This window comes from Mytilus trossulus, chromosome 9 (genome assembly GCF_036588685.1).
Source record: "Mytilus trossulus isolate FHL-02 chromosome 9, PNRI_Mtr1.1.1.hap1, whole genome shotgun sequence".
Lineage (NCBI taxonomy): Eukaryota > Metazoa > Mollusca > Bivalvia > Mytilida > Mytilidae > Mytilus > Mytilus trossulus.
This window is the reverse complement of record NC_086381.1, coordinates 42167534-42311712: the sequence shown is the minus strand read 5'-3', so window position 1 is coordinate 42311712 and position 144179 is coordinate 42167534. Positions and strand designations below refer to the sequence as shown.

At 32.0% G+C, this 144179-nt stretch overlaps 4 protein-coding genes across 4 annotated transcripts; 2 read left to right on the top strand and 2 right to left on the bottom strand.

Moving 5' to 3' along the window:
- Window positions 1–48704: 48704 nt before the first annotated feature.
- LOC134682946 (glutamate receptor 4-like) lies at window positions 48705–74437 on the bottom strand. The gene is made up of 12 exons (XM_063541887.1): window positions 74213–74437; window positions 64799–64930; window positions 63976–64158; window positions 59738–60034; window positions 58911–59110; window positions 58165–58224; window positions 56188–56445; window positions 55000–55110; window positions 54124–54249; window positions 52313–52495; window positions 50633–51441; window positions 48705–49546 (listed from the first exon to the last, which is right to left on the bottom strand). The coding sequence occupies exons 2-12, from the start codon at window positions 64905–64907 to the stop codon at window positions 49147–49149; spliced, it is 2736 nt and encodes a 911-aa protein (XP_063397957.1). The 5' UTR covers window positions 64908–64930; window positions 74213–74437; the 3' UTR covers window positions 48705–49146.
- A 77-nt stretch (window positions 74438–74514) lies between these two features.
- On the top strand, window positions 74515–100369 carry LOC134682947 (glutamate receptor ionotropic, kainate 2-like). The gene is made up of 14 exons (XM_063541888.1): window positions 74515–74862; window positions 82689–82847; window positions 83949–84185; window positions 84928–85118; window positions 86158–86211; window positions 87572–87671; window positions 88021–88181; window positions 88953–89072; window positions 89612–89737; window positions 91008–91169; window positions 91899–92202; window positions 93248–93782; window positions 94326–94524; window positions 100219–100369. Exons 1-14 carry the CDS (start codon window positions 74784–74786, stop codon window positions 100225–100227), a joined length of 2436 nt encoding a protein of 811 aa, XP_063397958.1. The 5' UTR covers window positions 74515–74783; the 3' UTR covers window positions 100228–100369.
- Window positions 100370–103662: 3293 nt separating this feature from the next.
- On the top strand, window positions 103663–105837 carry LOC134683904 (uncharacterized). The gene is made up of 2 exons (XM_063543211.1): window positions 103663–103790; window positions 104492–105837. The coding sequence occupies exon 2, from the start codon at window positions 104611–104613 to the stop codon at window positions 105730–105732; it is 1122 nt and encodes a 373-aa protein (XP_063399281.1). The 5' UTR covers window positions 103663–103790; window positions 104492–104610; the 3' UTR covers window positions 105733–105837.
- Window positions 105838–110305: 4468 nt separating this feature from the next.
- Window positions 110306–116682, bottom strand: LOC134683903 (uncharacterized). The gene is made up of 3 exons (XM_063543210.1): window positions 116627–116682; window positions 113944–114177; window positions 110306–110585 (listed from the first exon to the last, which is right to left on the bottom strand). Exons 1-3 carry the CDS (start codon window positions 116676–116678, stop codon window positions 110398–110400), a joined length of 474 nt encoding a protein of 157 aa, XP_063399280.1. The 5' UTR covers window positions 116679–116682; the 3' UTR covers window positions 110306–110397.
- Window positions 116683–144179: the final 27497 nt, after the last annotated feature.

Sequence of the window (144179 nt, the reverse complement as noted above, 5' to 3'; positions counted from 1 at the left end):
TTGAATACAGCAGAATAAACCTGGTTCAATAACCAACAAAACCTCTCAATTGTTTCTATAAAAACGGACAAACTGTGTGATCGTCGACTTGATGTTATAATCTTAGTGACTATAAACACAAACAAACATGTCAACAAAATTATAAACTGTTCAGCTAACTAAAACGAGAACACAGTGTAATTATGACTAATATGATGTTAATACCACCAATGACTGCTTAGTCGTATATATGTCCATGTCGAAGCTGATTTTATACTTTTAGGTCGTTTTAGATTCTTCGATTCTACAGTCACTGATGTCTTTTTTGGAGATAAAATGAGCGTCTGGCGTACACTATTTAAATCGTGGTTTCTTCTATGAATTTATAAATGTATCTTCTGTCTGTTCATGTCAAAAGCTTGCTGAAATGCTTTTTGACAACATAAATAGGGATTGATCGTATTAACTGCTTGAGCAATGAAGTCTAGACAAAGATAATTTTAAATGCTATGTTCGATGTGCTTACTGATGAGTACGACTCTTTACCTTCTATTGCCTAGTTGGAAAATGTCATATTAAGGCTTCAAGGCTAATTCAACTGTACTCACTTAATTACACATTAGCTAATACAGTAATTTGAAAATTGAGGCTATTAATTGACACTGATTTTTTGGTTGTTTCATTTTGTATGATGAAAGCTTTTCAATCTTTTATTCTTAACGTTATAGTATGAACTATCCAATATTTAATGTAAACGATAAGACATTTTTTTTTATTATGAATGTAGTTTATTATTCTAAACCAGGTTCTTTGTTGGTTTTACTTTCATAAACAAGGTACTTTTCAAAATACTTTTATAAAAGTCCAGAGTCATATGCAAGGAATAAGATTTTGTCAGGACTTACATTTGTATCTTTAAATATTATCTTATGATAAAAAAACTTGTACATATTCGTTTTGTATTAATCATAATTGTCTGAAAATTCCTTTATTATTTATTTGGTCATAATTATGAATAATTATTTCGGGAACGATTTTAATGTCTTTCGGACTCGCTGGTTTACTTTACCTTTACGATTTTGGGAAAAACCTTTCAGGATTTTAGTTCCTCAATTCTTTTTATTTCAATGACAACAGAGAAGTACAACCTTCAAGGCTGCAGAAATAATCGAGCCATACGAGGGAGAAAAAAAAACACCACACGTAGTGGCATCGATATTTTCAGATCAAGTAAGTTTTAATTAAGAGGAGCAGACCAGACCACAGTTAACTTTATCCCCAAACCAAAGTTAACTTTTATAAGAGCAGGTCTGGTTTGACTTTTAAAATCAGACCTGGTCGTAAGTTAACTTGTGTGTAGGACTGCTTGTGGCAAAGTTAACTTCGTCTTAAGTAAACTTATATTCTGGAGATCGACCTGTCCTGAAGTTAACTTTTCGGGCAATCATTAGGACATGTCACAGCAGTCAACAAACCCGTCCTAAGTGAACTTTAAACAGTCATAAAGTCTGCTTTTTAAGTTAACTAGTTGTACATGTTGGAACTGCAACCATATTTACATGTATACTGAATAGAGTCATGTCACATCATTTAAAAGTCTATAATTTAATTATCTTACTTCTTATAATTGTTTGTTGTTTGGCCTGAATATTAATGAATATTTATGATTCTCGAAATAAAATATGGATCAGATGATATCGTGACATATTGACTTAGCTATTTAGAAACTACTCCTAAAATTTGAGTTTAAATTTTGGGTAAGCATTCCAAGCCCTAGCCCGCTACATATTAATTATAAACTCAATAGTTATACATTATGAGTCGCATATTGTATATTGAAATATGGCATTGTTGCGTTGGTAAACGATTAGAATAATGTTTTTAAAACATGTAAAAATGGGAACTCTTGAAATGCTCTTGAAATTGGCGCAAGTGAACGAAAAAAATTGTAAACGTCGGTATTATATTTTATTTTCGTGAATTTATTTTTAAAAGTTTAATCTGAAGTTTAATGGCTGTCAAATACATATTTTATTTGTGTTTTGAATGTTTGTATATTTTCGACCTTTTTATTTTGAAAAGTGCAGCTTACATTTATATAGGTAGTTCTTGTATTCATAACAATGAAAGACAAATGTTCCCCAACCATTTCTTTACAGGTGTGATTTTGATTGTGCTGCGGCAAAAATCATAAGACTTGTTCAATTTGCAAGCTCTCATAATTATTAAAGTTTTATAGATTTGATTTAAATGGAAAAAGAGGATTTAAAGAGTGTTATGAGATATATATCCAAGTAACCAAAATGACCGATAATACGTCTTCGACACGACACTAAATCGCCACTATGCTGAAATGTCTTTATAAATCTTTGTCAGCGTACACACATGCCATAGTTTTAATGATATTAAATACATTATGGTATTTCTAAACGAAGATTTTATACACACAAAAGAAGACGTATACTTAACAACAAAATTTATTTTAATTTAACTGTGTATAATATGAAGCAGGTTTTATTTTCAAAAAGTGCTATTGTTTAACATTTCACAGTGGTATAATACTTTAACTTTTGTTTATTTACGTTTTACCTTAATTAGTTATTCCTTATAATTGTTATTAACTATGTATTTACCTGTTTTGGTTTATTTTTATCAATGGTCACTTGAATGGAGAGTTGTCTCATTGGCATTCTTACCACATCTTCCCATATTTATGAATACAAACATTAGAATAGAACAATATCACAATAAATGAAAGTTCGAGTATGGATTTAAGAAAACAAACCAAAGCAAATCGTCTAAGTCTGAAATGAAACACATCTTGTTTGTTATTAGAAACAGTCTGAAGCATTTCTTAAAATCCTTGGATTAATAGTTCTATTGTACAACATTTCATATTACAAAAGCCTTGTTTTACATTTTGAAGTACTTTGCAATTGTTATATTACTGTGATACTTTGGAATCCTTGCATACTATTATATGGTACTTTGGAATCCTTCTTTAATAATTGTGGATACTATCCAATCCTTGTATAAGAATTACTATGTCATATGAGGTTTTTTGTCTGTGTCAAGATAGGTACATGTCTCTTAAAAAAACTTATGAACTGTATAATAAAATCTGAATATATCGCCAGATTCATCATTTGCATATGCCTTTTACAATGTTATTTAGTCAAACAATATGTTTTGATCACTGACGCGGAGACTTTTTATTCTAAATTATGAGTTTGCAAAAGATAAAATTTAATCTGATTTGAACTCAATAAATCAAAACAAATTACGGAACATTGTTATTAACCCTGGTATGATAAAATATTTAACGACAAATATTGAACACGGATCGTCATTATCTAAACAATCACAGCTATATACGACCGTATTGTTTATTCTCATCCATCACATTGAGTTCTATACATTTACCGCCATGATTGATATTCAGTTTATTATATTATACTGTCTAGGTACATAATTGTGTCTGTCTGAAAATTGTTTTTGACGATATTATTTTGTTTTTCCAGGTAAAGTTTCTGATATGAAACAATTAAGTGAAAATCTCAATTACATATCATTTAACACTAACCAGAACAACAGTTTTCCATTATTGTGTTTCTTCCATATTGGGCAGAAAAGGTATACAACAATTTTCCGTACTTTTTTATATAGGGGTTTTATGTAGAAATTTGGTAGAAACACATCTGAATTCTTGATCTTTGTGTAGATGAGGGGCGAAAGATACCAGAGGAACAGTGAAAATCACGGATTGAAAACCAACTGACAATGCCATGGCTATAAAAGAAAAAGACAAACAAAGTATTGTACACAAGACACAACATAGAAAACTAACTACTAAGCAACACGAACCCCACTAGAAAATGGGGGTTATCTCAGATGCTCCGGAAGCGTAAGAAGATCCTGTTCAACATGTGACATCCATTGTGTTGCTCATGTTATTACTAACCCGAAAGATAGTCTAAATCTTCATGTCACATTATTGAAAAGGGAATGGGATTGTTGTTACGACTTAAGGAACATCTGTTTTATAGCAATTCAGTCAACGAACTTATATCGCGTGTAATATGATAGTATTCAAAAGAGGCAATGTGGTGTGATTGCCAATGAGACAACAATGCAACGAGGTCCAAATGAGTCGGATTCATGTTTCACTTATTTACAGAATTGGTGAACAGCATAATTTTCTTTAAATTTGTTTAGTCTTGGGTGATCTTCAGGCTTTTAATTTGAGTTGGGTAAATATGTTGATATACACCTAAAAGACATGTTCGTTTGTTGTATCTAGGATAGTATTCAAAGTCTTTAACTTCTGAAATTGTTAAGTATGCCCTGCAACAAAATATGTAAATATATTATGTTCAGGTTTTTTTTTAATTCTTGAATTCGTCCTGACAATCGTCCTGTTGCTCATGTTATTACTAACCCGAAAGATAGTCTAAATCTTCATGTCACATTATTGAAAAGGGAATGGGATTGTTGTTACGACTTAAGGAACATATATAAATTCATCTGTTTTATAGAAATTCAGTCAACGAACCTATATCGCGTGTAATATGATAGTATTCAAAAGAGGCAATGTGGTGTGATTGCCAATGAGACAACAATGCAACGAGGTCCAAATGAGTCGGATTCATGTTTCACTTATTTACAGAATTGGTGAACTGCATAATGTTCTGTTAAATTTGTTTAGTCTTGGGTGATCTTCAGGCTTTTAATTTGAGTTGGGTAAATATGTTGATATACACCTTAAAACATGTTCGTTTGTTGTATCTAGGATAATATTCAAAGTCTTTAACTACTGAAATTGTTAAGTTTGCCCTGAAACACAATATGTAAATATATTATGTTCAGGTTTTTTTTTAATTCTTGAATTCGTCCTGACAATCGACCAGACAGTAGTTTCAAATTGACAAAAGGGCATAGAAGTACATTTAATAATGCTTAATAGCTGCTTTAATTGACATCAAGTCATCCCTGCAATGGCTTCTTTTTTACGATTGAAAAAATTCTGTTGCGTAATTGGGAGATAAATTTGACAAAATAGAATCCTGACTGTATTTGCAACTTAACAGAACTTTTTTTTTTAATTCTTAAAAAATACTAACGTACAAAACAACACAATTTTATTCTAAATTTGGTATAAACAGGAATATAGCATAAAAAGTCTATCTAAGATAAAATGCACATACATTTTGGTTTAAAATATTTACAGTATACACAGATGATTAAAATGGTTTTTTTTACAATCTAATGATCGCTCATTAAAACTTCATTAGAAAAAAATGGTTAGCATTGGTAGATGTTTTGTCATTTTGAAAATTCTCACTCCTATGGGGATGTTAAAAAAAAATGTTCTGTCAGAGTATTCTCCGTAGTACTATGAGATTGAAAATCGATCAAAAATAGACATATATAACTAATCATTAATCTTTTGAAAGTTGAATTTTGAAATAAAGTTTTAAAGCATAATATACTTTTTGGTATCAACAAATGTATTTAGTTTCAGAAGACAAATTGTAGCCGATGAGATCATTAATAATGAGAAAGGCAGCAATCACTGGATTAATGTCTTACACTGTTCAGTTTTAATTCCTTTAGGAGCTATTCTAATGACTATGAGATATTTTGTAAGCTATCATTATGTCTCCGTTCCGTCGCTCACATATCAGTTTTCATAATCACCAAGCTCTTATAGAAGAAATTTGAAATCTTGACACACCTAAAATAATTAAAAGGTGGTGGCATTGGTGTCATTTGCTGCAAACTCTTATTTTTAGTATCGCTGCAAAATTGTATATTTTGAACCCCACACGATCATAAAAGAGGGACGAAAGATACCATAGTGACATTCAAACTCACAAACAGAAAAAAAAACTGACAAAAAAATGATAAGAACAAACAGACAAACAATAGTGCACATGACACAACAACACAGAAAACCACAGAAAACCAAAGAATAAACCACAAGAACCCCACCAAAACCTAGGGGTTATATCAGGTGTTCCGGAAGGGTGAACAGATCCTGCTTCACATGTTGCACCCGTCCTGTTGCTTATGTGACAACAAATCTGATAAATAGTTTTATTCGGTAAGTCACATTCATGAAAGGAAAGGGCATGTAGTAACGACGTAAGGAACATACCCGATATCATTTGTGAATCAGTATATACCCCAAATGCAGGTGCTGCCGGAATGTTGCTTCTTAGAAATGGAAAGTTCACAATTGGAAAGCTAGAATCATCTCTTTTGTCGTTAAGTTTTGTTTTCAACCGACCTTCATTGATAATTGCTTTATGTAGATCAAGATATGAGGCCGAATTAACTGTATCTGTAGTATCCTTAATCTCTATTTCGATGGGATAGATGCATTCAACAAAGTCATTAAATTTTGAATTATTTAGTTAAAGAACATCATATATACATCGGAAAGTAGGATTAAACGATATTGCTTACTTCTTATCTTTCTTCCTTAGAAGTTCCTGTATAAAGTCAGCCCCATAATAATAAAGAAACAAGTCGGCAAGAATAGAGGCACAATTTGTTCTAATTGGTATACCGTCAGTCGGTTGAAAAACACGTTATTTTAGATGGGTGTGACTCTAACCATGATCAGGATAAGAATATCTTTGTCACGAATACTGTAGATTACATCACAAAATCATAATACTGTTTAACTATACGGTGTATTTGCACAAGACTTATTAAAAACATCCACATTCGATACAAAATGCAACCATTGTCATTTTCCATAAGAGAACAAAGACAACCAACATAACAGAAATAAAAACAAACATTGTATAATAAAACTAAGGTTGTGTAGCCTTGCTATTTGTAAAATTATATTTGGAATAATTGTAATTGAACTAATATTTCATTTTGTCAGTTGTCAGATTTAATTATGTTTGGTTCATTTCATTGCATATTTCCTGTCATATCTAATTATTATTATGTTATTCGTGTTCTGAAGCTGTATTCTTATTTGCAGAAACAAAACATTTGAGATGCATCAATTTGTAACTTTTATTTAGTGTTCAATAACAGTTGTGAACTATCGACAATGACAACGACGTGAGAAGAGGAGTTAAAATTAATATTCAAACAAAACTTTGTTAACTAATCATCATTGAATTGACGATTAAATTAAAAACCACAAAACGATATCAACTTGTCGATTAGTAAAATTAAAACTTATTCTAAACCACATACCATTAAACAGTCTCTTATACCAAGTAAGGAATTTGAAAGTTGTTTTTCAATTGTTTCGTTGATTCAAAGCGTTATATTTTGTCTGTTTTAATGGGCATCTCCTTTTTGAATTTGTAATGGAGTTTGATAATTCCGTTAAACTTTGTTTACTAGTAAAGTTTAACCTATAATTTTTAATCTCCAAATTATTAACTAACAACCGTTAATGTACATTCGTAAATAAAACCAATTATAAATCTCCAAACTCAAGACTGATACATACAATTAGATGTCTGTATTTAAAGATTAAAGTGAGATTTGCGTCTATGCGACTGACATTGGTGACTATAACAACAACATTTTAAGTTAACAACACAAAAATACGTTTGAGATATATTCCATTGTAGGGAGGTAAGCATTATGTGTGAGGCATATTTTAAATGGTACAAGAAGGCCTGATAACCTTACTACAGTGTAGATGGTAGTGATGAAGTAAGTCTTAAGTTGTTAATGTTTGTGTCATTTTGGTCTTTTGTGGATAGTTGTTTCATTGGCAATCATACCACATCTTCTTTCTTATATTAATATCAAATATTAATGATAAACAACTGTGTCTTTTAGCGATTAGAATGACAAGCTGAATTTGATTGAATTATGAAGGAATAAGTTAACATTGACCTCCTAAATGGCAACATAATAACATCTGATATTTTACAATGTCAGTTGTACACGTATGACTTCATAATATATTTAAGGCATAGTTTAATCATAAACAAACCACATAATAAATGGTTTAATTACATTTGATCAGAACTTGATCAATTGCTCATTTATATTAATTCAATACTTTTACATTATATTTCATCAGATAACGGATCACTCTGACTATTTCGTGATATCTGTTTAGCAACATTACATAACATTTTACCAAATGACTGATCACTACACGAACATGAGCTCGTAATAATACCATGAGAGTAATATTACATACATGTATATAGAGTCAACAAAAACATATATAATGTAGTTTTATTCTATGTACAAATGGAATTTCCACACGAATGCGGAAATGACAGATATAATTAAGGTTGTCTAACAGCTGTTCCAAACACAAAAGGACGACTTAAAGGTATGTTTGTCGTACTCACTATTTTTTGTGATGAGCAGGAATAGATAAAAAAAAATATATATAAATGTGGTTGTCATGGTCAACCTTTAAGATCCAATAAAGTATAAATGATTTTATAAATACATTTCTTCCTTTATCTCAATTGATATGTTTAAATATAACCATACTGACTCTTTGTTTATTAATTATAAGATTCGATTCTTTTGTCTGATGGTATTCACTTTCCAACAAAACAAGTGCTCTCTACTGTTTTCATTTCCTTAATCCAACATATTTTTCTTGTTTGTAAGATGATGCAAACGTTGTTACCAACACAATATTCGGTTGTTGTTATGGTGTAAATATCTCATCTTTCTATCGCAAACTCGTATTTATACAGTGGTTCCAAAAACAATGAAAAGAAGCTGCCAGTTTCTTCTCAGTTTGTCGGGTTTAATTTTGTCAAAAGTACAAATGTCGAGTGACTGTGTTGATAAATATTATCAAAATGCTTATAAGATCCAAGGACACACCATATTTATTTTTTCTGTTTTATTGACCTCAAATAATAATTCGATATTATGCATATGGGTATATAGCAAAGAATAAGCTTTAACTTTGTTGAATCATTTCTTATTTTCGCGTCAGGTTTATCTGAGGTTATTTGACTTCCTCGTCTCAATGTCTATAGAGAAATATAATGTTGTTTCGGTGCGGTTTTTTAATAAAAAAAAAGTTGTGCAGCCTATATCTTCTGATTGGAGGCATTAGACATTTGTTTTCTTTTTTATTTCTCCTCAAATTAGATGTTATATATATAATATATATGAAAATGAAAACACAAGAGAACCCATGTAGTGAAAGGCAGGGAAAATCATCGGCAAAAAAGTCTTTAAAATGTACATTAGAATACTTTTGATGGCATGTTTATAATTAGTACGGTTACCTTTGAACATATCGATTGAGATAAAAGGAGAAAATTGTTCATAAAATCATTTATATTGTAATGGATCTTTGAAGATGATTATGACAACTACATCTACTAAAAAAAAATCCTCTCTTCATGACAAAAATAGTATTTACAACAAAGGATAGCTTAAGGTCGTCCATTCGGATTTGAATCAGGTGTTAGAACACTTAGAATATATTTTTCATTTCCGCGTTCGTGTGGAAACTAAAACATTCAAGTTTAATCATATCTGTTTTCGCGTCTGGTTTGGATTTGTTAAAGGCTAAAATGAGTCCCTCGTCTCAATGTCAAAAATATTCTTTTAATCTTTGATTTATAATATGGACACAACTTATTAATACCCTTTTTGACAAAGATTTGAATATTCCAAAGGACACCCTCTGGGCTCAATAATATATTTTGGCAAAAATCTTTTGAGATTTGGGTTCAGCAATTTCACTGTAACTGCATGGCCCACAAAAGTAGAGCCTTCACGGCTAGCGAATTAATCGAGGTAGAAGGCAGAGACAACAAAAAGAAAAACCAGTTGTAAATCGTTTTAACTGTACATTTTTTGCGATCGTTTTAAATGTTATTTGTAAATAGCCAGGAGAAATCTTTCTGTGTTGCCCGACACTGCGTAAAATTTTCGCGCGGAACAATTAACATTCAGCAATGAATCCGGTTCCTTACCTGGAAGAAGAAGATGAATATGAAGGGGCTTCGTTATTGCTATTCTTTATTTTCTCTGTGTTTGTATTGCATAGTATTTGTGGTACATGTACTTACAAATTGCTCTAGATCATCAAAATATAGAGAATCAAATATAAAAGTCATGGTGAATGTAAAAGTACGTAATCAAAGGGGGGAAATTCAATGCTGAGATGGTTAATGCGTTGATTAATAATACAAAGCAATACTAGTTTTTTTTCAATAAACAGATAATCTATAAAAATGCAACCTTTAAGTCCTGGCAATAGCTCATTATTTGTATTTGACAAACACAAGCTTTGTTTTAAACAAAATCAATGCACGTGAATGGGACAGCACATGTCAATGAGGGAGAGGGGCAATATACGGTTATTTTATGGTGGACATATGTCAGGCACTATTATAAAAGATATCTGTAAGACACCATCAGGGTACCTTGTTTATGAAAGTGGAACCAGGTTTAGATTAATAAAGTATATTCATTGATTGATAATAAAAAAAATTGTCTTATCCGTTACATCAATTACTGGATAGTTCATATTATTATATTTGGAACAAACAATTGAAATTATAGAACCAAACACAATGTGTCAATAGCCTCATTTTTCAAATTAATATATTCGGTTATATGTAAGGAAGAAAGTACAATATATATATATTACATTTTCCTACTGTGTAATCGAAGGTTAAGAGTAAAACTCATCAGTAAGCACGTCGAACATAGAGTTTAAAATTATCTTTGTCTAGACTTCATTACTCAAGCAGTTTATGAGATCAAATCATCTTTCTGATGTCAAAATCCATTCAGCAAGCTATCTATATTAACATACAAAAGATACATTTATAAACTCATCAAAGAATCCAGAATTAAAATCTTGTACGTCAAACGTTTATTTTGTCTTTTAAAAAACGCATCAGTGACTAGAATTGAAAAATTAAATAAAAAAACGAAAAAATACAAAATCTTCTTTGACACGGACATATATACGACCGAGGAATGCTTGGTGGTATTAGTTACAACTTAGTCTAAACTACACTGTTTCCTCTTTGTAACTATTTAAACAGGCTATAACTTTGTGTTTATTGTCATAGTGATTTTAACACCAAGTCGACATTTGATAAAGATTAAACCGGCTCTATCTTCAAGTTCAATATAGAGATAATAATTTGTTTTTATTCTGTGTTTATCAGAAGCAACACAGAAAGCTTGTAGAAGTCTTGATAACAATTAAAGTTTTGAAGAACTCATCAGACAATCAGACACCGATCATTGTATTAGAGAATGATAAAGTAAAGTTTATTTGATACGTTAATTATATAAATCAATTTATTTCAAATGTTTTAAATGACATGCAGTGCTCCTGTTAAGAAATTTAGACATGTTAGATTAATGCATAAGTGGTTTAATAAAAGACACATCTTATATTCGGGCCGCCTTACAGTATGCAACATTGCAGTTCTATTTTGATATGAAGTCATATAAAAGTGATCTCGTATCAATTATAATTTCTATAAATATTCGTGATTTCGATCATGGTATTAGTACATAAAACTAAACAACACAATAACATGTTTTAGAATTTACCGACGATAAACCTATCTTTTAAAGTGTGACTGTTATATGTTGATAGCTCTCACTACGAAAAACGAACGCTCAATCATATTGCGGAAATTAACACACATTTATATTTGGAAATTCCAAATCTTTTATCATAGTTTTATTGATACAACTCACCTAGTTGTCATGACAATATCACGGATGATTGTGCAGTCATCTGTAATATTGAATTATAACAGATCAAAATTACAAAATTTAAGGAATGGCTGTAATATTTTTCTGTCTATGAAGAAATAACATACAAAATGTGGTACACACTGTTAAATAACCCGCTACGCGCGTTATTCAGTGTGCACCAATTTTTTATAGATATAGGAAGATGTGGTGTGAGTGCCAATGAGACAACTCTCCATCTAAATAACAATTTAAAAATTAAACCATTATAGGTTAAAGTACGGCCTTCAACACGGAGCCTTGGCTCACACCGAACAACAAGCTATAAAGGGCCCCAAAATTACTAGTGTAAAACCATTCAAACGGGAAAACCAACGGTCTAATCTATATAAACAAAACGAGAAACGAGAAACACGAATATATTACATAAACAAACGACAACTACTGTACATCAGATTCCTGACTTAGGACAGGTGCAAACATTTGCAGCGGGATTAAACGTTTTAATGGGCCCAAACCTTCTCCCTTTTTCTGAAACAATAGCATAACATCACAACATATAAAAACATACGATAAAATATCAATTGGCAGACTTAACTCAATCAAAAAACGTATGATTACACAATGAACGAATAAATTTGATCTGCGATATCTGAATACAAATGCACAGTTAATTAAATATTAGAGACAAACATTCATGACCAAAAGGCTAACAAAAAAATTCAAACACACTGAGAAATATTTAACCAATCAATGTTCACTTTAGAAAAAAAACGGTTTTTTATAATCTTGAAGTTTATACAAATGTTGTAAGAATAAGTGAAAAATTGAAGATATTACAAATAATCAAAGCTGGTATACAGCCAAGATCCATATAAATAAAAAATGACAAAAAAGCATTATAAACAGTATCAACAGGTCGAATTAACAAGAACATACGATTTGAGAGTACTCGCAGTTACTGACAGCTAGTTAAAAGCCAAAACCAATTAATAGTAAAAAATCATGCATCAGAGACTAAAATCGACTAAAACACATCACAGAGATTTAGTATTTTAACGTCATTAATAGTCAAAGAAGACATGACTTGTGCAATGCCAAAAATAAATGTATCGACAGGTAGTAGTATAGTGAAGAGCGACTTCTATAGAAATAAAAGTTAACGTGGCTGTGTCCCCTATACATCTCGCCTCAAAAGATAATGAAATTTAGTTATGTTTTAATTTGCTAATGACAAAATCAATATTAGTGCCAATGTGAACTATATTCAGAGATCTAATTACAATATTGGTACGATAACCCTTACTTTATGTTATTTTTTCATAGACAAAACAAATATTACAGTCATTCCTTAAATAATATAAGTTGCTTTGATTACAACGATCCGTATAAATGCTAACTAACAGTATAATTTATATATAATAATGAAAACAGCTGAAGAGAGATTAATTCATTAAAAAGAGATAAAGATAGTTACACTCCTGTTGTGATTTTCATTAGCAGTAAAAAAAAACTTTAAACCAGTAAACCCCAAATGTTGTTGGAGCAATGAAGAACAATTATTTATCAACAAAATATCTCAGATATCTATGATACACTGTCTGATGCTAATGAACATAGAAAAGTACAACATTTTATTGATGATATTTTGTAAAAAATGCTCCCTGGAAAAAATGAATCAACAATTGATATTTTAGTGATAATCACACATTGGCTTAAATTAACCAGCAAAGAATACGATGTTTATGCGTTTCAAAGTATAAACAAGTCATTAGCTGCTTTGCACAGTCTGTAATTATATTAAAGCTAATAAGTCAAAGGCGTCCAATGTTATCTGGATGAAAATAGCCGACGAATGTTTTTACAAAATGACAAGCTCTAAATCATCCCGATTCCATTTAATTCATATACATATGAATAACAAATTGTTACAATTATCAATCAAAAAGAGAGGTTATAAATTTGTATTATCTTTAAAAACAAATGGTACCGTATAAAGTTGGTTATAAAATAATTGTTTCAAAATTCAAGAATAAAGTTTTGTGATACACTTAATAAATTTGAAAATAATAATTTTGTAAACAATAAAATGTTGCTCCTGGCGTTATATAAATATTGTTTTTCTTTATGTAAGTATGTTGCTATGAGATAGTCCATTTGGCAGTTATGTTTTTCTTTTCTTTGCACAATTTTTCCCATTAAGTTATTTTTTAATGCTGTTTGAACCGATCATCCACCAATAGTAAAGTATATACTTATATTATACTATAGATAGTTCTCTTTTGATTACGTATTGACTGATCCATACGCTGTCGATGGATGTCTTCCTGATAAGTATGTTTAGCCTGCATTATATATAATAACTAATGAAGACAGTTTTATTATTTCTATATTTTGCGCCACATACATTAAAGCATAAGCAACACGACGGGTGAAGCAGTATCTATTTACCCTTCCTAGGCATCGAAGATCGACCCTAGTTTTTTGGTGGGGTTCGTGTTGTTTATTCATTAGTTTTCTATGTTGTGTCATGTGTACTATTGTTTTTCTGTTTGTCTTTTTCATTTTTAGCCATGGCGTTGTCAGTTTGTTTTAGATTGATGAGTTTGACTGTCCCTCTAGTATATTCCGTCACTCTTTTAGTGCATCCGAAGTACCTTTTTTATAATTTATCATTCCTTTAACTAACAAAATAATGATCAATAAGGATATATGAGGCAAATGTCGAATTCTTGATATGTTGATGCATATTTGCAATCTGCATCTATGTTAACTGTGTTTGTATTATGTTATTTAAGCATTGGGGAAATCATATTTTTTTAAAGAAGCTTTGCTGTTGTAGATACATATTTTCATACTATAATCATTCTCTTTGTGGAATTGAATTGAATTTGATGGATATCAATAGGATTGGCAATTCGACTTTTTTGGAGTATGATTATAACATTTTATGATACTCAGACAATGTTAAAATAGTTTGTACAGGTGTAATATCAATACATTTGTACCCCGAAGATTTGTATTGACCATGACAAAAACCATTCCAACCTTAACAGTAATTGTCAAAGAAACATGATTATTGAATACTTCAGGGGGCTAATTACAAAAGGATATCATCATAAAGACATTTAACGTGTTTCTGGCATTACGTTCCAGCTAGTTTAATTGAAATGGGTTTCGAAACCATGTATATCTGTAAAAGAACTAGTTGTCGCAGCAAAACTTAACATATATTTAACCGTTATAAATAAAAATATATAATTTTCCATTGTCAGTTACTAACAAACAATCTATTTTAAATAAAAACAAATGTGTACTTCGAGTATTTTTTTCTTCTTCATTTAAACATTAACATAGACATATTAAGACTGTTTAGAGGATACGATAAGATGACATTTGAAGCACTTATAAGCTTTGTCTAGATATCATTATCAAATGTATTTTTGTTCTAGAATGTGGCTGTCTTCCGAGTAAACGATTATTTTCAGTTTTTGTAAACGATCTTTTTCCAGAACTAATATGTTTTAAATAATAATAATTAAAGGTTTCTAACTGTTTTATTTTTATCAATAACGGGTAAGTTTTTCTGGGTAGGTTTTTCCCTTAGATTTGTTACTCTGTCTCTCTATATCAAAGTCCCGTAAGGGCGACAGATTCTACTCTACATGTGGCACCTGTCGTGTTGCTCAAAATATCAAATTTGATTAAAATCACCAAATAAAATACTAATACTATATATATAGAATATATCAAATTATCTACGATAAAAAAATGGGTTTTCAAATTAAAAAAAAAATGTAGACGTTCAATTTTTTTTGGAAATATTCTTTATAAAGCACAACAATGTCAGTTTTCACCTCAGAAACTAACAAAACCTTTAAATATAATTATTAAGCAGGAATAAAGTTACGATACTGTTTTCAGGTCATTAAAGATTGCATGTGTTGGCGTTAATATTGATTCACTTATAGGGTCTTTGCATCGGAACTCAACACATTTAAAAAAAAACAGTTGTTGGTATAGCACGGGTTATGTTCTTCTCATATATGTTAGGATGGTATGATACTAAACCCCTAACGGGAAGGATTTTGCCTGATATTCATATGATGAAATCATAATCTTTCAATCAGTTTAATTGAAGTCTGGAGATTGCATGTCAGTTAACTGCTAGTAGTCTGTTGTTATTTATGTATTATTGTCATTTTGTTTATCTTCTGACATCAGACTAAGACTCTCTTGAACTGAATTTTAAATGTATTGTCTGTATCCTTCACAAACTTTAATTACTTTACTTTTCTATTTGTTAATTTCTTTTAAGGGAATCTTCAAAATGCACATCTGACGAATCCAATTTATAAAGTATTATTGTCTTTGTAAACAAAGGAAATATTAAATAGGATCATGTTCATTTCATTTCATGTTAACCTTGCCTGTATATGGAACATATCTTAAGATTTATAATACCTGAACAAGGTATGGATGCTTACAAACATTGCATGTATCTGAAACATAATCGGTTTTTTGTATATAATTCTCTAAAATAAGAACTACTGTAGTAGATGTTTTCGTTTCTTTTATTTATGTTTTTCAATATTGTTATAACAGTATGTTACGGACGTTAAATTCTTTTAAGATATCAAAATAGCTTAGAAAGCTTAATGACATACTGCCGTCACAATATCGTTGACAAAATATTAATTTGGATTAAAAAATGAATTATACTGGATATTTGAAATTTGATTTACAGCTAAACTCTCAAAAGTTTTTTTTGGGGGGAGAGAATGATCGTCTTACTGGTAAAATGAGAATACTTTTTAACATCCGCCAAAAGCTTAAAATCAAATATGCCTATTAGGAATAAACGCATAAGGTATGTGTATATTTCAAAACTAGCTACAGTGGTGACAGAAATATAGTTTTCAGAACTAACAATATACCTCTACATTACCGTTTAAAACCTATGTTTTCTTATATTGCTGACTATTACAGGGCAATACTCTTTGCATTGTTGTCTGTGATATGGCCTTATTAGTATCGATTTTTATAACATACACTTAAAATGCTACGTAACTGAAGAAGAGTACGCGAACAACAACAGAAATAACGCATAATAATGCTGACTCAATTTTAAGAAGCTACATATAGCATACCAACGACAAGTTCAAATATTATATGAATCACCATAACAACTACTTCATCTTAAAACTATCATCATGATCATAGAGCTATTCTATAAACATACTTAATAAATCTCACGCACTCTAGATTTTGAGGGGTTATAAATTTTACATTATTACTATAGATATGTTAAAATACTTTTCTTCTACTGATTAATATAAATCTGACTCTGTCTATTATTGACGATCTACTTATAAATTGACTCATTACGGAAAAGCTTTCTTTCTTAAAACAACTTTACAAATATTTCAATAGAATAATGTATGTGTAATCACTTTGGAACAGTGCTACTAAGAAGAAGTAAACATAATATATCACATGTTGTATGTTGCGCTAGCTACATAAAAAATTATCTAGACTCCCATTTTCTTCAAAAATGCCTGTTCGAAGTCAATAATAGCATAGCTGGTTTCCTTTTGTGTCGTTGATTGATATGGTTGAGCGTTTGATATTGTGTCAACCTCTGGTTTTTGTTCATACTGTTATAGTATCGTTTGTATGTTCGATATTTTCGTACCACTCAAATGAGCAATTTTGTTCCCTACTCATTTCTAAAATTTGCAACAGAAATTGTAGTTAAACTTACAACTGTGTTCACGTGCAAAAAATAAAATGCTGCGTTCAACTCTGAAACAATATCAGAATTGAAATAACAGTTATATAAAATAAAAGATACACACACTTTATTGTATAAGCTGTAATATATAACAAGAGGGGATATGTGTTTACTGCAAGATAGATGCTGCGTGATAAAGAAAATGCAACACAACACAAAAATGTTGCTTACAGTTCATTTAATCGAGATAATTCCTATTTTGACATAAGAAAAACCGATTCTGTTATTGATTTAAACATATGTTATAAGAACACATATGTGTAATATAGTTGTATTGTAATACTTCAATGATAATGGTTTGTTAATCTAAAGTATCGACAATAGGTTGTATATTTTAATTATGGTCATGAAATATATGTCCTCATTTAAAAACTCATCAAATTCATTTCCGTAATGCTTTATAAACTTTGTCACAAATAGAAAATACAGTTCAGAAGATTTGTTACAATTCAATGAATACCAATGATATGAAACAATATCTACTGATTGCAAATCATTAAAATTATTCAGATATCATCAGTCGTCATACAGTTTGTCTCTATTGCTGACGATCTATTTCCTTAATTTTGTGTTATGTTAATCTTCACATTCAGATATTTGAATTACCATTAATTATTTCACAAGAGATAATGGAATAATTAGCTTTGATATGATGAAAATAACCTAAGAATGTTTCAACATGAAGCTTCATTTTCTTTCTATAACATTTGCATAATGTCTGATCGCAATCAAGATAGTCCAATAGTCCGTTCTTTATATAATCCAAATTAAATTGTTATAGATTATTATCTGAAAACATTGTCATGACATGCTTTATCGATTAACCTTGCGAAATTGTTTATTGAAATAGTTTTCCAAAGCATTTCCTTTTTATGTTAGTAGTGAAGATTATAACATGTAGCTGAAACAAGTACGTGATAATTCAGCCTTTATGCGCAGTGCATCTATAATTCATATTGTTATGTTACAGGGCTAACATTGTATAATTCGAGTATTATCCGAAATAAAAGTTTTGACCATATCAAGTGGTTATTTCCTAGGAATTTGGACCTGAGATTTATAAATAAGGATATATAGTTTAGTCTCCAATGCGATTAATACATACAAGAGTACAAAAAAGTAATATCGCAAAAAAGAAAAGTTCCTAATCAAATGCCAAATCAAAAGCTCAAAGACATAAAACAAATGGACAATTGTCGTACTCGTGACTTGGTACAGAAATGTTTATGTAGAAAATGATGGATTTAACCTGGAATTAAAGATAGCTAAACATCTTACGTGTATGCCATTCACACCAAATTTCACAATTTACAACGATGCTGAAATAAACCAAACAAACATGCTGGGAACAATTGTCAAAAATAGGGGTTCAGCAGTCAAACAAAAAAAGTCGTTTGTTAATCGTTTATCTGTTATTTCATGTCGTCTTTATAATAGACAATACTGTAAAACGTTATGGTTTAATAAGACAAATACGTTCTCAGTGATAAATTATTTCACTGTTCGTTGTGTTTAGGTTCTCCATTTTAGCAATCCACGGTTGCCATGGAAAGTTGTCTTCGGTGAGTCTGATTTAATTAATTGACGTTATCATCGATTGTCTATCAACAAAACACTGATTTCGTGTTGACATAGGACATACATCGGTTCAAAAATATCAAAAGTTACCAAAGGGTCGAACTTAAATATGTTAAACTCTTTAACTACTGTTTAGACGTAATTACTTTGTGACAGTATGATTTCTTTATAACTAACTATTGCAATAACAGCATGATATCTCTACATAATTGCATTAATAGGAAGATGTACAGAGTGTAAGACTGATGTCAAATAGATATAATCACTTCAGTTCCCAAATAATTGTTTTGTTAATACATAACGATTGCCAAGTCCTACATTAAGCAGTGTTATTTTCTAATTAATTCCGTTAATGTTGAAGCTTTAATGACTTATATTTGATTATAGAATTGAGTATAAGTCAGCCTTTCAATTTAACAAATGATTTTTGTTTAAACATATTGCTATTAGCTCGCAAAGATTTATCAAATATGTCAAACAATTGAGAGAATAAATCACATCAAGGAATAAAAATATGGAAAAGTCATGATAAAAAGAACAGAACACGACATGTTTGTGTAATTAGCACTCACAAGTAAAAAATGTCATTTTTTTAATAACAGAAAATCTATATATTAACTGTGTGGGGGCATATAACAGTGAATAGATTGCAACTCAGTAAAAACAACTAGTATTAAGGTTCCCTGTCCAAAATCAGGGGCGTGTAACTCAGCTAGTGTCGTCGGTTGTTGTATGTCTTTTTTGTTGTTTATTTATTGTTTGGTATTCATCAATTAAGGCTGTTGAGTTCCTCGTTTTGTTATTTGATGGCTTTTTAATTTGAATGATTTTTTAAATCACAATCTAAAGGCTCTAACACAATATAAATTGTTATTTGAAATGCAATACTTCCTTTTGCATTATGTTTTAAAGTACAGATTTGCAGCTGTTAACGGGAAATAATCGGCATTAAAGGTTACTGTGTTATTCACTCTTACATCTATAATCACCTAAAATGAGTCCCTAATAGTTATGAGATTACTTTTTATTTGTTTGAAGCTAAAGAAATGCACACACTGATCCATTGGAAACTTAAAGATTACAAAACAATTGTTATGGTATATCGTCTATTTATGTATGATATCTTGTCAATTACTGAATAAGTGTATTGGCTGTATGATCATTTAAAACTTACAATATACAATATTTACATCGATCAGACCAGAAAATTACAAGAAAAATACAGCGATTCAAACTCATTTACAAACGCAGTAATAAGGTATCAACTTGATGACAGGATAATTAACGCAATTAAGTTTCATTTCAAATTTGTAACTATCAAACATCTTCTAACAATGCTACTGCATCTACAAAATTTGAGATATTATCACTTTTTTTTTAATTTTATCAAAAATAATTGCACTCTTTAGAACAAATGGAAGAGATAAAATCAATTAAAAACTATATGTTTATCAGATATGAGATGCTTATGTATAATACAAACAGCATGATAGACATTTAACATTGATATATGGCTAGATGACTGACAAAAGCAGCTACATGTACATACAGATATATATCGGTAGGCAATCATCCAGGAGATGAACATACAACAAGGGTTTCCTCCGATTGCATTGTGCAATATTACAAAAGATGTTCCAAAGTTCAACATGTATGATTGCTACACGATATTTTTATACTTATGACATTAGAAATGAAGGAAAAGTGTCGTTGTCTTTCTTGCGTCTATTTTGTTCATCAAAATAAAGTCGTCTACTTGTAATGTTGTACCAGAGGTGTGACATTAATAAGAAATAAGAACCATAGTAAGTTTACAAAACTCCGTTCTCCTTTTAAACATTATAAGATAATGTGTATAACCATAAAACATCATACAAAATGATTATCAGATCATAAATAATTCCGTATAATCAATGTCAGTAGAAGATTCTTGAAAAATCTAAATTATCTCGTCTGCTGAATATCTTTTGAGACCAATAAATCAATCTAAGCTTTCCGATGACCATTAATCTAAATATGTGATTATGACACAATTCTAAAGGGGAACTTAAGGTGGCACGTTAATGCTTTCTGACTCTTAGGGATAATTAATTGTCCCTAATATCTAACACTTATTACGATGTCTATATACATTGATCCTGTCATGTCACCTTAACAAAAACCCAATGAAATTGACTTAGCCATCACAACTTATTGCACATACGTTTTCCTAGAAAACATCTTACCATGAAAAATACTGTACCGCACTTACATATTACCCCAAACCAAATCTTTTTCAGAAACCATTTCCTTGAGAGAAGCAATCTATGTACAAAAAAAACTATTTCTAACATATAAGCGAGCAAACCAATGACGACATTCAAGTTCATAATTTAAAAAAAAATGACAACGTTATGGCTACAAAACAAAATCATCTACACACAAACAGACAAACAGACAAACAATAGTACATCACAATCAACATTATAGAAAAACTGAACACAGAACATCACAAACCCTACTAAAACTGGGGCTGTAAGCTATTTTAATTCAAAATGTGATTCATTTAATAAGATGGAACCCCTGTATAAACATAATCTGTTCAAAACAGCGAATTCATTAGTTTTTGGACACCGTAATTTTTAAATATGATGTAACGATTCTACGAACTGACATTGGTTATCATCTTAACAACGTGTTATATTGGTTTTTTTTTCATTTGTCTTTTTTCTATTATTAATAATACGTTTACCGTTTGGTTTGTTGTCTGTGATATCCATTTGACCTGACTCAGTACTTATACATCCGGTCAATGTGTTTGTATTATCTTTCATGTTTTATGGTGGGTAATGTATATGAAACTCTTTGTGTTTCTTTTGTTCTTATAACATGACTCTGTACTTTAAAAGATCCCGCCTGCATGTGTTTGTTCTATTATACTAATTATGCTATGGTTCTTTTATATGTCATTATGTCATTGCTCTATTATGATTCTGAATATACTTTGAACGACAGATTATAAAATTATTTTAATCGCGTAATGGTATTAATCATATGTGGATTCCTAAAAATTCTATAGAGCTTCTAGACAGTTTTAAATATCGGTATATTTCTGAAATAATTCTAACATCACTTTTGGTTTTTAACTCTGTATACCATCAACATGAAATTATAATTGTTTTGATAAACATTGAAAGACAAATTTCTTTCTATGTGACGTTTACAATGTTCTGAGATCAGACACGCGAAGCAATGAATGTTCTTTAATTTGATAGATGCTTGGTTATTTTTTTTGTAAATGATTGTATGTGTTGAGATTGTAATACAGTGATGACTGTTGTACCCATATTTTGACTTGTATTTATAATGTTTGTTTTGTTTACGCATCTTTGTAATTATAACGAAATTTGATGCGACTATAATATAAGTGCAAGGTTAACCGCTATAAAACCAGGTTCAAAACACCATTTTCTAAATTTGCAATGCCTGTACCAAGTAAGGAATATGATAGTTGTTCTCTATTCGATTGATGTGTTTTGTCATTTGATATTGACATTTGATTCGGGACCTCACGATTGAACTTCTCTTGGAGTTCAGTATATTTGGTATTGTACTTTTTATTGTTTGGTTTATGAGATATGGACTTTTCCCCTTTATCACAATATTCTATCGTTTAGATCATGATGCATTCACCTGGTCAACAATTCAGAATGGGACTGTTGTCAGTTATTCGATCGATTGGATCATGAGGTTTTGACTTGACCCACATATCAGAACGATACTGTTGTCAGTTATTCTTTAGTTTGGTTCATGATATAATGTCTAAGCCACAATACCAGAGCGGTACTGTATTCAGTCAGGCTATTGTTTGGTTTACTAGGTATTGACTAACCCTCAACATGAGAACATACTGTTTTCAGTTATTCTACAGTTTGGTTCATGAGGTAATGTCTTATCCACAATACCACAACGGTACTGTATTCAGTCAGTTTATCGTTTGGTTCATTAGGTATTGACTAGCCCCCTACATGAGAATGTAGTGTTTTCAGTTATTCCATAGATTGATTCATGAGGTAATGTCTTGTCTACCATACCAGAATGGTACTGTGTTTAGTCAGTCTATCGTTTGGTTCATTAGGTATTGACTAGCCGCCAACATGAGAATGTACTATTTTCAGTTATTCTGTAGTTGGCTATTGTCCTTTGTCCCAAATACCAGAACGGTTCTGTTTGAGAGCTCTTGTACCGTTCAGTATATGAGGTAATGTCTTGTCCCCACATTAAACTGACATGGAACTGACAGTGTATTCATTTATTGTATCGAGGGATTGCTGAGGAATTTACTTGTCCCTCACATCAGAACGGTACTGTATTCAGTAAGTGTGCCGTTTGGTTGATGATATATTGACGTACTCCCAACGGTATTACCTTTTATTTATGGGGTGTACTTTGCACTAGACATTTAAATTTTCAAAAAAAGTCTTACTGTACCTTTCACATTAGGTCATGGTTTCATAATGAATTTTAAATCGATTAGGTCAGCTGCTCTCTATTCAATAAGCCTACATTGTATAAATTATCAATTCAGTAAAACACGTATCCTGCCGTGAAATTACAACCTGAACATAGTAATGAATTGTTGACAGTACAAGTATTCATTTTAATTTGGCATAAGAACTTTAAAATTTTATGAATTCGATCATTTATTGATTTGAAACCAATGAATCTAAATTTAAAGACATGTTTGCAACATTTTAGAAGCGCTGACATAGACTTTTTAATATTTCAGGTACTAAAATATTTCAGAAATTTAGTTTTCTATTTAGAAGTGGAAAAGCAAACATACCTAACTCTGAGGTGGATTCTGAGCGGGAACTAATCAGACGGCAAATTCGAAGGTTCACACACATCAAACGAATGGAAATAACTGTCATATTACTGACTTGATATGTAGAAAATGGTGAATCTATTTGATAAACAAATATATAGAGGGAAAAAGAGTTTAATAATCTCTTTTCGTAACTAAGTTTCCTCTTGTTTTGACAAAACGAACAGACACTTTGCAACTTCTTAAGTTCACTTATTACGTGAACGATCTTTGATTAAGCTATACATAAGAAATATAATTTTTCATTGATAATTGGAACATACGTTCTGGCACCTTTGCTGATGATTTAATGCAAGTTTTTGATTAAAATGTTTTAAAGCACAAGATTCCTAGTGTATAAAATGTATATAACATTTGGGTGATGAATAATCGTAGGCAATTCTTCTAATGAAAAAGACAAATGTTCCTCTCCATATTAGATAAATGTTAAAATGTGAAACCAAAAAGATTAATCGTTTTACTTAACATCTGAGACATGATTGTGGCTTCTATTATTGTGATGTGAATTTAATAGTCCCTAAAGAAATTGTTGTCCAGAAAGACAGACAAAAGTGACACAATTGTTTGCATATAAAACTTATATATAACATGTATAATCACAGTTGCTACTTTTTGGTCTTTTGGGAATAGTTAGTCAAGACAAAGAAAACAAGGTTTTTTCATCGCATTAATCTCCAAGCAATAGACAGTCAATGTTTGCTTCATTGTGTTTGATGCCTTATCCTGAAGTCTTATGTTATCGATATTTGTTTCTTTATACAGAACAATCCGCTTATAAGTAGTCCAATGTCCTCCGACCCATTTTTATAATAAATAAGAATGATTGCCAATAAATCAATTATTGACCAGAGACCAAATGACGTTTGACGGTTAGTAATTATATTAAAGTCAGCATTAAGCCTTCCACAATGAACGAAACCTTGAACAATCTATAAAAGGTCACCAAAAGACAAATGTTAAACCATTCAGACTGGAAAAAAGATGATACATCCAGATTTAAGTGTTGCTAATTGCACACATATTCTTTAATAATTTCAGGGGATTACAATAGTTATGTGTATTTTTCTAACATACTTTTTGATCTTAACATTCTTAATCAGGTTTATTCAGAAGAAAAATATTGTTCTAGCACTAATTTGTCATCTTACACATTTATAAGTACAAAATAAGCAATGCACCTATAACACTATTTGGTTAGCATAATTTTATATAACAACCACAGAGGTAATGGTGCTGATAGACTATGTCGTTATCTTAGTTACGTTCATAAGCTAATGACGACTGTTGTTGATATTGTTGCATGTTTGACCGAATAAGATTTAGCAAAGCCAAAGCAATTTCGTCTGTTGTATGCATCCTTCGAAATTACCTGTGGGATATTGTACTAGATCTTAAATTATAACATGTATAAAGTTCAAGCTGATATATTTGTTCCTGCTGCTGAATTATTTGTCCGCTTTCTTTTTCTATGCATGTCTACCCGATCTGATACATCTTTCTACGCCCGTTTTCCCAGTCTAGAACATCAGTTAAATTGACAGTTATTTTTCTTTTTTATTGTTTTGTTCTAAGAATATTTACGTATAGCTTGTTGTTCGGAGTGAACACGTCTCCGTGTGGAAGACCGTACTTTGACCTTTAATGGCTTACTGTTATACATTGTGACCTGGATGGAGAGTTGTCTCATTTGAACTCATACCACATCTTCTTATTTCTTAAAAATAACGAAAAGAAAAAATGAATATACACAATATCATGAATAAGAAATCGTAAATTGAATTTCAGTTATACTTCAATACTGATATTAAAATTAAAAATGAGAGTTACATTTTTTTTAACCAAAACTCCTTGACTGAAACTAGTAAGCACAAACAAATGACAACCCAAATATGAGTTCAACGCAAAATATAAGAATTACAAGTTAAAAAGTCAAAAACTGATGATAAAAATAATCGCAGACTTGGCACATATACGAGAACTCCTGCTCATCTTAATGATCATTAATGATTAAAAAGGTAGGAATTCACTTACACACTGGTTCTCTACACGTTAAAACGTGTTTTCTTTTAACCTTTATAATTAAAAACAAATCTGGACCACTGGCCATTACACATGAATCTTTAAAATGTACAGTATACATTGCTCACACGTTATATCAGTGTGCTATAAACAAAACCACAAAATTATTCCTCCGTGTGGTCTTATACTATTTTATTCGGCTTTTCAATAAGCAAATTAAACAGGTTAATACTCCCGCATAAGCAATGCCATTATGATAGTTATGTTCTTAAAACTTACAAACAGACACTGCCGCTGATTTGAGATGTTAGTGTGTTGCGTTCATATAACTAAAAAACGGTCATGTATCTTTGTATCATAAATATGACAAGCTGGTTGTGAAATTCATTAAAATTCGTCTAGCCAGAGATAAGTACGACTTTTATATGTCATGTCATGTAACGAACTGATTCGAGTCAACTTGAACCGTAAATTTGAGTGAAACCTAATGTGCGCCTATCCAAAGTCAGGTGCCCACTCAGTAGTTGGTTGTTGGTCTTTTTTATTTCGTCTTACTCTTTTTCAATGGTTTTCATTTCAGCTTTCATTTTGATGATTTTGTTTTAATGATGGAAAATGAGATTGGTTTGGTTTGTGTTATACGGTCGGTCGTTTTCTTTGTTGAGATTTGTAAACTGTTGCTTGTCTTTTTTTTCTTTTTTTTTCTTTTTATCAATTTCTATTTGCGTTGTCGAATTGTCATCAACTTAAGATTTGAATTTTCCTTTGGTATTTGTCGTCTCTCTTCGTTAGTATCTGGGTAATTCAGTCATAACTGCGTGATGATAAAGACCATATATGTTTAAAAGTCAAACAATCTACAAAGAAAATATAAACTACTGAACAACACATAACAAACGAAATCTTCGATGATTCACGTTTTCTGTAAAATGACAAAAAGAAGAAAGGACGGTAATGTCTTATTAGAAATCAACACTGTGTTGTGACGTTTGTTCCTTTAACAAGAGACAAAGAAATTTAAACCCCAATACTGTTGATCAAGATTCACAATTTAAATTATGAACCTGAGTGATAAAAAAGTCTCAGGTCTCAAGATTTTTGATAACATTTCATTTTGCGCTGACGTTTATATTATTTGTCATTTGATCAATATTCGAAACCTAAGATTTAATTACAGTATTTACCCATGTCCAGTGTGTACACTTGAGATAACCTAAGTAAAGTCTTCTATTTAAAGTAAACTTATGTTGTCTTATTAGGGAATATTGCTTATCTCTTTTAATTCAGATAAATCCATGCTCTGGTCCAATCTCAGAGTTAATGCATCTTCTAGACAATGACAGATGAATTTAAGACAAATAACCTTAAGTAGAAAATATCAAATGTATTCTAAAGATTTAATTAAAATGCAAAGCAAAACAGCCATGTCATTAGTCTATGACAAGCGTTCAAATGACATGGAAGTATGGTGATAATATGTATGGCAAACAAGAAACACAATACAAACATAGACTTTATCTTCCGAATACAAATGATTTTGTAAATCATTTAATCTTTATTTTTATTTAATAAATTCAATGCCGTTTAGTTGAATATAATTTAAGTATTTCACATTCATCGAAAGGTATCATGAATGCCACCAGTAAAGTATGTGTGTGCGCTTCCACCAAAAGGTAACAAGAATGGCACCAGAAAAGTATGTGCCTTTTCATCGAGAGGTAACAAGAATGCCACCAGGAAAGTATGAACATTGTCATTTACTGAGAGGTAACAAGAATTCCATCAGGAAATTCTGTACATTCCCATTCACTGATATATAGCAAGAATGCCACCAGGAAATTCTGTACATTCCCATTCATTGTGAGGTAACACGAATGGAATGCCACCAGGAAATTCCTTAGTTTTTGTAAAAACTCAAAGCTTTGTTAACAGGAAATTTATAAAAGAATGACCACATTATTGATATTCATGTCAACATCGAAATGTTGACTACTGGGCTGGTGATACCCTCGGGGACGAAACGTCCCCGAGGAGTGGCATCGACCCAGTGGTGTAAATAGTTATCAAAGGTACCAGGATTATAATTTAGTACGCCAGACGCGCGTTTCGTTTACATAAGATTCATTAGTGACGCTCATATCAAAATATTTATAAAGCCAAATAAGTACAAAGTTGAAGAGCATTGAAGATCCAAAATATTCCAAAAAGTTGTGCCAAATACGGCTAAAGTAATCTATGCCTGGGGTAAGAAATTCCTTAGTTTTTGTAAAAAATCAAAGTGTTGTTAACAGGAAATTTATAAAAATTACCACATTATTGATATTCATGTCATCACCGAAGTGTTGACTACTGGGCTGGTGATAGATACCCTCGGGGACGAAACGTTAAAAAAAAGTCATGCAAAATATTATGTACGAATTATCCTAACAATAATATCTCATGCTTTGCATTACAATTTATCATCAAATTATCTATCATCAATTCAATGTTTATATGATCGTCTCAATTACGAATTAAACTCACCATAATATATCATCACTAAAAATATTATAACATGAAATATCCTTACAAAAATATATCATATCTTCAACATTTTGACATGTTTTGATCATTATCAGCCTATAATGTTGATTATGACAAACAACACCTTTTTAAACAATATAGAAAACTAAAGATTGAGAGCCACAAACCCTATCAAACATGGGCCGAACTCTGAATTTGCACAAACATATTTGCACAAACTTAGAAGGAAGAAACAATTAGAAGGACATACAAGTAAGAGGTTTCGCGCTATTAAACAAAATTCAATCAACTATTTCCTACATTTCAAAAATGCCTGAATCAAGTCTGGAATATGACCATTCGTGTGATGTGTTTTGTCATTTGATTTTGCCTTTCGAATTTGCTATTTGATTGGGGATTTTTCGTTTTGAACTTTCTTCCGGTTCAGTATTATTGTGATTTTACTTTTCCATACTATCGTACTAAACAAACTATTTCTTACCAAAGGTAGCTTTTTGCTTGTATTGAGACAAATAGATAAACTGCTCAGCACAAAACACAAAAAAGTGTTTTGATAAAGCCAATCAATTTATCTTTGATTCTTCCTTGTTTATGAAATGATCAAATGTGATATATCAAAAGTTGATTAGCAGTGGATTGTACTTGTCATATGTAACACAGTAGTCTCCCGCTTATAAGCGTGTTCGAACACTAGAGTTCAATCTTGTACTTTGTGGTATCCGTAACGAATAACCCTTGAGTTTCTTTGTTGAGCTAAGTGAAATGAACAGACACTCTTATTGTATTCATGCTCCCAGTGTATAGTAATTGTTGATAGTTTTTAGCGTATTCTTTCAACTTTTAAAATATTTTAATATGAAAATCAGCGCCTTTTTTCCATCATGAAATAAAAGACATTTAAAACAATTTCATCAAATTTTCATTGACATTTAAGGTAAACAAAACTTTTTGATTGTATTTAGGCCGATACTTCATATTGTTTCCCTCTTAGACTTAAGCCTAAGAAATATTATCAATCGTATCTTTGATGTGAAACTAGCTTGGACTTCATTTGAGAGAACATCCGATTCAATCTCTACACGTTTTTACTGTTATAGGTTTTTTCCCTCAAACTGTATCTGTAAAAATGTTTTGTTTTAAATGGTCTTATTTTGCTTGATACAGTTAATGGCTGCAATTGTCTAAAACTATTTCAACTTTCCAAAAGGATAAACACATGTGGTTGATTAATAGTTTTAATTTCTACTTATCTTGGTTAGCCTAACATCAAGTCGATTCTTTCGTCTCAATAGACAGATTTAAAATCGATAATGTTTTTTTAGACATCGAAAATAAAATTGAATGTGAGTGAGAAAAAAATAATTGAAGCTTTACCAAATTCTTGAAAGATTTATGTGTATACTTATATGAAGGATGCATAATTGGAAGCGTTGGCTTGTATACCAGATTACATGAGCCTACATGTCGATGCAGAATGGTATCTGTGTAAAATCGAATGCTTATCCGTAATACACGGTTCAATCAATCATTTAATACATAAGAAAATGCCTGTACCCAGTATGGAATATGTCAGTTGGTATCCATTCGTTTAATGTGATTGAGGTTTTTTTCCAGTACATTTGTGATTGAGTTTTTTGGATACTAACTGCTCAATTTGCAATCAGCATAATACATGCATAGGTGCAGACGTCATAATTTTGATTTGACGGTCGTAAAGGTTGTTATTTATGGTAAACAGATTAAAATTCGTTAGTAATTTCTTGATATAAAATGTTATAGTCTATATAATACTCATTGAAATGTAATGTCTTGTTTCAATATCGCTTAATAATGGGACAAATATTCTTTGTTTCTAATGTGCTTTCGTAAAATTCAATTTATCGTTACACAATGAGAAACTACATCTATCTTCTTGACCTTTCATCTAGTACATGTATAAACAGACTTTATATTTTAGATATATAGTAAAGCGTCGATAACGTGATCGAGTCCTCGATTTAAGTTCCCTTTCAAATCAAAAACGATTACTTAACTATTCTCTAACGGTCTGATTCTATACTTATAGGTCTTTGTAATGCGACTATTTTTTTCAAAATTTTAACTTTACTTTTAACTGACAGCGTCTTTCTTGTTATTCCCTTCCCTTATTATACCGTTGAACTTATGATATGTGTGTACAATTTGATAAAATTGGTTTCATATTTGTCTGAATATTTTCTAATAACGTTGTTATAAAAGAATTCATTATCAAGAAAATAAAAGACAAGTTAACTAAGTAAATTAATGCATTATTTTACAACAGCGATAAAACATCCAATAACAAGAAGGTTTTTTTTTTCATTCTAAGATATGATTCTCATTTGTTTAATATTTTATCAACAACGAATTGTTAATAACAAAAGACAAAAAAAGCTCAACAGATCATAGCTTGTTTTATAAATCATTAAACTCTGCCAAATATAAATATTTTCCCTTATTTCAATGATGATTGTAATATTGTACATATATTTAAAGTAATAATTTGATAAATTTTACAACAATTTCACATTTCTGCAATGGTTTTTCTACGTTATCAATATAAAATTCCCGTTTGATGTAACCCAGATAAAAGAACGACATGTGATTTCTCACCACTACGTCTACAGTATGGTAGAAGTGTCTTGTAGAACACATCTTCTCTTCAACTATTACGTAAATGTAATTTATAAGTTTGATTAAGTTTATAACGAATTAATTTTCTGTACAGTCTCTATGTAAATGTGATCACATGATACTGTAACGTATAAACACTTTTCTGGAATAAAATTCAACATGTAGGTTGCTTGATAAATTTAGTTGTTATTTAAAGAAAAAAGAAATGCGAATGAGAACAGGAAGGGACTATGTATCATGTGAAACCAGAGTTTATTTCAAAGAATATTTAGAAACGTGAATCCACTTTCACAGTAATATAGAAAGTGCTCCATATTACAAGTAATATTGTGATCTACTTATGACAATCGTCTCCAGGGGAGGATAATGGCTATGACAAATCAAAAATATTCTATGGCTATAAATGTGACTAATATATTTAGTGAACGTCAAACAGACTATGATGGTACAGATAAAATACAGCAGATGACACTTGCCGCCGCATACATAATCTAACAAGGGTTCCTCGTCAGCAGCAATGAAAAAAATAGTCATCGCAAGCTTTGGAACATGTATAACAGAGAAATGTATGATTGCAAACATAACACTATCGACCAGAGGCCAAAATGAGGTAGATGTAAGCAAATATAGTTCGCAATGCTGCCATTGACTACCATGCAGTAAGATTCGTACCGTACAGTAAGATTCTATTATAAAACCATACCGTTTAGTAAGATTATATTGAAAACCCTGAACCTGGAAAAGTGGTGTAACAGAATAACATTAAAACAAACCATAAACATCAGACAAAAGAGGATTTATGCAAAACGCTGATGCATAGCAATCAGAAATAATACATAAATTGTGTTTTACTAGACTCATATATCAATCAGTACATATCCGATGGATTCCCCTAAAGACGTAACAGTCTGAGAATGGACCATTCCTTTTTATAATGACAGTGCTTAATGTCAAACTATAAGTATAAATAGGACGTAGATCAAAAAGGGTTCGGTACTTTACATATACATATCTAGTAATGTTTTAATTTATTGATAACAAAAACAATGTAAGTACAGAAACAAAGTTTATTCATAGATCGAGACGTTAATAGGTATCGATAGGTTTACAATTGTTTTAATATGTTAGCTGTTTGTTGTGCATGCACTGATTTTGTGTCAAGAATGGACATATTTTTTCGTTGCTATTACATAGAGCTTGAATTAAGTACACATGTACCCAACAAAGTATAATTTGATGTTATGCCGAATACAGATGTTCACAAATCTATCTTACTCTTGAGTTATGCCGAATACAAATGTACATCAAACTAGCAAATTGATGTTATGCCGAGTACACAACCAGGTACTAGTATATAAAACTAGCAAATTGGGATTTTTCGAGTACTTATGTGCAAACTACATGCATCTTTATGTCATACCAGGTGCATATTTCACAAAACTAAAATATAGCGATAATCTTAATCACACGTTTGGATCCTCAATGGAAAACTATAGAATAAACAACACAAACCCCACCAAAACCTAGGGCTCATCTCAGGTCCCCGGAAGGGTAAAAACATCCTGCTCCACATGTTGCACCCGTCGTGTTGCTTATGTGATAACACATCCGGTAAATAGTCTAATTCGGTAGGTCACATTCATGAAAGGGAAGGAGATTGTAGTTACGACACAACCATGTACATGTACTAGTATATAAAACTAGCAAATTGTGATTTTCCGAGTACTTATGTACAAACCACATGCATCTAGATGTCATACCAGATGCATATTACACAAAACTAAAATATAGATGTAATCTTAATCACATGTTTGGATCCTCAATGCTCATCAACTTTGTACTTGTTTATTTTTATAAATATTTTGATATGAGCGTTACTGATGAGTCTTATGTAGACGAAACGCGCGTCTGGCGTACTAAATTATAATCCTGGTACCTTTGATAAATATTCACACCACTGGGTCGATGCCACTGCTGGTTGACGTTTCGTCCCCGAAGGTATCACCAGCCCAGTAGTCAACACTTCGGTGTTGACATGAATATCAATAATGTGGTCATTTTTTTTATAAATTTCCTGTTTACAAAACTTTGAATTTTTCGAACAACTTAGGATTGTCTCATCCCTGGCATAGATTACCTTAGCCGTATTTGGCACAACTTTTGGGAATTTTGGATCCTCAATGCTCTTCAACTTTGTACTTGTTTTGGTTTTATAAATATTTGATATGAGCGTCACTGATGAATCTTACATGTATGTAGACGAAACGCGCGTCTGGCGTTACTAAATTATAATCCTGGTACCTTTTATAACTATTTACACAACATTTGCATATTTAGGTCAGGCCAAGAACATGTGTATCAAAAATCATCATAGATATATGTACCATGATCAAAAATGTATATTTGCACCATATTGCAAAACAGCATATACTCATTTCATTCCAAGTACATATATGTGCACATGAGTTCATGGTCATTAAATATTTGCATTTGGCGTTGACTTTCACTTTTCAATACAATAAAATTACATTATTTATGTTTTCGCAGAGTCTTATGTAATATTACTCTCTTGGTAATAGCCTAAGCTCGTGTAGTGATCAGTCATTTGGTAAAATGTTATATAATGTTGCTGAACGGATATTCACAAATAGTCAAAGAGATCTGTCATTTGATGAAATATAATGGTATAGTATTACATGAATATTAATGAGCAAGTGCTCAAGTTTTCATTAGATTCAATAAACTATTTATTTGTTTATGATTAAATTTTGCATCAGAAGAGGGACGACATATACCAAAGGGACAGTCAAACTCATCAATCTAAAATAAACTGACAACGCCATGGCTAAAAATAAAAAAGACAAACAGACAAACAATAGTACTCACGACACAACATAGAAAACTAACGAATAAACCACACAAACCCCACCAAAACTAGGGGTTATCTCAGGTGCTCTGGAAGGGTAAACATATCCTGCTCGACATGTAGCAACCGTCGTGTTGTTTTTTGTGATAACAAATCCGGTAAAAAGTCTAATTCGGTAGGTCATATTCATGAAAGGGATGGAGATTGTAGTTACGATTTAAGGAACATATCTAATTTCATCTGTTATACGGTTATTCCGTAACGGTCAACCAACTCGTGATGGCGTCCGTAAAATTTACGAAGGGAAGATTTCTATGCCTCAAACATAATATGAAGTCATACGTTTGAAACTGACCACCTCTCCGATATTGAAATCTATCAACCATGTTAGAGAAAAGGATAACAAACTGTTAAACGTAAAACGTTCGACGTTAACTTATTCCTTCTTATTTCATCAAATTCAACTTGTATTTACCAAGTTCAGTCGAATAGATGCAACTCTTACTTTAATCTCGGTAAAAACGAATACATTTGTATTTTAATATTGAGTCTGTTTGTTTAGGATTTGTTTAATTTACGTTTGTAAATTGACGATTGCTAGGTAATGATTTAGAGTTTAGAGATCTTGTTATATATTTACTACAAAAGAAGATGTCCATAAAAGATGACAAGATCAAACGCTATCAAGTTACGGAACAAGTGAAAACAACTGCTATATTTCTGGCATGGTAAACCAGTAGTAAACCGCTGTTCAAAATTCATAAATCAATTGAGAGAAAAACACATCCGGGCTACAAACTTAAACTGAGTAAAACACATCAAATATAAGAAGAAAACTACGACATAACAGAAACACATCACTAAAATGTAACACATACATACACGATATATAATATAACAATGGCAATTTCCCTGACTTAATACAGGACATTATAAGAAACTAATGGTGGGTTGAACCTGAGTTTGTGGCTAGCCAAACCTCGTGTTGTTATAGCAAAACCAAATTTAACATTACAATGTCAACATTACATGCAGAACTACAGTACAAATAAATGCAAGCAAATTCAATCCACTATTTTCTACATTTGAAAATGACTGTACCAAGTCATAAATATAACAGTTGTTGTCCATAAGTTTGATGTATTTTGTTATTTGATAATACCGTGTGAGTATGAACTTTCCGATTGAAGTTTTGTGGTTCGACTTTTTTCAGGAAAACAAAATACACAAATAAACATGATTTTATATACCATATTTGCGATTCGTCTACATGTGATCCAACAGTGACGCTCAGATACAAAAAAAGTACAGAAAGCAAAGCGAGAACAAAATTGGAAGAGCAGTGATGAAACAAAATGCTAAATGGTGGCGCTTAATACGGCAAAAGTTATTTATGCATGAGCGAAAAACATCCTTGTTGGTATTTAGGTAGAATAGATAAAAAGTAAAAATGACGTCACGATAATTTTCGAAAAGATTGATATAGTTCAAAATCAGGTTTGTAATTATGACATTTAATGTATAATACAACAACTACAATTAATTAGGTCTTTCACCTTTCGGATGAAAGACCTATTGTTTTTGTTCTGATTATTATTTTTTTTATTCCGCCAAATTTTATTTTTCTTCGCTGTTTTTTTGTTTTGCAAGATGTCGCTTGGATAAATGAAATATGATATCGAACAGTTTATGCGCTTTTGAAACTGACCCTACTAAACCGAATACTTTCCCATATAAGAGTTATCTCCCCGAACACTGTGTTTCTTGTTATCGCTTAAAATTCACAACCGTTTAAGAAACCGAAAAATATATTTTTTCCAAATGGCGCGTTACATCCTCAGGATGTTCTGTTTTATTTTGACCGAAGCCGTATAGAGATTCCATATGAGAGTTATTTCCCCTTTTTGTTGAAATTTTGAAATGTATTTTAAACTGGAAAACCATAAATGATAGAGCATCGGGTCTTTTGATTTGAGATCCTTGGTCCAAAAAAAATAAATTAGGTCAAGGTCAAAGGTCAAGGTCGTATTTTAGTTTTTATTGGTCTTTGATTTCCCTATAACTTTGAAATGGTAATAGATACAGAAAATTTACATAGTGAAAAATGTTTGGTACCTCAAGGGGCAACTTTGTTACAATTCGGCTGTATTGGTTTTACCATTGTGTAAGGGACATAATCCCCATAGATGGTTTATATAAAGCTATTATTAGCAAAACTCTTAAACAAAATGACCTTGACCCATAAGGTCTTTTGCAATGACATTGCGAAGCAATGACCTTGACAAAGGTCCCAAGGCCAAAGGTCAAGGTCATGTACATATGTGATTTGGGGCACTACTTGAAGAGTTTTATGTGTGTTTGCCAACCAACCAACCAACCAACCAACCAATCAATCAATCAATCAATCAATCAACCAATAATGATCATGATCATGATCAATCAATCATGTTTCCGTCTCATATTTTTATTTTAGGGTTCAAGATCTTCTTTGTTTCTTTTTTGCTGTTTCAATTGACCCTATCCAACGTGTTATAACAACCAACCAACCAACTAATCAATTTATCAATCAATCAATCATGATCATGATCAATCAATCATGTTTCATGAAAAAGAGAAATTTAATATTGTTCTTGCGTCACTTCTGAAAAAAAATCCACATGTTATCTTAAACTACAAGTACTATCGACCTCAAAACTTGCAGTCAGCAGGGCATACATGTACTAAATGTTTATAAAAAAAAATTGGTGCAGATATCTCTCAAAGCTTTTCCTAGAGAAAAGAAAGTGCAATGCCGTAAAAATCGCTTGCAAGGTCTGTAAATCTCAGTAAAAACCTACAATAAAATGTCCGCTCCGAGATTGAAATACTAATCTGTGTTACAAACAGGTGCTGAAAAATGTACAATATCAGAAAATAATCAATAAATGTGTTTTAAAGTTAAACCGGATCAATTGAATCCCAAACATGCACTGCCCGTGAACTTTCATCAAGATGTCAATTTCCTACAATGACAAAAGAAATTACATTGTGTACATTCCATCTCTTTCCATGTTGTCTGTTCAACGTCCCCACCCTAAAAGAAATAAAAAGACTAAGTTTTCGTTATTATTAACCCAAGTCACGTGATGTCTCCTGAATCTTGCGCGCGCGCTGGACCTAAAATAAAATAAAAACATTCCAAACGAAACATAAAATTTCTCCGGTAACACAATACTATAGACCCCTTATAGAAGCAAACAAACAAACAAACAAACAAACAAACAAACAAACCCCCCCCCCCCATCAATCTATGTTTCAAAGGGGGTAAAGACCGTTTGTAATTGCTTTTTAAAAGCAATTGATTTATATTTTCAATTATAATTATTTGTATTATCTACATTTTAGCTATAAATGTAAAAAGTTTTCAAATTAAACTTTAAAACAAATAAATCGTATACGTTAGGATTGTCCCAAACTAAAATCTTATTAATGAACTGCGTGATTAATTATCTTTTTTTTGTTAAAACGAAAAGAATATTAAAAAAATAGAACCACAACTACAAACAACGACACATTTTACATTTTCCGCTCAGAATTACAAATACGCCTTCATTTCTACATGTTCAAAATACATTGCTTTTGATTGGCAAAGTGCCCATACACACATCTTATAGTAGTCCGAAATCACACTCAGTAAAACAGTCAAATTCAGAAATATGTCACGTTTGTATGTGGTTTAAAACTAGTTGTATTTTTACCAAACAAAAACTTGATAAAGTTTTGTGGTTTTGAAAAAGTAAATATTCAATTTTACAATGACCAGTCAACAAAGCTTAATTTGAAAATAAATTTTACTCCACTTTTTACGTCCTTTTAAGGAGCACTTAATTAAAGCAACACATTCATGCATTTTAATATTTTCATTTATGATTTATGAGTCATATTCCTTTTCTGAAACAATAATGCAGCTGTAAAACATGAAAAATATAATAGAAATTAGATATGACAGGAAATATGCAATGAAATGAATATAATATAATTAAATCTGACAACTGACAAAATGAAATATATTACTTCAATTACAATTATTTCAAATCAAATTTACAAATAGCAAGTGAAAAATTATGCTACACAACTACATTATATAAGGTTTGTTGTTACTAGTTCATTATTTGCTATTATTGGTTTGGTTTGTTTTTCTATGGGAAATAACCGTGGGGGTATTTTGTATCGAATGGGGATAGTTTCAACAGGTTTTGTGCAAACAAACAGTATATGTAAAAGTATTCTGATAATAGGATGTTATTAAAAGTTTTCGCGATAGCGATATTCTAATTTTAATCAAGGTTAGAGTCATTAAGACCCACACATCTTCAATGAATTAATATCGAAGCTGTTCTATGAGCAATGATACTTGGTATAGTTGTGTATTGGTAGCTGTCTTTCTGTTCTCTAAACATGTTTTTATCCTGATCTAATATCTCTCTGTGTTTGGTTACGAGTTAGCTGTCTAGCAAAATAGCGAAATATTTCAAAGAATTAATCTCCTAATTACGCAATAGTTTTGTTTTTCAATGGGATGATGTGCTATCAATTTAACTCTTAATAAAAAAATCAATTTAGGTCACCCCAAACCACCATCCCAAATTCAATGTTTTTAGACCTGATCTACGGGCCTAAAAAATCATAATATAATACTTTCAATCCTACCGTCCTTTTTTCATCTAATAGCTGACGAGACCAATCGGTCTCTCTCTATACGCACACGGTGGACTGCTGCTTGTTTAATCTCTCACATCCCCAAGTGCGAACAGTTCCCCCTTTCCAGCACAACATATTTAATGTCTTTGATACTCCAGGGTGAGTCCTAATCTACTTCTCGCCATTTGAGAATTTTCTCATCATTGCAGCGCTGTTATTGCTTGGCCTTGACAGCGGCCAGTTTTTTCCAGAATTTCTACCTATGGCACCGTATTATCTCTCTGATCAGTCATATAATTATATTTGTAATCTTGCAATCCACTGTGTATATTTTATCTGTGGATTTTTTTGTGTGAATTTCTTTCTTCCACAAAGACACATTTCCTCTATAACCCCCCACCCCCCCCCCCCCCTCCCCTCACTTTTCCATATCAACCCCAACCAACACGTTTTTCCCTCACAACTCACAACTTCGTCAACAAGCGTTAGCGATTTGCGGATTTTTGGGTCCGGTCCCATCAGAAATTACCATCAAAATTGGGTGTGGCAGAACTCTCATTATACTTCTCAAATCAAATACTGAATTATACAAATCATTTTTTCTTTCAGTGGTCCAAAAGTGTGAAATTTACTATCCACTATCCAGTAAAATTAAAAAATCCAAAAAAAATATATATCTGCATTCAAATACTCTTACAAGTCATTATATTTTTTAAAGTGTTTAATTTATAAGTTAAGCCACAATGTATAATATAGGTGTTTTGGTTGTTGTTATGTTTTTTTTTGTATACATCAAGTGTGTAATGGGAGATTAATTATGTTTTATTCGTGTAGTTGGGCCTTATTGAAAATCCAAATGAGTTAATCTCTTTAAAAAAAAGGTATTATTATTTTTATTTATATGTTTGAAAAAGGTGTGAATATTAAGAACTTTCTTATTTTGAAAATTGGAATGGACTGCTGCGATCCGTCAACCCATTTTTAAAAAAGACGTATAATGTTTTCTTTAATAAAGGATTGGCGGGTCGCACTGGTCCATTTAATTATTCAAAATGTGCTATTTCTAAATGTGTACGAGTATTTCTGTTACTCCTCTAACACGCGTAGCAGAACATATATTGACTATATACTTTGTGTTCCTCTATTGATAGGCTTAAGAAATGAGGTTAAAAATATGTATTTAATAAGTCCATTCTATCATTCAAAATATCCGTTTCATTATTCAAAATTTGCTATTTCTTAATTTTCACGCGTTTTTTTGGGCATTTTGGTCCTCCGTAAACCCTCAAATGGTAATTGTGGCACACATTGTTTCTACTCAGATTTTTCCTGTATCAATTATCTTTAATTTGGTGTATAAAGATTTCCTTAATTAGGAGCTGACAGATTGCATCAGTTCATTCCGTTATTCAAAATAAGCTATTTCTTAATGTTCACGCGTATTTCTATATACAGGTTCTTCGTTACTCCTGTAATATCCGTTGCGGAACATATTGATTATATACCTTTTGTTCCTCTCTTGATAAGCTTTCGATTGAGGTATAATATATATCTGTAATCAGGGACTAAAGGGTCCTACCAGTCCATTCCATTATTCAAAATATCCATTTTATTATTCAAAATTGGCTATTTCTCAATGTTCACGCATATATCGATATTTAAGTTCTTCGTTACTCCTGTAATATCCGTTGCGGAACATATTGACTATATACTATTTGTTCCTTTCTTAATAAGCTTTCGATTGAGGAACAATATACATTTGAAATTAGGGTCTGATGAGTCATAGCAATCCATTCCATTATTCAAAATATCCATTTCATAATTCAAAATTGGCTATAATATCTCAATGTTCACGCGTATTTCGATATTTAAGTCCTTTGTTACTCCTGTAATATCCATTGCGGAACATATGGACTATATACCTTTTGTTCCTTTCTTAATAAGCTTTTGATTGGGGTAATATATATCTGTAATTAGGGGCTGAAGGGTCCTAGCAGTCCTTTCCATTATTCAAAATATCCATTCCATTATTCAAAATCAGCTATTTCTTCATTTTTACGCGTATTTTGGCATTTAGGTCCTCCATAAAACCTATAATGGTTATTGCGGCTCAGGATATAGCTATAGTGTCACAGTTAAAAAAAATTATATTCATTTCACTATTCACCGCTTCAATTTGAATAACGAAACAGAAACTATTTCATAATTCATTATTCTTTTTTAAATATTGAATAGTTAATAATGAACTATTTCATTATTCATTATTGAATTTTGAATAATGAACTATGAATAGTGGACGTACTTCATCCCGGTTTCTTGATTATATATTTAATCAGGAGTATAATAAACGTCTAAATCACTTCTTGTTTTCTTATATGTACCCACTGAACTAACTCGAGTTGATCTGACGTTTGACGGTCTAATTTAGGACTGTCCTCATCCCTAGCAAGACAGAAGTAAGAGCAATCCTGGACCTCCTACGAATAAGAGGGCCCAAGGGAGTAATATTTGTACATAACATTTTGTAAACTAACATTTCAGCTGTCCCAAAGACGTGCACTGTTGTACTGATAAGAAAGGGATAGAACAATGTTTCTGTTGTTCTATTATTTTGGGCGGAAGTGCTGATTGGGATGTATAAATAAAGCCATTTATTGTGGTAATAAATAAGACGCAATTTATTTGTCAACTACTTATGGACGGAAGGTCAAATTTTTATTTTATCCTAGATCATTGTAACTTAATTAAACTAGTCATATTGTTATTGTTCAAATCAGGATGTCTTTTCCAAGGTCATTTTACATTCCTTCTTAATGTGTCATTGACTACTATTTCCCTACAAAAATACGTATAGAACATTTCAGTTTGGTTTCTTTTTTTTATTCTTTTTTTATGAAATTTATGTGAATTTATACCTTTTTAACTAAATGTCTGTATTCTTGACTAGTTCTATATTGCTCTATTGTATGGTTGTAAATTACCCTTATTTGACTATTTTTATAACCTGCTTACTTGCACTTTGCATAATATTCTCTAGTTAGCATGTAAATTTAATACTAATTATAGATTACGTCGCTCGCAATAATTTATGTTTTTTCTCTATCATGATATTACATGACTATACATGTAAGTGTAGTAGTCAACATCGCATGGACCAGGATTCAATCATGTAAAAAATGAAAACAAAACGTTATAAATTCCATGCGTCCGATAAGCTTTTCTGGATTTACCTTCATCAGGAACGGTCAATGCCATATAATTGAGAGCCAAGAATGTATAAGAACCAAAACATTTAACGAGAACTACGACCAAAAACATAGACGTCAAGTTGGTTACTTATTCCTTATTCGTTGCCTATTCGTTACTTATTCCTTATTCGTTACTTTTTCCTTATTCCTTATTCGTTACTTGTTCCTAATTCCTTATTCGTTACTTATTTGAATTTTAATATCCTTCACCCTTTTTAATTGTGTATAATTATTCTTATCTCTGGTAATAGTTTTAATTTGTTGAGGTGAAATGACCGTTTTAGCACCTATTTATACGTGTTTGTGCTCAACCGATCCTTTTACTTTATGTTCGATACTTAAAGGTCCAGACATGACAATGTAAATAAAGGCAACAGTAGTATACCGCTGTTCAAAACTCATAAATCCATGGACAAAAAACAAAATCGGGGTAACAAACTAAAACCGAGGGAAACGCATTAAATATAAGAGGAGAACAACGACACAACACCGAAACGCATCACACACAGAAACGGACCAAGCATCAGACAAAATACCACGAGAATAACAAATATAACATGAAAACCAAATACATGAATATGAGATAGACAAGTACCGTGCCACGTCTTATCTCAATATCTCAAAAATAAGAGAAAACACAAACGACTCAACGTTAAAATGCAACACACACAGAAACGAACAATAATATAACAATGGCCATCTTCCTGACTTGGTACAGGACACTTTTAAAGGGGAATAAAAGTCGTGGGTTGAACCTGTAAAACAAATCAATCAAGAAAACGTATGGCCTTATTTATATACAGAAAATAAACGGAAAACAATTATGTTACACAAAAAAAACGAACACCACTTAATTTCTAATTATTGACTTGTCACGGGCACATACTTACATTGTACGTAATATGGCGGGGTTAAACATGTAAGCAGGATGTACATCGTTTCGGAGCTAGACTGCAATGTAATCCCTTGTTTAATTCGTTCCTTACTCGCTTATAATACATGAATTATACGTTGCACCTTTTAAAAAATGATTTTCAATTGTTTTCCTGTCTCTGATGGTAACTTTGTGTTCTAAGAGAGGGAATATCATATACGCGCGTATGTACCCGTTCCAACGCTTGGTTAATGTCCTGTTCCTTATTCGTTCCTTATTCGCTTTTAAAACGCGTGGTATACGTTGCACCTTAAAATAAATCGATTTCAAATGTGTTTATGTCTTTGGTGGTAACTATGTTTTATTAGAGATCAAATAATCCGATTAGCGCGTATGTACCTGTACCAGCGCTCGGTTAATACCCTGTTACTTATTCGTTCCTTATTCGCTTTTAATACGCGTGGTATACGTTGCACCTTGCAATAAATCGATTTTCAATTGTGTTCATGTCTCTGGTGGTAAAAATATGTTCTTAGAGGTAAAATAACACTATTAGCACGTATGTACCCTTTCGTGCGCTCGGTTAATACCCTGTTACTTATTCGTTCCTTATTCACTTTTAATGCACGTGGTATACGTTGCACCTGGAAATAAATCAATTTTCAATAGTGTTCATGTCTCTTGTATTAACTACATGTATGTGTTCTTAGAGGTGAAATGACCCTTTTAGCGCGTATGTACCCGTTTCACCTTTAAGAACCACAAGTTACCACCAGAGATATGAAAATAATTCTTTTTAAAAGTACAACGCAAAACACACGTATTATAAGCGAATAAGGAACGAATTAGTAACAGGGTATCAGTCAGGCGCTGAAAGGGGAACATATACGCTAATAGGGTTATTTCACCTCTAAGAACACGTAGTTACCACCAGAGACATGAAAATAATATATCAAGGTGCCACGTATACCACGCGTTTTTAAAGCGAATAATGAACGAATACCTTCCAGGGTTTCAACCGAGTGTTTACATTTCATGATATGTGTACTACTGTCAGTGTCTAAACAATGCTAAATGTATCTGTCTGTTCAATATTTAAACTGTTTTAAAACGTTATTTGTCAAAGAGGGCTGCACCTGGTCTCTTTATAATAAGAGGATGCTTCCGGTACGGGGCGAGGTACATGTAGCAGCACAAAATTCAGCTCGTCAGAAAACGCAATACTTTGGTGCTAAAACATGTTTTTAAATATAAAAAAACTTGCATGGATGCAACTGTATGAACATTTCACGTATCGGTAAGAAAATTTTTGCAAAGAATTGCATAGAAATTGCTTTTTCTAACAAATTTAATATAGTTTATCGACTTTGCTTCATTTGCCACTGAGAGTTGCCATAACGCAACGTCATAGATACAAAGAACAATAGAAAACAAAGGAAACCAGATACCAACTGTCCGAAGGAAACCAAATGGACGATATAACCAAAATATTCGATCTACAAAATATTAAGTCAACGCTGGTAAGAAAAGCTGATCAGATCGATACAAAAACGGTTTTGATTGCAACATTGAATACTTTACTTCATCCTAACGAAAAAATCGAAATAATCGAGACTGATGTTAAGAAAATAGAAGACATCAACACACAAATGTTACAGTAATAGCAAGAGTATCAGAACATGAAGAGCTGTTAAATGGCATCCAAATCAACAGCAAAGTATTTAGAAGAAAGTGTAGAAAGAAATAGGAAAAATAGTAAACACTGCGTTACACTATTGTAATAGAAAAAAGGACTCATTTGACAAGTTGAACACTCATGGCTATAGCAACTAGGGATGTCAAAGAGTACTCGAGTATTCGTGTATCGCTCGATAGTATCGAGTGTCGAATACCAAAATGATACTCGACTTATCGGTCTGCTGTAAGAATGTTATGGCTTTCTTAAGCTAAAGAGAGCCCATCCCCCCATCCCGGGAAATTAATAAAAATAAAAATACGATTCGAATGTTTTGCGTTTAACTGTGATTTTCTATTCTCTCAAACCGGGGTAGACTTCGAACAAGAACAGTTTTCAAAATATTATACCTTTGCTTATCTGAATCAGTCCCCATCTCTATACCGTGAGAGCATATAGGTTTATCAACAGGACTGTTAGTTACTTTACAAAGTCGAAAACTTGCCTCTTCCCAGAAAAAGTTGTTAAAATGATATTTGTAGATACGAACAAATTAAATGCACCCTGGGTTGACCCTCGAAAATTATAAAAGGCATCAGTAAGTTCTAATTATCACCTCTTTGCTTAAATGTGTTTTTTTCACGGTTCCCAAATACTGTTGTTTGAGCAATACTTTTTTTATAGATATTAATTAAGTGCTAGTCTATGTAAGAATCAGACAATTTTGGTAAAAATCAATACATGATCAGAAAAAACCCTCCGAGCTTTTCAGGCTATTTAATATGAACCATCATCCTGAATTAAAAATGATTAGTCTTTCGTTTGTGTGTGTCTTGTAATATCAAATAACTTGGTAAGAAACTTGGTTAGAATGATAGCAAATTGCGTTATCTCCTTTTATTCGCTAATTTCTAGTGCATTTCAACCAACTTGTATCTTCTATTCTTAGGTTTCTATGTTGTGTTATATAAACTATTGTTTGTCTTTTTTTCATTTTTAGCCATGGCGTTGTCAGTTTGTCTGGTATCTTTCGTCCATCTTTTTCCTATATATGTTTGTTTGTTTTGTTCACACATTGTTCTTAACATAATGGAATATGCTGCGACTGTCATATATAAACGTGAGCGGTTTTAATAGCTATAAAACCAGGTAAAATCCATCATTTTTTTAATGCGAAAATGCCGGTATCAAGTCAGGAATCGAACAGTTGTTGTCAATTCATTTGATGTTTTTGCGCTTTTAATGTTGTCATTCAATTAGAGACTTTCCGTTGAGAATTTTTCTCGCAGTTAAGTATTTTTTTGACTATCTGTAAATAGTTATCAAAGGTACCAGGCTTATAATTCAATACACAAAACGTGCGTTTTGTCTACAAAGACGTATTTGTGACGCTCAGATCAAAATAGTTAGAAAGCCAAAAAAGTACAAAGTTGAACAGCATTGATGACCAAATATTCCAAAAAAGTTATGCCAAATACGGCTAAGTTTTTCTATGCCTGGGGTGATAAGAAAATCCTTAGTATATCGAATAGTTTATACTTTTTTAAAGAGTAAATTTATAAAAATTACCAAACAATTGATATTCCACCATCGTGCCGACTACTACCTCCACCAGCAGCGGCATTGTCCCGACTACTGGGCTGGTGATACCATCTGAGACGAAACGACAACCAGCAGTGGCATCGACTAGACTTCTGGGATAGGGATTCTATCGGGGACGAAACTTCCACCAGAAAGGGTATGGATTAGACTACTGGGCTGGGGATACCCTCGGGGAGGAAACGCCAACCAGTGGTGGTATCGACCTCAAATAATTTTGAAAGCTTTCAAATAAAATGGATTAATATTTTAATTACGTTTTTCCTTTTTTAAATTCTTCTATCACATAAAAAGGTATCATTCAGTGGAAAACTAGTTTGCTACCATCACCGTCATTTTTCATCTCTGTTGGATAGATGTCTCCTGGCAATTATACATGCTGAATTTCAATTTCAAATTTTAATGATAAATTTAATCTGCCAAAACACATTAAGCGCTAATAATAAACTTGATAATACAAGTTGTTATAGCTGTCAGACATTATTTGTTTGAAGTCGTTGATATCAATTTGGTAATGGAGTTAGTTGGTGCATTTTTACTAGTCGTTTTTTTATTCACGGTAATTATAATAATACTTCCTGAATCATATCTTTTTGAACTGGCTATTTCTTTAGAACAGTTCGTCATAAATCGTTTCGTACGCGATAACATGGGATTCATTTTTGAAAAAGACATATTGAACAATTGATAAAGTTTCGTTTTTTATATTTTCTTTTTTTTAAACTTACCGACCTTATATATTCTAACAGGTTATCAATTCAACCCTTATTATATTATATCTTTATATATTTTTTTACCTGTATTTATATATTGATTTTTTTTTAATTAGAGTTAAACTTAAATAAAAGAGTCATGTGTACTATTGTTTGTCTGTTTGTCTTTTTCATTTTTAGCCACGGCGTTGTCAGTTTATTTTAGAATTATGAGTTCGACAGTCCCTTTGGTATATGTCGTCCCTCTTTTAAACAATTTAAACGAGAAAACAATACGTCCTATTTAATGTATAAAACAAACAAGACATACAACAACAAACGATAACCACTGACTTGGGATATACACATACATGTGGTAGGATTAAACATGTTTGCTGGCACCAAAACCATCCCTTAACTTGGGACAAATATTTAACAGTACTGTATAATAACAAAAACCTATACAAATCAGTAAAAAAGTGCATAACTCGTCTGGTTGGTACAAAACACATACACTTCAAACATAAACACACAAGACACACAGTGCAAATCTAGGAGTATTTGCAGTCACTGAACGGTCAAACAACAATATCTCATTGTAATTTAAAATTGTGTTATTAAAAATAAAAGGTACCTAGGACAAACATATTAATCGGAACACAAAATATAGGTATAAACAGATTCGTCTGTAAATTTGCATATACTTATGTCTATAACAATAATCTTTTATTTAAGTTTAACTCTAATTTAAAAAAAAATCAATATATAAATACAGGAGTCTCTGCCCTTTGTTATGCTTGTATTATTTAAATTTTATATTTCCATTCTCAATTTTATACAATGATAACGAAATATGATTTCCCCTTAGATAACAGGGACAAATATACCGAAGATTGAAATACACTGTTTAATGTGTCCTGTCGTACAATTCTACAATGTACACACTACTGTAGTGATCCTTTAAACAACGCGGGGACATCTCGATACGTCGTAGCGATAAGAAGTGGTCTCCGTTGTGTTTGCAGTCAAATTTTAAGTGTATTGTTTAAACATAAAAATCAGGCTGTTGCATTTGCTCCTTTGAATTTTTTCACTTTGTTTCGAGCCTCTGCCTTAAATAGCCAAGTAAACGGTTTGAGTTTTGCTCAGCTTTGAAGACGTGCGACCTTTCATAGTTTTTTACAGTACCCAATACAATCTAAGTTTATTAGTACACTCAGGCACATTTTGTGTGCAACAAGAGCAGCATTATGTAGTATACAAAATAATAAATTGCTCAATAAATATTACAAATAAAAAATAACGCAAACCTTTTATCACTACTGGTGTAAAAGAGGTTTTTAGTATATGTGAAATAAGTTTAGGATAGTACTAGCGTAGATTAAATTTTTCAAGATAGATTACTGATAGTGTTCATGTACTTTCGCATGAATTTATATTTATAGGCAAGGCTTTACGAATCAGGTTCGTCAGAACTAATTATGTTCCGCTTCAGCATTTCCCTTTGTTTTGTTATTGGACGATTCAATGAGTTAAAATCACTGGGTCGGGTCGAATTAATATATGGGCATTTATCCGATAAATGATCGGCTTTAACAATTTGGCTGTTTTTGTTCGGTATTTCCTTGCGTTTGGTACTCTGTCATCGTTTGTTTTGTATAATTCTCCTTCTATGAAAAGTTTATCTCTTACCAAAACAGCTTTCTTTCGGTTTTTCGTCGCCTGCTTTAAAACAGGATACAGAATTTTCCTCTTCTTTTCAATTTGTACCGGAAATTGTGCTCGGACAGAAATTTTTGTTCCCATTAATTTGTGACAGTTTCTCATAACTAACTGTTTATTTTTCAAAGATACAAACTTAGTATCTATATTTTGTGACTTTTCGAAACGATGAGGTACAGAAACCAAATTCATATTTTCAACGATTCCGAGTAGACCCTACTATGGGTTATGACAGACAGTTGTTTAATTGGCAAGCAGACAACCATAACATCTCCATTTTATATTGGGTAAATCTATTACCAACATAATTATATTTAAGTGAAACCAAACAGTAAAGAAATTACATTCATCTTCTTTTTTCGAATATCGTCATTCTTAATTTAAAATGCCTTGGTGTGCAATCAGAATTGTAAAGTTTATATATCGATTTAATGTATATATAACAACATCGATATACATATGAGAGCTATAGAAACATTAACAGGAAAATGATTTAGGAAGCATTACTAGTGCATATAAGGCCTATGATGAACACAAGGCCTCTGTGTCGAAATAAGTAGTCTTTCTGTACCTCAGTTGAATTTGACTGATTTTAATTGTCAGCGTCTTAAGTTTTATACCATATATATCAACCTAGAAATAGTATTCTTCTTTACGATATTTCATGAATTAAAAATATCAAACTTTGTCATACACGATATTGTATTTTTCCATATCTACAGGAATCTCGCTACCAAACACAGGTTTTGTCTCCTCATTTTCGAATACAGTTTTTGTACCTTCATTACCAAATATGTTTGTCTGGTCTTTACCAAACATTTTTGTCTCCTCATCGCCTAGCATACTTTTGGTCTCCTCGTTCTTGTCTTCGGTTTCTTTCCCGTTTGATTCTTTCTTTGAAGACTTTTGTTGCTTTGACAAAACGTAAAACTTTTTAAATAAAAAGAATGCTACAGAAAACGCGAGACCAAATAACAGTACAATTAACACTCCAGACATATGCTTCACTCCAAACTCTACTTGTAAAACACTTTTACTCAGTGCGTCGTCAGCACATTGTCTTTTATCATCCCACCACCTGTAATGACAAAAAAAAAGTTTACAGATGTTATTTTTGTAATAAAAACATGTGTGTGTTTTTGCGCAATTAATGACTATTGTGGGTTATTTATTTGGTGTGTGAGCTACAAGTACTTTGCTTGGTGGCAAGTATGATATAATGACTTGTAAGTTTCTAAATTCATTCGAAATAGTTCTTTATTTATCATAAAGCAAACTTCAAATACAATAAAACTATATGAAAGGGTTTTACAAATGGTCTATTTTTCTAAGTGAGTGATACATGTACACAGTTCCAACCGTGTTGATGGTATCAACATGTGAAGGAATCCTGCAACAACTTTGTGTCTGATGCAGTGTAAATTGTTTGCCTAATATTAAAACTTAGTTTCCTCCTAAATGCCATCCTGGTTGCCAAAAGTTATCTAGTCAAGACTTATCTGATGTATTGTCCAGTTTGTTTTCATCTTGAACACTCAACTTCTAGTAGAAGCCAATATATACAAATAATTATGATGTTTACTGCCTAGCTATCACTTTATGAAATGATATAAAGCAAAAGAAAACATTGAACAACTCATACCATTCACTTTAAATAACGTTCTATATAAATTCCGACAAGCAAAAGCTCCAAGCAGTACGCTTTCAAATATGTGTTTACCACAACTACCACTTATTATGGATTTTAAATTCTACAGAAGAAGGATAACATCAATCAACAATATCAGTAAAAGAAAGATAACTCAGTTTCTAACTTGGATTTGTGATGAATCGATTGATTTTACGTTCACTGGCCAATATTGCACGCTTGAGACGAGAATTTTCAAACAAATTAATAATTAATACAAAAAGGTAGATCCTGTAATAGGAGTCGTATTAATATATCAACTTCACGAAATGCAAAAGTTCAATGATGTCACAGAAACAGTTGTATTATATTAGCCCTTTATGATGAAAGGCAGACCCTTTCAATGACTTACAAATGGTAATATTGAATAAACATATAAAAAATATATATTTTAAAAAGCTTCCAGTAAAATAAATGTCAAGGACACTTCAACTAACTAACATATTAAGGTTACATATATCAACAAAATTTACAAACCTTTTTCTGAGTCTTGTAATAAAGCCCTTTTCTTTCAATTGTAGTATAGCAATGTTAATTGAAGTTTTAGCAGGATTACCAGCTTTCATAACAATGCCATGTTCCTGTAGTCTGATTGGCTGACCAGACATTTTAGTTTTACAGTAATTCTTTTCGAAATATGAATTAATAAGGTAATCATAAATGAATGCAAAATTTCCTTCTCCAGATCGCTGTCGACCTTGACTGGAATTAGTAACAAGACCACTACTCTCTATAACTCGTTTCCAAATTGTTTTATAGGTAGTGTCTTCGGAGCTTTGCAGAAAACGCATTGTGGCTGAATTATTTATTGTCCCTACTTGTATATTTGTTCGTTCTGCTAATTCTATTAATGTCTCTACAGGTTGATCTAAGTTAACTTTTGTCAAAAATGCTGCCATATTTGCAGTATACGTCGAGACAGTTATTAATACAAAGAATGTAAACCCAGCAGTAAGTATCCTCTGTGAACTCGGCCGAGGTGAAAAATCTGTTCCCCTCATTAATACAGTGCCGATAGAAAACCAGAGCACCTCCTTTAGAGTAAACTTCCTCTCTGGATTACCTGTGTCTAACATTAGATAGACAATACAGACGGTGACAGTTGCTCCTAAAATACCCATCCATAACTCAAGTGTGAATGGACGCATGAACTGAAATATTGAAGAATGTTCCTTTGGTTTTGATATTAACATATTGACTCCTGTACTGAGTACACCAAGGCTGAAATCTACGACTTCTTCACGTTCTGATGTAATAGATATGGCTCCCATGCCTAACGTGGCATTCTGTTCAAATAAACATGTACATAGTATTCAGTTATTGAAGTATGTAAAATACAGATAAACGTTCAACATAAAAATTAGAAATTAAAAAATATTGGCAGCTACTTACGAGTTTCGTGTTAGTGAATGCAAAAATAATAAAATCTAACGGAATTCAATGTTATCATAGAAAAATTATTATTTAATATGTATAATTCACCTAAACAACCTTGTATCTAATGCCATCGTATTTAATTTCCTATAAAATAAGCAATAATGTAAATATTTCAAATAATGCAATTAACATGGTGACGAACAAAATGACAAGAAGACATCACTACATGTACTATTGCATACAACCCTATAAATAACTTGCTATCACAGTTTATAATGTAAAACGTTTTACCTCACCCGGTATTGAGAAAGCCGGTCAAGAATTAACTACTGGAATTCCATATGAAAACTCACGTATTATCTAATAAAAGTATATACTCAGCTGATATTATATCATAATTGTAACTGAAAGATCACAGAACAATTGGAGGGACCAAACACTCCAACAACTAATAAACTACTTTTGTAAGAATGGCAATGTTGTATGTTTTAAGGTTTCTTTTTTCCATTTTTACAAAAAACTTAGTTCTTTCATTAAAAATTATTATATACGTTAAGTCCTAACTAACCCCTGTACTAACTATACACTTAAATTGAACAATCACACCTTTTCTACATTCAAAACAATTTATTGAGTTCTTTCAATAAGACTTATCATAAGTTTAGTCTTACCTGATCCCTGTCTTGAGTTGTAATATCATTCCGTTCATTATTTAAGTTTTAACTCACCCCTGCCCTGACTTCGTCTATCATTCCGTTCATTATTTAAGTTTTAACTCACCCCAGCCCTGACTTCGTCTATCATTCCGTTCCACCTGCCGTTTATTTCTGATCCGTAAGCATTGTTTGGACTGGGATAAAGTTCGTATTTGAATGAGAGTAACTTAGATAATTCCTCTAACAGGTCTATTGTAAAACCCTCATATCCAACATTACCTGGTTTGTTCATAATAAACGGTTCCTCCTACAAATAAAGAGTATTGCTTTTTATATTGTTTGTTTTCGAGGTAAAATTGCACATATACGGTAAACAATATTATACTAAATATGTAAATTATTACTTATCATATAAAACAAGTGAAACTGCGAGCTACGGCTCACTGATGATACCCCCGCCGCAAGTGGATAATATTAATAGTGTAAAAATATGTAAGTGTTCGGTAAACAGAAAGTTGTCGAGTGATGAATCTGAAAACGCATCACACGGTATAGCTGACTTATATAAATCCGGAAACCAAATTTCAAAATCCTTGTATTGTAGTTCCTGAGAAAAATGTGACGAAAATTTTCAACTGGGCTATCATGTGTAAAATCATACAAGTGTTCAGTAAACAGGAAGTTGTAATGTGATCAATCTGAAAACGCATCACACGGTATAACTGACTCAGATAAACCCTGAAACCAAATTTCAGAAATCTTTGTATTGTAGTTCCTGAGAAAAATGTGACGAAAACTTTCAACTTGGCTATCTTGTGTAAAATCATACAAGTGTTCGGTAAACAGGAAGTTGTAGAGTCATCAATCTGAAAACGCATCACACGGTATAGCTGACTTATATAAATATTGAAACCAAATTTCAGAAATCCTTGTATTGTAGTTCCTGAGAAAAATGTGACGAAAATTTTCAACAGGGCTATCATGTGTAAAATCATACAAGTGTTCGGCAAACAGGAAGTTGTCAAGTGATCAATCTGAAAACGCATCACACGGTATAGCTGACTCTGATAAACCCTGAAACCAAATTTTAGGAATCCTTGTATTGTAGTTCCTGAGAAAAATGTGACGAAAATTTTCAACTGGGCTATCATGTGTAAAATCATACAAGTGTTCGGCAAACAGGAAGTTGTCAAGTGATCAATCTGAAAACGCATCACACGGTATAGCTGACTCAGATAAACCCTGAAACCAAATTTTAGGAATCCTTGTATTGTAGTTCCTGAGAAAAATGTGACGAAAATTTTCAACTGGGCTATCATGTGTAAAATCATACAAGTGTTCGGCAAACAGGAAGTTGTAAAGTGATCAATCTGAAAACGCATCACACGGTATAGCTGACTCAGATAAACCCTGAAACCAAATTTCAGGAATCCTTGTATTGTAGATCCTGAAAAAAATGTGACGAAAGTTTTCAACAGGGCTATCATATATAAAATCATACAAGTGTTCGGTAAACAGGAAGTTGTAAAGTGATCAATCTGAAAACGCATCACACGGTATAACTGACTTAGATAAACCCTGAAACCAAATTTCAGAAATCCTTGTATTGTAGTTCCTGAGAAAAATGCGACGAAAAATATTCATGGGACGGACGGACTGACGGACTGACGAACTGACGGAAGGACAGACAGTGGTAAAACAGTATACCCCACTTTTTTAAAGCGGGGGTATAATATAACAATGATCGTAAATTAACTTTACGTCAACTTGGCACAGCAAATTTTAATGTTCGGTTGTTTCTTTGTTGTGTTTTGTGTACTGTTGTGTTTTTCTTTTTTGTCATAAATGACGTTTATGGTTATGTTACAGAATCTAGCATACATGTGTAAGTTAACAGAAATACATTCCGTAAATCCAACCCTTTTCAATTCTTACCATAACAAATACAACTTTAACAATGTCTGGGAAAATACCACGTGTGTCTTTTTCCAGAGTGTCATTAAAAGGTATAAGAACCAGTCTGTCATGTGTAGTATTACCTTTTGGTCTCCATTCACCAATCTTTAAAGAAAGCATTGAAACATTTAAAAAGAATCGATGATTGATAAACTTCATAATCAAATATTTAATGTTTATTTAAGATGAAAACAATATCTAAATCAAAACACTTAATTTATAATTCGTTGCGTCCGTATCGCTTTTCTAAATTTAATTTCATCAGGAATGCTCAAATTCCACAATAAGTATATTAAGTTTCAAGTCAAGAGTGAAAATGTAAATAATAATCTTCCAGTATTTTATATGTTCCCAACTTGTTCGCTTTGCTCGTGTCTTTTGGCGTTTTGGATTAAAAAAAACGTAATATGTGCACATGTACTAGTGGAAATTTATTAAATCAAGCATTTCCTTAAAGTACTATAAATCTCCTTACTGAATTCTTTAATTGTTTCAAACCTATCGTTTTGCAGTTTTACTATCAGAAGATTACTAAACTTATAGCACTTCCCTATAATTTTAACTGTGGTATTGATTAGCAAGCCCGTAAGTTTAGATCTGATCCCATAAACCTCTCAATCCTTCAAATAAACGGCATCCAAACAGTTATCAATCAAACATTGAAATTAGATATTTGATATTGTTGTTTATCTGTTCTTATATCAAATTTATTATCAATAAACCAAACCGGAACTAAATTGCATTGCTGCATACCTTATAGCATTCTCTTCTTCTACTTAAATGAACTAAATTATATTTTCTTTTCAATATTTTAACGATATCAACATAAGGTAAATTACTGTTGCCTTTATTTACCTTTTTAAACAATGAAGTGCCACCATGGTTGTACAAGTGAAACACGTAATCAATCCGTTTCCCTTCAGAGTCAAATTTTACTGAACCCGTTTTACCATTTGGTAATGTCGACTACAAAAGACATATATCAAATAAAAAAAAAACGCTGCATTAATACGTTCCAGATTTCTAAATCTGTATTAGAAGTGTGAGGCTAGTTTCTAACATCTTCACTATTTGGCCTCTAATGACTAGCTGTCTTATACGAATCAAACCATATATTTTCATTCTATACCAGACAGACCGAACTTATAGACAAAACTTTGGTTGTCCACTAATGTCTCGTGATGATTCGTACAATGAGTTAACTTCGATTTTAAAGTTCTGAAATATAAGTGATCAGGTCATATTTCTAAATATAAAGTTTGAGCGGGAAGAAGAAGTTACATGTATGTATTATTAGTAAAATATATACATATGGTACGAAATTCGGCATCAATAACGACGAGACATTTACATACATCAACAACTAGATTCAGACAGGGAAACCACTGTGAGTAATCTTAATTCTGTTCTTTGTGTCTTTAGTAGTTTGAAGCAATGTACACATGTGGTTGCATACAGTAATGCATTTAATTTTGAATTACCATACTAACTAGATCAAGAATGTGTCCGGGGTACACGGACGCCCCATCCGCACTTTCATTTTCTATGTTCAGTGGATAGTGAGAATTGGGTAAAAACTATAATTTGGAATTAAAATAAGCAAAATCATATCATATAGAACATGTATACTAAGTTTCAAGTTGATTGGATTTCAACTTCATTTAAAACTACCTCTACCAAAAGTTTTAACCTGAAGCGGGACAGACAAACGAACGAACGAACAGACGAACAAACGGACGGACAAACGAACGCATGCACAGACTAGAAAACATAATGCCCACAAGTGGGATATAAAAATATTTCAGTGACATGGAACAAATTCTCACTTGAACCACCATAAAATAGTTCTGTACATTATTTGGTGTCAGGAATATGTCAGGAATATGTAACCTAGCTTTACAAGTCACCATCCAATTTTGTACAATATTCGCTGTATACATGTTATAATGCCTCGTTTAATTATGTCTATTTATGCTGAAGTTAACGTTACCTCATACATTCTACTTTCGAGTTCTAAACAATATTTGCATTATTTATGCCTACCTCACGCAGTGCATCTATCAATTTTGATCTGTTAAATACATCTACATGTTCATCAGTTCCACTCGTCTTCTCTATGTAAAGTTTCTGAGATTTTTGTATCAAATGTGCAGTATCAGTAGCGGTGGCTTCATATGTACTTGTCAGGTATTTACTTCCGGGTCGGATCTCTTTATTACGATATGCTAGAAGCTGACAATTCGCTTCGAATAATCCTTGTCGATACATGGGTCCTTCATCAAATGGTTCAAGGAAAAAAGACTGAAACATAGTAAGAAAATAGAGCTTCTCGTCAGTGGTAAAGCAATGCATATCCTGATTGTGGCCTAACTTGGTATTTGTTTTCGGTGTTAAGTCTACGTTATCTTAAAAAATGATTGCAAAAGTATGATTGAGCAACTATGGGAATAAATATCCTGTTACTACTGATAACCACGGAAGCCGAAAAGGGACGCTGTAATGTATTCCAAACTTTTTAACATGGTGTTATATTATAATTCTATCGAAAATGGTCAATGATCATTTTTCATGTTAATTGTTATTAATATGCTTAATTTACAGTGGCAATTATTTTTGCATTTTTTGAAAGAATGTCACTTTGCAAAGTGGTTCGACCTGCAGGATGCAGGACAGTTGCCAGAAAACGGGAAACATTTCAAATGAGGCAGGAATTATTATGTGTCAGACAAAGTTCGAATCCATGAAAATTAGAGGAATTCTTTTACTTTCAAGTAGTATGAAACTCTCCTAGTACTAAGTTGGCAATCATACCACATCTTCTTTTTTATATTCAGGATGACAAAATTTGAAACTATTATGAAAAAGAAAACTGGAATCCTCATCATACAATAACAGTATCGAATTATAAAACAATTATGACCGTCAGCGGCAACAGATCAATGATAACAGGCCTCGGACATGCTTATAGATGTGGTTGGGTCAAACTAGTTTCCCTTTTTTATCCGCACAGTCTTATTACAGTACCATTAAATGTAAATAAGTTAGAAAGGGCTTGATTCATGAGATTGGTACTTACCAGATAAAACACGAATATCTAATTGGCAGAAGTCACAAAGAAGTGATCTAGGGCTACCCCAAGACTACACTGTCAATCAGTATAAAGTTAAGACTATCTCATGTCCTATACATGTAGTTCGTTCCTGTAATGTAATGCCATATCACTGTCCCAAGTTAGGGGCAGGGTGGAAATCCCGCTAACATGTTTAACCCCACCACATTCTGTGTGTATGTGCCTGTCAATAGTCAGGAGCCTGTAATTCAGTGGTTGTCGTTTGTTGATGTATATATATATATATATGTACGTACATGTATTACATATTTGTTTCTTGTAAAATTTTTATACATAATTTAGGCCGTTAGTTTTCTCGTTTAAATTGTTTTACATTTGTCATTTCGGGGACTTTTATAGCTGATTATAAGGTATGGGCTTTTCTCATTGTTGAAGGCCGTACGGTGACCTATAGCTGTTAATGTCTGTGTCATTTGGTCTCTTGTGGAGAGTTGTCGCATTGGCAATTATACCACATCTTCTTTTTTATTAGTTGAATGTAACTGACAAAAGTAAAATTAAAAATTCTAAAATAAACGGAAAGTCCCTGACCAAATGGCAAAATCAAAAGCTAAATCACACCAAACGAATGGATAACAGACCATACAACATGTCCTACTTTAATGAACTATTTAATCATAATTCATACCGATTTACTCAATAAAACGATTTACTCATTACATATTCCTTCCGCTGGAACTATGTACCCTTATACACTACTTGAACCGACCACTTAATGACACCTAAATATGCTTATCTATTCTCGTGGTCTGGAGATGACTGCTAACTACATTATCCGTTTCAATTGTTCTGCAGTGAAAATTCTACCTTCACAAAAGTACGTAAACCTTTTTACCATTAATAGCAAAACAATTCCCCATATTAGATTCTCATACAATAATAAATCTTACCGAATCATGGAAAATGAATATGTTCTTTTCATTCTCCATAATGTTTCCAAATGACTTTGCCTGTGAACAATAAACAATGATGAGATAGATATTGGTTTATTATAAGCTCAAATGAAACAGATACGTTCAATGTTTAGTTCATTCTTTAAAATGTAAAACAAACACTGGCTATTACGGTATATTTTCGTACAGACATTGATCAGTTCACTGTTTTTCTGATGTTGTACTTGCTAAGTAAACATAGCTGATGATGGGCTGACCTTGTGTATAGACAACATATGATGGGCTGACCTTGTGTATAGCCAATTGATGGTGAACTTTCGGAGTATTTTTAAAACAATTAAAATTTTATCAAAATGGTGTATTTTTTTCATTTCATCACTGTCAGTTTAAAAAAAACAGTATTCATAAAATATAAACTTTAGACAGTGGCCGCCGATATATATTATACCTTATGATACTGTGAATGCTGTATTGGATATGACAACCAAGCGATTCAGAGGTTGATCGTATTAAGCTGAAAGTGTTTGCCTACGGTCGTATGCAGAACTTTGAAGAAAATCTATTGTTGGCAAATTGTTGGTGCTTTTAGGTTTCTCAGAATGTCGATGACCTTAATTTAAAATTCCTTTTATTCTAGATATAATTTTTATGTGTGTGTGGGGAATGAAATAACGCATGAATGTGTTCAGTAGTACTGTCATTACATCTTTATTGTTTTTTTTAATCTAAAAGCATTATATTACCTCAATTAAAACACTCTCTATTAGTTTATGTTGGTCATCCCTGGGACTACAGATAAGAAATATTTCTTGTCGCAGTAACTGGGCATTTCGTAACACCTCTACTGTTTGGTTTCGAATATCTTCCTCGGAATTCATTTGGAGAGCATAAGATATTGGTGAAATCTGATTGGCTATCATTCGACGTATTAAGTCCTGGCAAACTACAAATACATATTGGATCCTTGAAGATTAAATAAGTCTGTCAATTTGTGTGTTTTTATATTTTTTTTATTTTTATTTTTTCTGCTGTTTTTTTCTTTCGTTTCAATTCTTCAGATTATAAATCAACTCGTTTGATATATTCTTCTGCATTTATCAAGCATGGTGTTAGTTATAGTTTGTGATATTCTAAAAAAAAGATGTGGCATTGTTCCCAATGGGATGACTATTCACCAGATTGCAAATAAACAAGTATATTTCACTGTGCGGTCGTCAAAAATAAAATTTTAAAAAAATATACCGTATCATAAATGTCAGCTATAAAAGGCTCCGGCATGAAATATGTGCAACAATTCAAACGAAAAACTAACGGTCTAATCAATAGCAATTCAATTTACTAAAATCAAATATGACAGACATAAACGAACAACAATCACTGAAAAATAGGATCCTAAATTACAGGCTAAAAATTAATGCGACCGCTTAAACATGTTTTGAGCGCTAAAAACTTCCAGAAATTGGGACAGTTGTGTAAGAGCACAACATAAGAAAAAAACTGTATAAAAACAGTTGCAAAGTCTGATGCACGTCTTACTTGGTATTCAATATATTAGGGCGAGTAAATATACCGTCATTTATTTTAGGATCATCTGGTAAAACTACAACTGCAGTTTTATTCTTCCAAGCAAGGAAAAGATCCACTATTGCTTGATTAAGTTGTTCAGCTGGAGGTGATACCTCCACGAGGTTGGACCACGCGACATGATCTTCAATCCGGGTCTCATCAACGTAATTAAATCCTTTGTCTTGGGTGATGACGTATGGTATGTTCTCTTGTTCCAGTATCATGGCTAGATTTGTATAATACGGTCCAATGACCACACTGACACCAGTCTCAGCTTTATCATTAGCTTGAAGTTTTAAAGCTAAAAAATACCAAAGTTGATCATAATTATATATCATTTAAAAAGAAGATTTGGTATGATTGCCAATGAGACAATTCTCCACAAGAATCCAAATGAAAATGAAATTAACAACTATATAAGTCATCGCACGGCCTTCAACAATGAGTAAAGCAAATACCGCATTGTCATCTATAAAAGGCTCTGAATTGGCAATGTAAAACAATTCAAACGAGAATACTAACGGCCTAATTTATATATTTTTTAAAAAGAACGAATAATCAATATGTAACACATAAACAAACGACAACCACTGAATTACAGGCTCCTGGCTGGGGACAGGCACACACAAACAGAATATGGCGGGGTTAAACATATTAGCTGAATCATGTCTAGATTTGTAATATATTACCATACGGCTCAATGACAAAGGAACACGAGTCTGTCAACTGTATCACGTTAACATTTGTTTTTGTTTGTTTCAGATACACTGTTTTTGGTCATACACAGGGTAATTGTAAAAACTATTTATTTTTTATTTTATTCCACAACAAATTGCGCTTTCTGCTGTTAACAAAATACATCACTAGTCCAGCATTCCAGTGAAGTGCTCCTGTTTGTTAATACAAGAAATCCAGGGTTGTTTTCTGGTAAGCATCATTATATTAACATTAGTTGTATGATCAAACAGCTAAATTATAAAATTATTAGCAGTGAAATAATAAACAAGTAAATATCAGTGAGACTAATTTGTTTAACTATATATAAAAAAAATACTTTATATGTATATGTATATATATAACAACAAGCCTCGTAACAAATCTAACCGCCTTTACAAAGAATATAAAGATAAAAAAAGAATTTTCAGGAAACGTAAACGTCAGGCCGAAAAACTATGGCGAGAGGAAAAGTATGAGGACATTAGAAATGCGGCAGAAGTTGACATCGGAGAATTTTTCAGAACTGCACGTAAAATGAGGAAACAGGGACCGACGACAGATAAACTTGTTTATGACGACACCGAAGCAAAGACACCTGGAGATATATGTATGTTATGGGGGAAATATTTTGAAAATTTATACTCTATAAAAGAAGAGAACTGCTTTGACAAACAGTTTTACGGGAACATTTCCAAAAAAGTTCATGATCTTTTCAACAATAAATACAAAGGTTATATTGATACTCTCGACAAACCGATTACTGTAGATGAAATCAAGGATCAGGTACGAACATTGAAAGCCGGTAAATCGCCAGGACAAGATTATATATCAAATGAACACAGTCATACTATATGGTGGTGAAAACTTATTAAAACATCTGAGTGTATTATACAATTTAATTCTCGAACAAGAATACTTACCTTTATCATTTAGACATGGAATAGTTATACCTCTTTATAAAGGAAATAATAAAGACAAAACAAATCCAAATAGTTATCGTGCAGTTACTTTAACTTCTTCATTAGGAAAACTGTTTGATAAATTAATTTTGAATCGTATTCATAAACTCCTTGTTGATTTCAATAGTGTGATGCCACATCCACTCCAGTTTGGATTTGTAAAAGAACATGGTGCGATACCAGCTATTTACACCTTGAAAGAAGCAATTCATTATTATCTTGAACGTAATTCGATTGTTTATGCCATTTTTCTCGACAACGAAAAGGCCTTTGACCGAGTGTGGCAAGATGGCCTACTTTACAAACTGAACCAAATTGGAATTCAAGGTAAATTGTGGAATCTGATATATATGTCGTATAAAACTGCAACAGCACATATGCAGCATAGTGGACTAACAAGTCAAGTGTTTCGGATTGAACAAGGAGTAGGTCAAGGCCGTGTGTTGTCTGCCTGGTTATTTTCCTTATTTATCAATGACTTGATTTGTGAACTCTTATCGACACATTGTGGACTACTAGTAGGCCCGATAAGCATACCGACAATCTTGTTAGCTGATGACACAACTTTATTAACCGCAACTGTAAATGGTGCTTAGACATTATTAAACGTTGTTAACAGCTATGCGCTCAAATGGCGGTTAAAATATAATGCATCGAAAAGTAGTGTTTTGACTTTTACACCACCAAAAAAGACTCGGAACAATTATGACTCTGCAGCATGTCTTAACCTAGGTAATATTGTACTCGAAAGAAAACGTACATGTACTTACGCTGGAACACTTATTAGCTCAGATGAAAAAACTTTCGATAGATCAGATAAATCTAGTAAAAAGTTAAAACAGAAACTTCACTCACTATATACTGTTGGTGTTAATCCACGAGGGATGAGTGCCTTAACTAATAACTTGATATGGAAAAGAGTTATTCTTACAACTGCACTTTATGGATGTGCAATTTGGGGTCAGCTACCCTACCGTGAAACTGAAATGTTGGAAATAACTCAAAGATATTTCGTCAAATTTATACTAATGATGGATAAACGTAGTCCGACTGACTCTTGTATTTGTAATGTTGGTTTGTGGTCTGTCGAAGGATATACTGATAAAATGAAACTTTTGTTTTTTGGGAGACTGTGTCGTGCAAAATCGACGGATGTTTAATGTTCGTATGGGACAAATATTAACCGGTGAGGCCAGTCAAATTTCATTGACTTACGATTATATCAAAATTTTGATGAAATATGAATTTGATGCTTTTGTTTAAAACTTTGTGGCTGAAATTTTTTTTCCAGACAAGCTACTGTGGAGCAAAATTGTAAAACAGACTTTAGACATATACGAAGAAAACAAATGGAGACCAGAACTTAAGCGGTACCATAAAATACATACTTGTTTGACGGAGCATCGTTTGTTACGACTAGCGGTAACTTATCTATCACTAAATTCAAAATTTATGACGCTTGTGAAATTAGGAGCCATAGCTATTCAAACAGGCAAATGCTCCTTGTGTAACTTATATAATACGGATATACTTATGCATTATATACTTTGCTGTATATCTCTTTTACAAATTCGGACATAAATGTTCTACAAAATTGTTGATATTCTTGACGTAGAGGATTCCGTTCGTTTCTTTAATCAAGATGATGACGAAATTATCGAGTCATTACTTGGAAGTATGAATCATACCATGCAAACTATAAATGCTGATGTATGGAGCCTCTTGATGTGTCACATAGCAGATTATATGTATACACTATATCAGGTCTTCAATTGTGATCTTTATAGTCACATATTTGATCTTAACTAATGTTGTTCTTGTATGAAGTTGGTGAATTATAGACGTTTTTTTTTTTTACTCTATTTCATATGTAATTATGTAACTACCTATAGACTTTTTTTATTGCTATTTGTATACTTTGCTGTTGTTTAGAATATGTAAATATGTTAGTGTTATGTTCTTGATTCTGTTCTTATAATATAAATTGTAAAATCTTCATATTATGGAGGAAATAAAGATAATCAATCAATCAATCAAGCAATAAATGACTATTGAGTATTGTTTCCGGAATGTTTTCATATTTTCTCCGTTAACGTGTGCATTGCCTTTCTATCAAATTTACCAATAACTTCCTGAAACAAAATTGTCACACCGTTTATGACTTTAAAATTAAGTAGCCCCGTTATTCGTCACATGTAGCGGTAAATGGTAAAATTTTTTAAAACTATTTCTACACTGAGTAATAAAGTGACCAAATCTATGTAGAAACAGTCCGTCAGTATCATTCTATATCATTGGGTTTGTTTATAAACAAGAACGTACGAAATTTATAAAGTGTTGCATTCTTTTTTGTCTGGTTATACATGTACGTTATAGTTAAGATAGAACTTTGGAAAAGGTATCATAAGACTTGTAAAATAGTTTGTTGTGTTTTTCTAGAGAAAAACACGCAAGCAACATAATAATACATTCTACATAGTTGATAGTTTTTCCGTAAGTTTTTACCCTAAAGGAACGAAAGTTGTCTTTCTTGTGATGGAAATAATACATCTTCCATGGTACATACTTGTGTTAAGTCCATCTTTTATGTTAGTCCATCCATTCTCCTGTATGGTCAGATTATCTCGGACGTTAACGTTTACAATAGTGATTGAACCGTAACAGTTTATCACGTCTGTATCGTTACTCTGGATATTCTTCTCAACAAATTCTTGTAACGGACTCAATCCAGTCGACGGACTCAAAATACCTAGGGAACACAAATTTAAAGTATATATATGAATGTTCCTACTTACTTATGGAATTAAAAGTATTCTGTTAACCAACGGTCTAATCTATATAAAAACGAGAAACAAGAAACAACTGTAAAGTTTAGTATGACGTCCATTATCACTGAACTAGTCCATATTTTTTGTTTATAGGCCAGCTAAAGCACGCATTTGGGTGCGGGATTTTCTCTTGCTGTATTGAAGAACCCAATGTATCTGAGAAACAAACCTTATACGATTTGCCCGCCTTATAATTATTTTGTACATTAAATACAGTTTAACTATACCTTTATCATCGTATCTGAAAAATAGACCAATTCTGACATATTTAACATTAACCAATAAACCATGAAAACAAAGTCAAGACCAGATGATACAGACCAGCTAAATACATAATACATTACAATCATTCCTCAAAACAGATATTGTCTATAATTGTCTATAATTACTTGATGTATCATTATCATTTAAATAATCGATTTTTAATTGGTCTTCATCAGATAGTGACATTAAAAAAAAATTGTCTGACGCTCAGCCATGGGATACAGTAAATTTTCTCCCTCGTATTAGCCAATAAAAATCCAGCATTTTACCATGAAGTTTATATAGATATCTACCTACCTACAACAAAGTTATACTTGACAGGTGTTTGGTTATTGGTAAAATAGCAAACTCCAAAACATTCATGTACCATCAATACAAATACGATACAGAATGTCTCTGGTGTCATTGCTTTTGTCGATCAAACAATTTCTGAAAAAAAAACATCAACATATTAACCTTGTCTAAAATATTCATGTATGAACAACACAAATACGATATAGAATGTCACTGGTGTCATTGCTTTTGTTGATCAAAGCATGTCTGAAAAATAACATCAACATATTAAACTGGTCCAGAACATTCGTGTACCATCAATACTAGTACGGTTTATGACATAACTTAAGTGGTTACACGCCATCATTGCGACAATCCACTAGTCTGACAGCTCATTAGTCCGACGTTCCTTCGGTCAGATAGTTAGATAGCCCATTTATAGTCCGACAACCCATTAGTTCGACAACCCAATAATCCGACAGCTCAAAAATTTTGCAACCCATAAGTCCAACACTTATATGCAAATAGACGTCACACTAAACCCCAAAACATATAGGTCTATTAAAGTATTTCTGAGACAAAAAAACTTGATGAAGATAACCTTGTTATGAACATTCATGTCAAATTAATACCAATAGGGTATAAACCATGTCTAGTGAAATAGATAAAGTCAATACCAACTCTCTTAGAATGGAAAGTATAAAACAAATCTGTAATTTAGATTTGAATAAACAAATGATCTCATTTAAGTTTTATCAAAACTTTCAAAAATAACATAAATTTAGCCTTTTTTTTGTACCTTACAGCCATAACCTTTGACCTTACGAATTTATCAAATGACCTAAAACTCGATGTTGGCCTGCAAACCAACCATGTGTACTGTTAACCATAAACAGATGTTAATTCTATATAGTTAGAGCAAAAAAAAACGAAAGAAAAGTTGATATTTTTCAAAAAATACCATTTTTGGTTGCCATGGTTTCACACTTTTGGTGATCTATCTCTCTTAAAAGGTCGTTGACCCCCATTTTGTTTTTGCTTTTTCTGTACTTTAATACCAACTCTCTTAGACTTGAAAGTATAATACAAATCTGTAATGTAGTTCTCTCAGTACTTCAAGATTAAGGTAATGGAGGTGCAAATTCCCCTATTAGTCTTTTTAAAAATTGTACGATTTATGAGGGAAAACCCTATTATTTACCAGTCGGTAACTCGCTTAGATGGTCTGTGACCCCCTATTTTGTTTGCATTTTTTTCATCCATATGTTAAGATGTTCCAATCAACAAATTATAAGGAAAAACTGTAATTTAAATTATATACCCTCGAGCCTCCTTATGTATTATGATTTCTGAAAAAAGGTATCATCTAAATAGTATTGTCTCCATTATGTATAGGAAATAGATAGTGATATTGCTAAAGTCTTTCATATAAATAAAGAATATGTGGTATGATTGCCAATGAGACAACTCTCAACAAGAGACCAAATTGACACAGAAATTAACAAGTTTAGGTCACCGTACGGCCTTCAACAATGAATAAAAGCGCATTTCATAGTTTTGTTTTCCTTCTCGGATTAGGGGAATAAGATACATTGTGTATGGTGTCATTAGAACAATATAACGATATAGAATGCACTCTAGCTGGTAACCTTTTCAAGATCTATAAATATATCATTTCTGAACAAACAGGAGGAAATATGTGTCTATACTTAACTTTTTTAGAAAATTGATGTTAAAATTGCAAAGGTCTTTAAAAGTATGTCTGAATAAAAGAAAAACTATATTTATCTGGTGTCAAAACAAGTTATTATAGGACGTCTGAAATGATAAACCAAGTTACTTTCTATCAAAAAAAAAAGGAAAGCAATTTGTGAACCCGAAACTTTGGGTCACTAAATAAATTGTTGCTGGATATTTTTGCATTTGCCAGATTTGAATAATTCAATGTGAATAGAAAAGGTGATAATGATGTTAAAATACCATTATTGAAAACATGTTATTGTTTTCAGATTTTTTCAGCCATTTAAATGCACTGCTGGATTTTAGTTTTAAAACAAATAGAACAGTGTAGACTAAGACTTGGCTAGTTTACTTATTACTTGAGACAGTACACTATTTTTTTCGTGTTAGATATTCAGGGTCTTAATCCTATAGCAATTCTCAGTTTATGGAAACTTGATGTCTAGGGCTAATTGCACAGACATAATAAAATAAAAGACAGAGAATGTTCACATGTGGTTACATCTTCTGACATCAGACTCGGGATTCTCTTGAACTGAATTTTAATGTGCGTATTGTTATGCGTTTACTTTTCTACATTGGTTAGAGGTATAGGGGGAGGGTTGAGATCTCACAAACATGTTTAACCCCGCCGCATTTTTGCGCCTGTCCCAAGTCAGGAGCCGCTGGCCTTTGTTAGTCTTGTATTATTTTTAATTTTAGTTTCGTGTGTACAATTTGGAAATTAGTATGGCGTTCATTATCACTGAACTAGTATATATTTGTTTAGGGGCCAGCGGAAGAACGCCTCCGGGTGCGGGAATTTCTCGCTACATTGAATACCTGTTGATGATCTTCTGCTGTTATTTTTTATTTGGTCGGGTTGTTGTCTCTTTGACACATTCCCCATTTCCATTCTCAATTTTATCAATTTACAGATCATATACAATTAACACCATGTTAACGATGTCCTTTACGCAATTTGTTCCCAAGTTCTCAATTACCTATACAATGAACACCATATTAACGATGTCCTTTACGCAATGTGTTCCCACGTTCTCGGTGATCCTATACAATTAACACCATGTTAACGATGTCCTTTACGCAATGTGTTCCCACGTTCTCGGTGATCCTATACAATTAACACCATGTTTACGATGTCCTTTACGCAATGTATTCCCACGTTCTCGGTGATCCTATACAATTAACACCATGTTAACGATGTCATTTACGCAATGTGTTCCCACGTTCTCAGTGATCATATACAATTAATACCATGTTAACGATGTCCTGTACGCAATGTGTTCCCACGTTCTCGATGATCCTTTAAAATTAACACCATGTTAACGATGTCCTTTACGCAATGTGTTCCCACGTTCTCGGTGATCCTATACAATTAACACCATGTTAACGATGTCTATTACGCAATGTTTTCCAACGTTCTCGGTGTACTGCAACTTTATTGTTATACTGATACAGAATGTATAAACACTTCTTTCGTTATATCGTTTTCTTAAGCATTTCTCCTGACCCCCAGTGTGTCCTTCTTAATCCATGTTGTTTTGGGGGAGAGATATAAATTAAGCCAAACAGGTGCAAAAATAAGTTATCTAAGTTGTCACTACGTGAATTTTCCGTAACAAGTATAATTAGAATGTAAAGCTAATCTTCATTCCCATCCTTTTTTTAGCTTACTATATGGTATGTGGTTTGCTTATTGTTAAAGTGCGCCTTTGTTTACTGGTGAAAGGCTGTCTTATTGTCAATCATACCACATATTCTTACATATATATTAAGAGCTGTCTTATTGTCAACCATACTACATATTCTTTACTATATATTAAGAGCTGTCTTATTGTCAATCATACTACATATTCTTAACTTTATATTCAAGATAAATTTGACAACGAGAACTGCTTATTATATTTGATTACTGTCTGAGCGTTCTAACTAAATAAGAAAGAGTTCAGAGTTATTTCCACCACAGAGTTTATTTTACGCTAGTGATTTTTCAAAGTCCTGCAATCTGAAGTTTAATCCACATTGTCAAATAAATATGTGAGATGGTTTTAATGTTATGGCTTATTTTTTTAAGGTATCCTTAATACAATTGCGAATGGAAATGGAGAATGTGTCAAAGAGACAACAACCCGACCATAGAGCAGAAAACAACCGAATATAAAAAAAGAAGATATGGTATGATTGCCAATGAGACAACTACCCACAAAAAGACCAAAATGACACAAACATTAACAACTATAGGTCACCGTACGGCCTTCAACAATGATCAAAGCCCATACCTCATAGTCAGCTATAAAAGGAACTGAAGTCCACCAATTGCGGTCTAAAACACGGCGAGAAATCCAACACCTTGTCGCTGACTTTAGCTGGTCACTGTACATAGAAAGCAACCACACATTTGACTCATTTTCATTCAAGTTTGGATATTCATCAAATTGTAGAGAAAGAACATTTCTTATCGTTATACGCATTTTTACCCATCAAAGGACAACTAACCTCAGGGATCTGGTAAATCAATGATCAATTAAAAAAATATATTTGGATAACTTTTGAACTATGCTGAAAATGACTCGTTGCTTCTATTATCAATGTAAACAATATTCCTCTTTGTTAATGTATACTTTTATTCATTTAACAACTGGGAAAAGAGAACAGAGACAAATAAAAAAGGGATAAATTGACCTATCATGAATTGTTGGTCGAAATCTACCGAACCTATCCCAAATGACTTAATTGTGAATTTTATCTCCAAGCGAATTATCTGATAAACTCATTAATAGAAATTGGAAACATTTTATTTGATTAAGCGTTGTTTTATATTGATAATAAATTGTCAATTTCACATCATGTAACTACCATGACATATCATACATCATTTATTACTAATTTACTAATTTTGAGAGTCGCCATATTGATTACGCTCGGATAAGAACTTTCGGTCATTTTGTTGTGTAAAACGTGACATACAGACACGGCTTATCAATTCTTTACGAACAGCATTTAAACGAATAGCAGTGATTTTAAAACGACTGCCCTTAAAATAATATTCCCATGACACCGGACGGAACAATGTCACCGTAATGCGACATTGATAATTAGTCTATGTTATAGTTATAAAAAGCATAGAATATGACATCATGACACGACAGCGCTTAAAATAAAGACAGTGATACAAATAACCTAAGGCTTAGAATACTTCAGTATGATACGCCAGCACACCTTCGATAATTTCACAAACGCCACTATAACAGATTTTCGAAATCCTCTGGTTTTATCCATCTGAATGCCTTTAAAGCATTTGCCCATCGACCCCCATTTTTCTTTTAATAAATCATTTATGTGTATAATGATTAGCTATCTGTAGAAGTCTTATTAAATGTTAATTAGTGTTTTATTAATTTTTGAGAACTTAAACTTGCCAATGATAAAGCTATGAAAAGTCAAGAAAACATAATTTTCCGCCAAAATTTCAATGGCTTATATCTCGAAAACAAGCACAGTGACCTATTATATGTTTTTGCTCTTTTGATTCATTTATTAATACTCCATCAATATAATATACTCATCATAGATACCAGGACTAAATTTTGTATATACGCCAGACGCGCGTTTCGTCTACAAAAGACTCTGACATCAGTGACGCTCGAATTCAAAATAGTTAAAAAGGACAAATAAAGTACGAAGTTAAAGAGCATTGAGGACCAAAATTTCTAAAAGTTTTGCCAAATACAGCTTAGGTAATCTATGCCTTAGGTAGAAAAGCCTTAGTATTTCAAAAAATTTAAAATTTTGTAAACAGTAGTGTTTTGAACTATTGTTTTTAAAATTTAATGATTTAGAAACTGAGAAGCGAACCCCATTAGCACTACATGTATAAGCAGACCGTAAATCACGAACCGATGTCATGAGACAAATACACTGCATAATATAGATGCATTATTATATCTCTGTGATAGATTTGTTTCTGACGATTGGTCTTTTTTTTTTTTTATTTAATTTGAGTTCTAGAATTTTTATTGATAGATAGAGATATCAGGACTAGCTGACGACTTCATGAAAAATACAGGATAAAGAAGCTTCATAATCGAATAAGTTTACTGCACAAGCATATAGATTTGAGAAGGTAAGTTGCAACTTCAAACTATCGAATTGCATACAGCCTTAAATAATTTTCAAAATTTAGCTTCATGCACATTTGACATAATTCGATAGCTACTTTTTATTAACCAAAATATTAGGCATATTATCTATCCGAGCCTAATGTGCCGCTTTTTTAACCAAAATAGTAGACATTTAATGTATCCGAGCCTTATGTGTCGCTTTATTAAGTCGAATCGTACACATTTCATATATCTGAGCCTAATGAATCCCTTTATTAAACAGAATCGGAGACATTTTATATATCTGAGCCTAATGTGTCTCTTTATTACACAAAATCGTAGACATTTTATATATCCGAGCCTAATGAATCGCTTTATTAAACAAAATCGTACACATTGGTGCTATCTGAGCCTAGTCTAATGTGTCGCTTTATTAAACAGAATCGTACACATTTTATATATCTGAGCCTTATGCGCATTTTTGCCTATTAAAGGATAACTAAAAACCTTAAAGCCCTATGTGGCACTTTATTGAACAAAATCTTAGACATTTAATATATCCGAGCCAAACGCGGCACTTTATTGAACAGCATCATGTTCATCTCTAATGTGTTACAATGACAAAAGTTTATTAGGAATAATCGTATCATCTAACACAGAAAGGCTATCACGCAGAGTGTTTGTTCATGATAATGTAATCTATCTCAAATATGCTACAGGGTTATGGAAGCAGGACGAGAAAGTCAAATTACTCTTGTATTGTTTACAGAAATAACCCATTAACCATTCTATTGAAGTATTATTATACAATTTTGGAAAGAAAAAATGTCGCTATAGATTTTTATCTTGAGCTAAAATAATCTGACTTTTCAATTAGCAGATTTCTCGATGTCCTGGAATCAGGCTTTATTTGTTTTTAGGAATTGTTATTGGCTTTAAAAAAATATAAGATTTTGCAAAGGATTAATTTGTGTGTTTTTTTTAAGCATATTTGGGATTATAAAATTGGTCCCTTACACATCGGACTTGAATTGGTAGAGCAATAAAACAATTTTTGAAAAAAGGCAACACTATTAAAAAGAACAAAACAACAGAAAACTTCAAATCGAACAAAACGAACCAACAACATACTAGAGTGAAAACATAAAAACGAACTATCAAAATAATGTGGAGAGTTATTGCATGATTTATTAGATGTTGGCATGGAATCAATACCTTTTAAAAATATTTGAATATTGATAATCTATATAATTACAACAGCATCGTGTTTTTTTTTTATCAAACATTCAATTCAGCTACCAAACTACAAACTTCTGAATTGAATCATAATTTAGAATTGATTATTATGTCCGTATTATATTTTCTGCAAAATATTTGAACGTATTTTTTCCCGACAGATGTGAATAGTTTGACTCTCTATTTTTGTAATTGTTTGCTTTGTTAATTGTTGGTTAATTCAATAATTGCATAGTGACGCTTTTATCATCACCAGATAACAGCGATATTAATATGACCTTTCGTGAAGAGTTTCGTTGCCTTGTCTTTGGTGTTTTATCTTTCTATTTTTAGACTTAATAAAATTATATTTCAAACAAATTAATCCAAATTACTAAGTATTGATTTTGACATAGAAATTTATAGCAGTCAAAATAGCGACACAACAGTTATAATTATTCCGATTTGAAATTTTTATACATGTTTTTTCCTGTATATTTCACAATATTTCAAACGTATTTCAAAGAATGAAATTTAAAAAAAAAATCGAATAGCATCCTTTAAGATCTATTCAAATTTTCTACACTTGGGGCGATCTTCCCCCTTCATAAAATATTAATGTCATCGATAACGTCACGAACAGTTCACAGTTTATTGACATCCTCAATGAATCAATGAAAATATTCCGATGTCAGAACAGGCAACAAAGGAACTAAGCATAATGACAATGATACATAAATCAGAATATTTTAGTAGGAGTAAGACCTTTATCGGGACTCCGTGATCGGGTGTTTTTAAACTCGGGATTACAGGATTGATCCTTCCGGGAACCGGGATTTTATTTTAAATTTCGGGATTTCGTGATTTCATGTTTTAAGCCCGGGATTTCGGGATCCGGATCCCTCCTACATACACCCCCCCCCCCCCCCCCCCATCTTCAATAGATATTTACCGAAAAGGGACCTCGTTGTCACATGTCGAATGCTTACATTGTATTTCAATAGGAATCATTACGAGATAATTTCGCTATTACAATTGATCGACTGTTGACCGGTGAACCACCGTCGTTTTAATTGAACCCTTTTTTTGTGTTTTTATTTTTCAAGTAAATTAAAATGTTCTCTTATAATATATGATCCCTTTTTGGGTTCGAACTAGTTTTACTTTTTAAATAAATTGTTTATGATTCAACTACAATCCCGACCCCTTATCTTTACCAGCACCACTTCCCAACCAAGATTCCTAACATGAAAAAAATAACAGGTGAATGGTTGGTGCCTACTCATTTTTTCCTGAGGAGGAGTATAAAAATTATCATTTCTGCGGCTTGATTGAAAATGTTATTAGGAAATCACATTCATCGTGACGCATCTAATAAATCTGTTTATCATTGCTTGAATTTAATTAAGTAAGTGATGGTATCACGGGAGAATCGTACTCAATGTTAATTATAGAAAAGGTATATAAACAAATGACCCTCGGGAACATGGTCAAAGGTAAATCTGTGGTTTACACATAACTATAAGAGCATTCAATGTCCATATTTCGTCAAAAATAGAATTAAAGATCAAATAAGTAAAGGATGAACAAGATCCATTCTTATACGACCATAATTGTACAGAAAAAGTGATAAATACTGTATAAGATAAAAAAAAAAAAATATAGCAGAGTCTTCCATGTAAAACCTTGTTTCATGCAAATCAAAATAACCTTTAATTTATTGAAACTAACACAATACTAAACCATTAGTAGACAGTCAAGTTAGTTTAGTTGACTGCTGCCACACAATGACAACAAAAACATATCTACAAGTTATTTTGCGATCAGCATATGGTGCGTTTTTTTTAAATATATGAAATGCCTCCTGATAGACATAGATACACTTAGGTAATTAATAGCTGGATTAGAGTTTGTCTTAATATTGACGTAACGATTTTTTATATTATCTTATTTTAATTTTCAAGTGAATAATAACACGGACATGTAAATATTTTGTTGGTACAGCTACGCCCCTATATCACTTATGGAACTGTGTGCGTAGAATACTTATCCATTTCTTTTAGTGTATTTAATAGTTAATATACTTGAATATGAATCTTAAATAAGAGCACTGATTTGTACTATTTTTAAATAAAAATAAAAAGTCATGTATGTGTACATGTATAATAGTTATTATACTTAAAATTAGAACGCACATAATAACATACACACACGTAATGATACGTCTAAATAGAATTAAAACACGTATGAATACATCTTCATAAAATTTAAACACATTATTGGTACATCTACTTAACAAACATTTAACACAGATGTGCAGATCTACACATTCAAGCACAAGTATAGTGGCTATAATGACAAAAACAAATAATAAAAAACTTACCTCACTCACCGAGTAATTTCAATTAGAAAAGCGCGTATGCCAAACATTTTTTTCTAATATCTTGCTAAGCAATTGATAAAAAAAAATATACAACTGAAAGACCCATCTGTCAACTATATAATTCCATTGTAATATCGCCTCATTGATGCATTCAAACAAGTCTCGTGTGGGAAATGTAAATATTATAATTCATATAATATTAATACCATTATAACAGCGACTATTGAACACGGTAGAAAAACAATATGTAAAACACTATCTACAGGGATTTATTAATTATATCAATTCCAACAGTTGTGTGTTGGTATTTGTCTTCTTCGGGATTCAATAATAGTATAACCCTCTGACAAGGGCTGTGGCTATCGCTAAATCTGGCTTAAGTGAAATTTTGTTTGTCAAGCTGGAATTGGTCAGTCAGAATGTTTTGAAATAATTAAATTTGTACTATAAATGCAAAAGCTAGAATCAGTTACAACATTCCAGTTTGCACTCCAAGAGTTTATGACTGTTGCAAGGACTAGATTCCTGTAGTGACATATTACCTATAACCCGGTGAAGACATATTTTCAGCATGAGATTAAAGATATTAGTTTTCTTCAGTCTGTGCACTGTGTTCTCTGTGAAGTCTTTTAGTACATATTTAAACGCAGGTATGTTTTAACTTAATGCACATACATGTAATAGTTCCCGGATTAATATTTAAACTAATATACATTTTTAAAAAGGGTAAAAAGATAATAAATTTTCAAAGAAGTTTCCTTTTTTAAACAAATTTATTTTGTAATTATATTTTTTATTACATGGATTTCAATGAAAGACCATGGTGTTCAAGTAAAACCTGTAATTGTAAACCTCTGACGTCATACTGTCGAAAATGATGCATCAATTAACAATAACTAGACAAGTATATATAATTCATTACACTGTCTATATAATTCCATTAAAATTCAATATGCAATGCTATAAAAAGTACAACTAATATTAAATATGCGCATTCGAAAGATAATTTGTTGTTCTGTCATTAGTTGATCGTTTTACTATATTTTAAAAATTTTGATGAAGTTACTCCATAGATTTTATTACATGTTATTATCAAAATTTAAGGTTATTTATCAAGACAGAAAGAGTTATCTTATGAACTTATAAATACAATATTGTTTTTGAACTTTGACATGTTTTAATGTGATAGTATACAAAAATTTTATATATGCCAATTTTATACAATATATTTTGTTTAGGCGATGCACAGCCTTATTTTTACAAACAACATGGACTTTTGTTGAAAAAAATTGCTTTACTCAGTACTCGAGTTATAAAACTTGTGCTCGAACCAACCAATCATATATTTTGATAGGATAATTTCTGTGTGATAATCGTATTTTTTGTGCCCGTAAAATCTCGCTTCTTATTTCCCCTGATTTAGTCACTATCAATCTGTTTTACCTGCATTTTTGACTATATAACAAGTGTAATTGATACAAGAATTAAAATATAGAACAATATTCGATGAGTGAGCAAACAACACAAGTAGAAATTGAAAGAGAAATATAGATTCTTACACTGCAACAAGTGTATTAAATATCGTAATACACGAGTTATAGTGTCGGAATCTCTTTCTCTAATGCCTTTTATCGTTATTTTCCAAAGATTTTCATAAAATTGTGCTCTTTATATACGACGTCATCAGGCAAGGTCGCCTTTTATCATGACGTCACAATAGAAAAATTGAGAAGAAAACAAAACATTTTGACGTCATAATCAAATTTCGACTAAATTAAATCATTTGCCGAGAACAGATTTTTCACTAGTGAGGAGAAATATTTTTCTCACACCGGTCAGGAAATGTGAAAATAGCACAAACATTAGAGAATATATCTTATCTACATATTCTGAATACGTTTTAATGGTTCGTCATTATACATAAATATCAATACAAATGCAGAGTAGAATATTAAACTACAAATGTATTTTTGACATGTTATAAAATTCTCAGGATGTTAGAGATAAATTACGAGTTTTGATGGACCTTTTGATTTTGCTGATACTTTAACTTTTCAACTCTTTAAACTACACTTCCACACCATCTAATAAAACAAAGGATTCCCTCATGGTCGTTTGGAAATTTTTTATTGCAAGTATTTTTACTTCACTTTGAACAAGGTCTTCGTTTATCAGACAGATGACTCATTATGATGCTTATTTCTTTAATAGATACATGTTTTTTATTAGTTGTTATTGGCTTTGAACAAGCTGTCGCCAACTGCGAGTATTTATTACTTGTTTTTTCTATTTGTATCAACCTGATGAGTGACGCCCTTTTCAGCTAATTTTTATAATATGTTCATATGTTGTGCTGTTACACGACTGTATAAATGTAGGTGGATGGGAAGTCCCTCAAATGTTCAACCCCGCCTCATTCCATGTATATGACTGTTTTAAAATGAGAAGCCTGTACATGTAGTTATGTGGTTGTGTTTCTGTTAATTATATTTGTTTTTCGTTCATTGTTTTTATTCAGTTCAGGCCGTAAATTTTCTTCTTTGTATTATTTTAGATTTGACGTTTCGGGCCCTTTTAAAGCTGACTATACTATACGAGTTTTGCCCATTGTTGAAGACCGTACAGTGACTTAAAGTTGTTAACTTCTATGTCATTATGAGCACGTGTTAAGAGAATTGTCTCATTGGCAACTATACTGCATCTTCTTAATGTCATATGTTTCCATGTTACCATTGGCATAGTTTGGTATAACAAAACAAACCCTTTAAATTGTCGACAAATAAATACACACTAATGTCACATAACTACAAGGTCATTGTTTTCTTAATTAAAGACAACACTACTGTACTTTTCACATTAGTCGTATATATGTCAGTACAATTTTCTGGTGTTATTATAAACAGTTTTCCTCATTTAATCAATGACTATGATAATTTAAGTTTTTATAATCATTTATTATAAAAAGAACTAAAATGTACGGATTGTAATTATACTCGAAGGTCTAACAATTAAATAACTTGAAAAGCCAATTTTATAAACAACAGGAATGAACTGAAAGACCCATGACAGATTAGGCAGCAGATGACAGTTTGTGACACCTAACACATTATGTACTTAGTCAGTCGTAACACAGATCCGGTGTGGTAATTTGAATGATTATTTAGTATGACAATTAGTTTGAATAAAAGAAATCACTGCTCAAGAAAAAGAATAATCTTAAAAGTAGTTATTACATAATGACGCTCTATTTCAAAGTTATGCAATTTTTGTTCAGCTCGTTGAAGAGAAGGTCATTCCTCCGGTTAGAGACAGCTATTTTCTTCATTTAGTTCATACTTGCCCTACTTGTTCTTCTAGTGTTCACTGTTACAATGTTTATGAGAATAAAGTTTTCATTCATTATTCAGTAGAATATTAAAAGGGTATACCGCTGTAGAGCTCTTAATATTGATTCATTAGGTTAAACCAAGAAACAAATATTAGGTATATTTATGATATGTTGTTATTTTAAAATTTGATTCTATTGTCCAAACAGAAAAGGAAAGCAAATATAAATGAGAATTTGATGCGTTTTTGAAAATGACACAATCTAAATAAAAGTTTTATATGTGGTACACACGTTTTTTTTATGTGGCATACATCCTCAACATCATAATCGTTTTTGGTGTGGCATCGGTAACTGCATGCCTGATACCTGCATTTTTTATATAAGTAAAGAGTAATTGATACAAGAATTCAAATATAGAATAATATTCGAAGAGTGACCGAACAACACAAGTAGAAATTGCAAGAGGCTATATCTTATCTACGAATTCTGATTACGTTTTAATGTCACATGATCATATATACATAAATATCGATACAAATGCAGAGTAGAGACCTTTCGATTTAATGGAAACTTTGACTTTTCAACTCTTAACATTACACTTCCATACCATCTAACAAAACAGAGGTTTCCCTCAAGGTCGTTTGAAAAATCTAATTGCAAGTATTTTTGCTGCAAATGCAAAGGTCATCTTACAACTGTCCAAAGTGGGGTGGATGGGAACTCCCTTACATTTTGAACCCCGACGAATTCCGTATATGTGGCTGTCTCAAATTAAAGTCAGGAGGCTGTAGTTATTTGGTTGTGGTCTGTTTATCATATTTATTTTTCGCTCATTTTTTTTTCCAATTCAGGCTGTAATTTTTCCTATTTGTATTGTTTTAATTTGTCGTTTCGCCGGGGGCTTTTCACAGCTGACTATGCTATATGGGTTTTGCCCATTGTTGAATACTTTACATTGACTTATAGTTGTTAACCTCTATGTCATTATGAAAACGTATGTTGAGAGTTGAGAATTATACTGCATCTTCTTAATGTTATATATGTTCATGTTACCATTAGCATGGTTTGTTATAACAAAGTAAATCCTTTATATTGTCGACAAATAATTACACGCTAATGTCACCAAGGTCATTATTTTCATAATTAATTTAAAGACAAAATTACTGTACTTGTCATTTTTGTTTGAAAACCAGAACATTATAAAAAGGTTTTTAATTTAGTAAATGACTTTGGTAATTTAAGTTCTTATAGTCATTTATTAAAAAAACAGAATCAAAACGGTACGGATTGTAATTATACTCGAAACTGTAACAATTTAGATAACTTGAAACCCATGAAACAACAGGAATGTACTAAAAGACACAGGAAAGATTAAGTAGTTGATGATGGTAATAACACCTAACAAATTTTGTACTTAGTACAGATCCAGTGTGGTAATCTAGGACGATTATAACAGTACGGCAATTGTTTGATATACAGTTTTTCACTGCTCTAGAAATGGCATAATCTAAACAGTTGTATTTTTTTTAAATAATGAAGTTTTATTACAAATTAAAGTAGATTTTATTTCAACATGTTTAAAAGAAGGTCCTTCATCTGGTTAGAAGCGGGTTTATTTTCTTCATTTAATTCATACCTACCCTACCTCTTGTTATAGTGTTCACTGTTACAAAGTTTTGAGAATAAATTTTTCACTCATAATCATGTGATAATCCAATAGAATATTTAAAGAGTACACCTATGTACAGTTTTTAATATTAGCTAATGAGTTACGCAAAAAATCAAACAGTTGTCAACCATGAGATGTTGTTATTCTAAAATTTGAATCTGTTGCCAAACAGAAAAAGAAATCTAATACAAATGAGATTAGGAAGCGTTTTTGTTTATAACACATACTTTATAAAAGTTTATATTTGGTACGACTGTTTTTTGTTTGTTATGGTATCGGTGATTATTTGTTTGGTACGACTAAGTTTATATTATTACAGATATGATTTGCGAGTTGATAAATTTTATATGTTATATGACCGATTTTATACATTATGTTATATGACATATTTTATATGTGATACGACTGAGTTCATATTTCATTTATTGAACGACATATTTTGTATTCTAATAAACCACACTGAGTTATGTCGGTTTCTGATTCCCCTTTGATATCGTCGGTTTCTGATTCCCCTTTGCTATCGTTGGTTTGATATTGCCGTTTGATATCGTCGGTTTGAGATCGCCCTTTAATATCGTCGGTTTCTCTTTACCATTTGATATCGTCGATTTCTGATTGCCTTTTGATGTCGTCAGTTTCATATTGTTCTTTGATATCGTCGGTTTCAGGTTCCCCTTTGATATCATCGCTTTTATATCCCCTTTTGATATCGTCGGTTTCAAATTGCCCGTTGATATTGTCGGTTTCAAATTGCCCTTTCGTATCGTCGGTTTCAAATTCCCATTGATTTGTTGGTTTCAGATTGCCCTTTGATATCATCGATTTTAGATTACCCTTTGATATCGTCGGTTTCAGATTCCTCTTTGATATCGTTGGTTTAGGATTGCCCTTTTATAACTTTAGTTTCCCCAATTTACTTTTATCTGCATATGCAGCAACTCTTGTACACCAGTATGACTGAACTAATTAGATACGTCTTCTTCGGTTTGTTTCATGCTATCTATATAAAGATATCGTCGTTTGCTGACTACTAGCCTAAGTTTCTTAGTTTTCTTATTGCCATCTTAGAAACCCTTGGTATCTGAAAAATGCTCTTGTTTACATCGCTTTCTAGTAGCCATCTTGGAAACCCTTGGTATCTGATTAACGCATAAGTTTACATCGCTTTCTAGTAGCCATCTTGGAAAACCTTGGTATCTGATTACCGCCCTTATTTGCATCGCCATCTAGTAGCCATCTTAAAAAATTCTGGTATATGATTAACACCCATCGTTTCTGATTTCCTCCTAAATAATCTTTAGTATCAGATTGCCATCTTAGACACCTTTGTATCTGATAAACGCCTTATTTTACATCGTCTTCTGATTGCCATCTTAGACACCCTTAGTATCTGATTAACGCCTTAGTTTACAACGTTTTCTAATTGCCATCTTAGACACATTTGTGTCTGATTAACTCCTTAGTTTACATCGTTGTCTTATTGCCATATTAGACACCCTTTGTACCAGCTGAAGTTTCTTGTTTTTTTTGTAGCCATCTTAGCAATCCTTGGTATCTGATTAACGCCTTTGTTTACATCACTTTCTGATTGACACCTTAGACACCTTTGGTATCTGTTTAACACCCTAGTCAACATCGCTTTCTAGTCGCCATCTTGGAAACTGTTGGTATCTGATTAACGCTCTTGTTTACATCTCTTTCTAGTCGCCATCTTGGAAACTGTTGGTATCTGATTAACGCTCTTGTTTACATCTCTTTCCAGTAGCCATCTTGAAAACCCTTTGTATCTTACTAACGCCGACATTTACATCGTTTTCTGATTGCCATCTTAGACACCTTGGTATTTGATTAACCCCTTATTTTACATCGTTTTCTGATGGCCATATTAGACACCCTTTGTACCAGCTTAATTTTCTTTATTTTTTTTTAAAGCCATCTTAGCAACCCTTTGTATCTGATAACCGCTCTTGTTCACATCGCTTTCTAGTAACCAACTTAGAAACCCTTTGTATCTGATTAATTAACGCTCTTGTTTACATCGTGTTCTGATTGCTACCTTAGACAATCGTGGTATCTGATTACCGCCTTAGTTTACATAGCTATCTAGTAGCCATCTAAGAAACCCTGTTACTAGTATCTGATTAACCCTCAGATTTCCTCCTTAAAAACCTTTTGCATCTTACACACCATTGTTATCTAATTAACGTCTTAGTTTACATCGTTTTCTTATTGCCATCTTAGACACCTTTGTGTCTGATTAAAGCCCTAGTTTATATCATTTCCGGTTTCTAATGAACAATTGAAAAATATTTGTCCTTTTTTTCAATGCCATTGATTTATAACAGGGAATATAGTGTCGATCTATAATTAAATTTTAAATGGAGACAGTCTGTCGTAATACGATATGCAACCCTGAAAATGAGCATGCTCTACAAATGGACAACATTATGTAACAAACTTTAAGTGGATGCTAAACCTGCGTATTTGTATATTACAAAGCATCATATTCCAGACACTGTACATTATACTCATAATATTTTATTGAATTAATTCTTATTGTTTACCATCTCTATGGGAAAACTCTGTAATTATCAATATCTAAAATAATTCATCAATTTGTGCAAACAAAGTCCCTGGATAGTAATGTGGATACATCAGTTTAATGTCAGAAAACGTCAACATCATTCCAATAAATTGTGTAAGCATGGCATCAAATAACTTCCACTGATTGCATTAGCTAAGCCCTTCATTGCAGTCTGGGATCTCCACCTGGCGTGTAAAAGATTTATTTTATAATTATAACAGTATGAGATTTGAATGCGAATCAGTTTACATATGAATTTTTCAATTATTTTTATTTAAGTTTTTAATTATGTTTCAATAGAATTTACAGTATTTCATGTAAATAGAGTTGATGATGCAAGAAAACTTGGTGTTATTCAATAACTCAGATAAAATATCGTTGATCTATAAATTAAATATGAGGAATCAGAAGATTCCATTTGAAAATGTAGTGGGTTAGTCGGGATATATTTTTTGGTAAAGTTACAAAGTCTAATTTATAATTAATTGAGATGGACGAGTTTATAAATAACGAAAACAGCAAAAAAAAAAAAAAAGAATAAAAAATAAATATTAAAGCATAAACATTTGAAATTTTAGCCTAAATATATATAAATATATCTATTCACAGCTAAAATATTTGTTTTAATGCAGCATGTTTTAGAACACTTTTCATCAAACAATTATGAAGAGAATACTTTCAAAGTATATCTTTTAAATCTTTTTGGCTATTTCCAATTGACCCCAATTTGGTTTATTTTGCTCTCTGACACTTAATCATTAGTTTTATTATTATTTATCGTAGTCATGTAATGAATAATTTATCTTGGATACACTATTTCCAACTAAAATGTTTATAATTTTATAAAATTACTTTAAAGAAAATAATACCTATTTTTCTTTTTTTCTAATTACAGCAATTGTTGGGTACAAAGACCGCACTAATTTTGAGAATTACGAAACTATTGCCGAAACACTGGAAAAGAACTCACCTTTGCATTTCTGTAAACTGAACTTAACGGAAGTAGCTTATGATAAAACAGACGGACCACATGTTTACCAAAGTCTTACCTCTGGTATGTCTTCAACAACAACAACAACAACAAATAATTTATTACATGTATAAATTGGTCTGAATGTATATAACAATAATAAAAAATGAGCCTTTTTCATCCGTACAAATTATTTTTTGTTTTACCCTCTATATAGATTCAATAGTTTATTAAAGTCTCACCACATACATACTAGTATAAACACAATATGATATCAAGTACACAATATAAAATTTAGAATGCATGTGCTTTTCTTACTACGAAAGACTGTTATATACAATTATAAAACAACAGAATTAAAACATAAGTTTTGTTATTTTGTACCCCAAATAGCTGAGCCGTAAGTGATGATTGACCAAACTAAAGTGTCAAACAATTTGGTGAAAATATTGTGTTGTATATATCTTTTCTTGTTTGACCCTAGTGACAAGACCGATACATTCCACGTTTAAGCGTGATGAACCTATGCTTTTTGACGTACAAACTATTTGTAAGCTAGAAGTATTCGATTCGAATAAACTCTGATTGTTTTGAACACCGCAGATACAGACGTTTTAGAAATGAATAATTTGTGCAACATAGTAAAATTCATCTTCATAATTTCGGGTTTCTTTTTATTAGGCTTTCTTTAAACAAGCTAAAGGAACATGCTGACACACAAAAACAAGATCACAAAAACAAAATAAAATCGTAAATGGTTTATAAAAACTATCAATTTAATTTTCACCAGCAGTATATGCCTATAATGGCTCAGACATCTGTAAATGTTGTTAACATGGTCACGGCCAATTTCAATTAAGAATAACAACTAAAAAAAAAGATGAATCAAAAAGCCATCAAATATCAAAGGTCGAGGAGGACAGATTAAAGCAAGGACAATGTAAATAGGTATAGGACAAATCTGAAAAAAATTATTCACAGTAATTAAGAATTACATGTGGAAACACAAACTCCGCAACATCGATTTTAAATGTGTTTGTAAGGCGAACAGTACACCACTGACCTTTGATAGTTCTTATTGTAAACTCAATTCCTTATTCAAAACAGTTCCTATTGCTATCGATTACCGTAAAATCTTGTGAACGCCAATGATGATTAGTTGTTTTTTGTTTGTTTTTGCTTTAGCTCGGTCTTTATTTGATGATGACCGAATGGCTATAGCTATCGGTCCGTACATCGATGTCTTCACGTCCATGCAATATGTGATCCGGAAGCAGGTTCATCTGGTTACCGAGTCTTCAAGACAGTCTGAGCCGTCAGAAAGAACCTTTCCGATTCTTCCCGAAGCTTCTTCGATGTCTACTGCGATTGCACAAATTGTTGAAAAACTTGAGTGGAAAAAAGTGGCGTTTTTATCCCAAGGTAATATTGTAGTATTCGTTAAGTTAACTGTTCTTACCTACTACAGATCTTTATCAACCTTGTACACGTCGATTAAAATTTTAAAAAATATGTGTTTATGATTAAGAAAATTATGATGATCTACATGTAGATGTCAGAGATTTATAGATTATCGTCGCTTGAGCTGGCTTTATTCTGTAGTACATGATTAATGTATTCATAAAGCTTCCTACATGGATATAGGAAGATGTGGTGTGAGTGCCAATGAGACAACTCTCCATCCAAATAACAATTTAAAAAAAAAATAACCATTATAGGTCAATGTACGGCCTTCAACACGGAGCCTCGGCTCACACCGAACATCAAGCCATAAAGACCCCTAAAATTACTGGTGTAAAACCATTCAAATGGGAAAAGCAATGGTCTAATCTATTATAATATATAAAAAAAGGAGAAACGAGAAACACGTATATATTACATAAACAAACGACAACTACTGTACATCAGATTCATGTACGTTTTCCAATGGTTCGCCTTTGTACAGAGTAAGACAAATGTATTCCTCCCGCGTTGAATCTTTTAAAACTTTCTCCAGAAATTTTCCTAATGTTTTAACAGCATGCTCATTTCACTTACATTTACTAACGTTTATGAGGTGACCTGTAGTTGTTATTTTGTCCCTGGTAGAGAGTTGTCTCATTTGAAATCATTCAACATCTTCTCATTTTTGTACAATTAATGAAACCCCTTATTTCTTTTACAGGTGATTTTGCACCTGTATTGTCATTAAGTCAAAAGAATATATTTGTCTTCCCAACACAACTTCCGGTCAATATAACCAGTAAGGATGACCCAGATTTACGACAGACTCTAACAACACTACGGATAAATCACATGGAAAAATTCATATTGCATTCAATGGACAGAGAAGTTGTTAAGAGAGTCATTTGTGCGGTAGTTTTCTATTTATTTTTTCCATTTTTTTAACAGACACTGAAATTTTGAGTGTGTCAGTGGGTATAGATTTAGATGCATAAAATTGAAATTGAGAATGGAAATAAAAGACAACAACCCAACCATAGAGCAGACAAAAGTCGAAGGCCACCAATGGGTCTTCAAGAAACTCCTGCACCCGAAATGAGTCCTTCAGCTGGCCCCTAAACAAATTGTTACTAGTTCAGTGATAATGGACGTCATACTAAACTCCGAATTATACACATGAAACTAAAATTAAAAAATTTACAAGACAAACAAAGGCCAGAGGCTCCAGACTTGAGAAAGGCGCACAAATGTGATTGGAACAATGGCCAAAGACACAGAAATTAATAGTAATATGTCACTGTATGGCCTCCAACAATAAGCAAACCCAATACCGCATAGTCAGCTATAAAAGGCCCCGAAATGAGAAATGTAAAACAATTTAAACGAGAAAACTAACGGCCTTGTTTATGTAGTGTTGATGATGAAAAACAGTTATAGTATTGTATTGTTTGTAACCACCAACAAACGACAACACTGAATTACAGGCCGAATTACCTCAGTTTTTGCTTGTCTTGTTGTTTTTCTAATAATTTTTATTTATTCGATTTATGAGATTTGAATATTGATAAAATATATATATACTGCCACCAAAAAAGTAAAATCACAAAAATACTTTATTCCGGGGAATATTTAAAACGGAAAGTCACTAATAAAAAAAAAACAAATGAAAAAACACATTAAACGAATGGACAACAACTGTCATATACTTAGTACAAGCATTTTCATATTTAAGAAATGGTGGATTCAACATGGATTTATAGCTCTAAACCTCTCACTTATATGACAGTCGCATTGTTGGCAACAAATTTCTTTTCATTTCAGGCAGAACATTTTCATCTACTTCACCAAACCAAGTATCAAACTATTACCCGTCAAATCTTGGAAAGTTTCCGATACTAGTAGTAGGTCTTTATTTTTCACACTTAAAATAACAACTTCCTGTATATTTCAGGCGAAAGATCTTCATTTACTTCATCATTCCAGGAAGTGGTTTCTAACCTATTTGGTAATTAATTACCTGTAGATATTACGTATGTGTTATTGCAATTGTCCTTCCCAAATTATTTGGTTTTGCCTTAAAGTCATAAGAAACCTCAAATTAAAAAAAATATGCATATGTTTTTTTGTAACTAAATGGATAGTTTTCATTATACAACTTATGTACATATACTTTTTTCTGAGGAAAAATCTTTAATTTGTCCACATTTAGAAGAAGTTTACTTATTTGTAATTGCTTGCTTCCAGGAAGCAATTCGCCAACAGATTTTCCGTATGCATAATGACCCGAGCGTAACCTTCCTCGTAAAAATCCATTGACCACAATACGCATGGATCTGTCATTGAAATAAAAATATCTGATTATACATGTTAAACACGTGCTCAATACCAATCCTTTTTTGTGATTTGTTTACTATAAGGTGACAATCGGTAAAACTCGGCTTCAAAACACGGCATTTAATGAGCAGCCATATTTGTTAAATCATAACAAACATAGAGAAAAAAAATTGACGTTTATATGATATATTTGCGAAAATAATGATAAAATCGTGCACAGAGGACTAAGTTTATGATGTATACATGCATTGGATCAAGAATTGGACAAACATTATTTTTCACCACTCACTCGTTTCATATGACTTTAAAGTATTGGCCGATGCTAGACTGTATCTATAGTCAATTAATTAGCTGCTGATAAATGCATTATTGCCAATATAAAAGATGTGGTATGATTGCCAAGTGAGAAAACTCTCCACTAGACACCAAATGACACAGAAATAAATAATTATAAGTCACCGTACGGCCTTTAATAATGAGCAAAGCACTTACTGCATAGTCAGCTAATACTTGTTATGTCTTTATGACCAATATTTTGATTGGAAAGACACATAATACAATCATGAATTGAAACACAAATCAAAGTACACAATTATTTCAGTACATCGATATTTATGACCTTTTTATTTCAATAGCCTAACATTGTTTGAGTTTGTATCTTCATTATATATTTTATAATTCTGCAAAATTTCATATGAAGAAGGGATGCGAAAAATACCAGCGGGACATTCAAACACAAAGTCGAAAATAAATTGACAACGCCATAGCTAACAACGATATGAAACAAACCGACAAACAAGAGTTCACAATGAACACCATAGAAAATTAGAGACTAATTAGCAACAGGAACCCCACCAAAACCTGGGGGTGATCTCAGAGTCTTCTTCATTTGTACAATTTAACACACGACAGCTGTATATTATTGATGAGGTGTATATTATTGATGAGGATAAAGCCTGTGGAAAAAGGTCTCGGATTTACCAGATTTAAAAAGAGTAATTATTTTTGATTATCTTTGAATTTGTATTAAGGATTTTGAAGATATATTCGATGCCAGCTGCTTTTCAACGTCTGCTACCCTGTACGGTTTACAGATGCTTGATCATAACCAACTCACTACTGGAATACCAGGTAAATAAATAACAATGAGTTATGTCAGATCTGTTTTAATACACATATATATTATATAATTAATCCAGGCGAAAAGTTTGATTATTTTGCATTCTTTCATAAAAAGTCGTTACTTTTACAGAAGAAAATATTAGGTAACCTTAAAAATTTGTGTTAATGACCCGTTAACGCGCTGTTTTGAAAGGTTATGTTTCGTGCTTATAGCATATTATATATAAAAAAAAAACTGTTTTATAAAGGTTATGTTCCTTGTGTAAAGTGAATGTTCTGCTTTTGAAATGTTTCTTTTATCATTTTGTTAGTCGTATTTGCATGACATATTTTTTTTATTGTTTATTTTCATTTGTAGGAGATTACTTTAAGAAAAAGTCCCGATTTGAAGTTGCAGTACTGGTTGACACTGTGGATATGTTGCGTCATTTCCTGTCCCAAGACACTGATTGTAACGCAGAGCCGGAAAGGGACAGATTTATTACAAAAGAGAACATCTTGGATAAAATGCAAGAACGGGTAAATATCTTGGATCAAATGCAAGATTGGGTAAAGTTTTTTTCATAATACTGAACATCTGTATCTAACTGGTTACAATACGAAGGGTGAATAAACTCATCATAAATACAAGACTTGATATTTAGTACGCTAGACGTGCGTTTTGTCTTAAAATATAAATCAGAAAGATGTGGTATGATTACCAATGATACAACTCTCCACAAGAGACCAAACAAAAGACCATCATTGACGCTCTCATAAACAAAATATCGAAAAGGCCTATTAAAAAGAAAATGACAATAAAAGTACAGAATTGAACAGCACTAAGGACCCTTTATTCCGTAACGTTTCACCAAATCGTCTCCAGATTATCTATTTCTGAGGTAGAGAATCCTTATCAAAACACACTTTCGAAACACATGCGTTTAATCCAAGTGTTTTGAGGTATCCATTTGTTCTATCTGCCATTTTTCTATGGAGTGTTTTAAGAGACTGTTGTTTGTATTTTTGTTTTCATTGTCATTGACACAGGTCCGTCTTTCTTCGACAAATCGATTTGATTACCCCCTTGTAACCCCTCATTTTTATACAAATAGTTATATCATGATATATTTGTGTAAATGCATCTATGACAATAGTCCAACAACAAAGATTACCAAAAGTAACCTTGTTCTATTTTTTCTTACATTTAAATCGAAATTTTACTACCAAAATTGTTTAGAGTATTCTTTCTGCTAAGTTTTAATTATAAATAGTAAACAATTCAAATAATTTGTATAATTTTGTCGTCAGGAAAACCAATATAATGGAGCTTTAGGATCATACCATTGGACTCTTAAGCCTGGGACACAAATTAGAATAAAAACTAACTTCAACATGAGTTTAACACGATTGAATGTTACAGTAGAACAGGTTAGTACCATATCAAAATATTGAGATACGTCGCCGTTATCATAAATGTTAAAATGTTTATACAAATATCGTACATCCTTACAGATACCTCATAAATCTCCCATGTCTTTATATACTCATGTATATCTGAAACAACCATTATAATCGATGAAATCCAGACATATAACTAATAGTTCTAGCTCATTTTTTAAAGTCAAGTACATGTAGGATGATATCTAAATTTCATCATAATTTAGATAAATGAAATATTGCAGTACATTCAATTCGTTGATAATAATACTTTTAGATTCGCATTGTTTGTAATTGAAGTGATCCATATTGTTATTTTAGATTGGTTAATGTACATTTTTATAATTTTAGGTTGGTTTATGTACTTTTTTTTATACATATGAGATTGGTTTATGTACATTTATACCTTTTAGATTGGTGTATGTACATTTATACATTTTAGGTTGGTTTATGTACATTTATACATTTTAGATAGGTTATGTACACTTATACATTTTAGATGGGTTCATGTACATTTTGATACATTTTAGATTGGTTCGTGTACTTTTTCTGATAGTGGACCTATCCTACGTGTGGACAAACCAATGGACAGGGATGTTGATCACAAATTGGAAGAAGTTTTGAAAGACAAAAATTTCACCGTTATTACTCGTTTAGTGAGTATACGAACTTACTATTCAGAATTTTTTTTAAATGCAGTCCGTTCATTGGTGTTCATTAATGAAATTATGTGTAAGCATAGGATAAACATTTATCCTGAACACCTTTAATCTCAGAATCGGGTGAAAACTTTAATATACAAATGAATCATAAAACAAATATAAAAAAAGATCTTTCATCCGTCTCTTGATAACAAAAATGATAAACAGATCTGTTTATATATAAACATTCATGTCTAATAAACCACATTTTTCATTTTCATCTGTGTATTTTGTGGACTGTTGTTTGCAATTCTGTCGTCTTTCTTTTGAACATCGTATTGGTTTTCAAATATGCGAGTTAGAGTGTTCCTTGTTGAAGGTATATTCTACAAAACGCTTCTGATTCATTGAATTCATAATGAGTTGTTTTCTTTTTTCATCTGTGTTTCTTTGGTTAATGTGTTTTCAATTCCCCAAAGGTATCCTTTATCTCGTTTTGATTAAAAATGATAAAGATAATTGCATATGTTGACTACTGTACCCTATTTATGACATTTTTCACCTATTATGTCTGTTTTTTTTCTTCAAACACCGTTGTCAATATAAAGGAATTGTATGCGACTGTCATACTCAATTTGTACGAACGCCTGTACCAATAGATATAGGAAGATGTGGTGTGAGTGCCGATGAGACAACTCTCCATCCAAATAACAATTTAAAAACATTACTAGTGTAAAACCATTCAAACGGGAAAACCAACGGTCTAATCTATATAAACAAAACGAGAAACGAGAAACACGTATATATTACATAATCAAACGACAACTACTGTACATCAGATTCCTGACTTAGGACAGGTGCAAACATTTGCAGCGGGATTAAACGTTTTACTGGATCCACACCTTGTCCCTTTTTCCTGAAACAATAGCATACCATCACAACATAGAAAAACATACCATAAAATATCAATTGGCAGACTTAACTCAATCAAAAACCGTATGATTACACAATGAACGAATAAATTTGATCTGCGATATCTGAATACAAATGCAGAAAATTAACTGAATACCAAGGCAGGAATAAGACAATTGTTGTCCATTTGTTTGATATGTTAGAGCTTATAAATTTGATGAGACACTCTTCGTTTTGAATTTTTCTAGGATTTTAGAATTATTTTAATTTATGTTAAACATATTTTTATGATGTAATCTTTCAAGATCAGTATGTAGTCAACTTTGTCTTAACTGATAGAGTTGTATTATTATTTATTGTTCAATCTGCGTAGGACCCACCATTTGTTCAGAGACGACATGACGGTAGATATGAAGGTTTCTGTGTTGATATCTTAGAGGAAGTGTCCAGGATAATGAATTTTGAATATAGCATCAAACTGGCAGACAATGGCGTTAGTGACTGGGACAAAATCATCAATCAAATAGTAAAAGGAGTATGTATAGACTGAAGCAGTAAAACATGATATCAAAAAAATCTGACACTAAAAGATTTCAACGTTCAGCATCGTTATGACGTGGTTTTTTTTATCATTTAAAAAAAATGTGCCTACTTTAATTTTTAGTATTTTGAAAATTATGATAGATATATAGAGACTTTAAATAGCAATTTTTACCTGAAAGACATGATTTACAAATAATCTATTATAGATAAAATCGAAACGACTCGTCAAAAATGTTTTTAACTTTTAAAGATATTTTTTTTATTTTTGCCTACCATCTTTAAAAATGTATAAAATATAGTAGTGTCTTTCATGACTAATTTTACTATATAGTGGCCATAATTGATGACTCGGGTCAACAAAAGATCTCAAGATTACTCTACCCCAGTTATGTGCTAAAAATCAGAGAAAAATTGAATTCAATAAATGATAACTATAGGGGTAAACCTCATAATACAAAGTTTTCTTAAAGAGGTGTACTTTTGGAATGATTTTATGTTTACTAATGTTTTTTATTGGTAAAAGAAAAGGAAACGTTTTTGATTTTTTTTCAACTTGACTTTTCTATAATATTTGTCTTAAAGAGGCGCCGTTATAATGATAAACAAATTATTGAACAGAAAAACTCAGTTCTTATATATATGAAAATTAGATTTACTACCGTTACCCTCAATACACAGGTAACATGTGTTATTAATATTGGTGCTTATTATTTTCTTATAGGATGGAGATATCATTATCGGATCTTTGGACGTAAAATCTTTACGTGAAGAGCAAATATCTTTTTCAACTACAATAATGGACTCCACTGTTAGCATACTATTACAGAAACCACCTGCTACGCCCACTTTCTTCCAATTCCTCGGGCCATTTACCTCACAATTATGGTTTACAATCCTTGGTGTTTTCTTTGTTGTTGGAGGTGCACTTTATCTGATGGGAAGATATGATACAACACAAAGAGAGTCGGAACAACAATTTGATCTGAAAGAAAGCTTGTGGTACTCTCTAAACGTTCTTTTACAAGGTAATAATAATATAAGGGAATTATTACAGCCAAGCCAGCTGAGGCTCACCTCCGTGTGCGGCATTTGCGCGCTAGGTTGGAGACCCAACTTTGGCCATTGACTGTTGTCTGGTCTGTGGTCGGGTTGTTGTCTTTTTGTCATATTCCCAATTTTCTTTCTCAATTTTATTCCATTTGCTAAAGGTGATTTGTATAAGGGTTTATTATGGATCCTGTTTCTACAAGGTAATGATAATAGGGCATTATCAAAGATCCTGTGTTCTTACAAAATAACTAAAAACGTCGGCGGATCTGTAATTGAATAAGCCGATTTATGAATTTAAAACAGCGGTATACCACTATTGCGTTTGTTTTAATTACCTACGCCTGTGTTAGCATGAACATTTATTATTCGTATAAAGTCATGCTGATTACGAAGTGCACAGTTATATCTGCTTTCAAAATCTATCTTTCCAACCCGTTCTGGTTTCCATATTACAACCAAGATCAACATGTGACATTCGATATTGGTATTATATAAAAAAGAAGATACGGTATGATTGCCAATGAGACATCTTTCCACAAAATTAGTATATATTTGAATTTGTTAATAGTTGGTAATGGAAAACACAAGGGCCAGAAATGCTCAAATTCTATTATCCTGTATAAGTTAAGAGATTTCGCTTTTCAGTTTCAAAATAGTTTTCAACTTTTCAAAACGCTAGTTTATAGCGATAGGGGATTAATAAAGGGCACAAAAATATATGGGTCAATATACTTGTTTTCGAGATATTAGCCATTGAAAAGCGGGAAATATTCTCTCTTGACTTTTTATAGCTTTATCATTGAGGTTAAAGTTCTCAAAAACTATTTTTTTTAAGACGTTTTCATATGGCTTATCATTACACATTCCGAAAATCTGACAAAAATCCCAAAATATGACAAGCGAACTTCCTTAAGTATAATCTTTGTGATTTGTTTCCACGTCATGTCAGCTACAAAATTGGATCTCGTTATTTTAGTAGTGTATATGATAATAGCCTCACTTAATTTTTTTCTGTTACAGGAGGAACTGAGTACTCACCTCAGACTACTTCTATGAGAACAATTGTTGCTATTTATTGGTTTTGTACTCTTATCATAACTACCGCCTATACGGCTAATCTTGCTGCTTTCCTCACGTTAAAAAATATTGACAACAGAGTGAAGACTGTGGATGCCTTAGTCACACAAAAGAAGATCAGTTACGGTGTTCTAAAAGGAAGCGATTTAGAAAAATTCTTTGAAAAGTCTGATAATGACGTTTATAAAAGAATGTGGATACATATGAAGTTAGATGAGGTCAATCTCATGCCAGATAAGAGAGAGGTTGCAAGGAAAATGGTTCAAGGGGAAAGTGATAAATATGTGTTTTTGGACGACAGTGTAATGAATGACCACTATGCTATGGAACACTGCACTGATTTAGAATCGATACATCAAGGATTCGGTGATAAACAGTATAGTTTTGGTTTTCCACGTGGTGCTCCTTATAGAGATGATATCAATCGTGCACTGTTGATGCTGCAGGAGAATGGTCACTTAGATATTCTTAAACGAAAGTACGTATACATAGAAATAACCACTGGTCTGTTTGATTTAAATACAAATGCATATAAAAGAGGGAGAAAGATACTAGAGGGACATTCAAGATCAATGATTGAAAATAAACTGAAAACACAATGATTAAAAAAGAAAAAGACAAACAGAAACTTAATAGTATACAAGACATAATATAGGCTCCTTAATAAAATGGATTTAATGGTCATTCATAGACTCGAGATCCAAAGTTTCATAGCCTAAACATTTGATATACTTATGTAATGAACTATTTGAACGTAGAGGACTCAAACAGAGTTGCCAAATCCATCAATTTCAACTTTTGTGAGGGAATAAAAAGTAAGTGTCGTTATAATGTCTAAATTTTAGGGTAGTGAATTTAAAAAATGATTGCGTCAAATCATCTCCGTAGAAAAACGCTAACCACAGAGCTGATGCTACTCTCAACCAGCAAGAGAATAGATGCAGCACTAAAAAATGAAAATATAAAATTATAAAGTTAAATCTGAAACGGTGTACTGTTTAACCCGATTTTTTTCTTGTAGATGGTGGCGTTCAAACTGTACACAAGCGGAAGTAGCGAAGAGCCAGATAAAATCCAGTTCCGAGTTAGAAATTGAAAACATGTTTGGTGTTTTTCTGATTCTACTCGGTAGTATTGTTCTAGCAATCATTGTTGAAGTTTCTAAGCGAGTGAGAGTTGAGATAGAAAAACGATGGTTTAAAAACAAAGTAAAAAAAGAGGTAGGTTAAACATATGTTACAATTAAAAAAAAAATGATTACAAGATTGGGTCAACATTTATTAACTCTCTACATAAGACTTTTCAGTGACGCTCAGATCACAATAATTATAACGACAAACAAGTACAAAGTCGAAGAGCATTGAGGACTCAAAAATCATAAACGTTGTGCCAAATACGACTACGGTAATCTATTCCTGAAATAAGAAAACCCTTAGTTTTTCGAAATATTTAAAGTTTTGTCAACAGGGAATTAATCTTAAATGACCATATAATTGATGTTCATGTCAACACCAGCATCGGCATCGACCAAGTGGTGTAAATATTGGTTTACGGTAACTCAGTCAAACAAAAACATGTCTCATGAAGGGGTTTATATCGGCAGCAGTACTTCAACATCATTAAACCGAAACAATACCAAGAACAAAATTGCATCTGAAGCAAAATGTGTAAAATTGTAAACTAATCAACGATAATAGTCCTTACAGCAACCTCTTAAGAAATGCAGGAAGAACAAATGATGTGCAATGATTAGCACCAATTTAATATTTATTTGATGCTGGTTTTTTCATGTTTCTAAATCTTATATACTCGAAAATGTACAGCTTGACATTTAATTGACAACTACCGAAAGATGAAGACTGTATCGTGACTTCTAAACTTCTTTCTGTATTATTTGGATAAATTTTGTATTTGACATGAGTGGCTATTTCATAGACATGTACATTATGTTTCTTCTGTATTCCTTTATAGGCGAGCGCCAAAACAATGATTCGGAGGTTTTTAATGCACCTAACTAACACACAGCTATATGATATATCATTTGAAAGGTCTTTTATCGTACATTCAGAATTGCCTGGTCGTCAAACTGGGAAATGGTCACATTTTTCAAAAAACGGCAAAAAAGGAGGAAAAAATATAAGTCATAATTTGACGATATTGTTCGAAAAATGCAGTTTAAGAACAAATTCATCTGCAATATAATATGAAATATATCATTTGACAAACTAAAGTCTATCTAATTTTTGTTTCTGAAATAATTTTTTTTTAAAAAGTGTTTAAAATGAAAAAAATCTCGTATTTTTGTGAAAATCATAATTTTTACGGATATTGACGCAAAACTCTCGGTAATATTTAATTTTGCATCTAAAAACACACAAATTCTATTGGTTTTATATTAGTAACATATATAACTAGTTTTTTAAGTTCTAATGTCTCGCCTAGCTTGTTTTTATACCGACAAAATATTGATAAAACTATATTAAAACATATCTTAAAACTCCTCTAAAGCGCATATTTACCATGTTTACAACACAGTTAAAAATAAATGTTATTTTGGTCTCCTGTTAGTTCGACAGTTATAAATACAATATGATTTAATTGTCTTAAGCTTGCCAACCACTTCAAGGCCGAAGATCACTAGCAAGGTGTTGTTTTTTTGTTGTTTTTTGTTTTGTTTAGATCACTTGCAAGGTGTTGTTTCTTTTTGGGTTTTTTCTTAACTACCACCATCATCGCATACGGAACTTAAGTACACAACCATTTGGTAGAGTTATTACAAAACACAAAATTAATAATAATATACATATTTACATTGAATAACAGTGACGCAACTTAAACTTTATATTGCCCCATTGCTCAAATGCTCTTTCGCTATTAGTCAATGGTATCGTTTTCATCTTCATCATCGTCAATCATTTGATCTTTTTTAGAGGTTGATGTTCTCTTTAGAATAAATATTTTGGCAAGTATCACTGCCCTGACATGGACAAAGCTCCGTGCAAGACATTTGCTGCTCTCGGCAAATACATTTCTTGCTACGTATTTATTCCCTCTTGCAAGAACATACTAGATCTTGCAGGAAATCGGACTTCATCATGCCTAAAAAGTAGAATGGATCTGGGCCATGTAAACTCTTTTCCATCCGTATTCATAAGGAGACAAAGGATTTGGATGATCAAGATGTGAGGACATCCAAATTTTCGTTTGTTGAAATGACAGCAAAATATGTTCTTTGAATGCAGGTTCAGTTGAGTCTTTGCATGTTACAAGTTTAACACGTAACTTGTTTAAGTCAACATGTGATGAAGCGAATTTTTCTTTTAAGTCATACGATCTTGAAATAAGCTCTATGGCAGCTGACAACGATGTGGAAAAAGCAATCTTGTCAAAGTTTTGGAGATTTGTAAACTTAATCGGAGATTTTCTTATCAAATTGAAGACAGTCTTTTTGCCAATCCCAATTATAGCAGAAGTGGTATCACAACCAGTTCAAGCATGAACTACAGGGAGAATGTTAGCTAGTAAAGGTGAAAAAGATTTACTTAACTCATGGATTGGTATGTACCTTCTACAGTCCCTAAGACAATTAGTTCACCCCGTCAAAAACCACATTTGTTCAGTCGACAAAAGAATCTTGAAATAATGAACACAGAGCACAAGAACATCTGTATCGGAACACTTGACTATGATTGGTCGCCTTATATTCAACTGCTTAAAGATTTTATGAGAGTATAACATGAAGCAAGATTCTGGTCTCTGTGTCTTCATACGAACAGGACAGATCTGAAGATCGATTACATGCTCTCATTGAGTGTTGTCGCTTTATTCTGGATTGGAAAATGCGCCGTCAAGAACTAAACATTTGTTTTCATCCTGGAACATATCAGACAAATTGCTGCTCAGATAATCTCAAAGGAAAGTTATCAGAGCTTGCTTGCTTCTGTTGCTTGATAGACATTTTTTCCAGTCTGGAACAGTTCGGCCTTCAGCGATATGAAACTCTTTCGTAGTTGTTGCCGATCGTCTATGTCGCTCTGCTGATTTTATGGAATGTTCAGTACTAGTGTCATAGCGATCGAGGACATCAACAACCTTGTCTGTGAATCGGAAGCATGATTGTAAAAGATGGACGAAAGATACCAAAAGGGACAGTCAAACTCATAAATCAAAAATAAACTGACAACGCCATGGCTAAAAATGAGTGCCTGCATAATGTAAGATTTGGCCAAGCCTCCAATTGTGGACATCTTTTTAACATCAAATGACTGAAATCATGCCATTTCTTATTGGTACGGTAGCACTGTGATTGATTGGAGGAATGTTAGGGACTGATCCTACCTTAATTTTCAAATTCATGGGAAGATCAGACTTATTTGTCTTCCTCATAATTCCATCGTCATAATATATGCAGTGGGAATGGGACAAATTAGATAGGACGAAACAGTTTCCACAGAAACGGCACCTCTACATTTAGTTAGAGATAGTGCACGGGTAAACACAAGCTCGGGAATCAAATGACCTTTTACAACTTGCCCAGATTTGCATTTTAGTTGTACTTTGGGGTTCATATCCTCAAATGTCTTCAGTCCTGATCTTTGTCTGTTGATAGTGATGACTCAACAAATATCTTCCTTTTTGACGTTTTTTTTTTTCAAGTTTCAGCTGATTTTAACAGTGAATCTTCAATGTCGTGACTTGCAAGGAGACCAGTTGAAATGTTCATATGCTGACGGGAGAGATTATCAACGTCAAATGGATTTGTCATATTTTCTGTTATATTAACAGTTATATCGTCTAGAAATGTTTTATCCCTTTTCATTGCAGCTGGTTTTGCTTCATCGTGACATTGGTCACCAACCTGGACAAGACACGCACGTGCTCTCATTGCCGATGTTATCTGACTAAGCACATGCCTTGTAAGATTCCATCTTATCAATGAAGCCTTCCTTTTTGTTAAACCAACAATGCCTCTAACAACCTTAACACATCATCATGTCTTTGTCTTAAGCTAACAGCATTCATTAAGGTTGTGAAACCTCTATTACTTGTCATACTAAGAGAGTCTCTTGTGTGATATTTTGACATATTATACAGCATTGCTAATTATGGACATGCGGCAGCGCTTCATTGGAAGTGGCGCACATTTCACAGGACTTGGACACTCATCAATGATGAGTAATTATAATAATATTCAAGAATATACTATTATACAAAATGCAGTCTGCTGCTTACATAGCACATGCTAATATCATTAGTAATGGTTAAAGTGGTCTTTTGGTAACACATATACGAATATTTATCTAGTAATATGTTGAAACACGACTTGTGTTTTGGAAACTCAAGTGTTACCTATGCATATTAGATACTAGATTTATATAAATGTTTAGCGTCTGGGATAAACACGATACAGATCCGGAATACCGTTTAATAATGCAGACTTTAGAAAAGTCGTCAAACGTTTATTATCCATCATTGAGCTTCGATGTGTGTCGCAATCTTTTCAGGGTATATGGAATTTATAAAAACAAAACATATAAGAGTTTCAATAAGTCATTGACACTGACAATCTAAAAAAATAAGGTATTTTTTTTACATTTTAGGGTTGGTCTTACAGATGCCTCAGAATCAACTAATTTTTCATAAAATCTTTTTTTTATTGGATTCCATGTCTTTTTAGAATGTATTCCAAGCTATCTTAGATAAAAACGAATAATATATTTACAACAATGCCGATATATGCAATGTTAAGTATCACCGTATAATCCAAAGTAATTCGACATGTCTGTGTTCTCGTGACATTTGCAAGAAACGTGACCATAGGGAACTTTGACGACCACCCAAATCGTATGCTCTAGAAGTTTTTCTTTCGATTGATACCAAAATTAGCTGTGTGTTCGATAGGTGCATTAAAAACCTTAACGAGAGGCTGTTTCTTAAATCGGCGCTCGCCTATTATTCATATTGTATGAAATGTTTATGCAGACAACGTTAAAATAAATTGATTCAAATGAGAAGCAATATTGCTTTGTTATGACCAATGTTAATAGTATTGTATAAAAAAGATGTGGTACGATTGCCAATGAGACAACTCTTCAACAGAGACCAACTGATACATAAATTGCATATACAGCTATAAAAGGCCATCAAATAACAAATGTAAAACAATTCAAACGAGAAAAGTAACGGCATAATTTTATATGTACAAAAATAAACGAAAAACAAATATATAACACTTCAGCAAACGACAACCACTGAGTTGCAGGCTCCTGACTTAGGACAGGCACATACACAAATTATGTGGCGGGGTTAAACATTTTAGAGGATCCCAACCCTCCCATAACCTGGTACAGTGGTGTAACATTATATAGTTTAAATTGCATGTATATTTATACTGCATTAACTGGTATTCGATATCACATATATATTAAGATACTTTGCAAATTTTTGGTGTATCTCGTAAGTTTAAAAAAAAAACATCATTAGAATTTGGAAGAATTGAAATTGCAAGATTATCAATTATCAAATTCCCGCGTAAAAAATGTAGTTAGTGTCTAACTTAATTTCAGTTGTTTATCTTATATCCATGCAGGAATTAAGTTAAGAGCAGACCTGTGATATTACCACTAGTTATTGTATAGGTTTTCTATTCAATTAATGTAAAACTTACAACAATACGTATTGAATGAACTCGACAAACAATAGTTAATATAAGCAATTGCATATTCATTATACATACGAAACTAAAAACAAATAATTTGGTCTCAAAAGGTACACAGTACAATATATACGTACACTTATATGTATTAACACAGTGATAGATTGATTGATTGTTGGTTGCTTAACGACCATAGAGCATAGATGAAACTCTGACTTATTATAAAATTGATAAATATTTTTTATATTTTTTTTTATAGATTTCATAGATACAAAGTATAAACAGCAAAATAGTCTGATAGTGGAAAATTTACACATGGTTACTGGTCAAGAGTAAAATATTATCTAAAACAATGACATAAATCGCTAAAATTGTCTACTGTTTAAAATAAAAATTCGATAATAACGTTATTTTCGTTATCATGAAATTAAGTTATTACATTGTCCAGTAGTGCCATATAATGTTATCGATGCAAAGTCTGATGAACGGGTGAATGGATTTTGGTGTGTTTACTTTTATATATTTCTATCACTAGATCAGTTAGCAACTGTAATTTGACGACTTACTGATCAATATAAGATTGTCTGATCAAATTGTTAAAGTTTATGTTTTTCAGAATTATGCAGATTTCATAGTGTCATATGAATATATGTTTGTAATGTAATAGATGATATGCATGTCAAATACCATTATAAATACCCATTTGTTTTCAACGGATGCATATTTCGACAATTAAAATCTTTAAAAAATGTTGCCTGTCGCCAAATATTTACAATTCGAAACCTTTTTTAAGCTCGTCTTAGGTTCGGTAGTATAATGTATTTCATTCATGAATATTTCCTATAGAATTCGCCTCATCCAACAAAACGGCAAATTATGATTTATCAAAAATTAAACTAAGTTGATGGGGTATAAAAACTATTCAGACAATTGTCAAACAAAAGTTTAAACGAAGGAGATGTAAGCATTTATACTAGGCAACCGTACGGCCTTCAGCACTAAAATTACTCGAACATTACAGACGGCAAAAAAGGCATGTAATGTGTGAAATAATTCAATTGAGAAAATTTTTGTTCTCGTTTGTGACAAAAAGTTGACGAAAATCAAATATGACTACCATGAGCTAACATGAACTAATGATAACCACTGAACTGCAGGCTCTTGATTTGGGAATGTGGGTGTGTTAAACATGTTTGAAAGCAGCAGCTATCACCTAACCTTACAGAGTAGTGTTAAATGAGGAACAAAAGATACCAAAGGGACAGTCAAACTAATAAATCGAAAATAACCAATATAATACAATTGAGAAAGGAAACGGGGAATGTTTCAAAGCGACAACAACCAGACCATAGAGCAGACAACAGCCGAAGGCCACCAAAAGATCTCAATGTAGCGAGAAACACGTAGGTGTCCTTCCGCTGGCCCCTTAAAAATATGTGTACTAGTACAGTGATAATGGACGTCATACTTAACTCCGAATTATACACAAGAAACTAAAATTAAAAATCATACAAGACTAGCGGAGGCCAGAGGCTCCTGACTTAGGACAAGCGCATAATTGCGGCGGGGTTAAACATGTTTATGAGATATCAACCCTCCCCTATATATCTAGCCAGTTAACTGACATGCCAGCTCCAGACCTCAATTTATCTGATTGATAGAGTGTGTCTTTATCATATGAATATCAGGCACAATCCCTCCCGTTAGGGGTTTAGTGTCATACTTTCATAAAATTTATGAGAAGGACATTACCCGTCTTTTACCATCATCTGGTTTTAAATAAATGTGTTTAGTTCCGATGCATATACCCTATAAGTGAATCAATATTAAAGCCAAATCATGCAATCTTTAATATGCAATCCTTTATAAGTATATCATATGAACAACCTACATAAACAATGAAAAGGGTTTTAACTCATAGATCGATATCATACATAATATTATGTTACAAAACCAAAAACAGAACGAGGCAGAAAATCAATACATTCCTCACAACAACAAAAACACAAAAGTAAATATACAGATATGAGAGTACTCGCAGTTAATATATCTAAAACTAAAAAATCTATCAATACCATCTAATCCCGTGAATTTAGTGTAAATGTCATAAACAGTAAGGAAAACCCTAACCTTGTGCAATGTCAAAATGTACATATCAAAATTTTGAAGAACCGTGAATGTACATATGTGTAAATCGACAACCAAAACAACATTAATACCCATTAAACAATATTTAGAGATTTAATCACAGTCCTTTGGAATAAGTTAAACTAAAGGTAAACAATTTCTCTATTCAATTAGAATTGCGATTTATTTTGATTGTAAAAGCCTCAGGTTACATCATTCCAGAAAAATGATTTGATTTTGTTTTTTTTCTATATCTCATTTCTTAGTTTAGGGGACTCTGACGGTCTACAATCAACAATTGGTATGTTCTACATGTAATGTGTCTACATATTTTTACGTTTTCATCGATTTACTACAAATTTTATTTTGTGGTTGGTTTGGGAGAATATATATTTGCTTTGCATTTTGAAAACTTACGCCTTATATATCTTGCCAGAGTTATTGGTCTTTTCATAGTAGTTTTTTTACCTCAGGAATAGATAATCTTCGCTGTATTTCGCAGCATTTTTAGGAATTTTGGTCCTCAACTTCAACTTCGTACTTTTTTTTGGGCCTTTTTAACGTTTTTCGATTCGAGACGAAACGTGCGTCTGACGTAGATATAAAAATATAATCCTGGTGTCTATGGTGAGTTTATTTCTGACGCAACATATATTTGCTTTAATGTATACTGTTCATAGTGCATATTTTTCTACTTCATCGCTACAATGGTAATGAACGGGGTATCAAGTGCTCTTGTCCTGTCGGGGCTGGGTTTTTATATCTTATATGGTCTCAAAACATAATTCACGATGATCATTTGCAGTAATTGGTATTTTCAAAGTAAGAATATATCATAATAATAAGATGGCCACTCAGAAACGTCTTCATCTTTGTCCCTCCTCACATTTAACCGTATATTTTTAATCGATATAAAGCACGGTACACTAGTAAATACAATCGGGTATTAGATTGGATTGTGATATTCAAACATTATTTTTCCAATTATCAATATCTTCTATTGTTCCAATATATTCCCTATTTTATATCTCAATATAACCATAATAATCTTGCTCACATCATAATTGACATCCAATGAGAACCGAAATGTGTTAAATATAAACTGCTATAAGCACGGTAACTGTTATGATATTTCATAAACATGAATATAATCCTTTCTCAGGAAAATATTACAATTCCAGAACAATCCATCTCTCCTTTCGTCCGTAATACTTAATTTTTCAAGTATAGTGTTCACCTAAACACGCTAAACAACGAAATGAAAGTAGACACTAACCATGCTAACAATTTTGCCTTTCAATTAAAGGTCAGTTTCTGATATCAAAGTTTTGAGTAATATAATAATTCATTCTTACCTCGTGATTCAACTATTATTCTACCAAAATCAACTAAGGGACACTCACTTTTTCAATTAAAAAGGACAGAAAAAAATACGGAAGAAATTAAGGCGCGCGTCTAGCGTATTGTTCATGTATTTATAATGAGTTTGTATCGAATAAATCAATTATATGCAACACATATTTTTTTAAACTATGTATATATAAATACGGGAATTATTTTTATATAACCGTTTTCGGTTCTTTTCTTTATACAACTTGAACTAATATAATCCGTAATGTGATGATTGCATGATAAATATACTTTTGCTCTACATTATGATTTAGTATTCTGGAAATTTGTATGCTGTTAACATGGTTAAAAACAGTAAGTGTACTTTGAAATATTATTTTCCTTAAACTTTAAAACCTGCTATCTTTTCAATTACAAATTTGACCCAAAATAAATGACACATGACTTCCACCTGGTTAATGTTTGTAAACATACACGTTTCAATCGGCATTATGTTTATTCAAAATACTGACCTACAAATATCGTACTAACAACAAATAGGTAACATTACTTAGACATGCATAAACATAGAACAATATGAGTTGTATGTAAGTTATGAACAACAAATGTAGGTATGATAAGTAGGTGTGTACTTGTAGAACTCTGTGACCTTTTTTTCTTGACACAACATATTCAGATAAAATACTTTATTTCTCATTTATATGGGCACACGCATAAATACCCATACCTAATACGTTACATATACATTCGTATTGATATATATATGAATATATTTAATATAGTTTATTTTACATATTTTATTTTATATATTTTATTTCATATCTTGTATATTTTTTGATGGTATGATACAAAACAACTAGAGGGAGTGATTGTCCTTGATATTAATCTGATTCACACATAGTCTTTCATAGATTAGTTTTATTGGGATTTTCGGCTCTATCAAGTCGATAGCTGTAGGTGGTCCTTTATTGATTAGTATTGATTTTAACTGAATAAAATTTTTGTAACTTTTAATATAACGACGCGTATAACTCTTTCAAAATTCTATGTTTCAGGGTGAAGTAAAGTAAAGAGCCTGTTTCCAATTCTATAACTCATTCTTCCAAAAGGAATCGTTCCAACTACATACGACAACCAATGAAAAGTAAAGCTAAGAACAATTAGTGAATGCAATATGGATACAACAAAACTAGTTGACACAACATTTTTAATGTGCACCGGTAATGAGTTGATTAGAAGTGAGTTTGATGACCACTACTTTCGTATTATTCACTTAAAGGGACCTGTCTGTGCAACACTCAATTTATTTGCAGAACACGAACAATTAAGTGTTCAGGAATACAAACTTCCTGAAAATTTAAGAGGTCAAGGTTTTTTTGAAAAACCATTATGCGTTGGATATAGGTTTCCAGTATATGTATTTCAGTATCGACTGGACGAAGAATTGACTAGCATGACTGATATCATGATAATGATTTTTGACGCAGAAAATGAAATATTTCGTTTTGTTGATTTCCATGTATTTATATTTGAATGGTTTAGGGATACTAACCCTTTAAAGGAACCATTAGAATGTTTTATATCTCCGAATTTAGATATGTTTCTTTTTAGATGTCCTATGGAAGCAGCATGTAGAGGATATTATAATTGGTATTCTATATCAGAAAAGCAATTGACACCAATCAGGACTGAGGAGAGAGCACACGTTTCAATAATCCATGACAGAGATGGGGTAAATCTTGGGTTTCATCCAAGTTATCCTTGCTCAGTTGTTGCACTTATACATTGGTCTAATCTTTCCCGTGTATGCTTAAACCATTTGTTTTCCAAAAACATGAATCTCGGTAAAAATAGGACTTCTATATTAAGATGGTATAAACAATCTGATATAAAATTTCCAGATATACAATGCAAATTTGATAATAGAAACAACAACTGCAAACTAATTGCAAGTCGTAGTAAAGATGTATTAGTATATTGCTTCATTACAGGAGACAAAAACACCAATAGTATTGTGCATATAATTATATTTTCCTTTAAAGACATGTCGCCATTACTTAAGGATGAAAAATGTTTACGTCAGCGCATAGAAAATATAGTGCCTATTTTCTCTCAGTGCGATTCAGAATTACAAATCTGGAGTCCAAACTTTTCAACAAAATATGCTTCCTGTCAAGTTCCTCGTCTGAATCTGATGGTTATGTGCCGAACTGCGATTCTGAAGACTTGCTCTCCGTGTAGTATAGTAGACTTGCCCTTACCAACGTCATTAAAAGAATATTTAAAGTTTAAATAATTCTTGATAATTACCTGTTTTCAGAATACCTTAATCTTGCATTGCATTGTTTCAAATGAATTACAATCTGTATATTGTTACAATGGTTCAATAAATCTTCCTCAAGTTTGAATTTAACCTCAGATTTAAGGATGACAGAGGAAATGATCACACAATCACTTTCCCGCTGTTTTAGTACCTTTTTCTACTAATATCCACATACATGAAATTCATATGACATCTTTAGCGTCAAACACCAAATGCTACGTTCGGAATATTCCAACTGCAAAGCATTCAAGTCAATCTTAGTATCTTATTTCAAACCTTTGTCTAAACTAAAAGGTTTTAAAAGAACAGAAAACATTTCAAAAAACATTTTACTGACATATTAGAACTGGACTGAAAACATTCTACAACATGCAGACATCTTATACGTTTAGGTATTTCACATCCAATCTTTAATGGTAATATTCCTTACATAGCACAAACAAGTCAGTATTCACCTCAAAAGCTTACAAAACCTTTAAACAGACTTATTTTAATTTTAGTTTCTTGTGTACAATTTGGAAATTAGTATGGCGTTCATTATCACTGAACTAGTATATATTTGTTTTTAGTAGCCAGCTGAAGGACGCCTTCGGGTGCGGGAATTTCTCGCTACATTGAAGACCTGTTGGTGACCTTCTGCTGTTGTTTTTTTATTTGGTCGGGTTGTTGTCTCTTTGACACATTTCCCATTTCCATTCTCAATTTTATTATTGTCATTTTATGTATTTTCTTTTGTTACATCTTCTGACATCGGACTCGGACTTCTCTTGAACTGAATTTTAATGTGCGAATTGTTATGCGTTTACTTTTCTACATTGGCTAGAGGTAAAGGGGAGGGTTGACATCTCATAAATATGTTTAACCCCGTATGATTTTAAATTTTAGTTTCTTGTTTATAATTCGGTGTTCAGTATGACGTCCATTAGCATTGCACTAGTATACATATTTTATAAGGGGCCAGCTGGAGGACGCATCCGGATGCGGGAGTTTCTCGCTTCATTGTAGATCCATTGGTGGCCTTTGGCTGTTGTATTCTCTATGGTCGGGTTGTTGTAGGTATATTGATCCAATATCCACCCGTTTATAGTATGGATCACATTTCCGACCTTACATTGATTACGTGCTACGTGTACAATGTTTCGAGTTCTTTCGGAATTATATTCCAGGTAACTCTCTTCAGAGGTCGTCCGTTTTATTTTTATTTTTATTTTTATTATTATTATTATTTTTATTTTTTATTTTTTATTTATTATTTTTATTTTTATTTTTATTTTTAAATGTTTGTTTGTTTATTATTTTGTACATTTTATTTATTATTGTACCTTTTATTTATTATTGTTCGTTTTATCAACGTATGGATAACTGGTTTTGGTTATTGTTTAAGATACGTTTCAATATGCATTTTTCATTGTCAACGCACCTTCCTTTGGTTTTAGTATAACTGTCTAATTAATATCTATTGGGAGACATTGATTTATTTCAAGTGTTTCTTAACGATTTCCCCAATGTTCCTGTTTCTTTTGAATGCTATTGTAGGTTTTTTATCAAAGAGATTTTTGAACTGTGGGTTGTCTTGAATTAAATGCCAATGTTTTCTTATAATGGTTTGTAAATTTTCCGCATTAGCGTGGTATTGTGTTATGAAAGATATATTATAGTTATCGGTGTTTTTGTTTATTCTTGTTTCTTTGTTTGTTAATTTGTTTAATCTTTCTGTATGGGAAATATTTCTTAATATTTTATTTACAAAAGCGATTTTGTAACCTCTTTGTATTAATTTTTCTGTAAATAAGTTTATTCTTTCATTAAAATTGTCAGGATCAGAGGTATTTCTAAGAATTCGTATTCCTTCACCTTTAATAAAGGATTTAAAACAACTTTTAGCGTGGTTAGAATTTTGGTGTAGATATTGGAATTTTTCAGTTGGTTTTGTGAAACATCTAATATCTAAGATATTTTCTTTTTGAAATATATAGGTATAAATTATAGGTATATTGATCCAATATCCACCCGTTTATAGTATGGATCACATTTCCGATAAATTATAGGTATATTGAACGCTACCCATTTCATATTTCCTTTCTCAATTTTACAAAACATATCAGTAAAAGACTGAACATAAGACAGTCCACAAATTATTTAACAAAAACCTGAATACTGTACAGAAAAAAAATCCACCAAACTGTCTGCAAAAATGTTATAGACTGAATGGAAATACTGCATAAAACATTCCGTGAAAAAATATAATAGATTGGTCTCAAACTATTAAGCAAAACACAAAACCCCTTCACTGACCAACACAAGATAAAACAGATACGGATTTGAGCTTCTGATCCACCATGACCAGTTGCACCTCCGTTTTACCCAAAAGTAAAACTCTTATTAACATTTGCATTTGAACGGTACGAGTATTTCATTCAAATCAATGCAATATTTTATTTACGTCTCACCTTATGATTAATATAACACAATACATAAAAGATACATTTTGTATTCATAGGCAAATCTGTACAGATTTATGAGAGACGATAACAACTAAAACAACATGTATGTAAATTAATAAATTTCAAACATGAATGGTAAAATTATTTACTTTCTATGTAACTAATATAAAAACTATCGACGTCTTTTTATAACAAAATTAAAGGTTTTGGAACATTATCTTCTTATAGGTTGCACTTTCGAAATACAGCTGTTTCTCAAACCACGCTTCTTTTGAGGAGATCTTGAATATGCATAGAAAATTAATTTTGTTAACATACTGGTTCCCAGTAGTGCTCTTTGTGTTCCATCTCATAGAGACATAACTTGACAATGTTACCAGTAAATATACATGTGCATCTTGTTTACATTGAAATCTGTGCAAACCCTTCATTCAAGGTAGGGGTAGTTAAGACAATTAGTGTTAGTTTAAACTCTAAAAATTTCATGTCATATAAACTTGAAAATATGCCGCACAGCCCTATATTTTAACCGCTGACCAAAATTTTTGTGCATATGAACTTTCAATTCTTGGATAATATTTTTTCTTATGAAAAGTGGTACAGTTTTATCCGTAAAAGGAATTTCCTATGGGAAATTGCATTGTCAATATTTACAGAAATGCAACATTTATCTTTATTCGAAAATGAAAATACAATTTGCAAACAGTCTGTTAAACTATTAAAATGCTAATCAATGTTAAGAAATTCAGTAAAAAAGAACTTTTCTTAGATCATTATAAACAGGACAATAAAACACGAGATAATGTTCGGCATACATATTCCAAAATTAAGCAATGACGGTGACCGTTTAAATCGTTTACATAGTACTTCAACTTAACCATGAAGAACCCTTGGTTAAAAAACTAACTTGTAAGTAGCATTTCTATTTCAAAGAAAACATGATTCGAAACGAAAACCTATGAACATTGTAAATTCTTGACAATATATTCAATTACCTGCTGTTATGTTGCCTCATAAACATTAAAGTTTAAAATAATGCTTTAAGTCCATACTTTATGTCCATTTGACACCTTGTAATTAACAGCAAATTAAGTTTTTTTTACAAACATTATAACTTCTCCCACTGCATCAAGTGTATTTTTTCTCCACTTGTGATTTTATAAAGTTTAATACGAAAGGTTGCCGTGCATTTTGAATGTTCAGAATTTAACTATTCTGGGTGGAGGAATGTTGTATTGCAAGGGTATGTAAAAATGACAATGACAATTCTTCTTTTCAAATGATCTGCAAAACAGTGGTTTCTAGGAGACGTCCTCAGTCATAGACATTATTTGTAATGTCACATCAGAATATTGAGGTCATGAAACTGATAAATTTGCTAGTAGTTAGAGAAATGATTATATAACACTCATACACGATGCATATTACACTCAGTTAATATAAATATTAAACACTCATTCGACAAATGAATTACACTCATTAGATACAAACATATAACACGTATACGATTTCAATAACCAAAGTTAAATTCATTTAAATATAATCCTTTAATTCTGTTTGTTTGATGTGTGCGAGATGTTTTTTTATTGGCCATTTGACGATAAACTTTCCGTTTTGAATTTTGCTTTGAGTTTAATATTTTTATATTTAATTTTTAACATTCATAAATTACAAATATATTACACACACCCTATATAAATTACGCGCATTTCACTATTTAACAATAATGATTTAAATAATTGATAATATGCATATGTTGAAGAATATCAATATGTTTATTTAACATCTTCATGCCTTATATATCATGTACTGTAGTACGCCGCTAGATTAAAACTGACGTGGAAAGGTAACACATGGCCAGCGAAAGCTCTTTTATTTGAGAGCCCAGGTGGTCGTGTGGTCTAGCGGGACGGCTGCAGTGCAGGCGATTTAGTGTCACGAAATCACAGTAGCATGGGTTCAAATCCCGGCGAGGGAAGAACCTAAAATTTGCGAAAGCAAATTTACAGATCTAACATTGTTGGGTTGATGTTTAGACGAGTTGTATATATAAAGTAATAGTATATCTTTAAGAGATTATTTTTTATCCTTTGTTGATTGTTTTCGTAAACTTATATCCAAATATACTAGCGTAACACTGATTCTTGTTACTTCTATCATATGTGAGCGAGACAAAGTTATTTTACAACCACAGTTAGTGAGAAGGTCGGGGATAGCTGACTACCAAACATGTCAAAACTAGGAAGCAGACCAAGATGCTTTGTGAAATATCCTCCCTGGAAATAACTGCACTATTGCTTGATTCTACTGTATGTTTAACAATGGTTTTGTTTTTGATGGTATCGTCAAAACATCTTCCTAGAGCAGTATTAAATACTTGACCTGAAAAAGGAAAATAATACAATCAAAGTTGACACTTGACATTGCTTGAGCGGAATCAAAATTAGTCTATACTATTATCAAAAGAAGAAGCTTTTTCATGAAATGAACAACATATGTGTTGATTCTATTTTGTGTTTGATACATAAACTGTTAAATATTAATAAAATCTACCCAAATAATGCATCGAAATGCAAAGTGTTGTTTATTCGCTTCATGTTAATTGTAATAAACACTAATTGAGGCTTGAATAACTAAACAATCGGTACCGTCTTATTGAAAAACGTATCGTTTGAATTATAGCGCCACTGCATGCATAATGTAAATCAAACAAGATGGATTATGAATAGGAGAAAATTTATAAAAAGGAAAGGAAATTATGAATGATACAAATTTCTATTCATAAAAATATTAATCCTTTTGCTTAGTATGAGAAAATAATATTTATCAAAACTAGGGGTAAACATCTGTTATAATCTTAATCAATTAAAAAAAACACCAAATATATATACAACTAAAAAAGGCATATCAACCAAAAACGGAAGACAAGAATACAATAGCAGACCATAGCACAAAAACAGATTGATGGTATGCAAAGAACCGAGCCGCATCAAAGAAATATTACCAAAACAAAAAGTAAAATCACAAAAATACTAAACTCCAAGGAATAATCAAAATATAATCAACAGTATGAGTATAAGTATGATTATAAATAATAATTACAAAGACTAAATAATCCGAATTCGTATTCGACACGGCACCAAACTTAATTTTTACTTCGTTAATGTAATAGTGTACGATGATAGTTGCTTCCATCCTCCACCTGTTATAGTGTTATAGTTTATTATTGTGTGTGCTGCATTTTAGTGTTTCTGTTCTCTTATATTTGATGTGGGTTTTTTTATGTCCCTTATGTCCTATCTGGTCTGTGCGTCCGTTCGTTCTTCCGTCCGTCTGTTCGTTCGTCTGTCTGTCCCGCGTCATGTTAAAGTTTGTGTTCAAGATAGTTTTTGATGAAGTTGAAGTCCAATCAATTGAAGCAGTACACATGTTCCATATGGTATGATTTTTCTAATGTTATTGCCTAATTCGATTTTTCGATATCACTAACGGAAAGCTGAATACTAAAATTTATGATAAAAGGGATGATTTTTCATTCCCTATCGTTAATTATCCGTTTTTAGATGGTGACGTTCCCTTGTCACCATCTTACGGTGTTTATATATCTCAACTTGTACGATTCGCTCGTGTATGTAACAATGTTTTAGATTTTAACGAGAGAAATTTATGTATTACTGAAAAATTATTACACCAGGGTTTTCGATATCACAAACTAGTCAAAACATTGACTAAATTTTATCATCGGTATAAAGACATCATTCGTAAATATAGCTCAACATGCAGACTTTTTATACGTTCAGGTATTTCACATCCAATTTTTTATGGAAATATTCTTTATAAAGCACAAAGGTGTCAGTATTCACCTCAAAAACTTACAAAACCTTTGAATATACTTATTAAGAAGGGATATAATTACGATACTGTTGTCAAGTCATTAAAGATTGCATATTTTGGCGTTAATATTGAGTCACTGATAAGGTCTTTGCGTCGGAACTAAACACATTTATTCTAAAAACAGTTGTTGGCATGACACGGGTTATGTTCTTCTCATATATGTTATGATGGTATGATACTAAACCCCTTACGGGAAGGATTTTGCCTGATGTTCATATGATGAAATCATAATCTTTTAGTCAGTTTAATTGAAGTCTGGAGCTGGCATGTCAGTTAACTGCTAGTAGTCTGTTGTTATTTATGTATTATTGTCATTTTGTTTATTTTCTTTGGTTACATCTTCTGACATCAGACTCGGACTTCTCTTGAACTGAATTTTAATGTGCGTATTGTTATACTTTTACTTTTCTACACTGGTTAGAGGTATAGGGGGAGGGTTGAGATCTCACAAACATGTTTAACCCCGCCGCATTTTTGCGCCTGTCCCAAGTCAGGAGCCTCTGGCCTTTGTTAGTCTTGTATTATTTAAAATTTTAGTTTCTTGTGTACAATTTGGAAATTAGTATGGCGTTCATTATCACTGAACTAGTATATATTTGTTTAGGGGCCAGCTGAAGGACGCCTCCGGGTGCGGGAATTTCTCGCTACATTGAAGACCTGTTGGTGACCTTCTGCTGTTGTATTTTTTTTATTTTGGTCGGGTTGTTGTCTCTTTGACACATTCCCCATTTCCATTCTCAATTTTATATATAGCTATAGTGCTAACAAGTCAAAAAGGATACAACATCACAATTAAATAACTAAAAAATGAACAAATATTCGATATTTCGGATAACAGATATCCCTCTTTAATAATAGGACGATGTCAAATGAATCATGTCAATATATCCAAACTGAGAAACAATATCAAATCTTGAAATTTATACAATTTAGGCGAACACCACAGACGCTAGTAGAATTTTAAAATTTCCAAACACAGCGCAAAGATTACAAAGATATGCCCCAAAAAAAATGTTATTTGCGATGTGAACTGGTACAACTCTAAATGTCCAAAGGTTGTGACAGTTTAGATGTTATAACTGCATGAAGGGCAGTCCTCAAACAAAAAGATGAAAAATGCCGTAATCGGTCCAAGTTGGTAAACTATTTCAAATTTCAAATTTGGCAACGGTAGGGTAATTGCAGCAGAAACTACATATTTAAGCCTTCCAAATGAATAGCAGTTCAACAATGATTAGGAAAATAAATTTTATCTAATAAGGTAAAATAATTGAACGTGGCTACGTACTTATACATCGATCACAAATGAATGGAGCCCCGTAATTTAAGCTGGTATTTTGAAAAAATCTTCGAACTGTAAAGCCAGTACAGAAGCCAGAGTTACTGGAAGCAAGTGATGACAGGGAAATGAGTGACTTATTCTATGTTTTTTTCATTTATGCCCTCTGGGGAAACTGTCCTTAACTTTCTTATCCAAAATCTTTCCCGAACGACTCTGTCGACCTTCAACCAACCCTCTTTGTGGTCCATGATTATGATGGTAAGGTTTTTGAGATCAGCTTGTGCGTGCCCAGGTGATCTCAAATGACAACTTACGGGTAAGTCGGACTTTCTAATGTAGTCACTTCGTAACCATTCATGCGTTTGTTGAATGGCTGCTCTGTCTCGCCAACATACTGCATGCCACATCGACACTGAAGGAGGTATACAACATTCTGGGTTTTGCAAGTTACATTGCTATTGTGATATATACTTGTGATATGTGCATTGACAATTTTAGCAATATATTTACTTTTATACAACAACCAGTATAATGTATGAGTGAAGTTTCAACGTTAAGCCTTACCATTACAACATTCATATCGTATGGCATCATGATGTTTGTTGTATACGATATCCCCACAGCATCCCTGGAATGGTACCTTGTAAATGTTAATATCCTGGCAGCAACCTTGATGTGATATGTCATATAACTTGTTATTACAGCAACCGCTAACAGATCTGTTGTATACGTTTCCTTGACAACATCCTTGTGTGATCCTGTCATAACGTTTCATCAAACATCGCATTTTAGTTGCTCCTAGAATAAAAACAAAAAGAAGCACAAACATAAGCAGCATTCTATACATTGTTGGTTGGGGAGTTGTCTCATTGGCACTCAAACCACATCTTCTTACTTATGCCTCCGTATAGCACATGCATCGTTGAATTAAGACAAAGGTTTACTAAAATGACAATACGGAAAGGTGATGTGTTGCAAAGAAATATGTATTCAAAGAGCATCCAAGAATAAATAATCTTATTAAAAGTCGTTGTCATGCAACGGAATATTTGCTCAATTCAAAGTGCTTCAAAATATACATTAACCAAAGAAGACATAGGACTCATACAAGGGATTATTTGTTCCATATGCATTCAAAAACGTTTTCATTGTTTTGATCTGAATTATAAGAAAATGGTACAATTATTGATATATATATTGATATATATGTTGTGTTCAAGTTATCATTTTGTACAAATTATGATTTGTACAAATTGATTGTTCAAATTATAATTTGTATTTTGACTTTGTACATATTATAATTTGTACAAAAAGTGTCTGTACACATTATAATTTGTACAAAATAAGGCCTAATTTCACTTAAAACTTGTACAATATTTAACATATAATAAATTTCAAATCAAATGATAAAAAATTATTTCAATCTCACTGTTCTCCTCTGTAACCTATTTAAACAGTTCTTTTAAATCTTCAGAACCAAATAGAGCATGATAAGGCGATTAACTTAGGAAATTAACTCATTCAATTTGTCCCTAGTATAAAGATGGTTGTGCTTAAATGTGTTATTCTCAGGAAATTGCCTAACTTCTTGATCACTGTTGATAGGATTTATCCTGTTGATCAACAATACTAGCCATTTTTAACATTTTAATTTTACTTTTGTTACATGTAATAACCACGTGAAAGACCAGTGAACAGGAATTCAATTCATAACCTGAAGGTTATATAAATGAATCAATATGACTTTAAAAATAGCATTGACATTTTTTATAGTGGGTATCAACACTTTTTTATCACAATATCCATATGATAAATTATTGTACAAGTTATAAGTTAAATTGAGGCTTATTTTGTACAAATTGTAATTTGTACAAGCACTTTTTGTACAAATCATAATTTGTACAAAGTCAAAATACAAATTATAATTTGTACAACTTTTTTGTACACATTATAATATGTACAAAATGATAACTTGTACACAACATATATATAACGACATCAATTAGCACTAAATGTATTATGTAAAATACAACTTTCGAGTGATGTCCTTCAAAAGGCTAGGTTTGACGTCATTTAACAGTAAAATTTGAGTGTCTAAATCCCTCAAATATTAAAGTTCTTTATTCATTTTCGCAAGCGTCATGATGCAGCATAAACTAGAAAACAATGTGTTCTCTCAACATGTAGGTAACTTATAACAATTCCCTATCAAAAACAGTGATTATTGATAATTATAAGAATTTAGTTTGCCGAATAAATCGATCAATATAACATTATATAAGTAACACATAGCTGAAAGGGTGATAGAGCTGATTGGTTTCCCGAGAAAACATTGTCAACCGCGGCGAAGCCAAGTTTGACAATGTTTTTACGAGGGGTTCCAATCTGCTCTATCACCCTCTCAGCTATGTGTTATTTTATTTATTTTACTGAATGTCCTATCCTCATTGTATTTTACAGATGAATATTGCTTAAATGTATTTTCTCTGACGTCACGTACATAACAACGTTACGAGTAAAAGAAATTTCAACAGAAGTAAAGCATGTTGTTTTTTTTTATTTCGACTGTCAAACAATAGAATCCGAGCCAAAAAATAGAACTTTGAAAGCATAATCTCTTAAATTTTCGATTTTTGATTGGTCTTGACGAGAGGGTGACATTCAAAAAATTGTCACCCGCTCATGATCAGCCATATGATAAAGTAAATAAACACCCTCGTATTAGTCCATCAAAATATGGCATTCTAAGGAGAAGAATAATACGACACAACATGTGAAATACTTACAATTAACGCAAAAATGATGTTCGCTTAACCCAAAGGTTTTTTTAATGGTAATGAAACGAGCTAGAAAGTCTTAATATATGAGTTGATTATTAATTTGTTCACTAGCATATGGATTTTAACTATGTATAATCAATGGAACATTATATGCAAAACGGTGACATTTTTCTATAAAATCATTTTTTTTATGTCCAAGTTACAAGCATTACATTGACATAATGTGACCGTTTTGTTCAAGTCATTTAATCATTATACCTGACCTCACATCTATGTCTTTTTCATTTTTAGCTATGGCGTTGTCAGTTTGTTTTAGATTTATGAGTGTGACTGTCCCTTTGGTATCTGTCGTCCCTCTTCTATCATGAATAATTTTATCCATCAAGAAAGCGTTACACAACTTTACATTTTTTCGCTGCAAATCAATACATATCTAACCTGTGAAAGCAGTATACAGTATATCTTACCTATACTATTGAATAAAAAACAAATCATCATGATTAAATAATAGTAATTCATTATCTTTGTAATACAGGCAAATTGCATATATTGTATTCTTATATTGAGTTTAAACTTTCCACATATTATATTTATAAATGGGAATATACATTATGTATGATACGTATTGATGTAATAAAAAATTCCAAGGACGAGGAAATAGAATAGTCATATTAATATGATTTTCCTATGAATGTTCAATAGTAAACGATTTCCTGTACTTCCTATTTATGATGAGAATGTTAACATGACTGTTCTACGGAGTACTGTTAATCTGATATAGATATACATACTTGTATATAGATTAACCTGTTGGTTTTCCCATTTGAATGTTTGTTTACATGTCATTGATTGGGACCTTTAAAGCTTGCTGTTTGGTGTGAAACAAGGCTCCGTACTTTTACCTATAATGGTTTACTTTTACACATTTGTACTTGGATGAGAGAATTGTCTTATTTGCGCATCTTCTAAAATCTATTGTCTTTTAAAAATCACGTACAATTCCTAAATCCGAAACCGCAAAGAATCTTAAAATCTAGAAGGGAATTGATAAAAAGATTGAAACAGTAGACAAGTAAAATCAGGATCTGATTTCCACGGGAGATTTTTAGTCTGTGCGTGTGAATCTGCTCCATATTTGAACCTCCCACAATTTCAATCTTTTCAATAATTGATCCTCGGAATTCGAATCAGTTCGCTCATTTCAGATCAGGATACCCGGGTTTCATAAGTCAATGGCTGCATAAATATAAAAAATCCAGGGATGGAAAGTTTACTCCACCGATCTAGATCTCAAGTCCAGTGTTGCAGAACTATGTAATGTTCAGCGCTGTAGATGTTTAGTCCAGTGTTGAAGATTTTACGTAAATCGATGATGATATAATGATCAGCACTATAGATCAAATGGTGAGGTAAATCCCAGTGCTGTAAATTAAAGTTACGAACTGTAGATTTTAAAACCAGAGCTGTTGATTTAAGTTAAATGCTGTTGATTTCAGTTAAAGGCTAAACATCTTAAATCCAGCCCTGTATATATACAAAATAGATCGTTAAGACGTTTTGTATAGAAAACTGTAAATTGTTGAAGCTTGTATGATGCTTTTTAGTTGTCTTTTTCTTATTTTTATCGCTGGGTTAATGTCGTGTTGACTTATATTCCACATTTTTTATATACTTATTAATAGAAGCAATCAAGAGGAAGTTACTATATAAGTCGTTTTTAAAACATAGCGTATAAACTATGTCTATAAGGAAATTAATTCACGTCAATCAGGAAATAATCCATACAAATTAGACGGAAGAGAGTATGTACGGGGTGAAAGGATAGCAATCTTACAGCAAAACGAACAACAACAAACAAAGAATAGAAAATACTTGGATGCTTAAATATAAAGGTGGAACAATTTTAGGATGCTTTTATATATATAGGAGGGAGGATATTTGGGTGTTTAATATAAAATAGGGAGAATTTTAGGATACTTTAATATAAAGGAAGGTTGATTTAAGTATGCTTAGATTTATAAGCGGGTGAATTTTAGGGGATACTTAAATATAAAAAGGAGGCAGACTAAAAGGCCAAATTTATAATAACACAAATTTAAAAGAAAACACAATTTAAGTACCCTTCATCGAGATTTACGTGTGATGACATGCAATATTATATAAAGTTTAAAAGTACCCATTTCCTTTAGTTGTTTCAAACAAATAATATACATCCTGTTATATGATATAACAGTAAATTGATTGATTTTAATGTATACTCGGGAAATAATATGTCGTGGGTGGTCCATTTGAGGTGGGTTTGGGTTGGTGAGTTATGATGCAGCTGAAAAAAAAATCTCGGGCGAATAAAAAAGCATTAAGGATTGAAAACTTTTGAAAAAGTAAAGTCTTCTAAGATAATGGGTCAGTGACCGGATATAAATCTTATTTCAAAAGGTTATAACATGACATTGCTTACGGTGACATTGTTTATACCAAAAAAATACTAAAAATTTAACACTAAATAGAAAAGCGTTTAAGACGCATGTTTATAGCGTGCTGTTAACATATTTTTATTTACAACACAAACCTCAATTAGAACCGAAAGTAGTCATGTTTAGAAAAAGGATAAATCGTTCCTGTTCCTATAAAATATTTCAAATTTAAGGAGAGGAAACCAGGCTCGTTTGTAAGCGAGCCGACAAGTGCTCTCACTTAAAACTATTCACTGTACAAAACTACAAACGGATGACCAAGGTGGGTACAATAACAATCCCACTTTTAAAGTTTGGGTATTTTATATCTTTAATCTATTCAACAGTGGTAGCTTCTCATTATAACTCATTTTATATTTCTTTCAAAAGCACAATGTATTTAAAATACAAATCTTATAAATATTTAATCAAAAGTTTTAGGACTGGAATTATATTCATCAAATTATTGATAAATGCTTAAAGATCAGTTACAAATAACTCAATATAGATATCAGGACTAAATTTTCTAAATACGTCAGACGCGCGTTTCGTCTACAAAAGACTCATCAGTGACGCTCGAATCCAAAAATGATAAAAAGGCCAACTGTCTACCATGTCTACTGTGGATTAATTTATTTCCGTGAATATTCATGTTTGTGGAATGAATAAACCTTACATTTTCGTTTGTTTTGTCAATATCTTCGTATACAAGCTAATAAAACATTTGTAATACGTTCAACATTTATATTCGTTGTGCAGATGTTTCTCCAAAAAAAAGGTAATAGGTATCCAACGAAAAATAAACGACAGTATTCAGGATAATGTACTTTTGATTCAACTTGCTTTGAACGAAAATTCTTCTTCGGCTTTATTGTCAAACTCGTCTGTTGGGATTTGAATACATACTTTAATAATATTTTACTAAAACATTCACATAATTGTAAACAGGGGTACGCTTTGTTCATCTGAGTACAAGCAACATTTTCTACATTTACATTTTATAACTATTTTGATCGGAGCGTCACTGATGAGTCTTAAGTAGACGAAACGCGGGTCTGGCGTATTAAATTTTAATCCTGGTACCTTTGATAAATATTAAGATTCGACAAAAACAACAAAAATAAAAAAACTATATACAATTGAAAACAATTTAAATAACTTAATATGCAGGACTTTTATAATTATGTTCTAATTCGCCAAGCTTTAGTCAATAAAAGTCAACACATTTATACAAAAGGAATGAGCTCTCCTTGTAATTAGCACACTTATACTTTATTTTTCTTCAAACTTCAAAACCATTTCATATATATTCATATTTCAATAGTCATTTAAACGTCCATCTGCATCAAATTACTCATCCAAGATAATCACACAATTTTCTCAATACAACACAACACCGTATCGGGACTCCATCCCACTAAAAATCAAAATCAACGACAATCTACAAAACACAATAAATACATTATTATTACAATCTATCTTGTCACATCATTAAACTGTGTAACTCAAATCTATCAAAATGGGTGGGGTGGGTGGGGGATATGTATAAAGAAACGGAAGGTATGCTACTCGGTAAAGGCAGAACGTCGAATAACTGGTTATAAAAATATCTTATATTTATAATGAGATTCTGCACGAGAATCACGATCCTACCCTCATACAAACGGGTAGAATACATGCATTGCGACATACACTAGCCAATCAAATCATACAATAACAAACCAGGTATGCAACCATGTGCTCATCAACAAGTGTTGAACATAAACAAACACAGACATTTGCTTCCGATACTATTAATAAATATATTTTGCCTTCTTTATTCGATTGAAACAAGGATGTATGTAGTCTCACTTGATCAAAGGTACTGATTTGTGCACACATCGATTTCGATACCTACATTCGTAGTCATCTAACCAGAACCCTATCTGAACCATTCACAAATAAACACATTGTCTTGATTTGGGATCTGCCCTGGCCCAAAGATCTGAATCTGGACGTATTTGTTTTTGATAGTTATATTATTGACACTTCCCTTGATACATGAGTCAATTTTGACTGCAACCGACCCACATGTCTTTGTTTGTGACATTTCCTAACCAGTTCTAATATTCACGGACAAATCTTAGTCAGACAAGAATACATATTTCTGCAGAATTCGTTTGCGCCAGTCCACGTCAATGATTTATTACTTACATAATAACGTCTACTTGTATTTTTGTCCATCTGATGAGTAAAGCCTTTTTCAACTGATTTTTTAGTTCGTTCTTATGTTGTACTGTTACACCACTGTACCAGGTTAGGGGAGGGTTGGGGTACCGCTAACATGTTAAATCCCGCCACATTTGTTTATGTATGTTCCTGTCCCAAATCAGGAGCCTTTATATTCAGTGGTTGTCGTTTGTTTATGTGTTACATATTTCTTTTTCGTTTATTTTTTTTACATAAATAAGCGGTTAGTTTTCTCGTTTAAATTGTTTTACATTGTCTTATCGGGACCTTTTATAGCTGACTATGCGGTATGGTCTTTGCTCATTGTGAAAGCCGTACGGTGACCTATAGTTGTTAATGTCTGTGTCATTTCGGTCATTTGTGGGTAGTTGTCTCATTGGCAATCATACCACATCTTCTTTTTTTTATGTAAAAGACTTTTCTTTAAAAATCAGCCTTAGCGACATGGTTAAAATCAATATTAATGCCAAATGTATTTTGATAAAGCTGCAAAATTGATAAAATCATCTTTCGTTGTACAATCGGTATAAGGAAAACCTTCGCCATTACATTTTTGGAAATTGTCCAAAATAGAGATGTTGAGTTCTTTCAATAAATGTTAGTACCAGATATAAAAGAGATGCCGATAACCTTTTCCATCTGATCAATTTTCGATCCCTTGTGAATTTTTCTAACAATTGAAAGTGTCGTAGTTCACCTTTTCTCTATTTCCTCCAGACCTTGGCCGTGTCCATCACCCCTGTTCTCGCTGAACCTTTCTTTCTTCTCCTGTTTCTTCATGTTAGTAATTTAACATACCTGGATATATGACGTCATAATCATCGGATTAGATGTTTTGATTTAGCAAAGTAGTTCCTTTACACGTATCTAAGTGAGAAACACAAACACAACTCATAACTGTTGACGACGCTAGCAAACAGACAAACATACTAATTGTGCTTTTGTTATTTAAACAGTTTCAGCAACTCACAGGAAGAAAACATTTCCTCTGAACTATTGTAAGTGAATAATTTTAAAGGTGAATTCCCATATTCAATTTCTATATAATGAAAGGCTGAAGAAAAACCGATGAAACATGAGTTAATGATAGGTGACTCTTCTTATAGCATAGCATAAGTTGGGAAACAAGTCAATTGTTTGTTTATGCACAAATCATACTGAGTAGTTAAGTTTTTTTTTCAAAACAACAATCATACATTTTAAAGAAAATTAATGGGAATATCTGTTTTCGTAAATATTTTGTTAATGAATAATAATCTCAATTTAATTATTTATCAAGACAAATGTTAAAAAGCTTGTTAATTTAAAATTTCTGAACGGTGATTCCGAAAAAAACAACAATGGAAAATTCAAAATATATTTAAAGCTTTTCCTAGTTACCAATTTTCGAAGTGTTCTACATACTTTAATAGCATGTAATAATTACCAAAACCTACCTACTTCACCATGTTCACATACATAATTGATCGAGCTTTCTGATAAATCACAAAAATTTAAAACATGTAAATCAAAGGTTATAAGAGAACTCGTCATTTGTTAACTTAAAACACGTTTGAAAAAAACAAAGTATCTTTATGTTAATTTTAATTAGATATAGTTAATTTTCATTAAAGAGAAGATCCGTCATATTTTAAATCGAGTGGAAGAAATATTCTGTTAAAGTAATTGTTCCAAACGAATACTATACGTTGACAAGTCATAACCTTATAATTTATGATGAAATTTTAATTATAGTATACGTAGTCTAAAATTATCATTCGGGATCCCTTTTCTGACAGTACAGAATCCTTTACCACCTAGTATATACGATATGTATTACTGTAAAGATTTCTTTTCAACTTATTAAAATCTGTTCTAGTGCATATTGTGTTGATTTGTGATGGCAGTGGTCGATGACAACAACTTGAACATTTGTGTTTTCTTTGTAATACAATTATATTGCTGTGCTGTTGTGGAGAATTGATAAGTGAATAATGGTGTTATGTTCTTTCTTTATTTTAAGTTGTGCTTGTTTTAAGTATTGAATACGAACATATACCCGAATGGTGTCCTTGTGCGAATATCAAGATTTAAAAGTTATGACTGTGCAGGTTCCAGTGATATGTACACACATATGAAAATATATACAGGTTGGTCCGCAAAGAAGTTTGTCGAAAGCATCGCAGTATTAAATGTTTCACTGGGAAAAGGAAACAAATTCCCCAAAAAAATATTTAATTCGATTCACTTCATTTTTGTAGAAAAAACTTTGTAATGATTGATTTATGTTTTGCATTCATTAAAAAAAAACATAACTTAAATCTAGTCACTTCATTCAAATTGAAATTGATTTCATCGGAAATAAACACTTTATTCTAATATAAATAAGAAGATGTGGTATGATTGCCATTTAGGAAACTCCCCATTAGAGACCAAACGACACATAAATTAACAATTATAGGTCGTCTCCGTACGGCCTACAACAATACGAATTGCCCTAAACGCATAGTCAGCTACAAAAAGCACCGAAAAAAAAATGTTAAACAATTCAAACGAGAAAAATAACGGCTTAATTTATGTACAAAATTAGTGATTCAAGCAAATAAGTTCTCACGCATTACCTGTCTTGACTTTCAAGCCTCAATGTCAAACAACTGACAACATCCGAATTCATTTTGCTTAATTGGATCCAAGAAGAGTCCACGTGTTTTACCGGGTGGAAGTTCGAACGGACAAACGGACAACTAAGTTGAATTCAATTAAATTCCCACTCCTACATGTTTAGTTTCGTGTTATTTTAGTCAAGTCAGGATCGGTCACCGGCCGACAGGTATCACCAGGCATTAACATATCTACACACGACATATTGCGCATTTAATTTGTAACTACTTAAGAATGAACTGCATGATTGAGTTGATTTTTGTTGATTTGATGAAAACAATTACTAATTTGCTTTTGATATTTGTATTGTTGACACTTCCATTAACAACATGACCATGTTGACTATAACCGACCCACGCACCGAGCCCCGATACATTTCCGTAATTTCCTATCCAGTTCAAATCTTTAATAAAAATAATGTCAGTCAGACAACAAGATATGTTTCTGCAGACCTCGTTTGCGGAGCCCCATGACACTGCTCTGTCACTTATATAATAACATTCAAAAGACTTATTATTAAAATTCCAGCCTTCACGACACGGTTTAGATCCACCTCTGTGCCAGATATAATTCGATAATGCTTCTGAATTGATATAATTATCCTTCCATGTACAATCGTTGTAAGAAAAACCCTTCTGAATACATTTTTTTGGAACGTATCCAAAATACAGACATAGAGTCCATCAAATTAGTGTTAATAACAATAATAAGAGAGAGGAAACTTTCCATCTGAACAGTCTTCGATCCATTGTGTTTTCATCTTACGTTTGCAGGGTGTCATAGTTCATCTCTTCTCTGTTCTCCATACCTTGGTAGTTTTCATCAATTCTGTTTTCACTGATATCGATATAAACATCAGACGGTTCTTGATTTATTACATTATAATCATAGTTTTCTCTATCAGAATGGACGTTCTGATATCGATTTAGCTCAGTAATTCCATTACACATATTTGAATGAAAACCAGCCCTCATATCTGTTAACCCCGATAAGAACTGACAAAGATGTGTATGTTCAAATTATTGAATAAGTAGCAATGAGCCGGAAAAAACACTTTTTTAAGGCTATTTATAAAAGTAAAAAAAACACGTGGTTGATTTTTCCCCCACATTCAATAGATATAAGTAGATGTGGTATGAGTGCAAGTAATACAAATCACCACTCCAGTCACAATTTGTTAAAGGTAAACCCTTGTAGCTCTAAGATTTTGCTGGTCCTAAATGCTCTTCAACTACGTATTTTATTTTGCCTTTTTAATATTATTTATTCGAGGTTCACTGAGTCTTTTGTAGTCAAAACGAGTGCCAGGCGTAATTCAATTTATTTACAAAAGTAGAAATTATTAATATATCGTAAACACACTACTGAAAGAAAAAACAACTATTCCAGACTATAACAATGTCAGGTTTTCTCTGACTGTTGAAGACGTCTTTACACTTAATCAATCGAATGTATGATGTGTACTGAGTGATCAATTAGTCTTAGATGCATGATTGTTAGTTGTAAGTAGCTTTGAACTACCTGTCAGTAACTGCGCGTATTCTCATATAAGTAGTTATTGCCTATTTGTTGTTGGGATATACAAGTATTCGGCCACGGCCACATTGTATTTTTGTTATATGTAAAAATGAAAATAGAAATGGGGAATGTGTCAAACCCGAACATACATGTAGAGCAGACAACATTTCTATGTTTGTTTCTATTTGTATCCATCTGAGTAGTTCAGCGTTTTTCAACTGATATTTATAGTTCGTTCTTATATCGTACAGATATGCCACTGCCCTAGGTAAGAAGGTGGGTTGAGCATGTTGAGATCACGCTAACATGTATAACCCGTCACATTTTTGTATGCATGTGTCTGTCCAAAGTCAGGAGCCTTTAATTCAGTGGTAGTAATTTTCTTGATGTGTTACAAACTTGTTTTTTCTTTAAATTTTTGTTCATAAATTAGGCCGTTAGTTTTCTCGTTTTTCATTTCGGGCCCTTTTATAGCTGACTATGCAGTATGATCAATGCTCATTGTTGAAGGTCGTACGGTACACCTTTGATACATTTATATTTTAATGGAAATGCCGTTGTAAGTTTTTGCTGTTTTGTAATTTTATTTAAAATATTGACAATGAGGATCGGTTGAAAACAAAACTTTACGACATATGAGATGATTTCAGCTTCCCAATTGTAAACTTTCCATTTTTATATAACAACATTCCAGCAGCGCCTGCATACGGAGTATATATCTCCCAATTGATACGATTGTTCCGGGCTTGGATTTCATATCATAATTTCCTTGATAGAGGATTGCTCCTCACAAGGAAGCTATTAAACCAAGAGTTTCAAATGGTGAAGTTGAAATCATCCAATCATAAATTTTACGGATGCCATCACGAGTTGGTTGAGCGTTATGAAAAAGCTTTTTTACAGATGGTGTCGGATATGTTCCTTATGTCGTAACTACAATATTCTTCTCTTTTCACGAATGTGACCTACTGGGTTTGTTATAACATAAGCAACACGACGGGTGCCACATGTGGAGCAATATTTGTTCTTTCGGAGCACCTGAGATTACCCCCAGTTTTTGCGTAGGCTTTGAAATTCAATTCAAGAGAAGTCCGAGTCTGATGTCAGAAGATGTAACCAAAGAAAATAAACAAAATGACAATAATACATAAATAACAACAGACTACTATCAGTTAACTGACATGCCAGCTCCAGCCTTCAATTAAACTAATTGAAAGATTATGATTTCATCATATGAACATCAGGCACAATCCTTCCCGTTAGTGGTTTAGTATCATACCATCATAACACATATACGAAGAACATAACCCGTGTCATGCCAGCAACTGGTTTTTGAATAAATGTGTGTAGTTCCGATGCAAATACCCTATAATTGAATCAATATTTACGCCAGAATAAGCAATCTTTAATGACCTGACAACAGTATCGTACCTATATCCCTTCTTGACAAGTCTATTTAAAGGTTTTGTTAGTTTCTGGGGTGAATACTGACATTTTTGTGCTTTATAAAGAATATTGACTAGTTTGTAATATCGAAAACCCTGGTGTAATAATATTATTTGTCTGTTTGTCCTTTTCTGTTGAGCATGGCGTTGTCAGTTTATTTTCTTTGAGTTTGATTGCCCATGCATTTCGTGCATACATTTCCATGATAAAATATGTCAAAGGATGATTTGTTCTATCTCAAGAATGACTTCAAATCTTCAATGTGAAATATTTTACAATGCTTTTGGGAATCCTGGCGAAAACACCTTTTGTAGTTTTAACAGTGTTGATTTAAAACAATCAAGACATTAATTGAAACAAATATAATTACAAAACCGTTTAATCTGTCTATCAACAAATTAGTATACTATTTGTTCGATTATGTATTAGAAAACAAGACAACAGGAAAAACATTATCACTGCATATATGGAAGTATAGTTATTTCACAACAGCATTCATAGATAAATAAATTTCTTGAAAATACAATTAGTGGTTTGTTTTTGAATGGGTTTTTCAAATTATAAACACGTTATCTTCTCGAAATGCACATAATAGTATATATCATGTCTTATTGCGTTTCCTGTTATGTATAATGACTACAGATAAACGGCAATGTCATAACACTTACAGGGTTGTAAAAAACTGTTTTGAAAGTCTACTTTAGAATTAGTGTTTTCGATACGTCATTGAAATTTGTAAATTACATCTCATTTGTTGTGGTCACACAGGAGACACGTTGAGGTTTGTAATTAGTAAATAATTACATGCTATTTATACATAAACAAAAATACACAACATAAGTTATCTCCCATCTTAATAGGAAAATATTCTCAACTTAAGGGGACCCAAACATGGATATATGGTATACTAATTATCAAACATGGATACATGGAATACTAATAAGAAAATGTCAAAGAGACAAAAAAACAGACCATACATGTAGATAAAATAACAGCAGAAGGTCACCAACAGGTCTTCAATGTATCGAGAAATTCCCGCAACCGGAGTCGTCCTTCAGCTGGCCCCTAAACAAATATATACTAGTTCAGTGATAATGAACGCCATATATAGAAGTTGAATTTGGTTTCAACTCGTCCCTAAAATACATATTTTATCAAATGTTTTGCATTATAATTTATAATATTTCAAAAACTATTTGATCAAGGGTCATGTGTAAAATGCAAAAATGATAAGAATGCCTGACGGGATCTATCTACCTAGATATTTTTGACAACCTGTTTTGGAGGTATTGTCTCTAAACGTTTATTGTATCTGAATTTGAAGGTGCGCACAAGATTTAAAGTTTTGCTCACAAGTTTAAAAGTTGTGCGCACAAGTTCAAAAAAGTTGTTCGCACAAGTTTTAAAAAGTTGTGCGCACAAGATTTAAAGTTGTGCGCACAAAGCAAGTTGAAAAGTTGTGCGCTCAAGATTTAAAGTTGTGCGCACAAGATTTAAAGTGTTATACGATCGTATAGATCGCAGTAAGGTCGTATCACGGTCGAGGTGAGGCCTTGAAGATCGTGAAGAGCGTGGCCAACTTTGAACATGTTCAAACAATCGTGGTTCCGTCGTGGCGAAATCAAGACGTAGAAGAAGCGTAGTGAGAGCGCACTAAGATCGTAGTAAGATCACAAAGGTCGCTGTACAATCGTATTGAGAGCGTAGCGAAAGCGTGATTCTATTCGGAGAGACTGCGCTATGATGTCACAGCGACGTTATCACGACCTCACTATCTACGAACATCACGTTTTCACCTCGACCCAACTACGCTTCCACTACGACTTTACCAATGTTGTTTACTAAAACTGCAAAAACGGGCAGCAAGAATAATTTTAGACGAACATGATTACACCAAACCTTCAAAAGAATTATTTCACGAATGTAACATTGTGCCAATCACACAAAGAATACTATATCACAAATCATTACTAATGTATAAGGCAAAACATGGCTTAGCTCCAGAATATATGTCCAGTCTTATTGTATCAGCTTCTGCAAACCAAAAATATAATACCAGATTTTCATCCTCAGATAATTTTATTATTCCAAAACCAAATAAACAGTTGTATAAGTCTAGTTTCTCGTACACTGGACCAAAAGTGTGGAATGCTCTTCCTAATTCAATAAAGAAATCAAATACAGTATCCGAATTTAAACATAAATACAAATCTATGTACTTTTAACATTTATACCATCATATTTGTACTGTAATGCCATATCATAATTATAATGTATTTTAAATTGTATATTATCTTTATTTATCATTATAATTGATGCATTGTTTATTTTTAATGTAATTATTATTGTATTAAGGTGGTATTGGTGTCTTCCTCCATCTTGGAATGTAAAAAACAGAGAACCAGAGGTCCATATTTTCTATCAAGTTAGCAAAATGTGATGCAGGAATGCAGATATTTAATGTGAATTTTCATTTAAGAGAACCAATTTATAAGAATATAACTTACAAATATTAATATTTTTGCAAATGTTGTTTGGTTTTGATTGTTTTTAATTGTTTTAAAATTGGCATTTCAAGGGGAGGTTACTCTAAAACAGTGCATTTTCTGAAGGATTCTACATGAAATTTTCCTATTTTGTACTTTAGCCGGAAAAAAACGTACGGTGACCCTATATTTTCTTTTGATATTCTCAAAGCATTGTCTGAAAGCTATCTTTTTCTTCAGTATTTTACAATTCTATCATTTTGTTCAGTTTCTAATCACAAAATGATGTTTTTTCCTGAATAATCCATACAAAATGTGTCATTTTGTCACATCCTGTAGCTTGAGAAAATGCACGGTGACCTATCATTTTTATTATATTTTTCAACTTATATCAAAAGATACTACGTTTTGGCAAAGTATGAAGAAATTCTATCATTTTTATTTTAGACTCCCATACCACCTTAAGAGAGCCTTATTGAAAATTGGTGTTATCCAAATAAGTTACTCTCTCTAAATAAAGATATTATTATTATTATTATTATTACCACGTCGCTCAAAACCATAGTTCGGTTCTAGCACACCCTTGCCGTCTTCATCACGCTCTACTCACGACCTGACTACGTGCATACTACGACCATCATTCTCATTGTCATTTTCACATAAATTATACGTATATACAAAAGCTTCCTAGATTTTGGTTTTCCCAACGTTTAAATAGTTTTACACTAGTATTTTTTTAACCCTTTTTAGCGTGCTGTTCGGTGTGAGCCAAGGCACCTTGTTGAAGGCCGTATCTCGGCCAATAATGGTTTACTTTTATAAATTGTTACTTGGATTGAGAGTTGTTTCATTGGCACTCATACCACATCTTCCTATATCTATCGACACATCTGTGTCATCTCTGCTATCGCTCACATAATGGACCAGCAATAGGTTGTAATTAAGGTTGGATTGTTTAGTCCGACATCTCTGCTTAATCAGGATTCGTTACTTTGCTCCCTCTGCCTCGACACCAATCCCTACCACCACGTCAACGTGTTCGTGTAGATTTTGGTGCATGAATGTATTGTTTCCGAGAAATCTACGTATTAATTAGAAATAGAAGAAATGGAACTGTATTGATATGGAACAGGATGTTGACGTAATTGCTGAGACCATAGTAAGATCGCGGTATGAACGTAGTATAATCGTGGTAAGAACTTGCTATAATCGCAGTAAGGTCGTGTTGCAATCGGATAATTGTGGTATGGTCATGATGAGAACGCGAAGAGCGTAGACAGATCTTGATAAGCGTAGTGAGGTCGCATAATAAGCGTTTTCGCTTTCTCGATTTCCCAATTTCTCGATTTCGCGTTTTCGCTTTCTCAATTTCCCGATTCCGCGTTTTCGCTTTCTCAATTTCTCGATTTCCCGATTTCTCGATTTCGTTTCGGAAGTTAACTACGAACGCATGCGAAAGCGAAAACGCGAAATCTGGAAATCGAGAAAGCGAAAACGCGAAAACGCGAAATCGCGAAATTTATCTCATTTCACGTTTTCGCGTTTTTGCTTTCTTGATTTCGTGTTTTCGCTTTCTCGATTTCTCGATTTCGCGTTTTCGCTTTCTCGATTTCGCGTTTTCGCTTTCTCGATTTCGCGTTTTCGCTTTCTCGATTTCCAGATTTTGCTTTTTTGCTTTTGCGATTTCGCGTGAAAGTGAAAGGAGAAAATGCGAAAACGCCAAAAGACGAAATGGCCGCATCCGGCCACCATAGTATAGACTTATGACAGTACCATATACAACTGATCACAACTAGTATATTTTTATATTCTAGTTTTCTGATTTCTCTACACTTTTTTGGACAAATCTGTATTTGTCAATGTGAAATCATAAATAAATATTATTGTGACTTTTTCTTTTCTTTTGATCTTATCGTTCAAATATATTATGATCTTTTATTAAAGAGTTTATAGAAAAATCGTAAGGGTTACGCGGAACCCAGTGTCTCGACAACTTTTGACTTTCTGTAAAAGAGTGTAAGCACAACATGTCTCGGGTAGAAAGTAAAATCACAAAAATACTGAACTTAGAGGAAAATCAATTCGGAAAGTCCATATGGAAAAATCATATAACATAACACATAAAAAACGAATGGACAAGAACTGTCATATTCCTGACTTGGTACAGGCATTTTCAAATGTAGTAGGCTCAACAAAAAATAAGGAAAAAAGATATATATATATATTTTTTCGCAGTCTTTTTTTAGATACTATATATATCTTTTAATTTTGTCCATGTGTGGTCAAAATCTATATTGGATTATGAAACATAATTTCCTCTACTATCGTAGGGGAGGCATAACAATCCAGAGTGAATGAAATGATAACTGGCAGGACATTTAATTATGTTAAGTAAAATACGGATAAACCGGTTTTTTTTCTTCAAAATTTAATTCTGGATAGTTACTTTCTTTACATCATAAACAAGCTTCCTTCAAAGTTTGGTAGAAATCGAAAACAGTTTCAGAAAGTTATTAAAATTCCACAAACTTTGACCAAAATGTACTAGTATAAAATGCCAGTTTTAGAATGAACAGTAATTTAGAAGATTATCAAAATACATGAAGATACATCATAGTACATTCAGACTAGTATAACTACAAATGTATACAGCAAGCTGTCATTTGACTCTAACCAACAACTGTACCAGGGCTGTAAAGCTTGTCTAGGTTGGTGAAACTTCCATCATCATGCATATGACAGTAAATAATAGTGACGGACCGTGACATACCCTCATGGAAGGTCAAGAAGGTTTAACACACCATGGTGGTACATGTAGCCAACAGTAGCAATGGCAGCATAGAAATTCTTATTATATCCAAATTCTTTAATATTTTAAATGAATAATTATCCAAGGTGAATTCAGATATATACATGTATGATCATGATGATGCACTTTTAGTATTGACAATGATTGCAAGATAATCACAGAAACCATGAATTTCCATTATTCCAATTTCCTACATTTTTTCCTATGAATTGTAAGTTTGCTATTTCCTTTTTGTACAATCAGAACATCCCATCAACATCATGGCATAATGCTGTTAGCTTTATCAACCTTATTTCCAAACGCAATAAGTAACTCAAAATTATGAATGAATCCACCATTTCACAATTTACAGCTACAGGTACAAATGAGGTACCGTATTTGAGTAATTTAGTGACACTATATATTTCCTATGTATACATGATATATATGCCCCTTCATAATCTGGCTGGGAATCATGCTCAAACCAATGTGATATCGTATCTACAAAAAAAATATACATAAGAATTAAGTATTTATTACATGTATCTAAAATTAAATAAGTCAATAGCATTAATACTATTTCATATATATAACTACATGTATTTGATTTGTCACAATTGTAGTAATAATAATTCATCAAATTCTTTTAATAATACTTTTTTATTTTAAAATAGAATTTGTTGAATATTACTACAAACATGACAAAGCAATTAGTATGTATAGATAATAACATGCCCTTTTCCATATTGGCCCTGGTATCATCCCAAGACTCTCATATTGGCCTCGAGGCTTTAGCCAGGGCCGATATGGGTCGAGGGATAATACCCGGGCCAATATGGAAAAGACATGTTATAATCTGTTTATCACATATTTCAGTTCTGCAGAAAAGAGAAAAAAAGGTCAATTATAACAATTTAATGAAACATAAAATTTAAAATCGTAAACATTTTATCACAAATGTGGCATTAAGGAGGCAATGACGTCACATCATTTGGAATCGGGGCACAATATTAATATACTCTTTTTTTGCCCCATGCAATTTTGAGGTTATTGCATATGCAAAACTCAAGGTATTCATTACAAATACATGAAATATGTGATAAATTATAATTATTGTACATCACCCACCAGTGGCTATATAAATAAGTACATCATCATCGTAACATGTGAAGATTGGTTGGTTATGGGTTATAAAAAAATTCAGTGACAAATATTTCATGCAAATTTTAGGACGTGACAGTTATCAATACATTATTAGACATACAATACAAAGAATTCCAAATTTTTCTAAACTTGATAATCAGCATAAATTTATTTATTTATTAAACTGTGAAGACAATCAGCTCCTTAATGCTGTTGGTAAATTTATAAAAGTGAATAGGAGTTAGTAATTGTATTGTATCTGTATGTCAAAAAAATGTTTGTATCTATGCAAATCAATATTCATGTTCCCCCCATATTCATTTATGCTCTGTGTGCCCCTTGTGGGCCCTTAGGGAATTGGAAATAAAATATATTCTGTTCTATAAATATGTAGGGTTACTCGATCAGGGGGTTAGGTCTTGTAATAGGCCATCCCGCACAACCAAACCATTGTGAATACCCAACATGTTAGGTAATAAACAGGTGTGGACACAGCCCTTTATAAAAGGGGGATTTAAACCAGAGTTTATATGTACCCAGGTCCTTTTCAAATCATGCATTGATCTTCCAAAAAAAGGAGGGGGTCCAATCACAGGAACAATTTTTTAAAAGCCCAAATTCTTACTTTGCCTTTGAACAAGTTACTGTGCAAGAATGTTGTGTATTAGAAAGTCGATTCATACCTGTATGCACAAATGTAACAAATGTAAACATTTTCCCTTCAACTGTTCAATTTCTTGGCCGGATCAATGATTATTCTCATGTCTGATATGCATGTTCTACTCACCAATTGTAATTTCCAGTTCAGCTATAAATATTGTACTGCAGTGTCCATCTACCATGTCAACGATTTTGTGCAAAATACGTTTGCCATTTGAAGCGCTGACAGACACTGCCGACATGCGAGAGGTATTTTAATAAAGAGGGTACGGTAACGTTAAATCGTTTACGGGCGTAGAATTATTTTCCGTTTTTAATAAAACTTGTCAGATTTGATTGATTATCGTCGGAAAATTTCCCTAATGGATAGTAATTCAAATTAAACCAGCTTTATTATGCTGTATTCATGTAATATATAACTAACCTGATCTTTAAATGTACTTCAGGTACAATGACGTATAAACATTTTTTGATAATTTATCAAACCTATTTCAAATATATATGTAAATTGAATGATTTCATAAGCCTTTTTCTGCTATATAAATATTCAAACTTTATCTTTTAACGCAGTCTTCTGGAATGTAATAATTTTTTTTATCGAGGCTCTCGAATTATAGACACATTAAAAATAAAGATGGAAAGTCAAACGCATGAGTCTGGCAAAAATGAACAGACAATAAACGGAAAACGATAAAAGATATATAGTTTTTCCCTGCCTCAAATTTTATACTCAAATGCAATTTATATAGCTAACATTAAAAGTTAAATGAGACTGCATTCATTTACAATATTAAAAAATGTTACATCTTAAATTTAATTAAACATATTAAGATTACGTTTTCAAGTGTTCACGGCCGACATCCGTAATTATTTAATAAGAGTGTAAAAATGATCTGTTGCGTCAAGATGACACAATTTTCACCACTTCAGTCTGTAATTGCATAAACATGTATTGCAATCACTTGTTAACCATAAAATATAAAGGCTCAGGTGCTTTTATTCAATAAATAAATATTATTTCGGAAATCTGTTAATTTTTTTAGTCATTTTGCGGCGGTTTGTGCAGCAGTATGTCTTTGAGCTACTTTTTAAAATATATAAAAAAAAAATGTTAAATTATTAAATAGGAAGAAGTAAGAATTCAAATTGAGTATTTTTTTTATTTAATTAACATGATTAAAGGGACGTATTCGACTCTCAGTTAACATAAACCGTCTTCTTTCTATTTTTTATTTTATTCTTAAAAGGGGAGCAACCCCTGATAACCAACGGGAAAGTTTAACTAGTTTTGTGTCCAAATTATTAAAATCTGAACACGACTGGACACGGTCTGACAACATCTTGACGTAACTTTGTATCCATGGTCTGTTTTGGTCTGACACAGTCGTAACGGATCTAAACAGCTCGCTAGAAGATTCAGTCTGATTTATCTTGACATGCCTTAACGGACTGATTTACCTAATGAGACTATCGATCGGAACGGGTAACTTAACGATCTGACAAGTCGTGACGTTTTCCTCTAGCGGTAAATCCAGACAATTAAGATATGATCAGACCAAAATGACCGTTTCAGACTGAAATCGTGCTACTAGTGATTCTGTGCAGCTTCATTTTTTTTCTGGTATTTTAGAAATAATTGCATGCTGCCACAAATGTCCAGACCTGGTATTGGTTTTTTTTTCTATTTGTTGATGCTCTTGTAAACAGTTTTCAAATTTTCAACATATTTTTTAGCACATGTAACTCATTTTTACCTACAAAAGAGAAAAATCATATGGATACATTATTTTTAATTGGATAATAGAAATCAAGAATAAAACAAAATGTGTAACAGTATGTTATTATATAAAGATCTAAAGATCATTAGCATATACAGAAATAGTCATCAGAGGGGGTCCACTCTAGTCATGCTTCAGTGATTCCCTATATAATCAACTAAATTTTTCACACAAAAGGGAGGGGGGGGGTTCAGCCCATTGTCCCCTAAATCTGCCTCTGAAGATACAATTTTCTTGTAACTGATGATTCATTTTAATATCAATTGTATATTGAACAGGGGAAAACAGTCCAATAAAATTGTGATTTTCTAGAAATATGATATTGTAATTAAGATGAGTAATGTACTATCATGACTATTAACAAACTATCTTTTACATTTGCCTTGCTTTATACCCAAATTAAAAAAAAAGTTACTTTAACTGAAATATTGAAGATCATGTAACCCAAGGGGAAACTCCTTTCAAAGCAGCTATATTATTTAATGTTTTATTGCATGAAATACAAAATGGTGATAATGAGAGGCAATGGTTTGTTATTTAAAGGTTGGGTTTCTGCTAACATGTTTGACCCAGCCACTATATGTATGTCTGTGCCTGTCCCAAGTCAGGAGCCTGTAATTCGGTGGTTTTCGTTTGTTTATGTGTTAGTTACATGTATTTGTTTTTCATTCATTTTTTGAAATAAATAATGCCATTAGTTTTTTCAATTGACTTTTTTACATTGTCATTTCATGGCCTTTTATAGCTGACTATGCCGTATGGGCTTTGCTAATTGTTGAATGCTGTACAGTGACCTACAATGTATAGTTGCTAATTTCTGTATCATTTTGGTCTCTTGTGGAGAGTTGTCTTATAGGCAATCATACATGTACCACATCTTCTTTTTTCTATATATATATACTGAATAACCTTTGCATTCCAAAAATCCTGGTGAGTCACTCAAGTAGAGTGCACATTAGAAGATGTACTTGAATTGTTTCATATAAACATTTGTTGTAACCAGTATTTTGATTTATAAACTTGTACTATAAAAGAAATCATTGCATGCTGGTCAAATATTAGAGTACAATCAATGGCGGATCCAGAACTTTCCCTCAGGGGAGGGGACTCTGAATAGCCTAAGGGGGGGGGGCACTCCAGTCATGCTTCAGTGATTTGCTATATAATCAATCAAATTTTTCCCATAAAAGGGGGAGCCCAGGCCCCCGGCCCCTGGATCCGCCTATGACGAAGGATTGGAAATTTCAATGTTTAGCAAAAGGGTACACAATCCTTTAAAGAGCTTTAATTAAGAGCTTAATATGGTCCTTGTTATTATTAAATATCTATATACAAGTGTATACATGTGTATATGCATAATGCAACCTGACTTCAAATAAAGAATACTTGGTAACTTATTTAGGCCTTTTTCAACAAGTTTTTTATAGTTCATTCTTTTGCTGTATTGTAACACCACTGTCCCAGGTTAGGGAAGGGTTGGTATCTAGCTTACATGTTAAACCCCGCCTCATTCTGTATGTACATGTTTATGTGCCTTTCAGGAGTCTGCAATTCATTGGTTGTCGTTTGTTGATGTGTTACATATATTTGTTTTTTTGCTTTTTATGTTACATAAATTAAATAGTTTTCTCACTTGAATTGTTATACATTTGTCATTCTCTGCCTTTTATAGCTGACTGTCATACAATGTATGAGCTTTTGTCATTGTTGTAGGCTTTACAAAACTACATTGACATATAGAAATGTTTCTGTGTCATTGTGGAGAGGTGTTTTATTGGCAATCCTACCACATCTTTGGTTGCCTTTATAAAATGAGCAAAAATGCTTACCATGATCCATGTGCAATACAACAATTTAAAAACTGACCTGACAATTAAACAATGACTGAGAGTACAAACATGGTACATTTTTGTGAAAAAATACATGTTTATATTATGTTTACATACCAACCAATGTAAATTATATAAAATTTAGGATGTTATTCACTTACATTCTGCCAACACTTGAAGTAGGAACTATATCTTGGATTCGTCATGACTGTGTGGTAAATATTTTCTGACGTGGTGTTTGATTAGCATATCAATAGAACAACAACAAAGTAAACATACACCTGCAAACTCGTTATTTTGGTGTTTGATTTCAATTTGTCTTCCAATATCGAGTAGTAGAACTTTAAAAACCATGTGTACATGATATTAGGTAAATAAAATGAATAGTTAAACTTTATGTGCCATTTTATTTTAAAAAGTTGAAATCGCAAGTACCTTGCGATTTCCTTTCAATAATTTTTTAAAGCACAACTTTTTGATCGTCCGATTTAGATAGTTATTTCGGTGCGATTTTTATTGTCATATAGATAGATCGCAAGCTCATGTTCTCAAAATATTATGTGGCTGACTAACTTGTCATTCTGATATGTACGATCCGCTAAATCAACCTTTTCGTAAACAGAAAAAGACATTGCCGAGCATCAAGATGGCGCTTCCATTTGAGTAATAGATAAATAATAAATAAATAAATAATTAGTTTATTATAGTGTCACATATTTGATCAGACACTATATATATTCAACAATTCATAATACAAACAAATATCAAATATCCAGCCTTAGAATAGACTTATGAGACACTTTAAAACACAACAGACAACTGTACATTTATATAAAAAATAAAATGAGCATTTCTTTATAAAATTCAAAAATAATTACTGGTTTATCACATTAAGTAAGCTGTTTTTAAAAATCTTTATTAGTAAAAGTATCAATTAATATTAGATAGACTATATTAATAAAGAGATTACAGATAAAAACATAAGCAATGTTTAAAAGGTTTTGCCAAAAACCGGATGCACTTTTTAAAATAAAAACAGACAAAAAGAAAGAGAGAAAATATATATATATATTTCTAGGGAAACAAAAATAATGTAAATGTGATGATATAAGTAAGTGATCTAGCTAAAAAATATCTGTACTTAAAAGTAACAATAATAAAAATGATAGTAAAAAGAATTTAAAAATATAACTATGAAAAATATATGTTAATATTCAAATAAATTTCTTCCTTCTCTGATAAAAATTGAAAAGTGCGTATGATAATGAGGATTGTATTTCTTTACATTTCATAAGACTGATAAATTGACTGTCAATATCAAGAGTATCAAAGTTTTCTATAAAGGTTTTGGCTCGAGAAAATAAATTATATCTTAAGTCATCATACATAGTGCAGTTCATTAAAAAGTGTTTCTCGTTTTCTAAGACGTCATTCGGACAGAATTTACAACTTCTTTCATTAACTGGCATTTGCGGTCGTGCATATCGGCCTGTCTCGATTGCCAATAGAGTTTTTTCTACTTACTGGTTGAAAGGAGAATAATAAATTGTAGTTTCTTGTGTTACTTTTGAGTGTAGTAGACTTTTGTTGATTATTAAATCGTACATACTGATAGAAAATGCTTTTTATAGAATTTGTTAAAAATGAATAGAATTATCGAAAAAGTGGAATAATTTAGTGTGACATGTCACTTGATATTAATGGTGTTTTACCGGAGTGATGTGTATTGAATTATAAGGTGTCTTCTTCGAGATCCGAGTTCAGCGGTCTGTTTGATTGTACATAGAAATGAATAGAATATTTTTGTTTTCAGATGGTGTTACCTACAAATTTGACAGGCTGATGAATGAAGGAGAAGCAATATGACATTGCACAATGATTCATGTCAATGAGTTCGAACAACCTAAAAGGAAACGATTTTTTCCGATCAGAATTATATGGTGAGAACAAATTGCTATTTAAGTAATGTTTTGATTTCTGAAAATAGGAAAATAATGAATGGGAAAAATACGGATAAAACACTTAATTATGTATGTCTGTGTTGAGACAAAATATGTCAATAAGGCACCGTACAAAAAAAATCAAATAAAAAAAATCATGATGTTTACTATTGTATGTGTATATAATTTCATTGACCTGTTGACGTGTTGAAATATGTCACACAAATCTGTTCGTCTTTTAAATTAAATAATGGTTACAATATTTTTGTTTTGTTTTATTTAATAAATATAATGTTGAATGATTTTGAATACTAGTACAAATGTATACTTAAATTTCATGTATGATGGTTAATTTTTTGATTTAGATTTCTTTGTCTACAGTTTGAGGGACACTGATTCCTTAGTAGTTTTCCACGTGAATTGTAGGCAAAGGGATTTCTCCTTTTCAAAGTGTGACTAATGCTGTCTTAAGTACAAATACAAAAATTGTTATTGGTTCATATATTTTCAGCAGACGTGTGAAAGAATCAAGTGGAAATACAATTGTCAATGTTCCTGATTAGGTAGTATAAGAGTGTGTTTGATTCAACAACAGTAAAAAAAGAGACAAGCCAGCATAGTTAACACTTGGAGGTGAAGTCCCTTTGCTTACAAGCTTTCTCATCGTGAGGTGCTAACGACGTTATATAAAATAATGACATTGTTCATTTTGATAGGAGTTTATTGCCTTAAATCAACTTTTAAGTCTGTGTGTGCTCAAATTCATGAGAATTTATTGAATTATGAACTATTTATAAAGAACTGTGTACATTTATCTTTAAATGTTTAGTAGTGTTTTAAAGTAATTAAGGAATAATATTTAATAAAAGTGTTGAAGATATTTTTGTTTTGAGTATTGGGAATACTATTCCTTAAGGAAAAGCCTTGCTAGTGGTGTAATTTGAGATTGGCCTGCAAATATGCTGTATGGACTATAGAGTTTTCTATGCCCATAACTTAACATGAACTGGATGCAAGATTATATCAATTACTGAGGATATGTGTATAACCTCATTGGTTGATATCTTTGGCGGAAGTACATGTGATACATCCTCATTCTTTCAATATCCAAGTGGTGGTTGGTTTAAGGGCTATGTTTGGTCAGGCAATACATATTGCCTGTTTGGGTTGATGAGGTTCTTGATATTAAGTTCCCCCTCTCTCACCCATAAGTAACAAAATGTTGATATGTTTTATATTTATATTTTAATATTGGTATTACATGTATGAATTTTGGGTTGATGAGCACGAGACAACATTAGAAAAACATAAGCATTACAATGGGATAATGCTGACAAAACAAACCGTCGCTTTATCGATTTTCTAGGGAAAGGTCAATTAGGGCAAGTGTATTGGTATGTTTGTGTTTACGTTTTCATTACAATGGTAAAAATAAGATTATATATCTTGGATGACAATAATGTTGAATATAATGCTTCATTTTATGAGCTCAAGAGTAGTTATATAACTGAGAAACAACTGCGCACTATATCTAGTGAGCTCTTCTGCATGGCATTATGCATAGAATATATAAAAAAAGAAGATGTGGTAGGATTGCCAATTAGACAACTATCCACAAAAGACCAAAATGACACAAACATTAACAACTATAGGTCCACATTTTGGTTTCTGATACGTTTAGATCTAGATGTTATCTTGTATTCGGTTCTTTCCTCTAGAGTTTTCTATGCCCATAACTTAACATGAATTGGATGCAAGATTATATCAATCACTGAGGATATGTGTAAAGCCTAGATAATGACACACACTACTTTTAACAAAAACGTATCCATAACCATGCCAATCAAAATTTTATCACATTATATACCAGATCTTACATGAAATCAAAAGCCGAATGACAACTTTCAATACTTTTTAATACAGTTCGTACATCCAACTTCGGTATATAAAGGATGCATTACTGGAAAATAACAAAGATCATCAGGAAAACAAACTTCACAGACATTACAAACTTTATCCATAGACTCTTGCAAAGAGGTAACACCTAAATTGATATATATATATATGCTAAAGTTTTACTAGGTGTACTAGGCATCTGAATCATAAATCTTCCAAATGCCGTACTCCTTCTTAAATAGTGACTTTCGCTTCCACAAAATTATAAGGCTATAGCATCTGACGAGGATGAATGGTATTCGTCGACAGTTTTTACCATAATCAAGATTCGAAACACTTTGAAACACGATAGAGATGAAAAACAACTAATAATACAAAACAAATTATGATATTATAGAAAAATAAAAGAAAGGTATTTTATTAATGAAAACATATGTAGCAGGAACAATTCTGCCTAAGATTCGGGGATGCGGACCACAGCTAATTCTAGTTTGTTAACTGATGTGTGCGGAAAACGACTGATGCCAAAAGTGATGCACTATAATATATCTAAGTAAATGAAAACCAAAAACTGAAAACAATATATAAGTTAATCAGCAAAATACAACTTTTATCATGTAAAGCCAAAAGTAAGTAGAAATGGAGCATTCAATGACTTCAAATTAACCCGTACTAAGGAGGCATGTAGCAAATGCGCTAACCTTAACGATGGTTAGAAAGCCTGGCTTTCCTTGGTTGGACTGAATGTCAGTCCTCACAGGATTCAAAATAATAATCTAAAACGAGTTCTATGAAATATATAAGTTTCTCACAGAAGGTAATCAAAGGTTTTGCGACGGTGCAAATATTAAACTTTACAATATAAATAAATATCTTTAACCGATGAATTCAAATAGCAAAATAATATATACGGAATAAACTTCATATAAATTCTTAAATAAGAAATATGAAATTTAAAGTTTTAAACAAGGGAAATAATAATGTAATAATAATCCTAACTGCTACACATTTATTTAACTTTATCATACGCTTAATAACAGTATTGAATTCGTAATGGCCACGTCTTTTATTAAAATACTTTTTGATATGAGATATCATTTAAACGCCTATTAAAACATATTTTATTATGAAAAATAGAACTGAAAAAACTATTTCATATTCTGACTGGATAGTTTTCTCTTTTCATGAGATAAGGTTTTCATTATTACAGTTTCATTGCAATACATGAATATGCAAACAATTTGAATTATATACCTTTGTGGTGTGCATAATATTTTGGTTATAATTGCAAATTAATGATATAAACACTTTTTACTGTTAAAGTTTTAGTTTTCTTTTTTTCACTGCTTGGTATGTACAATTATGCAGTCCACTATAAAGGAGTCAAGTCAAAACATTATTTCGTCTACAAGAATAATCCTGCAATTCTTGGACAAAACATTTTCTCAATCTGTTTTTGAAAGATCTTCCTCCGTACATCTTTATTGGATGGAGCGATTCGAATCAGAAAACAGAGCAAGTTTATTTGGACAACAACATACTAATATTTTTTTCATTCGTTCCTCTTTTCAATTGATAAATACATTGGTGCACTTACATGATGAAGTTCTTGTTCATCTATGATCTTGGTGATATGACTCCTTTTTGTTTATAGTTATTAGGTTGAAATTTCCTCTTTCTAATAAATGTAGGAAAAAACATGTTCCATTTTGTTACATCTGGTGATCAGTTTATTTGACAATCGCCAATTGCAGTCAGCAGAGTTCAAGAACTATTGTTGTTTGACCGTCTAGTCAAAAGCGTTTTGTTGAACTATATTCTTATCCATTTAAATTAAACATAAACATGTTTTGATTTAAACACACGTGCTAAAAGTAAACAAATGCACGTGTTCTCGAGTATCCTTCATAAATACATTTCTTCGCATGAATCTATCTAGACTATCTAAATTTCAATATGTTTTTATTACGCTCTAACACGCTTCTCGTCCTCTGTTCGACCTTATTACAATACTATTACATTCTACACACGAATAATTACAGGACCTACTTCTTTTGATATAACACATAAAAGAATTCAATGACTTTTACCGTCTGTTATGTTTTAAATGACATGATGTAAAAAACACATACTTTTTTTAAAATCATTCGGTGTATAGAAAATGTGTCTATGTTAAGTTATTAGGAGAATGTCTAAAATGGTAATTGTTTACTATTTTATTCCATAGTAAACTGAATGTTCTTGTTTATTTCATTGAGTAAATCTTTGAATTTCATTAACATATCTAAGCTGTGACACCATAAAAAAAACCAGTCATCTTAATATCTTTTCCAATTTTCATAAAAAAAATAATTAGATACATGTCAAGGGTTATCGAGTTTGCACCTCTTGAAGGTGTATTATCGCTAAAGATTCATGTTCATTGTCTTGATCAAAATATTCTTCAGTTAAGCATAGTTATTTTTATAAAAGATAGAGAAATCATCTTGTATTTTTGTGTTGTTCGATTTTTGTGGTGTGATAATATATTAATGTGATCTGGAGAAAGTTCATTTGTCGTTAAGTTGATTAGTGTTAGTATTGGTTGGTCCGGGGGTTCAAACTCTTGTCTCGGTATCGTTAGCCTAGATCTAAAAAATGTGTTCTTTATTTCTGATTATAAGTTGATAATTATATTGTTAAATCTATTGTTAAGATCGTTTTGTTTTATATTCTGGTTCTTTTTTTTCTGTTTTGATTTTGTTGAAAATAGATGTTCTTGAAGTTATAATTCATCCTTTTTCAAATTTATATCTTTGTGGTCGGTAATAATTTAGTGTTGGTTAATCGATTTGGTTTTGATTTGGATTAACGTTCATCTCTAGCATTTTTTAAATTTTGTTAGGTTTTGTTCAACGACTTCAGCATATGATAGAAGAAAATTTTCTTCATAAGTCAAAAGTCTGTTATGACGTCAAATATTATCGTTTTCTTTTTTGAATTTCCTATTGTGACGTCATGAATAGGCGATTAGGCCGACGAAAAACAACATTTTTGCAGATAAATATAAATGAAATATCAAACTTGTATGCATATCGTTTGGAAATCCTTAAAGAAACAGTTTCCACCTCTAAATATTGTGTAATACAATGTTTATCCACTCTCGACAGTTTATTTTTAAATATTTCAAACGCTCGAAAATCCTCGCTTTATAAATTGGAAAACTTAAATGTCT

Coding starts and splice junctions, on each gene's coding strand:
- LOC134682946 (XM_063541887.1), bottom strand. CDS start 64,907: ATGACACCAGAGACATTCTGTATCGTATTTGTATTGATGGTACATGAA. Junction 55,111..56,187: donor TGATAGATGCACTGCGTGAG/GTAGGCATAAAT, acceptor TGTCTTTTGTAG/TCGACATTACCAAATGGTAA. Junction 49,547..50,632: donor ATTACAAGACTCAGAAAAAG/GTTTGTAAATTT, acceptor TTGTCATTACAG/GTGGTGGGATGATAAAAGAC.
- LOC134682947 (XM_063541888.1), top strand. CDS start 74,784: ATGAGATTAAAGATATTAGTTTTCTTCAGTCTGTGCACTGTGTTCTCT. Junction 84,186..84,927: donor AGTGGCGTTTTTATCCCAAG/GTAATATTGTAG, acceptor TTTCTTTTACAG/GTGATTTTGCACCTGTATTG. Junction 91,170..91,898: donor TCAATCAAATAGTAAAAGGA/GTATGTATAGAC, acceptor ATTTTCTTATAG/GATGGAGATATCATTATCGG.
- LOC134683904 (XM_063543211.1), top strand. CDS start 104,611: ATGGATACAACAAAACTAGTTGACACAACATTTTTAATGTGCACCGGT.
- LOC134683903 (XM_063543210.1), bottom strand. CDS start 116,678: ATGAATTACTATTATTTAATCATGATGATTTGTTTTTTATTCAATAGT. Junction 114,178..116,626: donor TTTTTTATTCAATAGTATAG/GTAAGATATACT, acceptor TTTTTATTCTAG/GAGCAACTAAAATGCGATGT. Junction 110,586..113,943: donor ACGATATGAATGTTGTAATG/GTAAGGCTTAAC, acceptor TTCCTTTTTCAG/GTCAAGTATTTAATACTGCT.